General features: G+C 37.1%; 4 protein-coding genes across 4 annotated transcripts; 2 read left to right on the top strand and 2 right to left on the bottom strand.

Moving 5' to 3' along the window:
- The first annotated feature begins 19017 nt into the window (after window positions 1-19017).
- Window positions 19018-27276, top strand: lfng (LFNG O-fucosylpeptide 3-beta-N-acetylglucosaminyltransferase). The gene is made up of 8 exons (XM_026257750.1): window positions 19018-19570; window positions 24112-24160; window positions 24401-24503; window positions 24736-24886; window positions 24991-25076; window positions 25171-25336; window positions 25432-25517; window positions 25619-27276. Exons 1-8 carry the CDS (start codon window positions 19151-19153, stop codon window positions 25683-25685), a joined length of 1128 nt encoding a protein of 375 aa, XP_026113535.1. The 5' UTR covers window positions 19018-19150; the 3' UTR covers window positions 25686-27276.
- Window positions 27277-35226: 7950 nt separating this feature from the next.
- Window positions 35227-87467, bottom strand: ttyh3a (tweety family member 3a). Its single transcript, XM_026257726.1, has 14 exons — window positions 86456-87467; window positions 72878-73047; window positions 64470-64581; window positions 64090-64310; window positions 62435-62530; window positions 59319-59391; window positions 58210-58285; window positions 53259-53314; window positions 50022-50114; window positions 48787-48879; window positions 47792-47928; window positions 42395-42568; window positions 42003-42078; window positions 35227-38221 (listed from the first exon to the last, which is right to left on the bottom strand). Exons 1-14 carry the CDS (start codon window positions 86579-86581, stop codon window positions 38147-38149), a joined length of 1578 nt encoding a protein of 525 aa, XP_026113511.1. The 5' UTR covers window positions 86582-87467; the 3' UTR covers window positions 35227-38146.
- Window positions 87468-89547: 2080 nt separating this feature from the next.
- LOC113092117 (sorting nexin-8-like) lies at window positions 89548-102271 on the top strand. The gene is made up of 13 exons (XM_026257716.1): window positions 89548-89674; window positions 90572-90699; window positions 90891-91020; window positions 92677-92867; window positions 95060-95180; window positions 95505-95641; window positions 95758-95838; window positions 95968-96128; window positions 96748-96877; window positions 96945-97013; window positions 99091-99240; window positions 100934-101083; window positions 101217-102271. The coding sequence occupies exons 1-13, from the start codon at window positions 89653-89655 to the stop codon at window positions 101304-101306; spliced, it is 1560 nt and encodes a 519-aa protein (XP_026113501.1). The 5' UTR covers window positions 89548-89652; the 3' UTR covers window positions 101307-102271.
- A 269-nt stretch (window positions 102272-102540) lies between these two features.
- On the bottom strand, window positions 102541-105636 carry nudt1 (nudix (nucleoside diphosphate linked moiety X)-type motif 1). Its single transcript, XM_026257717.1, has 4 exons — window positions 105359-105636; window positions 104943-105097; window positions 103771-103916; window positions 102541-103669 (listed from the first exon to the last, which is right to left on the bottom strand). The coding sequence occupies exons 2-4, from the start codon at window positions 105092-105094 to the stop codon at window positions 103497-103499; spliced, it is 471 nt and encodes a 156-aa protein (XP_026113502.1). The 5' UTR covers window positions 105095-105097; window positions 105359-105636; the 3' UTR covers window positions 102541-103496.
- Window positions 105637-144179: the final 38543 nt, after the last annotated feature.

Genomic DNA, 144179 nt, shown 5'->3' on the forward strand with positions numbered 1-144179 from the left:
AACGTCTGTGAAATGAACGATGACTGTAAGAGGATTACATGTTAAGCTGCTTTGATCTACAACATTGGTGGGCTATTTCAAACTAACCTACGAACCACTCCTGACGTTTCTAATTCAGATCACAAAATGGGCTACACTCTTTAGTGCAAGGGTTCTCAAAGCGGGGTTTCACAGTGATGTCATGGAAGAACAATTTTTGGTTCCATTTTGGCTAAAACATTCTTTTTCTTAGTGTGTAGAATATTTCTGCAATCTGAAGAACATTTCACTATCCATCCCCTTTTATGGAATGGAAAACTTCCAAGGATGTTACAGGTTTTTCATGGAACCAAAGAGGCCAACATGGAATGTTTATTTCCATTTTTGGTTCTTCGAAGACCCACTTTAGTATAAAGAACATTTTTAAAATCTAAAGAAACTTTTTCCAATGTAAACATCTTTTTTTCAAATGCAAAGGTACTTCATGCCACCAAACAGCATTTATTTTTAGGATTTCCTAGGCTTTGGAGGTCATCAAAGCATACATGTGCTTGGTACATGTTGCTGAAAACGCAGGCTGTATCTGCGGTGTGGAAAGAGTCCGACCCCTGTTGCTCATGCTGACGTCCCTGTAGGAATGACCCATGCAAACCCTCTTCAATCTGCCTGAACATTCCTCTAGCATGGACAATAGCAGCTCTCACTGACTCTGGCAGATGGCTCGCCTCGGGCTCTCCAAGCCAAGCCTCTTTTATTTACCCCTGGGATTGATGCACACACTATCAGTCATCCTTTTCACTCTTTTTCTGTCACTCCGAGCACCATACAGAGAGATGAGCAACAGATCTTATCCTGGGAGACATCGACATAGAAAAAGCAGAGGCTCTTCTGAATATGTAGGTGCTGTCTACAGTGGAGGGCAAATGAAGACTGATTGGTAGAGAGCAGAGATGGCAGAGAGCCACTGGTGCCTTCCATTCATGCACTGAGAAAAAAAATGGTTGTCCATGGCTGGCTAGATGCATGCCCTCAGGGATGAGTAATACTCAAGTCCTTTTACGGACACTTAACTGTGGAATGGTGATATTAAAGGGAGATCTTCCCATTGTGAACTCATACAATGGCAATGTACAGTCACTTATTGACTTTGCCATGCTTAGCCATGTTTTGTTGAAGGGGCATCAGGAATTACTTGGTGCTTCTTGCAAAATAAAACATCAAAACAAGTAAAAAAAAAAACTAAACAAGTACAGTGGTACTGTCACTTATGACAGTGACCAAAAAAAAAAAAAAAAAAAAAAATATATATATATATATATATATATATATATATATATATATTTATATATATATATATATATATATATATATAGAGAGAGAGAGAGAGAGAGAGAGAGAGAGAGAGAGAGAGAGAGAGATAATTTCCAGCTCTAACATCTGATTTCTGAGGCAAAAGGATCGCAGCATTAGTTCTTATTCCAAATAATTATAGTCAAATGACAAACATTTTATGTTTTTTGGTTTCAGTTGTTTTACCTGCTGTTTCAAATCCTCTAAATTCTGAGGAAGCGTATGCCTCCATCAGTTTTAATGAACATGATGGATCTGCTTACGTTATATTGCACTACTTCGGCTGAGGGTATGGTAAAACCACATGAGTGAAGAGGCAGCATCGAGGAGCTGTGGGGAAGTGAGGCGTCTATTCCCCTTCAGACTTTACTGGCACATCGTGCTCTTGGTGCCAGTTTGCAATAAAAGCAAGAAGGGAAAAGTTAGTCACCGTGGTTAAATTGTGTCATGACTGCACTCACCACAGGCCCGAAGGCCAAGAGAATCCAAGTTCTCTAACCGTCTGCTTGAAAATTAGCATAAAGCTGTTCTGAAGAAAACCAAGAGAGCTTATTCAGAGTTCGTAGCGACAGGCTGTGCTTTCTTTAACACATCTGCTGTGTGCATGTCCGTACAGCTCGCACACAGGTCTGTTGACAGCATCTCCTTTCTTCAGATCTGAAAGAGCCTTCCCACCCTCTGATAGATAGCCTTCATTTAAATCAAAATAGCCTCCTCGTCGAAAGAAAGAAAGGAGAAGCACCACTCCAGCGCACCCCTGCATAAAGCCCCTAAAAGCCGCATTCTCTCCAAGAAGAAAGAGTTCTCTTAAACAGCCTGATGCTGAGCCTAATCACATACAGAGAGAAAGAAAAGCGCTTGTGTCCCGGCCTGAGGCTTTGTACGCCTTCTTAAAGCACAGATCCTCTGCTTTAACATGTCTGCCATGACACACTGTAAACAGCCAGAATAAAAACTGTGAAACCCCGGCCATGTTATGAACACCTTTACTTTGTCCACATGCAATGGAGTCTGAAATGTATTTAGGCAGTTTTGGTTCAGATAGAGAGTTTGTTCAAACATAATACAAGATAACAAGGCCTGGCAGGACAGTCCGAGTTTTCTAAGACTCAATGCATAAATAAGGACGATGATGTAAGACAGCTGGGAATCAGAGGCTGTGTTTTTGAAAGTGCCAGCTTGAATCATGGATACAAGATCAAGACCATACCTAATGTCATGAAGTTATTCCAACGGGAGAAAGACCAAGGAAAACAAAAAAACTGTAATAGATTGTGATTATGAAAGTCTTGAAATAGTCCTTATCATGCATCTGATTTATATCAGACACATGCTGTGCATGTTTTCAAGGTCTAACATACTGTTTATTTCCAAGTCAAAATGTAACTATATTTTTCTTCAGTCTTGTTTGTAGTTGCATCTTCATAACTTGTTTATGTGACGAGGCTGCACAAAGAAAGAATCTTATTTGTGGTTGTGGGTGGGTCAAGATGTTTTGGTAACTTTATTTTAAGGACCAATTCTCACTATTAACTGCTTATTAGCATGCATGTTACTACCATTTTGGCTGTTTATTAGTCATTATAAACCACACATTAATGCCTTATTCTGCATGACAATATTTCAGATCCCTTATCCTAAATGTAACAACTACCTTACTAACTATTAATAAGCAGCACATTAGGAGTTCGTTCAGGGAAAACTCTGTTTCAAGATAATTTTTCAAGTGTCTACATCCATACATTTCTAATGTGTTAACGCTCAACAGTAGGCTACATGATGCCTGTTTTGCTTCCTGATTCAGCAATTAAGATGAATAGAAATGTGAGGTCAGTGAGCGGTTAGCATTTATCAGACCCCAGATCCGAACAAATACAACTGGGCTCTGACTGTCAAAATAACATGATTATACTAACCGCTTTTTGACAGCATGAGGGAAACAGAGTAGGATTACAAATGGTGATAAGTGATTCACGTTTTTCTCTAAGTCAATAAAATCAGCTAATGCCATACTGGAGTCATGCTCATTTCAAAAACAATCAGTCGTAGCATAAAGAAAAACACTCTACATGGAAAGTTTTTGCTGTGAGAGATGTGTTTTTCATTGGTGAAGCGAGTTCCAGCGCAGGGCAACATGCCTCATTTGTCATAACTCATATCCAGAATATGACCTGAGCCAGTGTGTAAACTATACATGGCTTTCAGGGAGGTCTGCTCCTTTATGTACAGTATGTATATATATATATACATATATAAAAAGTCATTTTTATAGTAAATTTTCTATGCAAAAACTGTTGATGTTCATCTCACGCTATCCAAATTTTCCTTTCGGCACCCCTAGTAGTTAACTAAATGTCTATTTATCTTAAACAGAACAGTTGAGTAGTTTGTTATGTTTTTGGTATATGTAAACACAGCATTTATGTTTTCTAAATGGCTCATCAGATAATAAAAACACACTCTTGTAATTAACTTTTGTGATTACTGAAACATTTGAAAACACTGTTGATATACAGATTTATAGCCCCCTTGTCTCAACCTTTATTTTGACTTCCTTTTGGGTTCGTGCCTTGATTAAGGGAATCAGGCCTCCTCGGACGACCCCATCATTTGAAACCTGGAATTTATATTTTCATATATTTAGCACAAGAGAAAGGAACATGTGGAGAACATACAGTACAAAAGAACAAAGGCCCGGTGGAACTTAGTAGCAGTCCTTAATAGCACTGCATAACAAACACTGCACGTCAGAAGTGATCAAAAAGGCTCATTCAAAATAGACACATTTTATTGGGTCACACTGGCCACACTTGTCAACACATTTGGCAGCAGATTAAATAAACAGTTATAAAGTAATTATATAGTAATAAAATAAAGCAGTTTGAACAGTAAACCATTGCGCCAGCAACTCCAAGGTTATGGGTTCAATTCCCTGTCATACCTGTAAAGCACCCATATAATAGAATTATATTAGTGTTTACATGTCAGGGAATATACACTACTGTTAAAAAGTTTGGGGTTGGTAAGACTTTTTTTGTTATTGAAGTCTCTTATGATCACCAAGCCTGCATTTATTTGATAAAATATGCAGTAAAATAAAATTATAATATTGTTACTGTTAACTACTCTTAATGTTTTCAGCACCATTACTCCAGTCTTTGGTGTCATATAATCCCTAATATGCTGATTTGCTGCTCAATATACATCTCTTATTATTATCGACAGTTGTGCTGCTCACAAACACATCCTCATTAGGACATGTTGTCCCTTCAGAGCCCATGCCATCTCCCCTGTTTTGTCTCTGTTGGAGCTCCATCCTAAATCAGAACAGACAGATCTGGAGCAGCACAAGGGGCCTCATTGTTGGGCCCTGAAAGGCGAGCATGTGCTTCGCTAATGCTGCAATCGCCACAGCCAACCTCCAGGACAACTTCTACATTCAGCCTTTGATTAAGGAGGCACATTAAGGCATGGATGACTTCCTCAGAGGTGCCTGGGGGTTGTGGGAAAGAGACGTGGAGCAAGTGTGGCCTTGTCTATGGCTGCTGCCGACCCGACTGGACACAATCAGAGGTTATTAATAGTGGGCCTAATATGCTAGTCGGCTCCATGATGATCAGGACATGAGGTTACCCCAGTTAACTTGGACGAGACAAGAGGTGTTTAAGGGATTTCCTCAGAGTTGAGAGATCTTACATAAGTCTCATACCTCAGATTAAGTGGTTTCAAGAGCCCAATTTGACATGTGTGGAATGAGGGTGTGTGTCGAGGATAACAGGTGGTATTTGTACAAGCTACAAACTTGTTCTTGTGGCTAAAAGGACATGTGTTTGGCCTCATTCCATGACTTCTGTCAGCCTAACCACACTCTTTAGGAGTCTCGTGTATTTTTTCTCAGCATGCAGACCAGAGGCAGTTTTTTGGGGGGGTGTTGGGGGTGCATTCCTTGTTCATTGGTGCCATTGACAAGATTGAAGAAAAGAATAAGGAAAAGAAAAAGGTTAACTTCTTTGTTTGTATTCATTTATTTATTACAGTTGAGAAATTTTAGTGTGCTATTTTTGTAACACTTTTTTTATATTTGACATTTTTTGTACTATTATATATAGTACATTTTTGTATATGTACTATTTAAAAAGAATGTTAAAAATCTACTAGAATTGCAGAAATGATCAATAGCCTATAGCTTAAAAAGGCAGTAAAAGTATCATTCATTGTTATTATCGTCATGATAGAATAGTACAGAATCTCACTGTAAAGTGAATATTATTAAATTTTTTAAAACAATTCTTGTTTACCTTAACTAATCATCTAACTTCATTTTCAAATATACAAATAGCCACAAATGCTACTAATACTATACTGTAGAGTAAATCGTTTTTTTAATAAATAATTGTTACCTAAAAATAAACAAGCAGCTTAATTTTCAAAGAAGAAAATGCTATTGTCATTATTATTATATTATTATTATTATTGTTGTTGTTGTTGATGCTGCTGCATTTAAGAAGCTGTTTAGGCATTTTAAATGTAGACAAACGCGGTTTACTCAGGGACAAGAACATCTTTCTGGAAGCCTCATGTGACTGAGGAATGTTTACTCTGCCACAAGCGTTCGGAAAAATCAAAGTGACCACAGAATGAAACATGGAGAGATCAGATGACACAGTTATCAGCTATGGATGTTCATTCTGTGTCCAATCTCTCTATTCATAGATGCAAATTAGACTAACTGGAGCCTTAACAGGTTTGCATTTATCCTTACCATAGAGTTTATATTGAGCTCGAATTTCTGCTCGGTGTGTTTACCCTAATGAAAACACCAGTGTTATGAAAATCACCTGGGTTTTGCTGATCTGGTGATGGTGGAACAGAAGCAGATTTGTGAAGAAGCTGGAAGGGATGACTAACCTGTTTGGATATCTAAAACTGGAGACTGGCATCTAAAACTGAACATATGCTGGTGCCCAACTATGCTGATCTTTACAGGACAGCCAAGACCCCCTGATGTTTCCTCCCTCCAATCAGATGCTCGAGATGTGGCCAGAATTACACTCCTGATGTTTTACCACAAAAAATATTTGTGGGAAAATACGTTTTTATGGCTGAACTAAACATTAAAAGCACACCAGCTGAACTACAGATGCATATTTAGCAAGCTGAAACAGAGGGAAAACAAGAAAATGAGTGAAACATTATGAGAAGTACACATCTGTCGTGGGGGGAAATATAAATTAAAGGATCAATTTTGCCTTAATGAGCTAAGACTTAATGGTCAGACTCAGAGGAGTTTGTCTATGTCACATCACAACACTTTTTACAGCTCATTTGAGCCGCTCGGTTCCTTCATTTAATAGCCCCATGTGTTTAAAGCAGTCCCTTAAATGAGTCCAAATGTGGCGAGTTAACCTGCTCCTCTGTGATTTCTCTCGTGGGAAATCAGGATCCCTGTAACCTGTGGAAATGCAGTCTGTTCCCACGCTCACTGTATGAGTTTAGAAAGCTCACATACACTCACAAGAGCTGACCAGCCTCCTCTGGCTCTGAAAGACTTTCACCTAAATCTAATCATAGCACGAGACTGTGCCCATTATAAACTACTATTCAGGGGCCAGGTTATTTATTTATTTATTTTTATATTTAGCAAGGATGCTTTAAATTGGTCAAAACTGGCAGTAAATACATTTATGAAAAATATTCCTATTTCAAATAAATGCTGTTCTTTTGAACTTTCTATTCATCAAAGAATCCTGAGAAAACATATCACAGATTGCACACAAATACGAACTCTTTTTATATTGATAATGTTAGAAAATAAACAGCAAATCACATATCAGAATGATTTTTGAAGGATCATATGACACTAAAAATTGGAGAAATGATGCTGAAAATTCAGCTTTGCCATCACAGAAATAAATTTCATTTTAATAATATATTGCAATAGATCACAGCTATTTTAATGTGGCAATTATTGCTGTTTTAACTGTATTTTGGTTCAGATCAAGGCAGCCTTGGTGACTTATTTTTTAAAACTTTTTAAATGGTATTACACATATATTAATATTCAAGCATTATGTTGATTACTACAAAAAATGTGGTTAGAGAGCATCACGAACAATGAAAGTAAATGTGGCTTATTTGTGGAGGATTGAAAAGCAGAGATGTGACTTTTATTTTATATGGTCTTTTTTAAGGTTTTAGGCCTTATATTATTTTGCCAACAAATCTGTAAAACTGGATGTGCCTTTACACAGAAAAGCCATTTTTACACTAAAATTGTTCATGCTCTTCATGTTTTGTGGAAGTACTATTTTATTTTATTCTTAAGGATTGACCTTAGAAAGTGCCTAACTAACTCAGATATTTTATAGAAATGAAAGACAAATGGAAATACATTTTAATTACCATCATGCCAAAAAATGCTGTCGATTGAGTTTAACTTGAACTGAACCCCTGAAATCTTCCTGCAATATTTCTAAGAAAAGAGTGACTCTGGGTAGTTTTTCATCTGATACTGTCCTGGAGAGACGGGGTGCGATAATGTAAAGTGGACAAAACCTAAACAAGAGGGGTCTTGTTTAACTAAAAGGTCGGACCATGCCTGCTCTGCCTCTAAAAAGCTTTTAAATGGCCTTATTGAAGGCTGTCAGGTCTTATTGAACAGACCGAAAGCTGGGACGGTTGCCGGTGTCCACCCACTAGAAGAGAGCAGGTCGTGACCCCAGAAGGTGGATACATGGGCTGGCATGTATACTACTGACCATGGGAATGAGCCAGTCTTAAAGAGAGACAAGTAAAGCAGAAGATTCAGTCAGCTGACCAGGGCAGCACGTCTAGAGAGAGCGGGGCCTGTGGTCTGTGCATGTGTGTTTGTGTATGTAATGAGACGGGGGCAGCTGACGGCAGACAGACTAAATCTGTGTTTAACAGGTGGTGGTCTGGGTATCGTGTGGCGGTTTTGACCCAACACATGCACACAGAGCTACTGCTGCCGGTATAAGTAATTCAGGAAAGATACTATCCATCTCTTTAGTATCTCTATAGCACAAGATTATATAGAAACTAACGAAACGACCCCCATAATGAAAACACTATAGTTATTAAACATTGTAGTCTTCAAAAGTCCAAAATTTTAATATAAACCCAGACCAAATTATCTGAGGTATAATGTTTTCATTTTATAGCTCCTATATTATATAGCTATTGAATATAAAAACATAGGCTACACTAGCATTCAAAAGCTTGAGGACAGTAAGATTATTTCTTCTGAAAGAAAATAATGCATTTATCCAACCAGAATTAATAAAATTTGAATAAAAGAGACATTAAAGACTTTTTAAAGTAAATATCTAATTTTGTTTTTGGAACAATGTCAACTAAATGCAGTTCTGTTATTCATTAAAGAATTAAAAGAAAAAAAAGGAAGAAACAATTATAATAATGAAAATAAAAAATACATTTTAAGCAGTACAACTGATTTTGACATTGATAATAGTAATAAATGTTTCTTGAGCGGCAAATCAGTATATCAGAATGATTTCTTAAGGATCATGTGACACTGAGTAATGATGCTAAAAATTCAGCTTTGTATTACAGGAATACAATACATTTTTAAATATATTTAAATAGAAAACAGTTTAAACAATTGTAACAATTTTATATTCTAATAAAATTTCACAATATTGATGCTTTTAATGGATTTCAAATAAATGCAGCTTTGCAGATCATTAGAGAATCCTTTCAAATGTAAAACAAATTTGTAAGAAATCTTTATGACCCCAGACTTAACCTTAACCGTAGTGCCTGGATAATGTGGTATTTATTTATTTATAATTAATTTATTTCCCTTTCAAATGAAATGAGAACAGTCCATTAAATATATTTACACACACACACACACACACACACACACACGCACACACACACGCACACACGCACACGCACACGCACACACACACACACACACACACACGCGCACACACACACGCACACGCACACACACACACACACACACAAATATTATATAATCAATTGGATTCAAGAAAGAAAAACTGTGCAGCATTGAATGAATCTGGATGAAGATGAACGAAATGAAATAAGCCTGAACTGAATTATAATCAGATTTATGGCCCATGACTGAAAGAGTGCTGACGGTATAAATTTACAGCCTCCCAAAGCAAATTACCCAAAAAAGCCTCAAAATATGAGTCATCGTATTACGTTGCCGTTATGTAAGAATTAAGGCAGACGAGTGAAGGAATAGAAACCCATGTTAGGAAGTTTGTCTTGTGATTATTGTGGCCTGCTTCCCTTTGTGTTGTGGACCCAGTATATGTCTCACATGGCTGTAAAGTTGCTGTACACAACTTCACAGTCACATCTGCTTCACATCGAATGGATGCAATTCCTCTGGCCCCCCTTGGACCACCACATGAAAGCCATCCTACTCTATTGCAACTGTACATGGGCCATACGAAGACCTTTCCTTGCGCTGACAATCTTAAAACTGCTTCACAAGAAACAGACTAAAGATTATCTGCTGGAACCATGTGTCTTGTTTCATTAATGTGTTTTTCTTTATTCTTTTCTTCAGTGAGTTGAACCCATAACAGTCAAACTTCAGTAAATCAAACATCAAAATGGAGACAAAGACACCACCAGGGACTGAAACCTGAGCCGCAATAAAAGCGGCCAAAACTGTGAAATCCAAAATGGATTATAAGAGAAGTGTATTATTACAGATTGGCTTGATTACTGACATTGAATGGCTGTCCCATCTGTCATGGTTTCTCTTCCAGCGCACACAGTGATGGAACAGCAGCAGGGTTGAGGGTCCAGGCGTTATACTCAAATGTTTGGGCCTCTCTTGATGGGAAAAAATTAGTCAAACAGGGCTTCAAAAGCTCTAGCGGTTACTGTAGCAGAGACAGATTGACTCCATGGGGCCACTGGTCCGTCCCGAGCCCTTGAGGGAAGGGAAGTCAGGGGGTTCCCTGGGAAGCAGATCAGGTATCGGGCTGGTGCGAGGCCCAGGACCTTTATGAGCACTTTGGGACTCGGACAGCTCATCATAATGACATTGAGGCGCCTAAGACTAACTCTACCTGCAGAGAGCACCAAAACAGGACTGAGACACGCAAACACGCAAAGCACGGGAAGAGACGGAGCTCATAATAAATGTGATGTATCACATAGTGAGAGCTTGGATAAAAACAAAACATGACCATGAAAAAGGATCCTGCCCCATTTAATGTGTGTAATATTTCATATGAGTTGAATTTGTAATAATATTAAAAACACCAATATAAAGAATGGCCCCATTTTTCTCATATACTTTGGGTCTTGTGTATTTTCTATAATAACAAAGAATATCTTATTATTACATATAGCATTTTTTTATATATAAAAGCAATAACAGATAATAACATATTATATACATATATAATAACAATAACATATTCAGATGTTCTACAGTAGCTTGAAACCAACAATACAAACATTGGAGAAGTTAGGACTCACATGAGTCTCTTTTCTAAAAACATTTTGTCAAAGAGGTCCACCAAACATTTGACATCAACTCACCATCTTTATCTGAAAGTAAAAAGGCAGTCGTCTGAGAAGGCCACTGACCTTGAGGTAACTGTTCCCACAACTTGCATGTTATTTTGATGAAAAACATGCAATTTCCAGTCTTACTGTGTGAGAAAAGAGCAACAAATACATTTCTGAGGTATTTTAATGATCCCACTCTTACAATGGATTTAAGAAAAAAAGAAGAAGAAAAGAACAGATAAAAACTTGGTAATGTGGCATGTCACACGCAAACCAAAATACAAATTTCAAACACAATTAGTTTAGCAATGAGCTCCTGTTATTTGGTCTTCTACAGCTAAAGAAAGAACAATTAACGTTTTATTTTTATCTAACAACAGCATTTATTAAATACACACTTCCATTCAAAAACGTGGAGTCAGTAAGTTTTTTATGTTTTTGAAAGAAGCCTCTTATGCTCACCAGGGCTGCATTTGCTTGATGAAAAATACAGTCAAATGATAACATTGTGAAATATGAACAAAATTAAAAATAACCGTTTTCAGTAAGCTTTACTGTTCTACAGTTTCTACTGTAGAAAAGCTCTACAGTAAGCTACTGTAAAAGCTCTACAGTTTACTTTACATTACTCCAGTCTTCAGTGACACACGATCCTCCAGAATTCAGTCTAAAATGCTAATTTGGTGAATGTTGAAAACATTTATGCTGCTTAATATTTTTGTGGATTTTTTTTTTCAGGAATCTTTGACAATAGAAAGTTATAAATATAAAGTTCAAAACACCATCATTTTTTTTTTATAGAAATATCTGTAACATTTTAAATTGTATTCCCTGTGCCGATAATTTTAATAATAATTAAAAAACATATAATAAACAATAATAATAATAACAATAATAATAAATACTGACCCATAACTGTTGAATTATAAATATGTAATGTGTGTGTATGTATATGTATGTGTGTGTATATAAATATATTTCTTCCAGCATGGAAAAGTTAAAGATTAATAAATTAAATTAAATGGTGTATGGTTATCATATAACTTTAACATGTAACAGATTCTTCACTCTTTATGCAATTTTTAAAAAATATTATTTAACATAATGAATGACCCCAAAGACTGATGAGTCATTGACTATTTCCTCTGATGTCTGTGATATTATTTTGACAAAGCTCCGGTGAATCAGGGATTACTGCGGAAGCTGGCAAACCACACATTATCTAACATCGAAAACATCCACTGCTTTGCTAAGTCTGATGAGACTGAAAAAATTAGGACAAGTGAGCTCATCAGCCAGTCCTATCAGCCAGTGCTATTTTTCCCACGTCTCACGCCTCTCCCTCGGTGGGTAAACTGCGATTAGCATCACACACACATACAAAGAGAGTCTCAGCGTTTTCCCAGCACACTCACTCTCTCCTGCTCAGCACTTTATGAGACGTCCCCGTGAGATTCTCACAGAGCAGCACTCTCTGTCATCCTACCCCTCCACAGCCTCTCTCTCTTTCTCTCTCTCTCATGTTTGCCTACAGTATCGTTTTCCGGTGGCTTCATTCTCCCCCTTGTGCCACACTGCTGGATGGTGTCCCCTGTGACCACACAGATACTTCAAATCACAAACCCCGTCCGAAACTCAAAGTAGCTGACATGAGAGAAAAACGAGAAGAAATGAGCCGAAAAGAACATAACAAACAAACAAAATCAAGCAGTCTCGACTCTGTTAATTGGTACTGTCCCGGGACACTGTTCTCACTGCTGTTGCAGATCCACCCCCGTGTCCTCTCAGAAACTACAGCCCCAATTAATATACAGACAGATCTTCTCTGTCTCACAAGGCTGGCTATAAAGGCAGTCACTCATTAGCAGGTACTCAGGATAATAGGCCTGGGTCAAAGGGGGAGTTATGGGAAGAGAGTGGAAGTGGAGGAGGGGTGGAAGTAGGACAGATTTGGGGGGGGGGGGGGTTCAACAATTATGCAAATGAGCCAGTCCAGATAACAGGACAGTACAGACACCAATTAGCACAATAGTCCAGTCTCGGTTATTCTGGGATTTTAGATGTCATACTGTTTTATGAACTAAGCAATAAAACAGACGTTCAAAAGCACAGACTGTTTCCCTCTTGGGGTCTGCAGTTTTGGAAACTATAGCATGACTGGGCAACATGTGGTTCTTGTTAGGGGGACAAATAGACATGAAAACAAACAGATCAAGAATTCATTTTGGAGCTTGTTACAGTTAATGAGCATCTACAGGGATTTCGTGTTTGAAGTTGTCGCTCACTTACCAGCACTTAGGCTTTTGACGCTTTGGACAATTACTTTCACACTTGTAGGTATGACTCGTGTGGCCTTCATCATCATCCTGAAATGGTGTTTAACTTCCACACATCCGTGCCACACACCACCAGTTAAGTGCAACGCCTTCCCAAACCTTGTTCTGAACTTTTACACCAAACTGTAGGATTGACACCACATTCAACACTCATAATCGAGCTACAGCAGGCTTTAAGTCAAGCTGCAATCTTCCTGTGTCTGTTCAAGTATGACACAGTTTGTAACCAAATACAATAGGGATTAAATACTCGTCACACACCATTTCTGTCTTTTAGAGCTAGAATACAATGCCAAGGTCAACGTATACATAAAAAAAGTGTATACATGCCGAACAAAGTCAAGATACAATCACAAGATCTTTGTCTGTTATTCTGATTGGTAAAAAATACTGCAGTTGACTGATATGACTAAAGGCTGGAATCAACTTCACTACTTTTGCCCAGATTTTTCTCTGCATTTACTGTTTGGAGGAGTCGACACTAAAGTTGCCAAAACTTAAAACCAGTCGACATATTATAGGCAGTCAGACTTGATTTTTTAGCTTCAGATTAGAAATCCTTTCAGTCAGAGGAGATAAAACTTATTTGATATTTTGAGACATTTTAGGCTCTGAACAATCATTGTTTGCGTTTGTCATTATCTTCTAGCAAAGAAGGCGCATGATTCTGCATGAGTTTGTTGTGTTTGGAACGACTCAGTCATTTAGTAAATGAAGCCCAGGTTTTCTTTGTGACCATTTACAAAGTCGGCAAGTGTATGATGACTAGTGTTTTAAAAAGTCATGTAGCGTTTTCAAGTATTTCCAAGTGTTTATGTTACATTAAGTGAAGAAAGAATTACTGTTTCAGTAAGACTGAAATCTGACATTTCAAAGTGCATGTAAGCTCAATTAATGAGGCTGTGTTAAACAACACAAATACACCACAGTTCCCCTGAGCGCTATTCATCCAGGTCAAAATTTAAATATCAACAGTAGCTTATCTCTCCATTAATTACAATTGAAAGCACCAGGAGATCCACATAATGAGATCTCTTGATATTCTCCCAGAGGAGCCATCTCAGCATTCCCAAATGGCATTTAGCATTCAAATACCCAAAATGGGCTGGAGAAAAGGTAATTTACTCAACAGTGGTCACCCCACCCGAAACCCACTGCTGCAATATCCCATTGTTTTCATTGAAAACCCGATGCAGGCTGTTTTAAGCTACTTCCTACAATGCAAATATATAGAATTCCAAGCATTTAAGGATTAATCATATATGTATGTATATATAGTAATGGCAATGTGGTCACAACAGCATCATTGCATAGACCAGATCGGAAGAGTCATGGGATAGGAATGAGATCAGTGGACCCAATCCCAATAGGACATGTGATTACATCATAACAACTGGCAGCGTTCTCAAAACCCAAAGGTGGGGAAACCCGACAGCTTTAAACCCATTCATATTTGTGGCTGGAATGCGATGGGAGCTTCTAGCAACAGGCCTATTGGCATGCAGCAAGCCATTGGAATGAGAATAGAGGCCTGATGAGAGAGACCTACAGTAGTGCTTTAGAGCTTAATAGGCTCCGGGCAGCACAAAAAACATGCCTCAGTTTTCAGTGGTTGGCTCATTGTCCCGCTCAGCAAGGTAGTGGCAGGCCACAAAGGGGAAGGGTATAGGTTGAAGAGAACTCTTTCAAAGAGGCTGATCTAAAGTCTGATTCACCCACAAACAGCAGCGTCCTTGTCCCAGCTCCACTGTTCCAGCACTATACAAAGAGAGCCAAGCGGCTCCTTTCCCATCGTTCCACCTCCCACTTCTTCCTCAAACTGTAATCAGCTACAAAATGTTTCTGCTGACAGGTTGGGGAGATGATTTGCTTCTGCTCTTGTATGCAAATCTCTCATATGGTTTCAATGCTGCTCAAAACTGTACCCTTCTAAGAAGTTATGCAGTAAATTATGTAGATGAATGAGCAGTTAATTAAACTTTTCCTTGTGATTGCATGGTGTTTTGTGTCAGGGGCATATTTAACATCACTTATCACTACATTACATACATTGAGCATTTGTGGTTGAGGACAAGCCCGGACTAGCCAGGGGTGCAATCTGACCCCCCACTGCTACAGAAAGGCAATCTAATCCATTGCTAAATTTCTCATAATCCATTTGACATGGTGGAAACAAAGCACAAGTTACAGCAACAACAGCTGGCATTGTGACACAGACCCTGGCTTCCAACATCTGCAATTCTCAGAATAACAAAATTAAGTCTCTTCTGAAGGATTGTAGGATCTGGAGAGAATGGCAAGCGAATCAGAGGCTTGGATGAACCCTGAGAAAACAGACAATGTTTATTTGTTAAAGTAAAAAAAAAAAAAAAAAAGATGCGCAAACCCAAGTCATCCAAGTGCATTTTCTTGTTCACGAACATTTATTCCAAAGCTGAAATGCGTTGTGTGAGAGAAGGACATAGTGTATAAAAAGGGCAGTGGCAGAAGCCAATAGCTCTGTTTATTCTCTCAGCATGGCTGTGCTAGCATTGATAGGATTACAGGTCACACCAGAAGTGAGAGCCAGGGGACTCCGCGGCCCTTCAGAATCTGCATTATGTTTCCCTGCCCGGGACACAACCGTGGAGGATAGGCACTGCAGGATTTATAGCCCAAAAAAGACAAATAAATAAAGAATGTTTTCCCTTCATCTGGCTAGAGCACATAGACACTTTTTCCATCAACTGAAATAGATTTTACCCAGATGGGACGAATATAGTTTCATTATCACTGTGCACTCACACCATAGGAACATCATCCAGGGCCATCACTGTCTGGAATCCCATTTCATCCAAGAGCTTTGGAGAAAGATCAAACAGAGACCTGGAAAACAAGAAAGAATGAAACAAGACAATAAGACATTAAAGCTCCAAGGACAGATTGGAACTTGGCAGGACTTGGTGCTTGCATAATTCAATCGAACATTTCACAGATCCCATGACGGCATCTCAAAGAGCCATTTTTTCCCTTTTAGTTGAGGAAAGAGATGACTATATGTCATGTATTGTATTCAATATTTGAAAGTACTGTTTCATAGCTGGCCAAAAGGAAGAAATCATCCCCCAAAAATCAAATAGACCACCAAAAGATGTACTACAGGACACATACTGTATCTCCAGATGATTGTAATACAGTTAAATGCTCCATTATGTGGATCAGAATAATAAACAGGAGACTGTAGGCTGACAGACAACCACTAACCATCACACTGTATCCTTGCCCATTGTACAAGGACACAGTAAGACGCCACATAGCCGTCATCCTCCCACACAGCTGTTGTGAATTTAACCTCCATCTTCAAAGAATCTGTCCAGTGGTTGGAGGGTAAGGAAAAAGACAGAAATGAATGAAAATAAATATGGAACGGATGAAGGAAGGATGTGCCTTTATCAACATGATGGCGTTCTACCACTCCGAACAGACCGCTCTCATTACCCAGAGTATCTGTGTTTGTAGTTGTGGGTATTAAGATCAAAGCGAGTCAGTTTGCATCAAGGGAACTGTTTAAACTGAACGGTCAGATAAGACAACTCTGTCCTCCAATATAGCTAACAAGCTGAAATGGCTTTGTTTACCCTATGCAAACATTCAAATCCCAAAACAAACAGTTGCGCCAAGCCTTGAGCTTGAGTTTTGGCAGGCGGGAAAAGGGGATGTTCAGACAGGGCACGTCCAGTCTCATTTAGCAAGGATGCCAGGCACACTCACTGAAATATTGTACCTCGCCTTTGTGCTACACACATTAAAGTCACTCTATAAATAGCATAATCATATCCATTCCTCTGAGATTCTCCATCATCCTGATCCAGATGCCACAGCGGGACAGCGGGAATGGGGTTGCTTTTATTAGCAGGTTCACTGGGCATTCTTGTGGGGAAGTGGGTTGTGCTTGGATGGGAGATTTCATTTAATTGGAATCCAGCGGTAACGTCTTCAGATGGGGAAGGATCCAGGATGTGGTATGGAGGGCAGACGGGGGAGCCTTTTTTTTTTGAGAATGAAAGAGAGGTTGGAAGAAAAGAAACTTTTTTCTCCCCTTTTTGTTATCCGTCAGAGGTGGAGGAGGGGGAATGGGGTGACTGGCATGAATCTGGGATACAAGCGGAACTTTCGCATTGTGTGTGGTTTAGTCCTGCTTTTTATTGCACAGATTGTCTGAGGAGTCTGACAAGGGGCCTGCCAGAGTGTTCCTCCATTCCCGAGTAAAAAAAGGGGAGGTTGACCCCTCTGCCTGGTTTCTTATACACGTTTTAACACATTTTTTGTTGGTTGCTTCAAAAGATTAACAAAAGAAGCTGTGTGTCTGTTAACAGCAATGAAATGTTTGAAGCTTTGCGCTTTGTCTTGGACCTGTAGAATTTCTGAAGGAGCACAACTTTTTGTTCGATTCTTAACGATATGTTCCAAATGACCATTGCTTGAGTGTTAATTATCTCTGTTATCAAAAAACCAAGAACATCTCAGCTGTTCAGCCTGACTTAGAAATAAGGACTTAAATGTAGTGTCTGACTGCTGCTTGTTTTGAAAGCGAGCTGTTGAGAGGCCTAGAAGTAGGATGTGAAGCCTTTAAGTCTGTCACCAGCAGTTGGCGAGCTGTCAGCTGGAAGCCATGGCCAGGGTCGTGCTCCCAGATCTACTGGCTCTTCACCGCAGAAGAGGCGCCATTTTAAAGCAAGCATAAGGAACATGCAGTTGTTTGAAGGCCTCACAAGGTCAGCTGCCGTAGATTGACTGGAGCGCACCACCATTGTGAGCTTGAGTTTGATGTTGACATTGAGATATGGCTGGTGCTTGATGTGATCCAGGTTGTCTATAGAGAATGTCCTATGCCAGTAGTCTTATTTTCAGAGGTAAATCTAAGGCAATTATAATAATAATAATAATAAAATACCTTAAACTGATTTCTGTTTGTGAAACAATTTTTGCATTGTGACAGTCAGGTTCATGCAAAAAGTGTTTAAAAATACATTTAATCTATTTAACTATAATCATTGTCATGTTTACTTTTGAATGACATTTTTGTCATAAATAATAAAATTTAAAGTTGTTCAAAAAGTGCAATAAACTCATCTTAAGCTGTAATTAACTATAATACACCAATAAACTTACTTTTCAGTTCTTAGCCTTTTAATTTACATCTTTATTTTCTTCATGCAGAAAAGACCAGAGAAATGTTAAAATCTGTACTTTCTCTCTCTCTCTCTCTCTCTCTCTCTCTCTCTCTCACACACACACACACACGTACACACACACACACACTTTTAGTGGGAAATATTAGCCCATTAATGTATTCTGTGAATAAAATGAATAAAATATGTGCTACACTTTAAAATAAAATAATAATAATAATAATAAAATAAAAAATAAACAAAAACAATTACATGTTAAACATAAGACTTGACATATATATGTGTGTGTGTGTTGTCTATCAGTTTTAAAACCTAAAACTGATACTCAACTTTAGGCCTAAACAAATTTGTATAAATATTTTCAGACCTACTCCTGATAATGCAAAACATGCAATTAAGAATATTATAGCGCATTCATACATAGTTTGTTTAATAAAAGCATGCACTTTGAAAATGTTTAGGCCTGTTTGTGCACTTCACACTCCCCCCTCTTTGTCCCTCGCCTGCTGTCCTTTAACGCGTCCTCCTATTGACAGTCTCTTTGCGGTTCCCACAGCACAATAGCCATCAATGCCCCGCCCCCTGGGCGTGACCAACGCTGTGGGCAGTCTATAAAACCCCCTCCGAGTTAGACTGAGGAGACTCTCTCAGTGCTACTATGATACAGACGGATGACACGCTTGTTTTTTTAGAGTAGACTATTGGAGGGAAGTTTAGGTTAATGCTGTGTATATCACAAAGAGAGCGTTCTTCCCTTAGAATTGAATGAACATGTCTAAAGCGTACAGCAGAAAAGCAGTGTTCTCCCTCGCGGGGGCGACCGTCACCTGTCTAGGTCTGCTGTTATTTCTGTCGCAGCATCAGCGAACACAGATGGACGGGATGCAGAACGAGAGCGAGGTCGGCTTGCGCTCGCTCCAGAGTCTGGGGGAATCAGAGGCTGATGATGGAGCTCAGCCTGAACAGAGTGGAAAGAAAGGATTCTCTGCCTATTTTTCCAAGCTGACCCGCAGCAGGAGGGAAGCGGATAAACCGACCGAGGCGTCCGGAGCGACGAAAGACGCGCCGCCTGCTGAGGACATCAGCGCGAGTGACATCTTCATCGCAGTAAAGACCACTAAGAAGTTTCACCGATCCAGACTTGATCTACTGCTGGACACCTGGATATCCAGAAACATGCAGCAGGTATGTGTGTTTGCACTGTTACAAACTGATTTCAACAACTTTGCATAACTTGGTTGCAATCTTTTGTTACATATTTAACCAGCCGGAAACAAAGGGGATGTTTTTTCGTGGTTTTAATGGTAATAGGTGGGCACTGTCTTTCCGCTTCAAACCACCTTGCCCTACTTTATGACAATTTTGGCTATGAATTTAGTTCATATTCATAATCTTCCGAGTTTTAAAAAAATCCAGTTACAGTCTTTCATTTTATAAATATTTTGTATTTTATATTTTGCATTAGGCTACTGTCTATTAAATAAAAGTTAACTTCAATAGTTTAAACTGGAGATGGATCAGTATTGCTTTTAATGACCAATACAGATTATGTTTGTTTAATTGGCCGATAACAAATGGATACATTTAAATGTAGCTTAAATATTTTATTATCCATGAATGCAATTTCACATATGCATTTGTTTGAGTCTGAATGGATGCAAGTTTATTGTCCTCTTACATTAAGTCACTTGTGTACCTGTGAACATTGTTGTTTCCTGTTGAACACAGTGGTAAAATGGTATTCCTCTTTAGAGATCCTCTGAATGATTGCATTTATTACTACACATGTTATTAAAGAACTGATTAAGTAAACGAATGTGTGAACAACAACAATAAAAAAAAAGTTAAACCTATCATCAGTCAATCTATAGAATCAATATCTACAACAGGACCACAAAACTAATTCAAATGTGTACTTAAGGGACCAAAATGTTATATTTATATCTGCCTGGCATATTAAAAAGCACATTTTTAAACTCCGAGTGCTTTCTGTAGCAAACGCTGTGTTACTCAAAGAGAGATGGGTGGCTGTAAGTTCCCCCCTTTCTCCCCTCCTGCTCCATTGTTTGGGGTGTCCCCGTGAATACGCCGGGGCTAAGGATGCATCACAGCAGCGGCTTCAGAGCTGTCCCCTTCTCAGCACTAACAAAGCGTCTTTCTGAAGGGGGAAAGAAAAGCTTTGCCAGCCCCTTGTCTCGCACTCTCCATGGGAACTGGGGATCTGGAGCAGAGGCTGGGTCAAGCAACCCAAGCGGTGGGAAAACAGAGTCTTCGTTATGGAGATGCTGGGGGTACAAAGGGACAGCATCTATAGGCAAGGGAAGGCTTTTCAGCAGCATGCCGAGTGGCTCACAGTATGAAAATACAGCTCTGAGAAAACAGGCCTCTTTTGCAGCCGGCACAAAAGCACTCTCGGCACATCGACAGCAGCGAGCACAGAGCAGTCAAAGTGATTTTATCCACCACCTAGAGTAGTTGCTCATACATCTTGCAAAAGTCAGTTTAATTTGCCTCGGGGCTCTGTCACAATCTGTTTCCCTCACACCTTAGACAAGAGGGGTTTTATTCTTGTCATTTGAATATGACACCGCCATAGCAACACTTTTAGATGCCCGCAGCGTCTCAGTACAAAGGGCATTATGTTTGTGATGTTTCTGTGAATATCAAAGCATGTGGAATGTGAAAAATTTAAATCAGATCACTTTAGCCTCCGTACTCATTCAGTCAGCTCGGATTTGTCTTTTGCTGTCCAGCTAAACTGATATGACCACTACAGGCTAGGCGAGACTGAAAACTAAGACTAGGTTTGTTTAGTACAGGAGTTGATGGAAGTTAACCCACAGAAGAGAGAGTTAACAGCAGGGATTATTAGCAGCAGCTGGTGGGGAGCAGCGCAGACATAAAAGACCAGCGTAGACCAGAATACAAGGGGGAGTTCCTGGAGAATGAGTGCCAGGTGGCTGGGTCTCAAAGAACAAAAGATAGCTCTAATGCCAGCTATATGAGTCCTCACATTCTCAACATGTGCACACGGAGAGCCGCTCTCAAAATGATTTCTACATTCATCCATGCAACACCTGAGTACGTTAAACCCCAGTTATTGTCATCTGAACGCCCGGGGATTATCCCAAGGACTCCGGTGTAACGTTTGGCCGCTTGCCACGATGGCTGGCACCAGACAAGTGTTGCAGCGAGCCAGGCGTTGTTAGACCCACAGCATGGGAACTTTGTCACATATGTCAAGTGAGATGATGCATGACCGACACTGTGAACGTGTTCATAGGGGATAGAAACTTGTGTAGGAAGGATCTTTCCATCTTGTTTACCTTCTTCAGGTGCTGCCTTGACGGGTGATGAACAGCTCGCTGTCTTGGGCTGTTTACATGTAAACACTGAGAGCAGATCCAATCTGTGTCTGCTGTTGACACTCATGGCAGCCTGTGGCTGTTCTTGGTGGGAAACTGTCTTGTCTTTGTTTAGAGTCAGTCACGGTCAGCAAGAAACTCCCCTAGCTTAGTTAATACACTGGAATTATCAGTATTTTTCTAAGTGAAACCCTATAGAGCTCTGGTACTTTCTGATTATTAAAAGCATGCTTTGTAATTGTCTTGACTTGATGATTCAGGACTCTTGAATAGTGTTATTCTTTTCAGTCAGATCTGCTCTATTTAGAATTGTTTATGGTGCAGCTTCTGGCTTCCGCTGTTTCTCTAAATTTCCCCCCTGGAACAATGCAGCTTCCCCAGTGAGAGAAATTCACAACAATGAGAGAATAGCCTGTGCCGCGGCTGCGGTATCCGGTGTCCAGTTACACAGAATGCCATTCAGATCAAATGCACACTTGCTCGACGCAAATTAAGTGCCATGACCAACCTAATTATCTCTTTCTGAACTTCTTAACTGCAGAACTACTCTCTGATTGTGGCAGTAACTTCTCTGGGTTGAAAACAAGACGGTGAAAGCAGTGCAGATCTGTTGTGGCACGAGTCTGTTCAAGTTTCTGGTCTCTGATTGGCACAGGTAGAGGGAGCAGGACTGTTTGGTGTTTAATAGAGGGAGTAACTTCTCTCTACTTCCTTCCCGGGAAGAAGGAGACAGACAGCCAGGCTCCACGCTCAGCCTGCCCTATGCCAGACCTTCCTTTGGCGGGGTGGGAGCCCTACCAATCTTTGCCTGCTCAAACAACCAAACCCTCATCCTTTCTTGTGTGCCGAGAATGCTGGGAAAAGTGCATTTTGAAGAAAAGACTTGACATCTATGAAAGAAACCACAAAAGGGTCATTTTGGCACACATTATCTTCAATAAAAGGGAAACTGAGAAACAAAGCCATGTGCCACGAGAGGCCTCTCTTAGTTAACCACTGCAGCTGTATGCAAATCCAGGCAAACATATTTGGGATTTACCCAGTGACAGCTTTACCCACTCCTCATTGTCTCTGTGCACAGGGACAGTGGGAGCAGGGATCGGGGGGAGTGGCCACACACACACATTGTAATGCACTAATCAGATCTGAGGTTTCTCTCTCTGTCAGTGCCCAGTCTGCCTTGGCAGCTGCCTGTGTGATTAGTCTGTCCTTTCAGCGTAACTCTGCTCAAACAGTGCCAGCCTCTGATCCTTTACCCGGTCCAACCGCCAGCCCTCCCTGAACAAACATCGGCCTTGGGCCTCGGCCCCAGAGTGCTGCGCTAAACATCTGCTCAGAGTTTGTTCTGCAAACCAATCAAACATTATTTGCCAATGTTTGAACGTTCAAAAAAATGCGACTGTGAAAAGGGGGGAATGAGTCCACGTGTGTGTGTGTGCTGGCATTTGAAAGGAAACAAAAAAACGAATTCACTGTTGAGATAAAGTTCACAAAATAGCTGAAGCTCATAAGAGAAGAGTTTTGTAGCGTAGGTGTACATGTTCAATGCCAGTTGGGCGTGGGCAAATTGACCTGTTCAGACACGTGGCTGTGATAAGGCGGCGGGTGGCAGGTGCTGTCTCACCTGAGGTGGAAAGCAAACAGGTTAACGGCAGTGCATGGCCAGGGGCGCGCCGCCTTTTCATCAGTCTGACTGAGGCGTGTGGCGGCGTCTTCTCAAGGGCTCCTTTGAGCCGAGGCTGCCGCCTCGCACCTGCTCTGTCTTATCTTCCACAATGAGCTCCTAATCCCACCCCTTCTATTTTAACGTTAACAAAACCCTGAGGGGTCAGACGTCAGTGAATGCACACTGGTGTGAATGCATATTCATCCATTGGAGAATGGGACCTGGTGCTTCTTTCTTTTCTTTCAGATGACTTGGCCATTCCTTCTTGGGACATGTCTTAAGTGGATAGAGGGATGAGGAATGGAAAAACTTGGGAGGTGGTCAGGGGCAATGGAATGGGGGTGGAGAGTTGTGGGCGGTGGGGGTAAGTGTGGTGGTCTGCTCCACACTTTGTTCTGGGCCTGGGATGCTTTGGGGTGTGGAGTAGTTGCTATGGAGAGATTGACAACAAGAACAAGAGGCCTTTATTTTGGGGGGTAGATTTTGGCTTGTTTAACTTGCTGAGTTTTCCATGGCGTAAAACCCAGACAATGGTTCCTAATCAGTCCGCTTGGAATAAATAGCTCTTCAAGACACATGATTCCAGTTTGCAACGCGCCAATTCCCATTTCGTCTTTGCTCTAGTGCAGTGATTCATTGATGGACTTGTGTGACTTCATTGATAGAGCTAACAGGGCTTTGTCGTGTTTTTGCAGACATACATCTTCACGGATGGCGAAGATGAAGAACTGAAGAAGAAAATCGGTAAGTACAGCTTCCTCAAGCGGCAGTCACAAGACATTCCCACTTTGATATGCACATAGTTTGGACTCAGCCTTCTAATCCTCTTAAAAACATGTGGTTAGCTAAAGGGAGCTGGGAAGATGGTATTAGTGCGCCGGCAGAGTCACCTGACCTCTTAGATAATGGGGATTTCTCAAGTGATAGACATAAGTGGAGTATTACATGAGCATTGACAAAGTATCTTTCCTCTTGTCCACACAGGAAGCCATGCTATCAACACCAACTGCTCTGCTGCCCACAGCCGCCAGGCTCTGTCCTGCAAGATGGCTGTTGAGTACGACAAGTACATAGAGTCTGGAAAAAAGTAAGCATTGCATGATTACAGTCACGTTGTAAATACAGGTGCTGGTCATATAATTAGAATATCATCAAAAGTTCATTTAATTAACTAATTCCATTCAAAAAGTGAAACTTGTAGATTAAATTCATTCATTACACACAGACTGACATATTTCCACTGTTTATTTCTTTAAATTTTGTTTTAGTGTCAAAATAAACCATATTGGATGTTCTAATGATATCTGTGTCTGGTGTAGGTGGTTCTGTCATGTGGATGATGACAACTATGTCAACGTGAAGACATTGGTGAAGTTGCTGTCCAACTACCCTCACACTCAGGACATGTACATTGGGAAACCCAGTTTGGACAGGCCTATTGAGGCCACGGAAAGACTTGGGGACAAGATGGTAGGTGGTCCAAAATATCCTCATTTTATATATATACACTGGTTGTAAAGATTAAAAAAGGAGCATTAAGAATAGAAACTGATGTTTTGGTGTTTCCATTGCAGAGACCTGTCAATTTCTGGTTTGCTACTGGAGGTGCAGGCTTCTGTATCAGCCGTGGGCTAGCTTTGAAGATGAGCCCCTGGGCAAGGTGCAAACTCTCAACTATCCTAATGCAGTGTCTAAGAGCATATTCAGTGTTTTAAGATGTTTAATGTTGACTTATTTTACTATTTTAATGGCAGTGGTGGCCATTTCATGAACACTGCAGAGAAGATCCGTCTTCCTGATGACTGCACCATCGGCTACATCATCGACTCAGTTCTTGGGGCCCCTTTGACTCGAAGCAGCTTGTTCCACTCACACTTGGAGAACCTGCAACAGGTGTCCAAATCAGAAGTACACAAACAGGTAAGGAACTTGATACAGACACTTCTGTAAAATACTTTATTCTGTAAAATGCAGCGTAGTTGTACTAATGCAGTCTTTCATATAATTCCATTTAGATTACACTGAGTTATGGAATGTTTGAAAACAAGAGGAATATCATCAGCATGAAAGGGGCTTTCTCTGTTGAGGAGGACCCATCCAGGTAAAACAAGTTCTCAACACGCTAGATCACATTTGGATTTTGCTTTTATCTACATTTTCGTGCATGTACAAATCTAACATCTATTTTTTATTCTCTCTCAGGTTTAAGTCAGTGCACTGTCTGCTGTACCCAGACACTCCATGGTGCCCTCCTCAGGTTGCCTATTAAGGGCGACCGGCTCCTCTGTTGTATCCTCGTCCCTCACTGCCTCGGTATCTGAAAGGCATGAGGGACCAGTGTGGTATTAGGCCGTGTGGCCGCTGCGTTTACTCTGCAGTGGCGCATGGCCTTCCGTGGTTATACTGGGCTGCTGTGCGGCCCGCCTTTAAACAGTTCCTTCCTGACTGGTGCCCGAGCTTCCTGTCCAACTCCGACATCATGAAGGGCCTGGCTTTCAGAAGGATGCTTTTAGCGCCAAGCTTTGCAGGCAATCAACTGTGCTTTATGTGATTACTGTTGCTTGTATCCCATTTGCAATTCTCATAGAATGTAACTTTCTAGTATACCCAAGCCTTTTGCCAGCTTTATATGCTTAGTTTTAAATTCTAATTAGCAAATTAGCGCATACTTTATATTTTATTCTCTGCAAACGCCGTTCAGGATGTTCTTTCCCTCAGGTTTGATTGAATGATTGAGTTCTTTAAAATCTTCAGATGAAATCAGTTACATGGGTGCTTTATTATCTAGTTCTAAAGGACTCCGGACAAACCTAATGAGATGAAGGTCCACTTTTTTGCAAATTGATTTCTTCGATGTCAGTGTTATTATAATTATTATTGTAAGAGTTTTTAATGACCTTTAGTGCTGGCAATAGGCAATTTTTCCAAAATATGCCGTCAGGTTATTTTAATCTGTGGTGTATGAGGACTGAGCACTTTTCTCCCTAAATCCTCTGGGCATTTTATGGCGATTGAACTTTTATATCTTAAAGCTGTGTGAAAATGTATCAAGTGCCCAAAATGTTTAGATCTTTATATTATTTAAAGCCAATGCATTCAAACAATCTTGGCAGATAGATATGAGATTTTAGGCATGATTTATTGTTATAATTTTGTTTTAGCTTTGCTCAAAGATGTACTGAAGTGGGAGTTGCACAGCTTGGTTTAAAATGCCTGTTTGTTGCTCAAGTAAAGCATCTCCTAGCAATCTCTTAACGCCGGTTACTCTTGGCACCAGGGCCACTGTCAACACAATGTACGGTACATTGTTAAAACAGATGCCGGCTAAAGTTTAAGACGTGTTTATAGCATCGATCAGAGTTCTCTGATCCCTTTTGCACAGACTGATCTGGCTTAGAGCCACAGTTTTCCCCATTCTTTCGCGGCCGACAGTTGGACATCACTATGCCAACTATACAAAACATGTTAAGTGAGAGCTTTACATGAGCATCAACAAGTGATCCTAACAGAGTTGCAGTTTCTCTATGAGAATGACCCATATTGGGTGAGCCTGTATATTTTACTTTAAAGCAGTATTTCTGTACTGTGCCATTTCAAAACAATTGTATTTGTACATAATTGTTTAGATATTATATGAATTTGGTCACCTGTGGATCAGACCTTGTTCTGATGATTCCTCTAAAAAGATTTTTTAATGCTCGGACTTTTGCTAATGGCTGTAATTTATATTCCAGTATCTGGATTCTTTGTTCAAATGTTGTCCTCTCAGGGATCACAATCCTGATATTGTTACCATGCGCCACCTTGGTAATTTACCATTCAGCTTTTAAATAAAGCAGCATATTCGCTAAGAAACTTTCCTGCACTGTTGTTTGCTTTCTTTCAGCTGACACACTACATACATATTTCAACAACTAAAACCTACATTTTAGCTGTTTCCAACACAAATTTATCATATGATTAATCTAGACCACAAGCCACAATGCATGCATGTTGATCGGGAACTGATGCACTCTTTGAAAACATTGCCTTCCATTGAGTGATCAGTTACATAATTTTCATTTTTTGTTGAACTATCAAGGACACACTCACTACTATAGTGCAACACAGGCGACTTGCATCAATCATTTAGAGTAAAATCATCGCCAGACCGCAGAGGTTCAGAGGCCAGTGTCTCTTACTCTGTCAAAACTGTTACTGAAGCATGCAAGCAAAACAAACTCGGCCTCTCGTGGGTTTCGAGGGCTGGCACTGACCCGTACTGTGTTGCTTGTTGTATTAATGAAACACACTTGAAAGTTTAGTCTCACACACATGCAATTTATTATTCTACAAGAATTGCCATGGGAAAGGACATTTCCTCACTACCGGGCCTTTCAACACACTATATACTCATGTCATTTAAGGCCTGGAAAATATATGGGAGAGCAAGGTAAATTGTCAATTGTTGATCATAATTGCATTAGACTTTTTATACAACACATTTTGAGATATAGAGTGGCAAGTGCTATTTATATGGAAATAGTCTGCCATACTTTTTTTTTTGGTCTGGTCTCGTTGAAAAAGTTAATGGAGAAAGTGTATAATGTGCACGCTCTTGATAGTCGGAATCAGTAATACATGCAGCAAAAATGTGAAAAGCCTTGAAGTGAAGCTTGATTTCTTGGATGACTAAATACATTATGAAGACTTGTATTGCTTCAGATCACATAAACGGGAGGTCAACAACAGAAATGTTGTAAATGTTATTGCAAGATGATACAAATCCTTTTATTCCTTCGACATTAATAACAGGCTCCACCACAAACACTAATTCCACACCCCACTGACACCATTCGGTATGTTTTTAAAACCACTTTTTTTTTTTTTTACGTTCCAGTCAGATCACAAAGATCTTATAACACACATAATCATGTTTTGATTAAGTCACATCTGGGCCTGTTTTAATGGTGTGAGAGTTTATATTCTTAAGCCACGGCTGCCTGTTTTGCCATGAGTCTGAGGGCAGAGAGGGGATTTCTGCATTCTTCAGGGTAAGTCTGAGACACGGAGCAACCCCCAAATCAACCACCACAGCAAAAAGACTTCCTTCAGTGATCCTGAATCATATGCCTTCCCCCCTAAAACCCTCTTCAAAGACTTCACACAGTTCATATGTCATATGTGGCCGCAGATGTCAGAAACCATGTCTGCAAGAGCCAGAGCATCAGACACTCATATGGGTGTGTGTTCGCTCCCACTGTACTGTAATAAACCAAAGCTATGGTTATGGGTGTTCATCTTGAAGTCTGGGTTCCAGGAAGCACAACATCTTTTTGTTTTGGTGAAATACTACATTTACATTCAAGGCAGAGACGAGATTGAGTTATGCAAAGCGCTCATGCAGAGCAGTCAGCCAGAGAAGGTAACCTGCCTGGAGGAAAGATAACGGTCTAAATATAGAAAGATAGTTATCAGTTCAAATAAAACGGGTGCCTTGAACCCATCCGTACACAAAACATTACGTCTTCAGTGTGGCATATAAACAAAGCTGTCTGTACCATAACCTAAACGACTTGCTTATGCCCATTTGTGTAAGCGACACCAGAACATCTATGACATTCATCAACTTGAAGGGTTTATTAATGACTACTTCCAACCACTTAGCTGGCTGGTATGACAAACATCGCAGAACCAACTTTTAGAAACAGAATCCGTTTCCGTTCTCATCCTCGAGCCAAATTCTCATTGGTAATTAAAGCCTTGAGGTCTGTTTTGACTGCTTCTGCACTGATGCGTGAAATACAGTCGGACCACACAATGTCTGGGTCCGTAAGAGACTGGGAAATGATGCTCGAGTCTAAAACAAAAACCACTCAGAAGATCTATAATATGAACTCTTGGATCAAAACACTCACTTCCTTTGACACTAGTCCTTGATGTGTCTTGAGATGCCAGTTTCACCTCAGGGAGCCCAACAAAACACTGAATGTGAAAACATCAGGCCACAACCACATCGCGGTCTGCCAGAAAAATGAATAGCTGTTTGAGCAAAGCAACCGTTGCACGGTTTCTTGGAAGGAAGATGGCAGCATTTTTGTTATGAGTCAGAGGGCCCTGTGGTCCACATATCTTTATCCTTCAGACTTTTTGAACTCTCGAAACTCATCACAGCAATGCATTTTATGCCCCGTACTGTTCAAACCACATTTATATTGAACTTTTTTTTTGGATGCATGTTCTATGTTTGAAAAAAAAAAGAAGAAGAAGAAGAAAAAAAAAAACCTGAAGCTTAAGTGCTTGCAAATTCATACTGAAAACTTCTGTTAGATATTGATCAGACAGCCGTTCTGCTTATTCTACAAAGCAAATTCCTCTCATAAAGATGTTACTTTTTTTCAATCTGATTTTGATATTTCCTAATTTACCTGTAGAAATGCACGGCCACAATGCAAAGTCATTGTTATTAAGTTATTAAGGTGTTCTGAGCAGTTCTAGCATGTTGTTTTGTTGCTATTTGCGTTCTAAACATCAATTAGAAGCATTTTTATGCAGCTTTTTCTAGTTAATCTGATTAAAGATTCAATGAATCGGAACCAAAAGGAAAGGTGCTTTTGTTAAATTTGAAAGTAAACATCATAGCTTAGCATGACAGCAGTGGCTAACACTCTTGAGAGGCTGAAATCATAGCAGTCAGCAAGCAAGTGCCAGCTCCACAAGTTCTCCAGCCACTGGCCAGAGCTGAAATCCCCATGAACATGTGCTCAAAGGAACTGAGCAACCATCTCCTAATCCAGCTATCAGATATCCTCTGCCAAAGAGGCTTTACCTCACAGAGCAAAAATGTCTGTTTCATGGATTCTCACGGAGGGTTATCGAGCATGCTGAGAGACGTCTCCTGGGTGTCCCATGTGCTCAACACTTATTCATTCAGCAGTTCGTTTCTCTGTAACTTGGACTTCCTTGGTAAAGCTGCCTTGGTGAACTCTCACCTGGATGACCAGAAACAGTCTGGTGATTTCTAACGTTTTGTTCCTCATTTCATAAACCAGCGCACATTTAGAATAAAACTCCAGGAAATGATGTTCTGCCAGTGGTGAGGGTTCAGTGTTATGTGTGATCTCATTCTCTACTTCTCCATCTGCATGTTGCTAGGTACAAGCAGATCTTTCTGACGGCTGGAAAATATGATCTTTATTTGGGCCTTTTTAGCCTCCTTTCATCAGTCTCTGGCATGAATGAACAACTGACTATTTCCAGTTGAAACAGAAAGTTTCATGTACGTCATGTACGAAGATAATTTCCGCCGATACTTAAGCTATTTTTTGACACATTTACTTAAAATTAGAAATAGCTCAGCAACGATCAAAGAGCATGAACATGTAAATAGCTATCAAACTTTAGCTAAAACGTTTTTAAAAGTTTCTCCTCAACACAGTTACAGAGTTGACAGGAAACCTAAACAGAAAGTGAACCTGAAAGAAAAAAAAAAATATATATATATATATATATATATATATTCATTAAAATAATGCTTAAATGACATTAACAATCATTGTTATTTTATAAAAAAAAACAATATAATTATATATAAATCACACTGTTGTGTGAATTAGAATCAGAAACTCTTTTAGGGGAAAGTGATCTGTTGGTGATTTATTTATGCAAAGCAGGATGCAAATAAGCCGAAAATCAGTTAAACTTACAGATTTCTCCCAGGCCAGGACAGGATGGTGCTTCAGTTTGTTTACCGTCCTGCAACAGTTCTTGACAGGACAGTCATCGATAACAACAACCAACTGTCATGAGTAAAAGCTCAACTGCTGCTCTCCTCAAGGTTTCAGTTTCTGCATTTCATAACGGACACAACAGACCAAACCTCTTTTAGAAAGAAATTACTCATGTTCGCTTTGACTACACAGCTCAAACTGTCCTGCCCTTTGGCACAATACTGTCTTCCAGCAGTTGCTCATTCTTGAGTTATTTTGGGTTATTCAGGATCAGCGTGCTGCACTAATGTGGGCTATACCTTGTCAACTTTCTCTTGTCCCTGTGCTGCGGTGCGAGAGCACTGAGGTAAAAAAGCACAACAGTAAGGGGGAATAAAGCTGACAAAATGGGTAACAATAGGACACATGATTGAGAAATAATGGTCTTAGATGTTTCTGAATGTTGTGGGTATTAGCGAGGAGCAGTGGGTGGAGTTTGAAGTTAAGTGACAATCAAAGCCAGCACTGGAGGAATGAAGAAAGGACAGGGAACAACAGGACTGAGCTCTTCAGAGCGGCCTGCTCCTTCCAGCTGGAGGAGGACGGTGTTAAAAAGAAGCAGTGGGGTGTGAGGAAAGGGTTTGCAGACCTCCTGAATACAGCCGATCCCTCTATACGGCTCTAAGGAACCTGTCCTGTTATCGTGACTCAAAATCTTGTCCTTCAGGATGGAGTGTAAGGGGAATTTACACACTAGAGACCGCTCTGACAGCATTTGATGGACAGGAAGTGTTTTGATGGGGTGGAAAGAACCTAACTGACCTTCCGTACTCATTGGTTGCTAGCTCAAGCTTCACAGAAAAGCCCATAGAAATGACCTGAGATTTCTGACAACAGCGTCATTTTCAGTCAAAGTGATAAAATTGAGTGGAGTTGTAACACTTCATTTCAAGGTGTCCTTGTAACAGTGTAATCATCCATTTAAGTAGTGAGCAATATTAATTAAAAACATAGGGTTTGAGTTAGTTAGGGTTAGTCGCATGTCGTTATGCATAATTTACTGTTATTACTAGTGTAAGAACATGTAAAGTGTAAGATGGACAATAAAATAAAGTGTCATACATTTCTATCTGATGTTTTTCTTTAAACTGTTAAATCATGTAGTAACGTTTTTAAAACTGTGGAGACTGAATTTTGTTTTTACTTGGTACCACCTTGTAAAAGATCCAGCGAACATTACCCTTATCGCATTTGTGCACAATTTAGTGTTCAAAACTTTTCAAATGCACAGACCGTCCATAAACTGACATTAAAAAGAAGGGGGAGGGGGGGCAGTGGATGCCAGTAGTAATTAGTAAGGTAGGATCAAAATCAGAGCAGTAAATTTATTAATGTTTTATAATCTGTATTTTTTTTTTTCTTTTTGCAAAGGGACAAATTTATTTACAACAACTTATGAATTTTAATCGCTGGTTAATTGGAATTTACATCAGTGTGACTTAATCTTCGTACTTTCAGTTTTAATTTTCATTTAAGTTTTAGTCATTTAAAATATTCATTTTGCTTTATTTTTATTTAACATTTAAATGATAATAACATTAGTCTTTCACCTTAAACTTATTTATTTGCCAAGGCTACTTTTTTTTTTCATCTAGTATATATATATTGTTTTATTTTGGATTAATTTCAATAAATGAGTTTTTATAGTTTTAGTTAACTATAACACTGAGTTGCGCCAGAAGGTAAATTTTAGTTTAGAAATAGTTTTTTAAAAAAATAGTAAATTTCACAAATAATTACAGAAAACTACAAGTGGCCAGCTGAATTAAACAAAATGAAGTAGAGAGTTGAAGTAGAAAAAGTGAAATGGAAGTATTTTCTTGTTTTACTTAATTAAAAGAATCATTTTTGTATGTGTGTGTCATTTGATACTTTTGAGTAAGCGTGGAATCTGCCTGTTGAGTTTCAACAGCACAACAGAGTTAACATCTGCAAAGAAAGCCCCCCAAAGTTTCCCAAATAACAGAAATCATTTTCAAGCAGATAAAAAACCTTCTCAGGAAATCTCACCTATGATCAGAAACACTGAGATGTCCACTTCAACAGAAAAGGCACCACTGAAAAGAAAGAGGAAGCTACTCTTAAACTGATGACATGGAGCCCTGACTAATAAAAGCAAACCTGCTGGGGGCTTTCACAGGAGCCTGGCATCACCCCCATTTCCATTCACTTAACCACTCCACTGCATTCACAGAGCATTCCTGCGGCCCAACAATAGGAGCCCAACTCAATTTCCAACGTAATTAGACTGTGCGGAATTCCATTTGTGATCCCTGTTACGGAATAAACCTGTGCCATGTTCTATTAGAGGGAAACGATTCCCGTAACATTTGTGGATCGCCAAGCTAATTAGCTTCTTTGATGCCTGTTCACATTTAGAGTCTGTGACATTGTTTGGCTCTCAAAAATAAACGCTTTATATTTCGACTGACAATGAAAGGAGACAAGCAGGGTGTGCACAGTGTAAAGATCCCTCTATTCTGCACTTTGTTTTCCCAGAGGTCCACCCTCTTCCCCTCCACACGCACACAGGCCTGTTGAAGCGGCAGCTGCCTGGCGGCTGACAGGAAAGCCACTATTGGGTGTCTGTCATGTTTGCGACACTGACCCCCATGACTGATGACATGGCAGTGAGGGCATAAACACAACACTTTGATTTCTATTTTCCTGGCAGGCCCCAGACAGCATTCAATGCCTCTGCATTTACTATCTTTTGGTTTTAAAACATAAAACAATCCTCAAACCTCAACCACAATCAGGGAAGTAAACATCAGTGACTTTCTAGGAATTTTGGGTTAAATGTCAAACCATCCCATTAGCAAATCAAAACAACAAAGGCACGTCAAACTGCGTTTAATTCACAATCATGTGGCTAGCAGCCTAGATTATATAATGCCAATGCCAGTGTACGATCACCATAGTGCTTGTAGTTAGTGACACAATCTATTGGAATACATATAGCATCTGATGGCTTTTAGATCATTTTTGACCTAACCTGTAATAAAAATATCCCACTCTTTGTTGTCAACATCATGAATTGCAGTAAATATCGCATTATGCCATGGTTTCCTGAACTGGGGTTCTGAAATAACTGCATGTTTGTGAGGCTATGAAAAGTGAATAATTAATTAAATCATAAAAATGGCAAATTAAAATAATGGTGTGGTTCCTCCATTTTCTGTATAGTCACCCGACTAGTGGCTGGTCTGTGCGGTTCCATAAAACTGGAAGGCTTTCTTAGTGTATATTAGCAGTATAAAAAATTATTAGGGTGAATCAACACATAATTAATAATTTACTGCCATTAATTATATATTAGACTAAACAACATGTAATAATTTTACATATGTAGTTATCATTTTTATTTTAGACAACTTAAATGCATGAACATATATAGTAATTATTAAATGAATTTTTATTAATTTAATAAAATTCAGAACAGAATACATCAAACTATGATGTCCTTAATGGGACATTTTCTTGCAAACATTTGTTCAATATACTGTATATACATTATTCCTGCAGCATCAAAGTATTTTTTAAAAAAATCGAATAGAGCTAAATCTTATGTAGAGAACTGCATCACACAATGTAATGCAATTAACTTTTTTTCATAATTTCCCAAAATTATTTTTTTACACAATTTGATTTAAATGTATAAAATAAATCCCCACTGTTTTACTCACTAATACGAAGTAATAGCCCGTTTTGTTTTGAGTAGCAAGGAATATCTTCTCTATTAAATGACACAATTCTGCCCTCTTGCGTTTATATGCTAAAACTGAATCGGTATTATGATTAATCCATTCAAAACTTATATAAAATGCCAGATTTTTATAAACATAAAAATCCATGAAAAAAGCGCTATAACCATAAATAATAGAACAGTATTAAAAAAAAAAAAATCAAGAATAAAGTGATCTTAGTTGCACCTAATTCAACCTAATAAACCTTCTTAGGATCTTGGATTAATCAGAAAGGTCACCATTATAATATTGTAATCGAAATATACTCACTGTTGTAGACATAAAAACATGCAGTTGAACATAAAAGACACATTCATCAGTTAAGGTTAGGTTTAATCTGAAAACACAGAGTTTAAGCTCAATAAAACCACAGGTTTTACATTTACAATATTTTAGTAACTGAAAAAAAAAGTTCATCCTACAGTGAAGTCATATAAAAACATCTCGATAAAAGACCAAAATCATTGAATCGCATTCAAGAGAAAATATTTTGTGCTTCCTAATATGTCTAAAAATATGCCATGAGGACTATGAAAAAAAAGGAAAAGAAAAGAAAATCATGTTTGTACTAGAATCACAATTTCATGTCCTTAATGGGGCATTTCCTTGCAAACATTTGCTCAATATACTGTATATACATTATTCTTGCAGTATGACATTACCAAAGTAAATAGCAACATAAAAAGAGAGACTGGATCATCACTAACATGGTTATTACAGAGAAAAATCAAAATCCGTCAGGCTCATGTTCACAGGTGTCTCATCTGGTTGCACAGACCACACAGAGCTCACGAGAGTCCACTGCAAAGATGCGAAACAATTAGAAATACAGGAAAGATGTCAGTTATTGGCACAGTTGAGGACGTATGGACCTCACCATTGATCACAAAAGCATCAATCGAGAAACCAGTGCAAGCGTCAGTAGCACACAACATGGTTCTCCTCCATGTTTCTAGGACGATCATGCCTTTGAGAAGCACAAGAACTCACAAGGTCCAATAATAGCTGAAGAACACAAGCTGAGGCTCTGCTTGCTTATAGCTGTAATGCACACCTTCCCCATGAAGTCCTTGCTTGTTTTCACAGAAGTCTGGGACATCAGGAGCAACGCTGTCACATTAGCATTTGTTATCAGTCTGTATTTAAAAAGCGTGAAGCACGCAGAGCCCTCGCAGATGGGAATCAGGGCTCAACTATACGAATGAACCACCAAACCAATGCTTCATCTATTCTTCATGAATAATGAACCTTTATCGTTATGAATCTAGAGCATGTGGATACTAAAAAAGCAGCATTTTTGAATGCTTGTTGTTGAGCCCTGAAATGGTAAGGATATGACCTGGACTTGGTGTCGGTGAATTGTGATGTTGGCAGTATGAGGGCAGTCAGTCTTGAGGTGTGTGTGTGTGAAGGTGGGACCATAGATGCCCATGATATGAGAACATTGGCACCACTTTATAAGGTTGAGAGGGGAGACTGGGTCTATAACATCAGAGAGAGGTCTTTTGAGGGAAAAGGGAGTTCACCCTGATCAGATGCCAGCCTCCTGTGTGTCTGTGCTCTCATCAAGGGGAAAATATTCTGGATGACAGCACATCACTTTTATGTCCTCTTCAGGGACGGCAAGTTTCCCCTTAACTCTGGGAATGAAAGCAATTTGTGGTACAGAAGCAACTAGCCCAGGAAATTGCGGGCTTTGAAAGTCACACTGAATTACAGCAGAATTTACAGAGGCTTGTGGCATTCTTCCATTTCTTTGAATAAAAAAAAAAAAAAAAAAAACAGGACATTGATGACTTTACTTCCTGCCATATTGGGGTCCCCCGTCCTTAGGACTAAACTGATCAGCAAAATCAAGGTTTACACGGTGTACACTACAGTTAACTTCTCCCAGCTTCTTTCCTAGAACAGATAAGAGATGACAAACTGTCCAATCTGGTCCCAGTGTCTCCATGTTTGTACAGTATTAGGACAAATGTAATGTTCAGATGTGATCCCAGCATTAGCAGTTTTAGAGTTCTGTTGAATTCAGACTGAAAGTACTTGGATATAAAAGCAGTTTGAGGTTGTCCAGATCATCAGCGTTTGCTCAATAATCTGACGAGGTTTCCTCAAAATCCTCTTTTTTAGGCTGGTTTGTCCAGATCTGCTTGTCCAGGTTTTCCAGTCATGGCAGTGGATGAAGCCCAGTTAAATGAGTAGTTGGTTTAATTCAGTCCATGTGTATTGATAAGAACCCAACAAGAAAACACTAACTGAAAACTCAAGTCTGCAAATGAGATGAAAAATGCAGAAATATCTCCTCACAACCAGCATATGCTACAGATTTAGTACTGAAACATACTATACACAAGTACAAAAATGCAAAAGCTAGCTGCGCTAACTCTGGCTTGATTTCATGCATTACACCGGAATCCGTAACGCAACAGGTTTGCTAAAGCAAGCATGTCCATAAACTTCAAATGGTCCATTGGAGTCACGAAAAAGCAACTTTTTGAAGAGAAACTTGGGCTGTGTCTGAAATATAGTGCACTTTTTGGTGTCTGAAACTATAGTGAATGTAATCAAGTACACTCACTTCCATAAATCACCACAACTGATACTCAATTGCTGACCTCAACAAGTGGAACCCAATTACTGAATTCTGGGAAAACTTTCATTGCTCTCATGCTATTCAGATTAGATAGGTTCAGTAATATTACAGTAGATGCCACTGATGTAAACGGTAGAGTCGGGATGTGGCAGTAGGTCCTGCAAATGGAGAAGGTCACATTACTTCAGATGACCAGAGGACAGAGGCTATGCACGAATGTAGGGTTATGGGTGTTAAACCCAGTCCAGTTCTTCAGTTTTGGACCTTTTCTAAACCTCTGGAAAGAGCACCACAACTGAGCAAGGGCAGCATGGATCAACACACACATACACACGTCACTCAATGCATCTTTATGTAATGAAGTTCATACTCGTTGCAGACGCTCACACACAAGCACTCAGGGCTGAGAGTAACCCTACTAGCTGCCTGAACTGAACTGGCCATCTGGAAACAGCCCAAGAGGCCTCTGGAACATTGCTCTGACAGCAGGATTTACATGATGCAAGGACGTCCTGTATCAGCTGGGTTGGAGAGCACGCATCAGATATCAACATGGCTGGATGGGTGAAACCGGTCTGGGCTGTGGGCACAACATGGGGGTGAGGGCGAGCTTTAGACGGAAAGGAAAGATGACGGTGTTCCTCTAGTTTGCTGAGGTGCTGCTGTCGGGGTCGGGCCGGGCGTTGGCCAGGTACTTGGCCCTCATGCTGGATGTGTACTGGAGAGAGACAAACATTGAGAAATTTAAATAATAATAATTTAGATTTTAGACTAAGCATGTTCTTCTGTGTGAAAACTATAGATGTGTGTGCACATGCCTATCACAGTGGCACTGTTAATACCTGCTATTAAAAACAGATGTTCCTCGATTTCATGAATGTATATTGCATTGTGCATGCACTGTAAATTACTTATTTTATAATTAAAATATTATAAATGATAAAAATATACTTAAGTATAATATACTTGATTTAAAGATTAGATAGTATTCTATGTTAAAAAAGACATTAGCGTGCACAACTAAATAACCAATCACGATGCCAAAAATGATAAAAAATATAGGCTAAAAAGAAAAATGCTATGGATATTGTATATTGTGTGTGCCTAATGCATAATGCATGCTTTACAAATGTTCTGATTGGATTGTAATTTTCTTTCAAAGCTGTACCTTGAAAGATTTGATACACTTGTTTTGGCATTGTGAGTGTGTTACAGTTAAAATATCAAAATAATAATAATAATTAAAAAAAACGAAATTGTGATAAAATGTAATAAAATTATGTAGAGATATTTGGACATGAATTAAAATGAAAAAAAAGAGAAACAGACAAGCTTATATATACATTATGTATACAACAAACAAAAATAACAAAAATTATCATAAAATGAATGTATCGTATAACACATTGAACAAAGTAATAATAATAATAATAATAATAATGATAATAATAAAGTCTGTCACAGCACACCTAGAATCATTTAGACAGCCTTGTAGACTCAATATTAATATGCTTGCAGAGACTGTACTAGTACAATTAATATCATTTGTTTCTTGGCGATTAAATGGCAAAACAAAAATGCTATTTTTCTTACATGTAACCTAACCCCTAACATGATTTGATACCCAAAAATGAGGAGACATATCTTTATACTTCCAGACCTAAAATGACCCTAATATTAACATAAATGAATATAACTTGCTGATTGCTCTGTCTGCAGATATTTATTTAGTTCAGACTTACATACTAAGATAATGAGTAATTCCCTTAAACGGGTTCAGTCACATGTTTCTCAATGAAAGACAAGTCTAATCTGTACAATCAAATCCAGTGTACACTAATCATCATCAGTTTACAGATGCATATGTAGTGATTAGAGCTGACAAATCTTAGTCAAACTCAAATTTCAACACATCAAGCTGATATTATATCAGTCATAATGCATCCCTAACAGGACTACCTAATAATATTTACTTTATAAAAGTACTAATCCCTTGTGAAAGGTGTAACTAATATGACACAAAACACATTACAGTACTTTTGTTAACACGGACAGAGATTGCTTATTAATATTAATCAGTGCTTAACTGCATTGTAACAAGGAAACGTTCAAATAAAACCTGACAGAGAATTGCTGATTTTCACCGAAATGAGTGACAGTGGGCATTCTTTACTCAAATGAGAAGTGATGTGATGTGTCAACTGCCAATGGGAGCGCAGACAGATTCAACGGTCAACATAGAAACCTAACAGTACAGCGGCTCGGTGACCTCCATCAATTTAAGGACTGTCAGTGTGAATGCACCTTAAGGATGCGAATCATTAGCCAAACTGAATTAAACAGCAGTTCTCTTCCTTAACGTCTGCCTTAATGCATTTATTCCTCCCTGTGTTCTTGGAAATTGGATTCTCTGTCAGATACGTGAAGGGTTGATTAACATGCCAGACCAGGGAGCCACACAACAGAAACACCAGGGGCCAGGGCAGCTTGCTTGGGTCAGAGTGAGGGTTTTTTGTTTTTACAGGGAGGAAGGTGGGCCAGTAAGTGGGAGTGGGGCATTTGAGTACCTGTTGGAATAGCGAGGCTGTTACCAAAACGAGCGGGAACTCTCCGATGGCTTTAACTGCCAGCTGTGACGGCTGTTACTGTCCGTGGATGTCAAATACAACTGTGTGGGTTTGCAGAAAAGAAAACGACAAGAAACTGTAGAGCAGATAGACACCACTGACTACATCTCCAGCTCACAAGAAACACACACACATGCACTCCCAAACACACACAGGCAGCGTCTAGAGGACACAAGACCAGACACGAAGGTGTGAGGGGACACAAGTACACGCTGTGAGTGGGGTTAACTTACATCAGCAAGTCCTGACAATCTGTATCTCACCTCGACTACACGACCAACACATCTTAACACAGATTTTTAGCTTCATTTAAAGTCTGTCCAGTGATAATGTTTCTTAAATTATGTTGGCATGCAATGGATTTGTCAAAAATGAAAATGCAAGCGTCTGCGCCAATAGCTTTGTGAGCAGTGCCACTGTCTCGAGTTTGAGTCCCGGCTCGTTGACCTTTCCTGATCTCGTCTCTCCCAATTCACTTCCTGTCTAGCTGCTATCCTATCATTATAAAGGCAAAAAAACTAAACCCCAAAAATCTTAAAAATAAATAAACAAATAAAATGCAAGTTTAAAAAGATGCGTATATGTATAACAATAATTAGAAATATAAACAATGTAATGCATTATTCAAAAATTAATGTAAAATAATGCATTGAACGCAATTGCAGAAGTCAACAATAATAAGACACTAGCGCTCACCAGAAGCTATATAAAAATGTCTTTTAATAATATACATTAATCTCACCAGCAATCTTCATCAATCCAGTTACTTATAAGATGCTAAAATTGGATTGGATCTGGTGGGATGCATGACTCTAGGAAATTTCACACACAAAAAAAAAAGGTTCCATTGTCTAACATCAACATCAATAGCTATAAATACTGAAGCACAGCTCAGACAGAAGTCACTTTCAAACAAAGCAGCTTTCTGTTGAACTTGAACTCGTGAAATCTGCAAAAACCATTCGCCTTCATGTGAAATGACTGGATTTCACCCAGGAAAATGTGCCTAACATCAGTAAATGCCAAGAAAACCTTGAAAGCCTAAACAATGTGTCTGAAAGCACTCGTCATTGTTTCCTCAACACCATGTATCCACAGCGCCACCTAATGTTTGCAGTTGTAATGCCATCATTTAAATGAAACAAGAATGAAACTGATGCACCACACTGTCTGAACTCTTAGCCACATCATTCTTTTGAATGATCTATTTTTTTTTATCACAGAAAATGCAAAAGTTCAATGCAAAGAGTAGCCTACAGCAAGACTTCATATCGATTGGCTGCCAGAAAGAGGTGTTGAGGTACATTTAAAGTCTATGTGAAATGTCTCAGGAACTCAGCTAATCAATCAGCTTTCTTCCATGTCAGAGCACTGAGTTTAACAACCTGATTTCAGCAATTACAGGTGACCGTGTGGATATCTCGCTTCAGTTATCGAGGTGTTTCCAGTCAGTAAGTGGGCAGCTGGCTCGCAATCTCTGTTCTCCTTTACCTCACACACAAACAAATCAATGCAACATCGATCTATGGCTATAAATCACCAGTCCGCCTAAACTCTTCTGTAAGATTGGGCAAGCAAGAAGTTCCCAACAGGCAAAAGTTATCCAACAGCAGTTGGCTTGAAAGGTCCACTTCCTCAACTTTATTGATCTAATTAGACATTTAACTTGAACGGGGTTCAGGGCTCTTTGTAATGACTTGCTGTGTACAGTGAGACTACAGTGGGGGAGATCATTGTTTTACACAAGCAAACTACAAGAAGGAGCTATTTGAGGAGGATATTGAAGCATTCAGGCTGTCAAAATGACTCTGGTTTGTGCGTTAGTGTGTTTGTGTGTGTCGTCATTCACTGAGGACGAGTGCAGGTACTTACAGACGGAGGAGGAGATTCTCTCCCGATCAGAGGAGTGTTCTCACAGCGAGGGTTCTGGAAGTTTGCATTCTGGGTCCTGGACACGAGACACACACTCTTTACAAAGATCCAAAATCCTCCTGCATTAATGTTACTAATCGATTTCAAATGTAATGTACTTGTTTATTTACACTGCCACTTAAAAGTTTGGGGCATGGGAAGATTTAAAAAAAAAATTTCTCCAGTCTTCAGTGTCATATGATCTTTCAGAAATTTTAATATGCTGATTTACTGCTAAAGAAACATAGGTAGTATCGGTCAAACTGAACATCAGGCTATTTCTACAAAAAACTCCATGGATCCCTGACAGAAGGGAAAAGGTGATCGGTATGTGTTGTGTGTGTTTAACTCACATGTACTCGGTAACAGGAGCATTGCTGACAGTGTGTGCTCCTGCAGGGATGCTGGTCTCGCTGCCGTAGCTGCTGCCGCAGCTGTAGAGACTGGGCATGTGCACCCGGTACAGGTTATCATGATTCTGTCTGCCTCCTTGAGCCATGGACTCCTCCTCACTGTCCTCATCAGGCCTGTATGCACAAACACACAACATGCACAGTACTGTCAGCAGACACGTCAGTGAAAGCACAAGCCATGATCACTGTGGGAGTGTGAATGAGACACTGCAGATAGCTGACAAGCAGTGTCAAACTCAGACGGGACCTCTCAAGAGATCAGAGAGTTGTCATCTGTACCCTACTCTTGGCAGAAGCTAAATACCCGCTGTTGATTAGCACCACCGCCAGAACAAAAGGGAAGTACTGTCAGGTAAAAATCATGTCATTTTATTAAGTTTTTTGATGCTAAACAAGCAATGAATGAATGAATGAATATGGGACAGAATATTAATAAAGGAACAAATTCATTTCTATTCAAATGTTTGGGGTTGGTAAGGGACACATTAAATTGTGAATATTAAAATGCATCACAGTTTCTTCAAAATTATTGAGCAGCACAACTATTTTCAACATTGAGCAGCAAATCAGTATATTAAAATGATTTCTGTAGGATCATGTGACAGTGAACACTGGAGTAATGATGTTGATAATTCAGCTTTACCATCACAGGGATAAATTATACATTACTGTATACTTAATCAAATTATTACAGCCTGGATGCAGATAAAAGACTTAAAAAACATAAAAAAAAAAAAGTCTGTACATTGTATGGGTCAAAATGATAAATTATTATTTAATGCCAAAAACCATTAGGATATTAAGTAAAGACCACGTTCCATGAAGATATTTTGTAAATTTCCTACCATAAATATATCAAAACTTAATATTTGATTAGTATTACACCAATGAAAAGCTTATTTTTACAACTTTCAGACAATGTGTAATACTCAAATAAAATAAAAAAAACCTCTCCATTATGTCACACATATCATCAGTGTAATCCAATAAATAAATCAATTAACCTTCATTCAAAGTGGAAAGCCAAGACTTCAGAGAAATGGATGAAACCACCCAAAATTTGAATCATTCCACTGTGGTATGTCAACTGTACATGAATAAATTCCCTCCGATCTTCACTATCAATGTGTCACACTGTGGTATGAACAGCAGAGGGCGCTCTCTGCTGTGTTACTAATGATAAACAGGAAGAGCACATCCAGTCCACACAGAGGCATGTGCTTTGCTTGCTTTCAGACAGCTACAGGGAACAAAGAAAGCAGCATGCATTTGGCCAAGTGGGACGACATCGTTTGAGGGAAAGCCTGGAACCACACAAAAACCTGCATCAGTGATCGTGTGACTCTTGACAGACTACTAACAGTCTGTTCTCCTGTCACTGATTTGATTACATGCAACCAGGAACAGAACGAGCTGTATCTGCTCTGTGTTAGCTTAATGAACAGGATAGAAAAAGCTGACAATGACCAGAGGGAGAAAAATGAACACTATCAGGAGGGCTGTGATCAGATCTGGGCCGCTCCCTGCCGGACGTGGTAGCTTGAAAGTTATCATTGGCATAAAGTGAGGTTGCATTATTGTCCACAAAAGTAAACTCGGAGGTGATCCAGTAAAAAACTTGTTCACACCAAGTCAGAATTTTCAGTACTAGGTTTCATGACAAAAATAATGACACTTTTGTGCCATTTAGTTGCAGTGCATTTCGATTTTTGAGTTATTGGGAACACTGGTTAACCTATGAGGATTTTCTTGAAATTGTAACTCTTTGATTTAGGGTCATGAACAAGGTTTCAACACTAATATGTTGCGGAAATGCGTGTACAAAATTTATATTAGGCTTATGATGTTTGCAGGTCACTTTGACTAAAAACAAAATACATAATGTCAGTTTCTTAACTACTTTCGGAGGGTATTTCCACACCTCTGTTTAAGATGTTAAAAAATAGTTACAATACTGTTTAGATTATTTGCATTAAGAAAAATCTAATTTTTTTTAAAACAATGCTCTTTTTTGTTATTGTTTTCAATGCATGAGAAGTATACATGTAAAAAATGCTTTATAGTGAAAATTATTTTTTTAAATATTTTTATTATTATTATTTTTATAAGGGGCACTTGGTGCTTTGTTTATTTATTTTTAAATGTTGTGCTGGTCAATGGCGCCACTGGTCTAGGGCTGGTCACTTAACATGACATTAAGCTTAATTATTATATATATAAAAAAAGTTATATTACACTTTGAAAGATTATTTAAAAAAAACTGTGTGCACCTTTAACACCAACAATTTTTTTTTTTTTTGGCATTTAATAATGCATGAACTAACTTCAAATAGCTCAAAATATTTCCCTACTTCACACATAATCAGTGTCTACCTCCACACTTGCTCGGCCTGCCACTGCCTGCCTAAACTCATATTCAGAAACCGCTAATTATCTATAATGAAGAGGTAGTGTGAATAGCTGCGTACCATGAGACACACACTTACGAGTGTGATAATAACATAATATGCTTAAGCTGGCGTCTTTGTCCTTTCTATCTCTCCCAGTGTAATCCTGTTTGCTTGATGCAGGCCTGTCCTGGGAGAGCTGCCGCATGGGCCTGGACCGGGAAATGATGGCAGTTTATGTAATTATGGGAGGAAGATGTGAGCGATTCCCACACAGATCCCTTGGAAGGAAGGAACAAGGGGGAAGAGATGGAGCGAGGCAGCTGTTTCCGTTTAGATTCTGACCGAAGAGCGTGATGGGAGCAAGAGGTGTCCAAACATAGTCGTCGTAACAATGCCCATGAACACCACTAACAGTTGTTTGAGCTCTGGTTTAATCCTCCTGAGTGCATTTGACTAAAAAAATGAGGATGTTCCACTGAAAGACTGCGTCATACTGCTAACACTAACTTGCGTGGGAAAAGAACAATGTGTTAAATGACCATAACAAAATTGCTCCTTTCTCTTTAATGCACAAGAAGCCAGATAATACATATTTCATGCTGTGAAGTAGTGATATAGTGTTAGGAATATATAGGTCACTATCAGATGCATACTGTTAGTAATAGTATACTTGTCATATACATATGTATATATATCATATATATATATATATATATATATATATATATATATATATATATATATATATATATATATATATATATATAAATATTTCAATACACACACACACACACACACACATATATATATATATATATATATATATATAAGTATATATGTGTGTGTGTGTATATATTTACATACATGTTTGTGTGTGTGGATATATATACACGTGTGTGTGTGTGTGTGTGTGTTTGTTTGTGTATGATGAGGTGCAAAACGTGAAATACACTTACATAAAAATGTGAATATACATGTAGGTTACCACAATCTACAAAATACAACCTTATTTTAGTATATCATTAAGCTATAATAATTTTATTTATATGTATACAGTATTGTTCAAAATAATAGCAGTACAATGTGACTAACCAGAATAATCAAGGTTTTTCGTATATTTTTTATTGCTACGTGGCAAACAAGTTACCAGTAGGTTCAGTAGATTCTCAGAAAACAAATGAGACCCAGCATTCATGATATGCACGCTCTTAAGGCTGTGCAATTGGGCAATTAGTTGAAAGGGGTGTGTTCAAAAAAATAGCAGTGTCTACCTTTGACTGTACAAACTCAAAACTATTTTGTACAAACATTTTTTTTTTTTCTGGGATTTAGCAATCCTGTGAATCACTAAACTAATATTTAGTTGTATGACCACAGTTTTTTAAAACTGCTTGACATCTGTGTGGCATGGAGTCAACCAACTTGTGGCACCTCTCAGCTGTTATTCCACTCCATGATTCTTTAACAACATTCCACAATTCATTCACATTTCTTGGTTTTGCTTCAGAAACAGCATTTTTGATATCACCCCACAAGTTCTCAATTGGATTAAGGTCTGGAGATTGGGCTGGCCACTCCATAACATTAATTTTGTTGGTTTGGAACCAAGACTTTGCCCGTTTACTAGTGTGTTTTGGGTCATTGTCTTGTTGAAACAACCATTTCAAGGGCATGTCCTCTTCAGCATAGGGCAACATGACCTCTTCAAGTATTTTAACATATGCAAACTGATCCATGATCCCGGGTATGCGATAAATAGGCCCAACACCATAGTAGGAGAAACATGCCCATATCATGATGCTTGCACCTCCATGCTTCACTGTCTTCACTGTGTACTGTGGCTTGAATTCAGAGTTTGGGGGTCGTCTCACAAACTGCCTGTGGCCCTTGGACCCAAAAAGAACAATTTTACTCTCATCAGTCCACAAAATGTTCCTCCATTTCTCTTTAGGCCAGTTGATGTGTTCTTTGGCAAATTGTAACCTCTTCTGCACATGCCTTTTTTTTAACAGAGGGACTTTGCGGGGGATTCTTGAAAATAGATTAGCTTCACACAGACGTCTTCTAACTGTCACAGTACTTACAGGTAACTCCAGACTGTCTTTGATCATCCTGGAGGTGATCATTGGCTGAGCCTTTGCCATTCTGGTTATTCTTCTATCCATTTTGATGGTTGTCTTCCGTTTTCTTCCACGTCTCTCTGGTTTTGCTCTCCATTTTAAGGCATTGGAGATCATTTTAGCTGAACAGCCTATCATTTTTTGCACCTCTTTATAGGTTTTCCCCTCTCTAATCAACTTTTTAATCAAAGTACGCTGTTCTTCTGAACAATGTCTTGAACGACCCATTTTCCTCAGCTTTCAAATGCATGTTCAACAAGTGTTGGCTTCATCCTTAAATAGGGGCCACCTGATTCACACCTGTTTCTTCACAAAATTGATGACCTCAGTGATTGAATGCCACACTGCTATTTTTTTGAACACACCCCTTTCAACTAATTCAACTAATTGCCCAATTGCACAGCCTTAAGAGCGTGCATATCATGAATGCTGGGTCTCATTTGTTTTCTGAGAATCTACTGAACCTACTGGTAACTTGTTTGCCACGTAGCAATAAAAAAATATACGAAAAACCTTGATTATTCTGGTTAGTCACATTGTACTGCTATTATTTTGAACAATACTGTATATGTATATATATATATATATGTATATATATCTATATCTATCTATCTATCTATCTATCTATCTATCTATCTATATATATATATATAGAGAGAGAGAGAGATTTTTTTTTTGTATTATCAAGTTAAACTAAATTAAAAAGAGGAATATTGCACTTTTCTTTTTTACTTAACTATAATAACCCCTCTATGTTTACTAACAATAATTGTAACTATAACCATAAAAAAATATTTGGAAAATTTTTTTCTCTCTTCAGAGCTCACCTTTTGCCATGCCATGTGTGTGGCACACTGCAGACGACAGAGGTGAACATGAGAGCTGTGATGAATGAGAACAGCACCAGGTAGATCACACCCTCCAGTCCATCATAACACACGCCAGTCAATGCCTGCACATAATCCTGCACACAAATTCACTGCCATCACTGACTCGCTTTCAACAGCAGAGGCACACAGTTAGGATAACATCACAAGGATGAGAAAATAATGACAGAATAAAAGTACATTTTTGGGTCAACTGTCACTTTAAATGCCTTGCATGCAACAACACGGAAACCAGTCTCTTTTGGGTATGTGGATAATAGATAGAAAAGACATGAAAACAGTATGATAATATCCAGAGCTAGACTTTCTGACTGAGAACTTCCTGCAGGAGACGGCACCATATGCTGCAGAGAGAAACAGGGCTTTTAATATTACATGCTGAGCGGACCGTGAGCAGCCCTACACATGCTGCTATCAGAGAAACATGGAAGAGTCTTCCCTCCTCCAAATTACTGTCATCATTAACTGCTAAATCGCTCTATTTGTAATTACTGCCTGCGCTGCTCTGCATCTCCAGCACAAACTCTCCCACATACAGCCCAGATGCAGATGGTTTGGGCCGGAAAGTATGTTATTGCTTTTGCAGAATGAAAACACCATCAATAATGTATAATACATTTCCAAAAGTCCACATTTTATCTGTTACTTTCTGTTTCTCATGGGAAGGAGATGCATTTTTTAGGACCACCCCAACAGCAGGCCTCTGTCTCTCAGCCCTGAGGAGGAACTCTTAGAAAAGAGGACTGGCTCCAGTGTGTGTGTGTGTGTGTGTGTGTGTGTGTGTGTTTGTAAGCGCACTGCAGGTGGGCTGTAAAACCCTGGTTTCTCATGTCACAGAAGCCCACAGGTTGAGGTTACAGTGAAGATGGCGGCGAGATGTGCTGAGAGTCAGAGAGGAACCTAAAGTGGTCACATACTCTGAAACACTTTCTTACCATGTGCAAACTGCGGCAGTCCACAAGAGCAGTGAGCTGGTGCAGTCCGACTTCAGTGGTGTTCAAACCCCCCTGAATTTGCTCAAGGTTTCCCTAAAAAACACCAAGACATAGTTTGAAATAAAGTGGTTACTATAAATGCAATGTCTAAATAGATATTCTCTTAAAATGTAGCTTATTCCTGTGATGGTAAAGTCTTCAGTGTCACACAATCCTTCACAATTCATTCTAGCATGCTGGTTTGCTGCTCAATAAACATTTCTTGTTATTATTTTCAATGCTAAAAATGCTTTGTGGTACTTAATATTTATGTGGAAACCATTATACAGTTTGTTTAAAGATTATTTGATGAAAAGAAAGTAAAAAAGTACAGAATCTCTTTGCTCTACTATCTTTATTTATAAAAAAAAAAAAAAACCATGCTCCAACACTACTCTTTCTATTCAGTCTACTGGTTTTCTTTTTATTCATTACAAATAAAGATCCTCCAACATTAGCATTCTCTATTCTTTTTCTTTTCTGTATATCTAAAAAATGACCCTCTAATACTAGCATTCTCTATTCTTCCATTCAATCTAATTGTTTTCTTTTTATTCATTATAAAAAATAAATAAACTTTCAGACTAACCGAGCCTTGTCACCACACTTGCATATTATTGCTCTTTTGTGGGGTTTGATTGCTTCTATTGTCCTCATTTGTAAGTCACTTTAGAAATTTAAATGTAAATGCAATGCATACATTAGGAAGTATAATCAATATCCTCATTTCTATTCAGTTCTCATGAGTCCAGCACACAATGGCACACAAGACAAACAAAACATTCACACAGGAGGATGTCAAATAAGAGATGCTTGTTTTCTTTCTTTTAAAGGCTCTAAGTTGTATGAAGTTGCAGTGGTAATCAGATTTTGGCTGGTTATAAGGGTGAATTATTTCCATTGATTCAGCGGTTTCTCTCAGCGCTTGTGTTTGAGCAAGAGGACGGCTTTCTTTCCACATGTGCAGAATGTCAGCCATCACTTTGTCCCAGAACACACACAGATGCTGCACAATGACAGAGGCCCAGGGATAGTGAACACACACACACACACACACACAAACATTTCCACACAGACACTACAAAAGAACCTGCTTTTTTTCATCAGGGACTGAGAGAAATGGGCCATACATACTACACGCATGCTCTCAAAACACACACACACACACATGCAGATATCTACATACACACGCTCACCTTTGTTGTGGGGTATTCTCGGACTGCAGAGCGCAGTAGTTCTGACACATCGTCCTGCATTTCCACCAGTGCTTTGTGACTGCCTGACAGCTTCTACAATAAGACAGAAACAAAACCTGTTACATGCAGTGTGCAAAATTCATCTCATTTACAAGCTTATTCTTAGAAAAGCACATAGAAATAAATTATATATCTTTTTTTTTTCAACAATTACAGGTTTTTCAGGTTACTCCATGTTTTTTTTTGAGACATACAGTAATCTGGTTAGTACAATACACTAAATTTAGCACAAAAACCTACAGATCTAAACACATTTGTGTAAAACTTAAAGTGACTCTGAAAATGAAAAATAAGATGAAACTAAAAGATAGCAGTTGAAAAGTGAATTATAAAAAAATAAGAAAGAAGTCACCAACGCTACATGTATTAGAACAAAAATACAGTAAAACTATAGTGACAATTACTATAATAATAAAAATAATAATAATAATAATAATATTATATTTAAATACCGGTTTTCTAATATATGTCATTTATTCTGCTGTTTTAGTGCTCAAAGAACATTTCTTATTATTATCAATGTTGAAAATACTATAGTTGTGCTGCTTATTTTTGTAATAGACATTGTGATACATTTTCAGGATTCTTCAATGAATAGAAATTTTAAGAGCCCTATTTTTTAAATATAAATCTTTTATTATTTTTTTTACTTTACTTTAAATCTTTTACTTTTTATTTTTATGATTAATACCTTTATTGTCGATCTACTGCATCTTCGCTAAACAAACTATGGATTTCTTCGTATAATTCATAAAACTATATTGCTATAAATAAGGTGTGTAATTATTTGATTCTGGTTATTTTCTGGAAGGCACACACATGCAATATAAAGAGCTCGACAGGTAACACAAACTGGGTTGCACAACAGCCACTTCCTGGCCAGTGCAGCAGTATTTCCTCAGTGTTGATTCCCCACTGCACACACCCACGCTCACTCCACTGTTAGTTCTGCAGCAGGAGAGAGCTGCTTGCATAATGCAACCCTGCATTTACACCCAGCAGCAAAAGTCAGTACAGGCTCTCGCATCCGGCCTTTTAGGTGTGTCACAGAGCATTTCAAGAGCACAGGTCTTGAAAACATGAATATTTGAGATGCTAAATGGCCACCGTGTTCTCGGTGTCTGCCAACAGCTCCACAATGATAGGCTGGGAAGTTCGCTGACATTCAGTGAGAAAGAGGCAATGAAGAGTACAACAACAACATGTCCTTCTTTACAGAGCTCACAGAAGACTTCTGCTTACGGTGTTAATGGCAGGAAACAGTACTGGAAACTAACTAAAGACAACATGCAGCATCAGCAAGGTTCAGTGCTGCTAACAAGAATTGTGAAAAACACAAACAAACGCAACTCCAAGTTTGTTCCAAAATTATGCTCCTTAGAAGATACATTCTTTTGGTTAAATTCTAATGCAGTGTTATATACACTATCATTCAAAAGTGTGAGGTTAAAAATATTTTTCTTCTTAATACAAATTACTACTTTTATTGAGCAAGGACACATTAAATCGATCACATTTTCAGTCAAGACGTAATGCTAGAAAAGATTTAGATTTCAAATAAATGCTGCTCTTTTTTTAACTTTCTAATTCAAAGAATCCTGAATAATGTATCAGGCTTCCACAAAAAAAACTGCACTTTTTCAGTGTTGATAGAAAAAACTTTTCTTAAGCATCAAATTAGATTGATTTCTGCATATCGGCATATTAGATTGATTTCTGGCGGATCACGTGACACTGAAGACTGGAGTAATGATGCTGAAAATTCAGTTTTGCATCACAGGAATACATTACATTTTACAATATATTCAAACTGAAAAGTTATTTTAAAATGTAATATTTCACAAAATTACCATTTTTATTTAATCTAAAACACAGCAAAACCAGCCTTGATGAGCACTGGAGACTTCTTTAAAAAACATTACAAAAAATCCAACCAATCCCAAACTTCTGGCATCCTTCACAGATGAAATACCTCTGGCTGTTTTGAATGCAAGAACATGTCTTGTGAAGTTAACTGCTTGTGTGCATTGTAGACAGCTGCTTTAAAGCATTAAACTTCAACATTTCTCTTTAAATGTTCTTAAAATATTCCTTGGTGACATTTTAAATCTGAAATCAATATCCATTTCAAAAGATTGCTGTCTCAGATGTGGATCAGGCTCACTTCATCAGTATGCTGCATGAGAACTGGAGGAACTCCATTCAGAGACATCAGCTGACAAAGTAGAGCATTCAATCTCCATATGGGCATTGCCCTTCATTTAAATGAAATGACATCAAGACAATGGAGCGGTCATGGACATAACCCATCAATCATGATCAGTTAAGAGCTGTGATTTGTCTGAATCATGCACATACATTACTCAAATAAAGATGCTGAGTCGGACTCCATTAACTAAGGAGAAAGGCAGGAAGCCAAAGGAACACACATTTCCACTGAGCAGCTCGCAATGAGACTGCTAATGTACAGTGGCAAACTAAACAGGGGGCGGCACTTCCCCTCTAATGGAGTGTGAGGAGGAAGGAGACTGGCTGTTTTCCAAACTCGAGCGAGATACCTTGCTGTCTATTAACGATCTACAGAAGGGACGACATTAATGGTCCCTCACAGTGCACAGGACTAAAATAACTCTCCCAGAGTCTGATGTTAGAAACAGTAACTTAAACTACTAAGCATATTTTTGTTGACTGAAAGCTAAAATAAAAGATTTTATACAATTTATACAAATTTCAAAAAGTCTATAAATAAATGTAAAAAAAAAAGTCAAAAGAATGCCAAAATTCAAACTAGAATTTAAACTAGAACAAAATAATAAATACTATAAAATAATGTAAACAATGCAATATAATACAGGTTTAACTTTTTTTTTAAGTGACCTAATAGCAATGAATTCTGGGATTATCATTTCCATGATGCACACATGTAATGCTGTATTAATTTTTTTTTTGCAAAATTAGGTATGTATAATGGTGCATAAATTTGCTATTTGCAAAAGCCTTTCTGTTGGGAATGTCTCTATGATGCCGGACTTCTCCAGCTGGGAAGCTCACTATTGTTTGGAACAGAGACAATGCATTTTTTCCTGAGGACGTCTCTCAGAGATTTGAAAGTGAGGGATTTAGTTAAAAGAGAAAATCTGAATCAGTGCTATCAAGAGAGGTAGACGCTATGATTACCTGTTGGAAGGGGTTGACATGACCCACGTTACATGTGAGGTAATACTGCAGGATATCTGTAAAGAGAAAGAGAGGCAGTAGGTCAAGAGCCATGACATGAAAGAAATCAGCATTTATTATCTAGACGAAAACCCACTCAGGTATGACAGTTTTTCATTTCTGTTCATCTATAAGCGTATAATACAATTTAGGCAATGTAAGTCATTATAAACCTGCAACATTCTACAAATCGTTTCTCTTTTCCCAAAGCAGATGAACCCACACACTGACACATTGTCATTTACTGAACTCAGAGAACCTACAGCGGCCATGTCAGGTATCTGAACAGCTAGATTTCCATCCACCAGCAACACTAGATTCCATCCACAGTTGCCTCGCTCACCCAAGCTAAGCAGAGCATCTTTCTCTCATGCAGAAAATAATTTCCCAGTCACTGCACATGAGTCAACTAATCCCAGAACAAATCTTCAGATTTTGAAGGAAAATCTGTAGGATGAATTCAAACATGCTAAAATGTGTCCATTTTAAAGGGATTATTAAGATATTTTCGATGAAATCCAAGGGCTTTGGGACCTTCATTTTATGAAGCTACGAGAATACGTTTTGTGCACAAAGAAATGCATTGTGGTACTCGCATTGAAAACTGACACAAAAGACGAGAAATTGTAGAACAAAGTCATTATTTTTCTTAGTGCACAAAACTATTCTTGTAGCCACATCCACTGATGACACATGGACTATTTTAAAGTTTATTTTAATGCCTTTACTAACTTTCTGGGACTTAAACGTGTCCGTTAAATTGTTGTATGTGGAGGGTCAGAAAGCTCTTGGATTTCATCAAAAATATCTTCATTTGTGCTCTGAAAATGAATGAAGATCTTATGGGTTTGGAACGACATTACGAGTGCATCATAAATTACCCAAAATATTTAATAAATGAATAAGACTCTAGGAAGTCATAGGGGTGTTCAGGAATAACTCTTGCCTGGTTCAGGAAGTTGTTAGTTTCAGTTGCTTATTAATAAATGCTCATCAGCAATAGGTGGCATATTCAGTTGAATTTCATTGCGATTTCTACTATTTTTTAGTAAACGCGAACGGAAAACACAATCGCACATTTGAAGAGTGCTGTCAGGTCACTGAAGCCAAGAACTGAAGACTTCGTAAATAGCAGGTTAGTATCTCAAACAGTGCAGCTTGACGTTATTAACACCAAGGTCATGGGTTTAAATCCCATTAAATAACAAGTTTAAAATCTACAATCCACACACAGTAAAGTTTGGGGTCCAACACTGTGAAGTAAAATGACCATGCAATAAATCAAATCTGTGAATGTAAAGATGAGTTGAAATCTAGATTGCAGTGTTAAAAATACTTTCTATTTCTGCACAGGAAATGGTACTAATTCACACAGTCCTCTCACAAACCTCCACACGCCAACGCAGATGGAGTCTTGGGTCATCTTCATGCGCAGCTTGCAGCGGGTTGCGTGGACGCGTATCAAAAACAGACACATGCGTCAGAGCGGTGGGTTTGTTGAGGAGGAGTTGAGTGTGATTCTTTCATCACTATCATCACACACGGCAGCGATTAGGGGGGAAAAGTAAAACCTGCTTATAAACAAGCCAATTCCCCCATCCCTTACAACCAGCCTCCTTGATTGCACTATAAATGGCATAATTATAGCAAATGATGAGGGGAATAAACTGGCCTCTCAATTACATCCATGGATGGCTTTATACAAAAGGCTAGACTGAGCAGCGTTCATTTCTAGCGTAGTAGTGGAGTTCAGTGCCAGATTTATAGGTTGTAATAGTATTCAGTGAGAGGGCCAGAGCCCCACAGGCTCATATGTCATGTGTAAATGACCTCCAGTAATTGGATGTAATATTGGGTGACTGGTGATGCCCATATGAAACCGAACAAAGACAATGGAGTGGCTTCCAAAAACGATCTGAGAGGAGGCAGAGCTTTAAATCCTACTCACGCCACGATGACTGCAGGCTGTAAAAGATCTGGATTCACACGAGACAGGGAACACGCCGGCGCACTGACAGATCTTATTTATGAAGTGTTTCACAGATTTTCTTCAATGATGATTGTAAAACTTAACATCCTTCTGCAACGTTATCAGATGAGTAAACTGCATTCATAATGGAGGACAATTATAGCATGCATTGTTGTTAATTTTTTTTAAGAGGAAAGCATTTAATTTAGATACTTGTTTGGACTATTGTCATCTTCTGGGTTTGAAATTAATATCGAGTGAACATCAAGGCAAGGCAAGTTTATTTATATAGCACATTTCATACACAATGGTGATTCAAAGTGCTTTACATAAAAACAAAAAAACAAAATCAAGTAGACTTCATATGGATGGAAACTTTGTGATGTGAATTAAAAAAAATACCATAAACTAGTAGGTTAGTCCACCATAACAGAGCTTTAAGTATTCATAGGATTCGGCCTAATCCTAAAAACAGATTTTTTGGTATAAAATGAGTAAAATAAATAAATACACTTTTTTTTTAAGCCAGGCTAATATAAAACAAAAGTGTACTGTTAGAAATTAAATGAAAGAAATAAAAAGTTCCCTAGATTTATGATTTTAATAATTCCAGAACTGTATCACAGCCTGTATAATGGATCCACATGGTCTCTTTAAACAAACAGATTCAGTATTAACCGGCACAGAAGATATGCTGGGATACATACTGAGGCTTTCCTCACAGAAGAGACACGATGGATGGCACAGGCATGTGTGCTGTCTGGAAGCGCACAAATGTCTTAGTTATATTTTAGGGAATCGCAGTAGGATGAGTCAGTCTAGGACAGTGATAGCCAGAAGGAACACACTCAGAGCTTTCTTTATCTTCAGTCATTAATGCTTCCGACTGAATTACTGCACCAAATATAATTCTGGACTAAAGAGATGTAATTAGTGGAAAGGTGTATGCTAAAATCTGATGGGCATATTTTGATGATGTTCCAAAGACTAATTTTATTCTAGAATCATGGTGAGACCAATTCTAAAAAACCCAGTAGCAAAATATTTTTTTCCTTATGAAGCAATCATACTTCAATATTTTATCCAAACTATTCATTTTTCTTGTCTTTTCCACATTTTGGGTGAACTATCTCTTTAAGGACTTATTTAGAGCAAATGAGAGGAACGCTGCAGATAGAAAGAACAAAGATAAGAATAGAGCCCAGAAGACACAATTACATGGGTGCGTGAAGCTGATAGTCACATGGTTTATCATCCCCATCCTTCAGCAGTTTTCTCTTCCTTTCCTCTTATCTCTCTCCTCTGTTCTCCAGAAGTTCTTGCCGTAGCTCTTCTCTTCTCGGCCGACCAACAAAGTGATTAATCAGAACAGACGTCAAAGTTGACATATAAAACCTGCTTGTCCTACATGACAGCATATAGAGATCCAGATGCATACAAACACATTTCTGCTTCCTGCATAGCACCAATTCTAGCCGACATTCATTAAGTACCAATATAACCACTGCATCTCAGTGTCTAACCTCAGGTCCGACATAATGAAACTATTTAAACGCATTTAACAGGATACACACAGGTTCAGGCCAGTGCAAATGCTTCCTTTCCAAGGATCAACTCATAGGAAGACCAATTTCCAATGGACCGTATCCCCAGAGTCCACCTAGATTAGGCTTAACCAGAACACATGAGCATAACTTTCCATCATCAACATCTTGCCCTGGCCACCCAAAAAGGAACACTCGGACACGCAAAACAAACAAAGTCTGAGAAAAAAACACCCACACGGTTGTCTCCTTCCCTGATTTACTGAGAGCATCCAGCCTCCTGTGGATAATAAGGTCACTTTGAAGAGGAACTGCTGTGTTGTGTAATGCTGATAAAGTGAGGAACAGAAAGTCAGATGTAACGCTTCCTCTCTGATCCAACAGGAAATTAAAGCCTGAGTGCCTGTTTATCAATCAGAGAACACGCTCCTCCGTCAGGAGAGGTAGGACAGACTAAAATCAGACAGACTTGCAAGAAGGGCTGCACAATTAACTGAATGCGATTGTCATGAGAAAATTGTCAGTAAAGCTGGTTCTTTGATTAGTAGTAAATCTCCATCATGTGCTTTCAGATGGAGCAGCATTTAATACACAAGACATAGTTCACTGACAAGCTTTGCAAAATCGTGTTCAATCGAATACGCTTTAATTGCGCTTTTATAAAATCAAAGAAATCGTTCTGTGATTACGAAAGCTGTTTGTGTAGCTTTTCAGTGAAATATAGCTCTGTGTAGTAAATGCTGCTCCATCTGAAAGCACATGAAAATACTACATTTAATAACATGTTTTTACTCCAAACTCACTTCATATTGTCAGATGAGTGTTTGAAATAAATCCTTCTGTGAGATGATGCGGCTTCTTACACAGAATAAGGCACGCAACATTTAATTGTATTCTAAGCAATGTGGCTATGTCAATTAGCATTACATTATTATATACTTTATTATGCTAAAAATTATAAGACGAACTCGGATAAACCATATATTGCCGTAATCGTCTATTTATTAGTCACATTGAATTAATGAAAGCAGTCAAATTTTCTGTTTATTCAGCAACCACTTTAGGCATTTCCTGGGTTTCTTCTGCGAGACCTATTTGGATTTTCAGTGCGAGGGTGCCCTGTGGCGTTTGGACGGAGATTTACTGCTGATCACAGAACCGTGCTTCAGTTAAAGATACACATGAAAATCACAGCTTCTGCCCGATCGCGATTTAAAGTCTTTCCAATTTAATTTTGATTAATCGTGCAGCCCTACTTGTGCGAGATTCAAAATAACACCTGCTGGATTAAGCATCTTACAAATCATAAGGAGGTGGAAGAAAGAAAGAAAGAAAAAAAGATATGTAATATCTGTGAGATTTGAAAGAAAACTCTGGATTGGAGTGAAATGAAACAAACCTTTCTTCATAAGCATATACTGCTCTGACACCTCTGTCATGTACATGTCAGGCGCTGCACAGAAGTCACTGAAGCCCTAAAACGAGAAAGAAAGCAAACAATGAATATTAAAAGGGGTATATTCTAAACTTTATATAACTTTATAAATAAATACCATTTCAAATAATGGTTCTGCATGATAAACTTCCTATTTATTTCATTGTTCCCTTCTATTAAACTTTTTATAAGAATTCTGAAAAAAAAAAAAAAAAACAGAAGATTTCGTGCTTTCACAAAAATATTAGGCAACCAAACAGTTTTCAACATGGATAATATAAAAATCTGCACTTTAGAATGATTTCTGAAGGATCATGAGAAACTGAAGATTGGCCTAATGATTCTAAAAATTCTAATTAAACATCACAGAATAAATTATATTTTTAAATACATCAAAAACATCTTACCAACTTATAAGGGATAGTGTTTATATTTTAAGCTGTGTTTTTTAGCAACAGTGTTTAATTAGCATCCTGGAAGCTTGCTGTGCTTTAACTGGTTGACAAGTGTTGTGTTTTTAAGATGGCATGTCAAGCTAAAAATAGTTTAACTTTACAAAAATGCACCTAGAAATCCCTCAATTCTGTTTAACTGCATTTTGCAATCGAAAGAAAACATCTAATCTAAATTTCCCCAAAGGAATGCGTGCAATCAAGTCCTGGTGAATCTGAAAGTAACCTAGTCATACAGGGACTTTCATACAACTGATTTGCCAACTAGTAGTTGGCAACCCACTGATTCATCTATTTTGACTAGCTTTGACTTTAAACTGTAGGTTTGTACATTTCTTATATAAAAATGACCTTTATTATGTTTGACTAATTGCTGTTAGTGTTTTGATTCTGCGTGTTTGAGTATGTTAACAAAAACATAGCATGACATCCCTTTAAAGCAGTTGTATAATATAACTATGACTAAGAGGCTGCTAATCACAGAGATGAACTATTACTGGCTGCTTTATGTAATTCCACAGTTATAATCTGGGCATATTCAGTGAGATCTCAAGACGAAGAAGCATCACTACAATACTGTCATGTGTCTGTGTGGAGAAGCGTTGCCATGGAGACACTCACCGAGGAGACCGCCAGTTCCAGACCCAGTGTGCCCCAGCTGATCACCAGCGCCAACACACCCAGAAAACACACCCTGAGAGAACACAGTTAATCAGCGTTTCTGCTATCAGTTTATACAGTCTACACAAATAATCTTCTTCTAAAAGGTTGAAATCCCCTCAATGGGCATTGCTGCTTAGAAAAACCCTTGATCCCACTACAGCTTTCAGCTATAATATGAATGTACTGGTGGTAAAAGTATAGAAGCAACAGTGGGATTCAAAACCATTAAGTAATAAGCATGGATTGCTATCATCCATACAGCACATGGTTATATTTCGAGCCTCACATCTGTGTAAAATAAACTTGAATTAAAATATCTGCTCACTTTCACATTTAACATCTGATGCCCACGTTTGAGCATAACATATTTAACATATTGCAGATTAGCAGACTGTAAACTTATATGAAATTAAGCATATATGTATATATGAAAAAATACTTTTTATAATTACTTATTTTTATTTAGCATATATGCGTAATTAAAAATACATTTATTTATTTAGAGTTTGCTAATCTGCAGTTAAATTTAATTAAATTAGTTCTTTCTTTGTTTTAAATATAATTTATCTCTTTCTATGTGTGAATATATAAAATCAAATTCAATATTTATTATTTTAATTAGCATATATACAGTACACAAATTAAAAATAATTTTAATTTTGTCTGCTAATCTTTAATGTTAAATTTAAACTAGTAATTTATTTTATATTTATATACTTTATATACATTTATTCAAGGATGCTCATTTTATTTTACTTATATATATATATATATCTGAATTCCCCCCCCAAAAAAAACCTGTTAGCAGCATAAGAACTCTAAAATCAACATGTTTCAGATAAAACAGTCAGACACTAAAGGGAATTTTTTTTTTTTGGGTGATGTGTACATTAATAAAAAGTATGCCTCCATCTGTTCCTTTAAATAAATGCCAAGTCAAGTAGTATCATGAAATGCTTTGAGTTGGGATTGAACTATGGTAACCTAAAGATTTCAAGCTTTAGGCGAGTAGCAAATTTTATTGCAGGGCAAGCAAATCAATATCCTGACATTTACCTTCTGACATGGCCTTAAGTCAAACCAACTTTTTCGCTGTATAATGTGAATGTGAAATGTTAAATGTCTTAATGTATAGTGAATAAGACAAGCTACAGGAAATCAGTAAGCCAGCTTCAGGACAGACAGGGCAGGCTTTAATGTGAGCTCTAGCCTGGGGGGAAACGATGCACTGCTTCCTCCTATAAGACACAGCAGGTTAAACTACCAGGTTAAAAACGGCCTTAGAAACACAATGGCTCTATCCATAACACTGTGTTTTTGGCAGGTCTGATGGAAGGAGTTGTGAACTATCTACTAAATGACTGAACATGATTGGCCCCACACCACGTCCCTGAGGTACTCCAGCACAAATAGGAAACCAACATACAACTGAAGAAACCTTCCAGAGAATAGCTTGCTTACTTACAATAGCACTGTTCCAAAGTCTAGTATGCCTCCTACCTACCCAGACAGCATTTTAAGCTATACACTTCCAAAACAAAGGCTGTTTCAAAGGATAGGCATGCCAGCTAAGGCAACACAGCATGTATGCTTCAATGAGAATGCAACCTAGAACGAATTTGGAAGAAGTTGTTGGACATCTGCCCAGTGAACCTCACTACAAATACATATATTTATTTTAAAACCTATATACAGTATATATCTCAAAAACATTTTACCCAATGTTTTGTGTGTTTTTTAAACATTTTATTCTTGGAGTACAGAATGCAACAGCGGGGTTCCAGAAGTAAAAATCTATTTATTGTCTCCATAGGGGAATTGATTTTTTAACAATAACTTAAACACCTATACAGACAGACCTACTGTGAGCTATGAAGTTGTTAATCAGTGGGGTAAATGCTTTTGTTGAAGCCATCAGCATCATTTTACTTAGTTTATAAATATATTTTTAAAATAATCATATTCAAGAGTGGAATTCCTGGTGAAACACTGAATCTCCACCAATCAGAGAACTAACAAGCAAATCGCACCAGAATACTGTACACAGTTTTGTACTTTGATTTGAAGCAGAAAAGTTTTTGAAAATCAGATAAAACGACAGTGGCAGTGGCAGGATTTTAAGGCCATGTCAGCATCTGAGGCTAAATAGCTAAAATTGCAAAAACTGAGTTACAAAAAAATTAAACGTTCACATAAATAAAATAAAAATATAGTAGTACAGCAAAATTACTAAGACCTGGGAATTCTAATAAAATGTGTTTAATGGAAAGGAGGTGTCGGAAAACATACAGAGTTGGGAAGACAAAAAGGCACAATTTGTAATGTTGTGATTTACCTCTTAGATGGTTGGCTTGGTTAATGGTTTATAATGCTTTAAGAAAGACTCTATAAAAATACTTATGGGGGAAAATGAATAGTAAAAATACTACTGGAACCAAGGCTGCTGAAAAGATAGGTGGACACGGTTGCATTGTTAGCTTTGTGACATCTCTAGTTGCACACAAAACTAAATAGTTTCCAGTTCGCCCTATACTGTCTCGTGTAGGGATTTTTTAAGGTTATTTTTTGTCATCCAGCATAATGTGCATTTTTTCTTTTTGGAATTTTCAGTGTCAACACACCACAAAAGAGAACAGAAGAGTGCATAAGTAAACCCATTGGTATACTCTTATTGTTGAGTCTTTTAGCACTTTAAATGAGGAAGTGTGGCAGGAAGTTACTTTCTATATAGAGCGGTTTTGGAACCGTGCTAATGTGTCTGTTTTTCGAGCTATGTTGTTCAGGTACTGTGGTGAGCTGAGGGGGGAATAAGAGAGAATGAGCCTTTATAATTTTATAACAGAAGAGTATAACTAACACTTCATAAATCAATCTGGTGTAACTGCTTTGACAGAGTCAGAAATCATTCATCACAGCCTCATGGAGTGGATGGCTCCCTGACAACGAAGGACCTTTGTGGGTCAGTGCAAGAGCGGATCAAATATTGCTGGTCATTTGCTAGTTACCGTAAGCTTTATTTTCCCCGGTGTACCACACATGACCCAAAAGACACAAAGCCATATGTGGAGCCTTACCCAATCAGAGTTCCTTTGGAGTTGCGGATAAGGCCGAAGAGCACCAGCAAGCAAATGAGCACATCAAACAGCAGCAGACCCAGGTAGCCCAGCCACCTAAAGACAACACCACATTAACATTACAAACACAGCAAAACCCACAGTCAATATAATGAACACTCTATGACAATGTATAGCAAACTCAAAAATGGAAACATTAAGAAACATTAACAATTCTTTAACAAATAGTATAAAATGCTTCACAGATCAGTTGTCTCTTGTATATTTAAATAATGATGCACAAGGATTTTACTTACCAAGGATGCACAAATTTGATAATTCATAAGGTATCAAAAAAATAAATAAATGATATTGTAAAAAAAATTTAAACGTCAAGGTACCAAGTTTTCTTAAGTACCGGTGGTAACGAGGACCACCTTTTTTTTTACTTTTATATATATAGTTTTTTAGGTTTGTAATTTATTTTCATATATTACTTGTGGAAAAACTTGAAACACAATTTTAAACAAGTATAAAGAATGGCATTGTTTAACTTTATTAATAAAAATGGTGTGTTGTTCAGCTAGCATGTTTTTGTGTTTTGTTTTGGTACAGAGAACCATGAATTTTTACTGGTAAATTTAGTCTAAATTTAACTTTGGTTTGGTACAGAAATTGGTACAGAGAACCGGGGATTTTCACTGGTATCAGTACCGAATACTGAAATTTTGGTACCGTGACAACACTAACAGGTAGGTAAGGTTGGATCTGGTCAGCTCTTAAAGTGACAGCAGTCTAATATTCCTGTGTTCTGTCATTCATGTTAGTCAAACAACAAAAATAACAGAAAAAACTCTGACTTCGACTAAATCACTTCTGTAACTTTAATAAGGAGAAAAATTATTTAATTTAGTGAAGAAAATTTTGTTTTTTTTAATACATGTGCTAACTTTATGCAATGTAGCATTTTCTAACTGTTCTACTGTAGGCTTTTTTTTGTCCTTTTGCTTGTAATTAGTTTCTTATTGTTATTTAATAGCTGACTATTTCCTTGTTTTCAGTAAGCATCAGTGATCCATTTACATTTTCAGAAAAGTTTTTATTTTATTTTATTTTTAAATCAAAGCCAAAATTATTTGGTTTTCTGGCTTTATCCTGTTTTGGAAGTCTAAAATTTAACTTATTTGGCTTTTAAGGCAAGCAAACAGACCCCAAAGCAATTACTTTCAGAGAGAAATGTAAATGGCTGTCGAGAGGTGGAAAGAGGCAGTGAGTGAACAGAATACTAATTTCTATTCTCTCTGAGAGAGCACTGTTCACAACTTATCCGATACAGAGAAATCCTTTGAGCACTGTTTCTTTTTCGCCTGAGACTTTGTTTTTTTTTGGATGTCAGAAAGGTTTTACAACCCTTACAAACAAACTGAAGTACATTTCTAAATGTCTGTCAGAAATTTGTTTGTGTTGTCACAGTATTAAAATTTCAGTTACCAGTATAAAATATTCTTTCTTTTTTTTTTGCCACATTTCCTTTACCAAATAAGTTTACTCACTGAAGCAACCCTCATATTTTAAGTTAATATTTTAATAACACTCTCACATGTTCACAGCTCTCTGATGTCACTTAATGGTAACATGTAATTTTTTTGCAAATGTTTTATAATCAAAGTTCATACCTGTACCAGTCATATAGTTCAATCTGGGTTGCCAGATCCTCCAGGGAGATGCTGAGATCGCTCCCAAAGGGAATGCCAGTCATCTGACGAACCAGCTCCCTCCGCTGATCCTGGAGTTTGTGTACAATGGACAGGTAGTCAGTGTGCTTTGCATACTGGTCCTTTAGTAGCTGAAGGTTCTCGTCCACAGTCTGGCTCTGAGCTGATGTACTTTCTGACACCTACAGACACACACATTTGCTTTTTAAGTTGTTTTTCTCTTGAGTTACAGATCATACAGTATAACATCAGAGTATGTCTGTGAGATTGTCAAGTTCTGGTGTGTTTTTGGGGAGAAGGAGCACTTAGTGAACATAACCCAGTGTGCATCAGTGCCTCACCAGTCTGTCCACTCCTGACACGGTGCGATTAGCATGGCGGAGGGAGTAGGTAAACCGATTCACACCATCACAGGTCTCACCATTCCCGTAGAAACCAACAGCAATGCCAGCGCTGCAAGGAGACAAAGAGAGAGGCATTCAGACTCTACTGTCTTCATAACTCATCTGAACACACACGAATGACTTATTTAATAAGAGTGAATTCTCACAGATCATTCAGGGCACTGATTTACAGCAGTCATTTCTAAACAGGAATGTTTCAGGGGTACATGTAAAGATTTGAAACTAATTATAATAAAATCCTAAAAATAAACAATCTTGTGTTTATTTTTGTAATAGTCATAAATACACTATGTGCAATATGCACAACTGTTAAAATTATTTTGGATAAGATTTGTTTGAAATATTTTTTGTAAAACTTTTACTCAGTAAAGAAACATAAAATTGATCAAATTACTGACAATTATACAATAGATGCAGTTCTTTTGAACTTTCTATTAATAAAAGAATCCTGGAAAAAAGCACCCTGCTTTTAATGTTGATAAAAATGCTTCTTAAGCATCATATCAGCATATTAAAATATGCTGATATTTTCTGAAGGATCGCATGTCACTATAAAATGGAGTTGACTAATGAACTCATAAAAGTTAAGTTGTAATAGTATTTCACAAAATTACAGATTTTTACTGTATTTTTGATCAAATAAATGTAGCCTTTCAAAAACAGAGACTTTCAAAACTTTAGCTTTCTATGGACATTTGATGGGTTGTAAATAGGAAAGAGTTTAGTATTGTCTGAGAGAAATTAATTCTGAACATTATTGCATTACATATGGCTCATAACCAGAAGAATGCTGGTTCAAGCCATATAAATGCAATAAAACATATAGCCCTTTGCCCCAAAGGAATGCAATAAGATCCCTAAATGTTAACGTAATGACTACTCACTTTATATATTTGTACAATTTGCAACTAACAAAATGCTTTTAGTCCATTTAGGTCCAAGCGTCTGTGCACATGTGAGAACCACAAGAGGAACTAGTGGTCAAATGATCGATAGCACTCTGTGAAACTCAACACAACATCGACACAAACTGTTGGGTACAACAACAGCGCTGGGAGAAGATGGATGAAAACGAATCGATTGCGGTAACAGCTTTGACCAACCAGAGAATCAGGTCACAAATAAATGGCTGCCCACAAACCCACTGAGGCCGTTCAACGCAATGTAGAGACCACCTGCACCAGAGATATGACCACCAACACATCCGACTTAAACTTGTTGCCTCACCACCAGGTGGCAGAAAAGTACAAACTGCAGCCGGGGCTTTCAATCCCACTCATTCCCATTCCCCACCCTCTCTCGCTCAAGTATGTCACCCAACTCCATTGTAAAGCCTTCAATGGCAGCTACAATCAGCAGCCACCCCACTTAAAGGGGTTCTGCGGCTAAACAAAGAGCTATTCACCACAGGACAAGCCCCACAGCTCTCAGCCAGAGTATATTTAAGACACATTCAGTGTGTTTGCCAGTATTATCATTTGCTTCGCAAATGGGCCAAAGTCTAAGCATTAAGATTTCACAATAAGGTCTGAGTGTGAAGGACCCATTGTGGCTGAAGCACTACGCAGGAAATAGCTTGAGTGAGAATCTCTCAAACTAGCTCTATATTTTGTAAACATGCAGTTAGTTGTGCTAAGCCGATGTGGTTGTTGGTGTTATTCTCCATGCGCTGTGCTGTTCAGACGGGGCGTGTTGCGGCACGAATGTGCAGATCTGGAAGCAGATGTCACCTCGCCGTCCCCCCGAAGCCACGGTCATGTGACCCATTAGAAAGGTCTCAGTGGAGTTCCCAGCCTTCCTGCTACACTGTAAATCTGGTGGATAATCTGCATGAGCAAAGTTAACTAAATACACAGAAACACAGTCTAATCTCTCATAGCACAACATGAATGCTTTGAGAGTGATACGATGGACATTTCTCATGTTGTTTGTATTAAAACTAATTATAATGCTACTTGTGTTTGCACTACTCCAGAACTATGCAATGACTTCACTAAGAAATTATCTGTTTGTTAGAAGCAGAGGTTCATACTGTATTTTTCAAGCAGGAAGAAATTAATTAATGCTACTGGACTATTTGTTCAAAGTAGCGTTCTGGCAGATTTTCAGATTTTCTTTTTTTAATAGAATTTTAAAAACAAACAAATAATAGATTCTGTATGTTGATTTTAAAAAAAAAAGCACTTTTGTTAAATATTTTTACTTAATGTGACTTACTTCTAAGAATACTATGGTATGACCATTGTAATCATATCAAAAAAGGAATGGGTAGGCAAAATAAGGCTGTCAGCTATAAAACTGTCAGCTTAAAAAAAAAAAAAAAAAAGGAAAAAAAGGGCAGGTTTATAGAGTCAAATACATCAAACCATATAAGAGACATCCCAGATATTAGTTCTGCAGAGAGAAGGGAAAGTGAATGTGGGCTCTAAGGCAAGATATGACCCGAGGACAGATCAATCAATGTTCCCGCAGCTGTGGCATTTGGTGGTCCCATATCACTGCTGTCCTGTATTAAAGAAAACTCAGTCTGTCAGACAGTCTCTATTCTGGGCCACAGCTCTCATGGGTCCATACAGACATACTGCAAACAAATAAATAACAAAAATAAGCCACATGACTCATCAACATCTATCCCAGTGCTTGAGTTGTATAATATATAATAAGTAATGACCCGTGATTGTTGATCAATGTGAATGGGGTTAAATGCTCCTTAGAGAATAACACTCCTCTGACTGGACAGATCACGCTGAGCAATCTCATTACTAATGCCCATCCTGGTGCGCCCTTCCCCCTAAAGCACAGCATCGCCAAGCAGTGGGGATTTGGTTAAGTGGAGTGTCTCACAGCTAAGACAAGTCTCTCTCTCTCTCTCTGAAAAAATGGAAATCTTATATTTATCTTATAGTTTTATGTATAAAATATATGTATACAAAAATGTTGGATGGACAAGCTTATATATTCCCATCTCAATTCCTAAATGAACTGCACACTGGCTGCTGTGATGCTATCAGAGCCGTTGAAGGGGCTTTAATGACAAGTCATGAGCTGATTAGCATAAACGCTGTAAAGGTTTCAGAGTCTTGCTCTGGATTTGCATAATATTTAGTTATGCAGCGCTATGGCTAAAATATGCCTGAAGCTGCAGACATCAGAAGTCCAAGCGTGAAACTTAGGTGGCTTGTGCATTGGATCGAGTCCTCCAGGCTGTTTCACACCAACTACAATCAAACTATCTGACAGAGGTGAGGATCAAACTTTAATCACTGAAAACAGAGCAAATTCATGCGTCTTGACTTCCATGCCACCAATTCTGACTGAACAGTGTGTATTTGAAGGGATTTCATCTGGACTAAATAATGAATGTGGTGCAACAGAACTCAACAGAGACATAAAAGACACACTCCTATGTAGGAGCAAATAACAACATGAAAGCTAAATGTTACTCAAAATAAACCGGAAACACTTAGAGTAGGTGTTAACCTACATGACTGATTGGACAGTGAAGGAATCTACAGTAACATGACTAATTCTACCGTTTACGATCACTCCTCTGTGACCTCATGAATCACTGACTCAGGACAGGGGATTGCATGTCTCAACCACATTTTGTAAAACATTCTTGTACTCTCTGGTTTCTATTTGATCACTCATGTGTTCCTTCAAATGCGTCCACCGAGATTTCTTGTTAAGCTCTCAAAATATGTGCCTTCATAAGCAATTCTCAGGAAGTTTCACCATACAATTTGCTTCCAAGAAAGACCAAAAACTGCACAACTCCAGATATCTATTTCAATAGAAACAATTATCTGACATATTTAATACCAAATCTGGTGGAATAAGATAACCTTCAGATGGCACACATTACAAGGGCTTCTTACTAAACAGTGTCTAGATCCACAGAGTCTACAGGAAGACTGCACACTGTATGGACGGCATGAGCTTGTTTCCTCCTCATGCATAAGTGATGAGAAGTCCATGCAGTATCTGCACTTTTGCACATTTCCCATGCTGATTGGGGTAGAATATCTTCAGAGTTTTGCAGAATAAACTTAAATATGCTCATAATATGCTTAAATAAGCTCAAATAAAAGAGATGGGTGAGGAGATTTGTACGAATGACGTACAAAAGAATTACGTGGAAATACGCAGAACTTTCAGTGGAATTCTGCTTGGTGCAGTTACAGTTAAGGCGTGCTGATGTGAAATAAGATAATGTTTGATGTTCGCCGCTTTTAAGTGGTATATTTTTTATTTTCAGTGGACACAGAAGCTGAACAATGGGCAAATCTGCTAAATGATCAATAATGCGTCAACTTGTCCTTATTGTATTACTCAGGACCACGATTACTCTTACTGTAGCAACTCTGACTCTGTTCATAATTATTAGGGATGTGTAAAACTACATATGTAATAATATTTGTAATAGTATTATAATATTATTTAAAAATCAACTAGATGGTGGCTGAAGGTTTCAGGTTCACCTGAAGCAAATTAGACCCATTTCTAAGAGTATGTTTAGACATTACAGGATGTTTATCAATCTATAAATGAGTGGAATGGAACGGAGTCGAGAAACATTTAAAAAAAATATTTGTAACCATTTTGTTGTTGGCATGTCTTCTTTAAAAAGCAAACACTGTGGTGGAAAACACCAAAAATAAATTGCCTGAAGCATAACATAATGGCTAAAGGCATCTGTCTGAATGTGTATGGCTTTAGAAATTATAAATTTAATGAAGCTTCTGAGATATTTTACTATGCAAACGACCTAACAGCTAAATCACAATCATGCTGTGAGCATGCAAATCAAAACACCATCTCTAAAAAATTCAAAACTTAAAAGAAAAAATGCATATTAACTCCTCATCAGCTGAACAACAAGATGACCATCGCAATCATTTGTAATAATGGTCACTTTAAAAAGTAACATTTCATCCTATACTTAAAGTCTACCAATTGAAAGTGAGGATAAAGTCTGCCTAAAGCATTACTGGCTGCAGGCATGCATTATGAGAATATTAATATCACATTATGAGAAATCCTGAGTCATGTCCCTCGCAGGTGTGATGATTATTAATGGTGTTTGTGTTGAAAATGGGCTCATCTTCCTCCCCACAGGGAGGAATCAGCAGGGAGCCTGAGAACATGTCAAAGAGAGTGTTCTCCATATTTCCACTTCCACACAGGACCAGATGTGCACTGATAAACTTTCACAGAAGGGAAGACGCTTGCTCAACGTGCAAACTCACAGCAGAAAGCATGAGACCGAGAAAAACGGAGAGAAGAGTTTTAGTCACTGATTTAGCAAAAGAGTGAACCGAGTGCGAGACTGACAGAGAGTACGGATTTGTGAGACTATCTCTTCATGGATTAATAAACAAGTAGGTCCACATGGAATCGCTTTCCTCACAAGATCATAAGACTAAAATCAAACAAAAACTAAAGAAACTAAAACAAATAACAAAAACAAAAAGCAAAGAAAACAAACTAAAACAAAAACAAACTAAAAAAAAAAAAAAAAAAAAGCAAACTATTACCAAATCATAACAAATCAAACTAAAAAGAAGTAAACCAAAACAGACCAAAGAGAAATAAATAATCATCAACCATGTTGGTCTACAGCAGATGTAATTTACTTTCTGTTATTGATTCACATTTTCTTTATATTATATATTTTTGTAAACTTGCACTGATGTATAATCTAAATAAGACCAGCATATTTATGAAGTATTTATTAGGGTCAAGTCTGCTTCCATGGTGCCTTATAGGAGAAGGCTTTTTTCGCCTCGTCTTTGAGCTCTTTACAACTTCCGAGCTGGGGAAAAAACTGAACTGTACTGAAGACAGGATTTACTGCTTGGTGTGTAACTCATAGTGACCATAAAGTTCACACCTGTCATCAACATACACTGAAGAACAGAAACTCACAAAAACCACACAGCAGGCCCTCTCTCATGCGGACACGATCACGGACGGACTCCCTGAAGAGCGAGCGCACGTTAACATGGAAAAAACAGGAGGATCGGTCATGAGATGTGGGGGGTGGTAGTGGAAAAAGGTGGTGGTCTTTTTGTGAGTCCTTGACGATGGCTGTAATGGCAAAAACCATAATTGCCGGGAAAGACGCTGCCATAGCAACAGTGTTTATTTGAGGCAGGATGTCAGACCGGACAATAGCGGAGCCTCAACTTTCCCACCGAATTCTTTTCATTCACATTGTGCGTCAAACATCATCATAACAAAAGCCAGCTTTACTTATTCAATCTGTTTATTTATGAATCCTTCCACTGGTTTCCATTCACTCACAGAGACATCTTGACATCTTGAATGTTAATGGACTATAATGCACTTAAAAAATAAAAAATAACTCTACGGTTGGTTCTGAAGACAATGAAGGAAACCTAGAGTGAAGGACAGCAGAAACACTCTTTGTGATTGCATGCATTAGAGCAACATCACCGGACAGAAGGTTGTGTCTGAAGTAATGACTTTCTCAAGCACAAGCCCACTTTATTCTGCAGCTCAGCACTTTGTCATCATCGACATTATAACACACCAGGAATTAAACGGTCAATGTTTCACCTCAGCAAATTTCACAAACCAATCAATAGCCATCCAGTGATTAATTCAAGCAATCCAAGACTTGTGTGTAGAAGGACCAAGAGTTGATTCTCAAGTAGTCAAATGTGCTTTATCAATTTGCATTGAATGTTCAATTCTTTTCAAACTGCAATGCATTTCACTACGAGATCCAAATGACATGATCATGAAGAGTGGAAATAATCAAAATCAAGATTTTGGCGTTGCACCAAAGAATGCCAAGTAGTCATAATTGGACAAAAGCTTTATTTAAAAAAAAGAAAACCCTTTACAGGGATAGTTTGCCCCCAAAATAAAAATAATCTTAAAAATAATAATACAATTTGGTCACCATTTAAGCCATACTTGGTGTATATGACTTTCTTCTTTTAGGCGAATACAATCGTAGTTATATAAAAAAAAATTGCCCTGGCTCTTACAAGCATTATAATGGCAGTAAATGGTGGTCAAGATTTTGAAGTCCAATAAAATGCATTTATCCATAGTAAAAAGTGCTCCACATGGCTCCGTGGAGTTAATAAATGCCTTCTGAAGCCAAGTGAAGTGTTTGTGAAAAAAAAAAAATTCATGTTTAAAACTTTAGAAACCACAATATCTAGCTTCTGCTAACTGTCGCACCTCCGTATCGAAATCCTGTCATTTTTCCTTACAAAACCTTGTTTTGTACTTCTAATTCATGACTGGTGTTTTGTTTTTCCACATTCATCACTTCCCAACGCAGACTTGCTGCGAAAGTTAGTATACAGTACACTGTGTTACCGGTGTTAAGCTGCAACACTGGTTACGTCAACTGCCCAAAACTCAAACAAACTCACGGTTTTATCTGTGGTTCCGTCATGGCAGAGCAACAGTCTGAAGAGAATCCCGCTAAGCAATCTGGTTCAAGTTCAGCTGCCCGAATAAGAAACTAAATGTCTCATGGATGTCTAGTTCACTTTCTACTCAAACTCTGATGCCATTAAGAATCTGGCAAACTCTGGCAATTCCAGTGATCAATTCTTCATCAAAAGCACTCATCTTATAAACCTTCTTACCATTGACTTACTTCTTTACCAGATAGACTGATCAACAAAACCTGGGCACTGCTAATACCTTAAAAGGGTAGTTAATGTAAAAATGAAAAATTCAGTAATTTATTGATAATCATGCCCTTCCAACCCTTTATAAATTCCTTACTTGTGTGAAACAAAGGAAGATATTTTGAGAAATTTCTCATTGTCTATTGTAAACAAAACTGTTTGGCTGGCAAAACGGTTTATATTTCTCAAAATATCTTCTCTTGAAGCCAATGAGTGCGACAGGTTGAAACAACCACCAAAGTAACACACTAAAAACAGTAAGTATTGGCTAAGCATTTCAGTACTGCCCTACTGCCAATTTGTTTCTGTCCTGGTGAACTTTCATTTTCATACAATGAACATTTCCATTTTGGATAATCCTTACATTAGTTGCCACTGAGGAGTTTTGGGGCAACAGGTAAAAATAACCCCATGCCTGCAGCCATATCAAACCCCAGAGAGAGCTCCAAATGAACTACAGAGATTAGTACAGAAATGAGTTCCCTTCCAGAAATTAAACCCTGCAGCCCTTCAGATAATACACCTCCCTTTTCACTCTAACAGACAGAATGAAGTTTTTCCAGCTGGGATCGTTTGATAAAAGCATCTCTCTGGAGACTCTGACAACAGTTGTCATCTTCTGCTTGAACGAGCCGCTGATATGAGGAAGAATGCATTCAGACTCACCTGCAGACGAGGGTGGCAATGATGACGCACCAGGCGGTGCAGCAGCAGTCTGCGTTTGGCTGCTCGTCGCTCTTCTTACGGCGGCAGCACAGCCAGCAGGAGTAGATGACGAGGAAGAGGAGGTCCAAGGCCAAGCATGCCAGAGCTACACTGCCCAGCAGCAGGATAGACTGCACAAGAGATACAAGAGAAGAAAACATGAGCCATCCAAATAATCAGCTATTTAAGACATTATCATTATGGCTTTCTCTGGTTCTGAATATTAAGAGATGCCCACAATTTTTTGGTTATAACATCTGGAGAGAAATAGCCTACACATTGGACAAAGATGAAACTTTCTAGTGATCATTTCGAGAACCAAATAGAGTATACATTGAAAGACTTTATATTAGTCTCTACAACAAATCACTGGCTCCCCGAGCTCAGTCTCTCAAACTGTTTGTGAGCCACAAATACCAAAATGAGTGGCTAACTTTACGAGTAAACATTCATTTGTATTTAATTTTGTACAAAGACTACTAAAATTAAATTTGACAAAAATTTACAATTATTACATTATTATTTCTGTAGTATTTCTTACATGAATATAAACTTACTTAACCTGAAAACTTAGTTTTAAAACTCTCTTTTCTTCTTCTGCATTAGTGCTATTTTTTTTTGTTCTTATTTTATTACTGACTCTTTACTTGTGTTTTCACAACTTCAACCTTGTGTTGAATAAAAATAGATTTAGGTTTGTATATGCTGTCAATTAAAGCGCTTATAAAATAAAAAAATGTAATCTGCAAAAATCTGTAAAAAAAAAAAAAAAAAAAAAAAGGAAAATCTGAATCAGCCGAAAAAATTGCAATCGGTGCATCTCTAATTCTTTTAGTTAGCACAGAGTTTGTATTTCTTTTTGATCAGAACTTATTTATTAAATGAATATTGCAAAAATAATCTACAAATAATGTTTTTTGGTTGTTGTTGTTGTTGTTGCTATTGTTGATTAATTGATTGTTAATTTGTTTTTTTACCCAAATCCTGAAGTGCATAAGTTCAGATCAATGAGGCCTACTATCAATTAGTCCCCACAAAAATACAAAACCTGTGCTTCTACTTCTTCTTTAATTTAATTTAAATGTTCTACCTTGATATTAGCGGTCATAAATGAAAAACAACAACAACAACAACAACAACAATAACATGTGGCAACATATAAATGACCTAATTTACTGTTCATTTCCTGACAATGACTCTTTTTAATTCAAAATATGACTAAGAAAAATCAAAGGCATCTCATAACACTTCCCCTTTTATTAAAATTGAAAACTATGCATAGGTCAATCTAAACTGAGTTTCCCACTACAACTCACTTGACAAGTAACCTGCAGGGGAAGTTTTATGCATAATGAGGTCAGAGCTATTCTCGGTTAAGACACACTTCACTCTGGCAATCTTGTTGTGACAACCACACAGGGATTACGCACTTTAAGATCGTCTGCACTCACATTCCTCAAAAACAGACCCAATTCTTGTCCCGGCCGAATAGCAGGGAATCGTTCAAACGGAGACACCCATGATGGGTTTGGCCTGGTATTCAATCAGTTAATCTGCATGGACTCACTAAACCCCTCTTCGCATGTAAGCATTTCAAATCTCCCAAATCACAGTTTCCATACGGCTTTCAACCCGTGCCAAGCTGTCCGTCAAGCTCCCAGTGTGTGATCACAGGAGAGCCAGGAAAACTATTGTGCTGGTTCAAAAGGGCCCAGCGAGTCAGACTGGAAAAGAGAACAGGTCTTAAAAGCACAGACTGTAATGCTAAAAGGGCATCATTGCTCAACGCATTTACTTTAAAACATAAAGCCTGATTGTTTGACCCAAGATAATTCTTTGGGCTTATTAGGCTTACACTAATAACACCACTTGTGATCTACTGACACGGTCTAAAGAATGGACTGACAATTGTGACAGTGAGTTAAGTTTGTTCGATGCAATTGTTAACAAATAAACAAGATATCAATCAATACAGCTGTATATTAACATTTGTTTCATGTTTGTGAAGTAGTGGATTGCTGAAGGATCATCGGCCGATTTTTTCAGCTTGGCCGATGTATTTGAGTCGGGACTTCTATTATGACGGCGCTGACACAGTGTTCACATTCTCCCTCTTGTTCGTCGTCGTCATTAACAGTTCTGTCTTATACGGATAGAAGTCCATCTAATAATCAGATAGAACGGTTAAACAAAGGAATTAATGTATACAAAAGGTATTATAACGCTTATTTTTTATTAGTAATAGGCAAGCATTATAATACTTCCTCATTTGTCATCAGCATTAAGCAAATATGCATTTATATAATTTAAACAAATCTTTGAATGACTAATGAACATTTAATATCACAAATCTTGCAAACTTAGAATCCAGCTGTGAGATCTTCTGAAGTGTGTATGTGTATCCAGCAAAATTATTGAAGAACATCAGAATATCAGATTTCTCAGACATGGTACCCACACTCATAATATTATCCCTTTATGTCTGAAATTTTGAAGAAAAAATATTTTGATTTTCTACATTTATTATACAAAGTAAGATAAAATGCACAGGATGCTTGAGCGGATTGTATTAGCAGCCTGTTCTATGTAGCATTTGTCTTGGAGTCAAAGCGCACATAGTGAATGATAAACTGCACAGCTGAAGATGGGGGAGAGAGAGAGAGAGAGAGAGAGAGAGAGAAGACACCTGGTGTGCATTGAATGGCACTTGTTCACAGGATTGGAATTAAGTAAATATGTCACCTCGTTTGGCCACTAGTTAGAGGTTAAGCTCACTCCTGATGTCCCAGTTGGGGTTTCCTTGATGAGCTTATCTGTGAACTTTGTCCTACTTTTAATTTCCGCTTTTGATGGTCTGTTTCCATTAAAAGGAGAACAAAGGCAGCTTTGCCTTTAGCTCAAATTCATTATTTATTGATGCAGCTGCCCAAATATTCAGTTGTTGGGCTGCTTGTAGCATTGAGAGAGATGACAGGTTATTAATGTTGCTCAGCAGACTGAAGCCCCTTTCACACTGCCATTCCGGCAAATACACAGGTAAAGTGTTCCTGCAATTGTTCCCTGGTCGCTAGATTTGGCACTTTCACACTGCCAGTGATGACCCGGTATATGTGCGTGCTTTCACACACAGCCCTTGAAGATCCCGTAACGACACGTGACATCAGCGCGTGACGTGTAATGTACGAGTCGAAAACGCTAGGCACGTTATACTTTCACTGAAGCAAGCAAATGATCTCTGCGTCAGCGCAGAAAGTGAGGAACTAACTTATCTCTGCTTCATTACAGTTTGCACATATTTTTTCGTCGCGAACGTTGATCCGTTTCCCAGCTAATGCACGTACTTGTGTTTGGGTAATGAGTTTACCTTTAGCACAGGACTTACTGCCCTTAAAGTAGTGTGTGTGTCTGTGAAATGTCTTTTTTTTTTTTTTATAATATTTTAACCAGACATATTTGTTTATCCTACAGATCAGGAATGATACCATTCAGAAGTTTATGGTCTGTAAGATTATTATTATTATTATTATTACAAATGTGAAAGTAGTCTCTTAAGGTCACCAATGCAGCTTCTGTTTGTATAAAACTATCTACAGCAAAAACATTAATATAACAAAATATTACAATTAAAATAAGTGTTTCATATATTTTAATGTAATTTAAAATATAATTAATGTGATCGTAAAGGAAATTTTTGCATCATTACTCCAGTCAGTCACATTATCCTTGCGAAATCATTCTAATATGTTGATTTGCTCGGTTTTACATTTATTATTATCAATGTTGAAAACAATTGTGCTGCTCAATATATTATTATTTATTTATTTTTCAGGATTCCTTCTTTTTCTAACATTTATTGTCTTACTGACCCTACATTTTGAATGGTAGTGTACACCAAATAATATTAATAGATTAAATTAAGATTAAAACTAATAAACAAAAGCATCACAACATTCCAATGTGTACGGCACGAAAAATTGATATTAATTCTGAGATTTGCTAAATATTGCATTTGAAAGTGTTATCAAAGTATAAGTATTAATTAAGCTAAATTAATAGCATTAATTAAATGAATAGGCATTATAGGCACAATTAAACATCCAGCATATCGACTTATAATGATATACTTTAAATATCTTTCATATTTGCTGATAACTCTGAAATGTGTAGGACCAGCATTCCATCTGTGAACTCAAGTGGACTGAACCAATCTCTGATATTGAACTTCACCCTTTCCCATCCCTAAACACTTCTCATTGGCTATCAATGAGTATTGCATTGAGAAAAGCATGTCCCGTGTTTACAAAGGCCAGGACTGTGGGAATTTGGGCAGTGCTTCTGACAAATCTCTGTGGATAAAAGCCAAGCTGTGAAGGGGAGGACCAGTCAACGGGATGATGGATGAGACTGGATCTCTGAGTTTGTTTGGGTGAGGACAGACCTGCCAGCGGATGAGGAAGGCACACAAGGCTAACTTGAGTGTGTCACCACTGGGTTGTCTACCATGAGTTAATTAACCTGAATTATGTTATTTGGGATATCTTTTTTCGGCATTAGGAATGGATATGACATTCGCAAACCTTACTTGGAGTAATCTGATATTGACTTAAAAGGAGATTGTATTTTCATATTTAGTCTTTATCAAACCATGCTAAACCATGTGTTTCCTTTAGCTTTCTAAGCGGATTTAGCTGAAGTTATTTTCATGGGGTCTTTATCAAAAACATCACTGTAGTGTTGTTCATTTGCCTTACTAGTTCCGGTCTTCTTGTTTGTGGGAATGTGGGTTTAAGCACGGCTTGAAGTGCAATTTGAAAAACAAAACCCTAGTTGCTTTCCCACTCCCACACCCACTCCCCAGGCTGGTTGTGGGGGAGGTTGGAGAAATTTGTGACTGGCCTCTTCACGTCATGGGGAGAGCGCCAGAACATTTCAATTTTTGCTAATTGTAGTGCTGGTGTTTGTGGAGTCATTTTAGCGTGTCGTTCTCAGGGATGTCGTTGGGCGCACAGGAAGTGGGAGCGGGGATGCTGATAATCTGTTTTGTCAGCATGTTTGTATGGTGAGATACAGACGGACGAGGCCGTCCTGTCATCAGGCCTGGCAGGAAACACAAGCTGTCTCTCATAGTGGCACATTGCCAATACATTCAGCACGTGGTCAGCTGGTTATGAAGGATTTGTGAAGGAGCCGTTCAGAGAGCGGTGTAAACACAACCCTGTTTGCAATATGAATGTCTCGGCTTTCACTTGACTCCAAATCTGATCTGCGTGGCTGATTCTTTTACAGTTTACATCTACTGTAGGTGTTAACTACTGACTTCCTGTGCATGTGTGTGGGAAGGTCTATTGCCACCCATTCTGCCTTCAAAGGCTGAAATGCTTTTGACATCCTCTCTGAAAGTGTTGCAAACTCCTCCCCAGATTACTGTTGCTTTGCCAAAGAAATCTCTGACCCAGATTTGGCCCCTTGCTGCTCCAACTGCAAATGAAAAGAACCTCAGCTTTTTTCCATGATAAAGTGGAGGCTCCCTGAGGAAAATTAAATGCTTTGGTATATCAACATGTACATTTTAAGCTATAAGCTATATATCTCGGTCTTTGAGATGCTTGCTTGTTTTTTTATTATATATATATATATATATATATATATATATTTCCTATTAAAGGCAGTTATATAAGATTTATTTATTTTAATAAAAAGGGAGACTGGTTTTTATACTGTCACTGCACTAGGTCAAAACTGATTTAAATATCTCAAGCATGTTTACTTTTGTTTATAATGTCAATAGATCACAAGTCGTGTCGTTATTTTTTACATTCTCTTGCAAAACAATCTGAGAGTGATTGTCATGTTCACATATGGCTGCATGAACTGAATCAGGAATAAACACCTGCACCTTTTCATGGTTTCTGTTACCCACCACCATACCACCCCACACACATGATGCTTTTTTTGGAAACTAATTGGTCTAGATTTTAAACCTGTAGTTTGAATTTCTATTTTGGATGCAAAAAAAAGTGTGTTATTTCCTGTGGCAGGTGTGACATTTTCTCGTGTCGTTTCCTGAAGCAGCAACATTCGCTCAAAAGCTTCAGGCTGATCTATTCTAGACTCTTTTCCTGGGTTGTTTAGATGGTCTTGTGCTTCAGTCTCTGCCAGACTGAATGAAACGGCTTGTGTGTTTGATTGCTGTGCCACATTCATTCAAAGAACCACAGTCTCCTATCAGAGAATCAAGCCCTTTCATAGATGCATGGCTCTAAAATGAGAATTAAGCCGACAAACAATTCAGTCACTTGATAAAGCTGAATAACAACTCAACGGTTGATTGTTTTGGTGCAGATTTTTCAAACTTGAAAATACCATTTCTTTAAAACAACTTTCATTCTGAAAAATAGATTCTACTCCATTTTTTCCTAGTGTAATTTCATGCAGATTTTTATATTTTAATTTAAATTGTTTTAAATAAACTAAACAGTAAATGGCATAGCTTGTTTGTCATTGCTAAGTGGAGCACAGTGAGATTCCATGTTTGGCTAAAACTTCCTTTCTCTGAAACATGACAGGATAAAGGGTGGTGCATTTTTAGCAAATACCATTCGGATGGCCTACAGCCAGCAGCACTTCAGCGCAGTGATCTTGTTTGAAATGCTGCTGTTGTTCTTGGGCAGTGCTATCGCTCAAAGGGGTCTCTCGCTACGCCGCGTCCTGAATCAGCGTATGGAAAGAGCCGATCCATTGAGATAATCTGCTGTAGATCACCGTCTGTTTAGAAAAGCTGAGTCTGGGTCTTTTCCTGTTAGCAGCAATAGGAGAAACATGGCAGGATTGAAATCTCGGTAATTGCGGTGACCTCCTTGGCACAAGTTCTCACAGGAAAACACAAGCACTCCGAGTTGGCAAATGCCAGCTGTATTTCATATCTTTAACTGGTGGGAAGTCTGTTGAAAACGTGTAGATTGTGTTAGATTTAAGTAGACTTTAATGCATTATCAGGTGCTTTTATCCAAAGCGACTTGAAGTGTATTTAAAGTACACGTTTTTTCAATTAATGGATTCCCTGAGAGTCAAAACTATGACCTTGGCATTGCAAGCACTCTGAGCTACAGGAAGTAGATACAACGTTTAATGCTGTTTTTGGCAGTAACGCCCCACACTGGCTAATGTGATGTTTCTTCTTGTTTGCAACTCGTTTTTCTTGTTTGAAACCAAGAAAGTAGATGGATTTAGTAGACATGCAAACCTCTCGTTTCTTCTGCCATTTTCTACTAGGGCTGATTATTCAGTTGCGTTGTGTATTTATATAAAGCCACAGCTTTCTGCCAGTACACTGAGATGATCTCATGGACGCAAAGGCTGTTAATCACGTTCTCCAAACACATTATCAGAGGTTGTCAGCTATGCAGTTCTGGCAAGATCTGCCATTCTTGGTAAATGAGGCTATTTAAGCACTGATTAATCATTTCAAGAGTGCTTACTGGCCATTCTCCCAGATGGTGCTGGCACCAAGTAACACATTTCCTCATCCTGAGATGTCATATCAGCCATCGTCATCATCATCATTCACACTTCATATGTCTCAGATGAGATCCTGCCTCACGTTTCCCATTGTTGCAGTGAATGGTTTTGGGGTTGAGTTGGACTTCGGCTAGTTATGACTGATTCATTTAAGCTATTTCAGTGGCCCTTTCAAGTTGTATACATAATTTTTACACACATGGAGCACAAAACTAGTTCTAAAGTCACTGGGGTATATTTGTAGCAATATCTAACAATACATTCTATGGGTCAAAATTATAGATTTTTCTTTTATGCCACAAATCATTAATATATTAGATAAAAATCATGTTCCACGAAGATATTTTGTAAAGTTCCTACCGTAGATATATAAAAACTTATTTTTTATTAGTAATATGCATTGCTAAGGACTTCATTTGGACAACCTACAAAAAAAAAAATCCCGATTTAAAAAAACCCATATGACTGGTTTTGTTGTCCAGGGTCACATATTAGCAATGGGTCGTGATGGCTGTCTAATCATCCAACAACGGTTTAGTCTATTGGTGACATTGACTAGAAAAGAGGTTCATGGTTCATCATCTGCTACTTAATGTGAATAGTCATCAGTGAAGAAAGTCTTGGTTTATTCGTTTATCATCAGTATGTGTCTGTTCATAAATGTCCACAGGTCTGTTACAAGTCGGCACAACCCTCAATGTCTATTTCTGAACTGTCTCAGTGAAAGATTCAGAAGACCTCACAAAAGATTCATTTTTCTTGACGCGCCACTGTGAATAGTGGACATTGTAGATTGTGGATAAGTGGTTTTCACAGGCTATACAGCATGAGGCTTAATCATGCTTCTAATATTAGATCGCTTTAGCATTTCCCCGCAGGGACTGGGTTGTCTTGATTTTTGGAAATAATTTCTCCATCACACAGAAATGTAAAGCAGCAGTGACGTAATGGACATGTTCTCCAGATTCAACGCAGAGGTCTTGAATTCAACCATTTTGAAACGATTTCTAGTAGAGACATGCAAAACACAGGGGTCTTGATATTTTCATCTTTCTATGCATCAGCTGGTCGACTGTCATGAACAATCCCTGGTTTTGAGGACAGACTGACTGCTCAGAAGCGTGTGTTAGCTAAGGTGATCTAATTACCAAGGCTTATGTCTAGTAAACAAGAGCGGTGAAGTATACTTGTTGTTCTATTGCATGATTACCCTGTTATTACCCTGTAGCCTGATACCCTAACCTAGATTTTACCTGGTGAATTATTATAATTGATGTAATGATAAAATTGGAATAATTTAGCAAATGATAAAGCAAACTTTTGTTACCATATCCTGACTGTGTCCATTTAAATTGGAAATGGCAGTATGACTGACATAAATGACCAGTCAGGCAGAATGTATTTGATCAAAATACAGCAAAAACAGTACTATTGTGAAATAAAATTTAAAATACGTTTTCTGTTTGAATATGTTTAATATATATTTTTTCCTGTAAAAGCAAAGCTGATATTTTAGCAGCCATTACTTCAATCTTCAGAGTAGTGTGCAACCAATATTGTTTTTTTTGACACTCAATGTCGAGGTTGGAAAGCATTTTTTGTACAAATTGTAATATTTAAGAAATGTTAAATCATTTGACAATGGATTATAATAATAAATGTGTAAAATAAACATACATTGTATTTTTCAAAAATAAATAAATATTTAATAAAAATATAATTAAAATGGAAGTAAACACTGTAACCTATAGGGCACACCATATTCTGGGAAGTTTGTGTACATTGGGAATCCAATTATTATTATATTTTTTTAAATAAAGCCAGAGTAAAACACATTTTACATACAGCACACAGAGAAAATTACATGAATAAGGTAGTGGGCAAATGCATAAAACACAGCATAATTTGAACACGCAATCTGCTGGACACACAAACACTTCACAAGATCTCACAGCTGGATTCAACTTAGTTTGCAAGATTTCTGATATTAAATGTTCATTAGTCATTCAAAGATGTGTTTAAATGATATAAATGCGTATTTGCTTAATACTGATGACAAACGAGAAAGTATTATAATGCTTGCCTATTACTAATAACCAAAACAATCATTATAATACCTTTTGTATACATTAATTCCTTTGTTTAACTGTTCTATCGGATTATTAGATGGACTTCTGTCCGTATAAGACAGAACTGTTAACGACGACGAACAAGAGGGAGAATGTGTCAGCGCCGTCAAAATAGAAGTCCCGACTCAAGTTTTTTTCTTCTTGGCTGATGTGTTTATCGGCTGATGCCGATATATATATATAAAAAAAGCCAAATAAAAATGCTGTGGTGATATATCGGTCGATTACTAGTAAAAACTTGTTTTGGACTCAGGCCTTCCCCTCCAACCATGCAGAGGAGCATCTAGACATTTCAAGTACAGTTGTCTGTAATTCTATATGCACCTGATGTCAATGGCATCTGACAAGAGGAAGTTAGAACCCTTAACACAACTGTAAAAACAGAGAATTGCTTCCTCGTGTGCTTTAGCTTGTTTCTGCCATGCTGTTTTAAGACATTCTTCCAGTGCTGATGCTTCGGAAAATCCCCAGAAAAACGTTTTCAAACAGCTGACAATCTATCCTGGGCTTTATGACCCAGAAGCACTGAATTCTCTGCCTTCACCTCTGCTCTCCATCTCAGCTGCTTTCTCCAGCAACTTTTACATCTCTGTGCCTGCATGATTTCCAGCAACTATATGCTAGAAGACCAGCAGGCAATGAGCATTAAAGCTTGCGACTGCTGTTTCTAAATTAATCCACTCACTTTTGCCTTGATAGTTCCTCTAAACTTCTAGCAGAAAAATAAGTGATTCTCCTCATCATTTGAACTTATACAGCATTACATTTTGTTGAAATTCATTAAATAGTGTTGGGGTGATATTTAGTCGATAAACAAAAGGTAAAACTGTCTAAGGAAGCACCTTGATCCAATACACGGACAATATACAAGACAATCAAATCATTATATGTGCACAGACAACCTCGAATAACCCCATTACAGGTGCAAAAAAATATTATAATTATGTTCCTACAGTTCTGGAACTATATTGTGCTACACGAATTCTCAATTTTATTCAAATAACCAAATCTGTCATTTAAAACTTGCCATTTGCTTGGGTTTATGGTGATGGTCAAGCACAATTACGACTTCTTTACATGTGTGTTCCTAATTACCAGCTGGTTTGACCCAACACTCCATAAAGCGAACAACAGTGAAGGCAGAACTTGATTTAAGGAGCTTTGATTAGAGGTATTGTCACCAGGCTTATGGCACTGCTGGCTTGTCTTTAGGCCATCTGTTGTCTCTATGATGAAAGACTACAGCCAAGTAGTTGAAAGGGTGCTCAGAAGCCTACTTTCTACCTTCACTAGCCACGCATGGGTGTGTTCAGCATTGGAGAGATCCAAGGCTTAATAACAATAATGAATTCATAATAATGATGGAATTATAGTTACTGCCATTTTATGGCACAAAGAAATGTGCACATAAAACAAATATAATCACTGCATAATCACTTTAAGAGATAAGCTCCTACTAACTATTGAACTAAAATGAACGGTTTGTTCTTGTGCTTTAACTCCTTAGACAAAGAGGTATATGGGTTTCAGTCCTCCAGGGCAGCTGGCATTTACAAAAGTATGTTTGCACGTTCTACAGAGCATTTTTTATTGCGAATGTGTGCTGATTTTGTTCTTTTAATATCAATTGCTAAGAACATTAAGCCCATTAAGCCATGTTAAGCATTTTCATTATAATGGTTTTCTAAGTGGAAAACATTTATGTAAAAATCTCGTTTTGCTACTTGGATTAGAGTGCCATTGTCTTTAGTAGTGGATAGGACTGGGCGATGTGGCCAGAAATATTATCACAATATATATCAGCTATACTCTAGAGGGACTTGGCTGTTGTTATTGATTCTATTTGGAAGTCTACCGGAAGTTAAATCAGGGCCACAAAAGCGCACATGCTCAGTAACGTTTGTTTATGTTGTTGACGTTGAAACCGTCTATAAAGAACTATCACAATAAATGTCAAATCTTTCTTTCAAGTTGAAAGCCAGATTTTTGTTCCAAGTTAAATTTGTAGAAATCAGACCATCAACAAATACCTATAAATAAAAAAATAATAATTGCCTAGTTTCTGCATGTTCTAATGAGTGATATTGTTTCAAATCAAGAAACGGGTTTCGGTTGCCTGATTAATAATAATAATAATAATAATAATAATCACCTTTTGTCTCTTAGAAATGCATATTTGATAGAAGAATGAGTTAGGATGCAGAAGTTAATTTTTGTACATTATCAAAATCAGTAACATCTGTAAAAATTATATGGTTAAATTGATTCTGATCAAGTTTTTATTTATACATTTTTTAATTAAGCATTGGTCTCCCATAGTAGCATACATTTAAATCATGATAAACACAGTTAAAAACACGCATGTAGCTCAATACCATGGTAAAAATATAACTGTTTTCAGGTAGCCTATTTGTATGAAAAACAGTAGTCTAAAAACATTCAGTATAAATGCACATGCTATAGCTTCATAACAAACACATACTACAATTATATACCATTTCTCCTGTAATAAAATACAGTGTGAATATCCCAAATTTCTGCCACAATACCATGGTGAAGCTAGTGTTACTACAGTAAATCCATGGTTAATGATGGCGATGTGTAGATTGAAAAGCCTTCTGACTGTCTCGTTGCACACAGTGTTTCTTCATTTTGGCTTTAAACTAGTTTAAATCACAGATTCATTTGTGTTTATCGCTGAATTCAAGTACTTCACACTGGATCTCACAGAGCTGTTTAAAGCTTGTGCGACCGAGAAAAACCAATCTGCTCTAATAAGCTTGTCCCACACGGCAGTTTGAACTTCGATCCGAGTGGATAAACCGTCCGTGTGGCATGATTCAAATGAGTGATTATTATCGTTATCAAATTATTGCCCCGCCCTAGTGGATAATGTTTATGGCAAGAACCAAGTCTTCTGCTGGTCGTTGTTTTAGAACATAAAAATGTTTAAAAAAAGCTTTCTGACCCTGCAAAGACAGCAACGCAACTGAAACAAGTTCAAGGCACAGATACGTAGTACAGACATCATTAAAATAGTCCATGTGACATCAGTTATTCATCAGATATTTTATGAAGCTACAGGAATAGTTTTTGCACATTGTGGAACTTTAATGAACGCGCATCGAATACTGACATGGAAGACAAGAAAGGAAGAGAAGAAATTGTTGTATAAAGTCATTATTATTGTTTTCTTTGCACACAAAAAGTATTATCATAGCTTGATGTCCTTACTAATTTTCTGGGCCTTGACTGTGGTAGTTCTGATGCTGTCTATGCAAGGTCAGAAAGCACCCGGATTTCATCAAAAATGTCTTAATTTGTGTTCTGAAGATGAATGAAGGTCTTGCGTGTTTGGAACGACATAGGGGTGATGCAATTCATGACAGAATTAAAATTTTTGGGTGAACTATCCCTTTAAGCCACATTAAGCATATGGAATGTCCCCAAAATTAAAACTTTTTCAACATGACTTGAACGCAATGTTCACTACTGTTCCGGAAATAAAATGGAAAATCTGGAATGATTGTAGAACTCCTTGACCAAAAGGAGGAAAATTGTTTTGTTCCAGTCATATAGGATACTCCAGTCCAGCTTTGCAAGGCAACAACTGACAAGCAACTCTTGATGCTTTGGCTACTTTTGTAACTAATTTAGTTGGTTGAGAAGAAATACATGAACTTACTGGGTCAATATATGTCTCAAATTAAATAACTTAATTCAAGCAAACCGCTGACATGTTATATACTGAATATCAGCATGGCTGCTACTACTTGTCTACAGCTGTGCCTATATGCAGAATAACAGCACTGTGTGTGTGTGAGATATTAAACAGCACTTCATCTACACATGTTGCTAACAGTAGCATTATTACTGTAATACATGGCCTTACCTGTTGGTATGAGGAGTCCTCGGGTCGAAAATCACTGCTGGTTTGTTCAAATTGCAGATTAAAGTGAGGCAGTCTGTGAAGAAGGTTAACCCACCAGGGAGGAGAGTAATTCACAACGGCTGCCATAATCTTTATGACAATAACACTCCGAGCCGAGAGAAACTAAAGCAGGAGGTTTAAAACTTCTGTCAGTGCTTAAACAATATCATTAGAGACTATAAAGTCACACATAAAGCTGCTCTTTCCTGGAAAAAGCACATCTATCGTCCTTCATCCGGGGTGATATGGAGCTAAAATAGACTAACAAGCGCATACAAGTCCCTTGGAGAGAAACCGAAAGCTAATTGTTAAGTAAAACGAGGGGTTTAATTATTCAACGTGGATCGGTAAAGAGCTAATTATTTAAACCGCTTCAGAAGTGTCCAGTAGTATAAAACAGGACTTCGGTTTTCCTATGCCCACCGTCTGGCTGGCAAACACGAGAAAAGCGTGTATTACAAGCTCCTACTTCCCCTCTTCAGACTGTCTATTGTTTGGATAGCTACATTAAAACTACACGCATGCACACAATAAAACCTGAGATATGCGAGCATTCAGAGCTGAATCCTTTCGAGAGCCAAGCCTCAGTCCCCAGGCTGCTCTCAGCGCCAGCCAGTTATAAGATGTATCTCCCTTGCTTTATGTGTCAGTCATTGGCCGAGATTAGTGCCAAGCGTTTGTCTGTGTCTCCGTCATTCCCACGGTGGAACTCTTCCGTCCTTTTGTCCTTATTAGTCCTAAATGACCGGGGAAGGTATTTGTGAAGTCGAGATGTCCGTGTGTGGGTTAGTGGACGCCACGCGACTCCTCCCCGTCGACAAAACTCGATGAGCTGAACTCTAATGCAGTGTGTGTGAGTTAGTGAGTGAAGCAATATTCAAGCGACAAGCCCGGTGCCACCGAAACAAACTCACGCTGAGATAGTGGAGTCTTATCAGGCCACGACACAACTGTTGAGAATGCTGACATCTAGTGCTCAGACACACTACTACACATACGACACAACTATTGCGTATGTATTCATTAATATAAATGGTCTTTTTGAAAATGGAGGCAGGTTAAACTATTATATCGCTTACCAGCTAGTTGATTATTATTTATTTTTTTTACACATATTCCTTTAATTTTTATTAAAGGTAGCATGATTTAAAATATGATTTATGACAACTGGAAAATGTATCACTTAATAACATATAAATGTAATGTATGAGAATTACATTATTTATAAAATTAAATAAAAATGAAATCAAATGAGTTGTATTTATTTTATAGGTAAAAATGTGATGATTTTTCATATTAGGCACAATGTTTTGGGGTAACATAAAATTCTATGGCTTAAAATGATTGATATTGTTACATAGTTGTTCATAAAAATATAACGTTAATTTATTAAATTTATTAAAAAATCAAATCAAATCAAATGTACTGTTTTTTTTAGGTTGAAATGTAAACATACTCCATTGAAGTATGAAGTTTTTTACACCTTTTAAACACTTTTAAATTAATTTTCAGATTGAATTGAGACTTTCAAAACACAATTTACTAGGCTAAAACAAATTAAGATGGAAAAAATTACACTGATACAACATTATGTTGAAAGCATTTTTGGGGAATTAAAAATGAATGCCCACTTTTCAGCCAAGTCGAAATTTTTCACAAAACTTCAACTAGATTTTGGCTTTAAGGAAAGACCTGTTATAGTGTATTTTTTATCAAATTGAACCTGAGCCCCTTAATGCATGTGGTCAGGTAGAAACTACAGCAAACATTCACTTTGACCAAGAGCTTAAGGAATTCAAACCTAAGCAAGTTTGGGTTTGCTGGTTTGTTACCCATTCAAGGTACTATAAATGATTATCTAAATTCTGTCTGTATGTCTGCAAGATAGTCAACACACTTTCTCAAAACAAGTCTTAATAAAACTCAAAACTGTGTGGTGCTTTCTGCTATTACGCTGAATAGAACATGCAATTCACCAAATAATGAATATACATAAAGATATATGCCAGGATGGAGAAACATATAAATCAACTGAGAACATATAAACTATTTTATATACATCTCTTAAATTTGGCAGGATAAATACTGTCTCACAAAACTGCTTAACTTACTTTGTGAAAGAACTTACACATTGGCATAATTTTAGAGCCATAACCAAAAACTGGTTCCTGTCTAGACTAGCAGATTTCGTAATGAACAACATGCCTTTTCAGTTTCATTCCACCGGCATTGGCATTAATACATTTGCATGAGCTAACATGTGTAAGTCATTTTGATGTTTGGCATTTAAGCTTCACAGAGCTAATATGGTAATCAGTCAGCAATATGCTGAGCAGTTCACACCTTACTGGAAATGTTAATGCAACATGAATAGGAATAAAAAGTATTTAGGTCTCAAGGAATGATATTTTAATGAATCAGTGAATACATGAGAATATATATATATATATATATATATATATATATATATATATATATATATATATATATATATATATATATATATATATATATATATATATATATATATATATAATCATGTATTCACTGATGAATTCATATATCATAAACTTTTCTTGATCAGATAATTTTTTTTTATTATTTCTTTTTACATAGAATTTGATCTCGATAATTTATAGCTAATAAACACTTCATGACTATTATTTTCAGTTCCCCAAACTAAAAATTGGACAAGTCCAGGATGTGTTGTTTTGACTTCAACAGAAAATTATTTTGGCTAAAAGAGGAACAGTGGAAAGTGATCAGGGGGTTTCATAGACAAAACATTTTTCTTCCCCTCATGCATGGTCATTATTCTCTAGGCAAAACATATCATAAACAATATAACATGTGAGTTTAGTATGTTTTTGTTGATGTTGTTGTTGTTGTTGTTGTAATGTCTTGTTAGTTATATTAACCAACAGATCACATCTCTGAGTGAATTACCTTCTAGAAAACATTCTAACCATATAAAATCAGTCTTTAATGTAATATAAAGACGCGTTTGTCCTCAAAGAGCCTGTTGAACCTGAGGCTCCACCCCCTGTCACACGTGTCTCCACATCACTACAACTTTCAGGAGAGGGACATTCCTGCTGCTCTTTTCTGCAGGAAATCACATGGAAGTGCCATGATCGCACTCACATGACATCTCAACTATGGCAGCGGATATCAATGAAGGTAATGAATAGAAATTAAAGGTATTTAAGCTAAATATTTTACGGTTTCAGATTATGTTTTTCCGTGGGATTCATTTATGTAACTTTTGTGCTGGCGTTGGTCTGCGAATTCCTTTTCTAGACTTCTGAAAGTTCTAAACCTTCTCGGATGGTGTTTTAAAATATCTCGAGTGACCACTAGACTCACTTTAATAACTTGACGCACTTTACGTTCTCGTGTAGTGTTTATTATTAGTTGCTGCTTCACTGGTTTCACCTGTTTAGTGACTACAGGCTAACGTTACCTGTTAATTCAGGTTTTCCAGACTGACACCTCACATATGGTTAATGTTTTAAATAGGATATGTCCATAAAATATATATGCTACACAAATTCTAAATATTTAAAATCTTTGATACCATTTTAACGATTTGTGAAGGGGTTGCGTACAGTCGAATGTTAAATTATATTGATTATGCATGCAGTCAGTTGCATCCATGCTTATAGGTTGAATGTTGTCATTTTTCATAGTCTGATTTAAACCAATCAAATAATTTCCCCTGCGAATATTTACATTTTGTCCGAAGCCATTGGATGCGAATTAAGTTACAAAAGCCAATCCATTTCCAAACAGTATTTAATTTACTATATGCTTGCGATGGCATTTGTGTTTAATGTTATTTTTATTAAGTTATGTTGTGTTTGCATTGTTTTTGTCTAACAAGAACTTACTGAACTCTTCAATGTAAAATACAAAGGTATTATGCAACTACAATATTCTGACAGTGGTGAAGCAATCGGCTTATATAAAAAAAGATTATTTCAGTGTGTTCACTTGTAACACAGTTGAAATGCTCCCAGTCACCCATTCCAAGTCAATCATTTTGTTATGTCAGCATAAGCTCTTATTGTCTTTTAGGATCTGTCCCTTTGTACTATCGTGAAGTACATCAAGCCATCTGCTCCAGAACTGATGAACGAGTGCCCATCAGTGTATTCCAGAGAGTTCTCAGCAGAACATCTCTCTCCGTCACCGTTCAAAACCAGGTGAGACTTGCACTAAGATTACGTGTCATTATTGGCTAGAAAGACTGTAGCTGATAGTTAGCTGAATTACGTCTCACAAGCTTTGTTTAATGGCATTATGTGTGGCTAGACGTGGAAATGTTATGGTTTTGTTGGGTTTTCTTGTGGAACTTTTTCTACAAAGGCTGAAAGGAATCTCATCTGCATTTTAGATAGCCGAACATGTAAACAGTGGTGATGGATTCATAAGTAAAGTCTCGCTGTATAAAGGCTTGGCTCTAATTGCTCTTGCTCAACAAGGAAAACCACCTAGTCCCAAACTGCTGGAGAATTTCATACAAGGTAAGCATAAGCATATCTGTTCCTCAGCTGACTGTGATAAATGTGTAGCACCATCAAATGTCATTTTAAGTCAGTAACCCCAGTTAAGTCTTTTGTTTACGTCCTGTGATGTTAAATTGCCTCTTACATCCTGTCCCAAATGAATTGCATTCCAGCGGCATTTCAGTGTCACCATCTGTTTGCAGTGATTTGAAGAGCGGAGCTTAATACGTGAAGATATTTTATGAATTTTTTTTTTTTTTTTTTTACATCTTTAAGAGAAAAATGTGCATTTTAGAATCCTAAAGTGTTCTCACCCTGTTTTATACAGTATGCATGTATTATTTACATTCCTCAGGTCTATGATTTTGTTGGACAGGTTGTGCGATGGTGTATTTGAGTGTTTTTCTTCACATATGATTCATATAAAAGATTCATATCAAAGCTCTGAAGAGTTAGTTTTTCTTCAATACAGGCCTCTTGTGTTATTTCAGGTGTTGCCAGTAGGACAGTTGACCGTGCACTTTAAAAGTGACGTTTCCTGTTTTTTCCTCTAAGCAAGACCAAGTATCCCACAAACTGCATGCCAAGTGCATATCTCTCTTAGGAATGACCAAATTTTTAGCATTCCACCAAACAAAAGCAAAGGTCCTGTGTTCAATCTGCTGAGGCAAAGTTTTGCTGGGTCAAGTAGTTTTTTCCCATTTTCAGTTTTAAATTGTAAACACAGACCACAGAAATTCAGAGAAAAACACAGCTCAACATTTTATTGTTTTTATCTTGTTCTTTGTCATTCCTTGTGACTTCTCTGTAATTATGTTATTTATTTGCTGTCATGAAACTCTCATTGAACAGAGATGGAAAGAAAAAAGCAATCTTCTTCATCTAATTTAAAATAATTAAGGTGAGACACTGCAGGCAAAAACACTGTTTTTTCAAGCTCCTGTCAATTTTGAGATTTTTGGGCTTTTTTGTTATTCATAAAGTGCTTTTTCAAACAAGTGGAAGGAAAACATCCGAAAGACACTGTTAATTGTTTCTTTTATAGCACTTTATCTATTTGTGTCAATAGATTTACATTACAATACATATTTTTAAAGGCTGTTTTCTCAAAATGAGTTTTTTCCTTCAACACTGAGCCATAAATCTCCACTTCAGTAGCACTTACACACACCAGACTTTACATTTTTATTCCTGTCTATATTCTGAAGGTTTTTACAGAGGGATTTTTTCATATATACTTCCTTGATTATATACAACATTGAATTTCCCCCAAAATTTTGAAAATATATTGTTTTCTGGCTGTTCAAGTATTTTCTGAATTATGGAGTGTCTGTAAAAACATATGACTCCAAAATAAATCTCCAAAAAAAATCTAGTGTTCAGATTTTTGTACTAGACATTTATGCAAATTAGCACATATTTCATTAAATAATGTCTCATTTGCATATTTAAAATACAAAAAATGTTTGCAATAATCAATGTAATCAATCAACTGGGTAAGTAAGGTGATAACAATTATTTCAATTTTTTTATTTTTTTTTTACCCTATTCACCTGCAGTGTCTCGCCTTAAGTATGATACTGTGATCACCCACACATAATGTTTGGTCAGTCACATCTGAGTGTCACACCTCTTGAAATACATTAAAGTCACCATTATATGTCACGTTTAAAGAGTTCCCGAAGCCTCAGCTGGGAGAGCCGAAGGAGCTTCAGAGTCTTAAGATGCAGACGGTTCAGGAGAGTCCTTTGATCTTGTCTTTGACTCTGGGAGAGCTGTTGAAGAAGGACACCATCAAAGTTCAGCTCATTCCCGAGAAGAAGGGGCTATTTCTTAAACACGTGGAGTATCAGGTCACCAGTGAGGTGAGTGACTTTAGAGGCGGCATTAAACTTCATCCCAAAAGTACAAATTTGCTAATAATTCACCCACACTCAAGTTATTCAAGATGTAGAGGAGTTTGTTTCTTCACAGAACCAATTTGGAGTAATTTAGCAAACTTAAACTTGCTCACTAATGGATTCTCTGCAGTGAATTGGTGCCATCTAAATGAGAGTCAAAACAGCTGAAAAAGACATGAATAAAAAGAAACATAAATATTCAACATGTTTAATATTTATGATCAAAAATCCTGATGTGTGCGGGGAACCCCGAGGACAAACGCGTGCACGCTCAATATCAAATCAGAAAGCGAGATGATGGAAGACGGAAACAGTCATGGTGCAGCACAAAGTGAAATTGATGTGGACCACAGAGATGGAGGATCAGCTTGTTGATATGTGGCATAGTGAATTTTCTGATGATTGAAAATCATTACAAACACTATCATTGCAATTTCTTTCTGCATATCGTCCGCCATGCTTATTCTGAAGTCTCGCGAGATTTCCTGTGTTCACAGTCGAGACTTGAAAATCTGCTCATGTGTGGTGTGCTGTCTTTGTCACATCATGGCACACCACACACTATAGGAGCAAAATGGTTAAATCTAGGATTTTTTATCCTCCTGTTTGTGGTCTATCACATTTTGAAAATCTTATAATATGTATAAATCTTTTTGTGTGTACCCACCCAGCATTAGTTGAGTCATTGTTGCTGTGTCATGGTGCACAAACAAAAAGTACTTCTCTCCATACGTAGCTGTTAAATGGCTCACTTTAGCTTTAGTGTCTGTCTCAAATGATTAACTCACATGTAGACAGCTCAAGATAAATGTCACAACCCTCTACATTACGAGTAAATAACTCGCATATGCTGTCTATCGTTAGCCACTGGCTAATCAATTCTTATTTTTTACTCACAAGTGTGTCTTAGAGGCTATTATAAGTTAAGCACAGGCATATTTTCACTCGCTGAACACTCTTACTGAGCACTTCAGAGATTCACTCTACGTCAAGCGATCTGTACTTTTTCAGTTCATCTCAATGGATGTGCAGCGTACCTGTAATTGATGCATTGTAAACCTTAGTGTGATGGTGCATGTCTCGCCGTCACTGTTTCTCACACATGTAAAGAGAGAGTTTTACATACCACGCTGAATTGTGGCACTACATGTAGACTATATTCTTTGTTGCATTTTCCTGTCAAAATAACGGCGTTCATTTAGAATTATTCAGCTTTTAAGAACAAGCAGAAGATATTCCGGTGTTCTGTCGATTTTGTCCTACCCTGTCAGACTTTGCTACCTCCAGTTAAAACAGATGGTGCTACAATTCGACAATGAAAAATGCTGTAAAGTTATGGTTTATTAACGCCTACGCCTACCCCAACCCTAAAACTACCTTTACAGTAATCCAAATACAGTAATTATGTGTAATACTCGTGGTTTTAGCTAGAAGGGATACAGCTACAGGTAATCAACAATAAATAATTCAATTTTGTTGTATTAAAGTCTACACCTACACCAACCCTAAACCTACCCTTACAGGAAAAAAGATGCATTAAATATTGTTGTTCGGCATGAAAAAAAGGATTCAGTATTGATGTGCGCAGGCGCAATAAACCCTGGTAGAAAAATCTGATGGATAGGAAAAAATGTCAGGACCATTGACTGTTTGACATCTCATTGACTGGTGCTCATCTATTACTGTCCCTGTTTTGAATTCAGAAGATCAGTTTGAGCGAGCGCAGACAATGTGATTAATATTCATGAACCCAGCAGCTCGTCAAACCGTAGTGCACCGTATATTGTTAGTATAGTAGTAGAAATAGTAGTAGTATTATCTTTTGATAATAATAATTACTATTATCTATTACTATTATTATTATTATTTATTTAATTTTTTTTAAGTACCAGTGAGTTTGGTTCATATTTTGAGGAATTGTTTTCCTTTATCAGTTGTGATAAAATAGCTTGACTTTGCAAAGTATGAGAGGGTTAAAACTGTATTTGGCACAAAAATATTAATTTAAAAGCAATAGTACAAAAAAAAAAAAAAAACTCTTCAGTGCAAAATTGGACCAAAAAGACACTCGAGTTGCTGCTGAGTCATGTATCAGTCACTGTTGTAATATTTAAACATATCACTGATAGTTTATCTACTATGTGCCCTTTTTGCAGCGGTTTACAGTATCCGTCTATCGGAGATACAGTGATTTTGACGTCTTCCATGAGCTCCTGCTTCAGAGGTACGCTTACAGAGTCGTGCCGGAGCTTCCTCCCAAAAGGGCGTTGAAAGGAGGTAAGAAGTTGAATTATTTATTCACTGTAAAATCTCAGCATGTGAAAGAATTGTAATCAAACCTGTAGATTATAGTCTTGTGCATTTCCCATTTAGACTGTGGTGTGACATTCAGTGCTTTTTGGGAATGCACCAGACAAGCAATCATAACCCTGCCAAGGCTAAAAAAAGTAAACTTCTGTTTTTCTGCAGACTTCAGCAACTCGTACTTCCATAGTAACTGAGTACCAGAAAGTTCCTTGCTGTGTTTTATTAATGTAAGGACTATGTTTTGTTGTTTCTGGGAAAGTTTAATCTTTTCTCTGTTCTTTGGCCCCGCTGCAGTCCTGACCTCCATGTCAGAGCGAGAGTTCATTGAAGGGCGGAGAAGAGCTCTGGACAGGTTTCTGAATCTTGTGGCACGCCACCCTGTTTTTTCCGAGGATGAGCTTGTGAAAACATTCCTCACCTTCAGTGGCTCGGTGTGGATTTTTTGCTAACCCTGAATTTGATTTGAATTTTCTAGATAAATGGGATTGCATTTTTATTATATTTGTTCTTAATGGACATTCCAGATTTCAATATTTATACCCCACAGGATGTCCAAACTAAGCTTAGAGATGCGTGCAAAAAATTGGGTGATGAGTTCATGACATGCAAATATGCAACGCAGGCCAAGGTTTGATTCAGTTTTATTTGACTTCACATGTTAAATATATGTTTATGTTTGAATGTCATAATATTCTCTTTTAATGCAGTAATTGGTAATTAATACTGCTTGTCTGTATTGTGATTTTTTTTCATGCAGGATTACCTCCCAGCAGATATCCAGAGTCAGTTTTCATCCAGCAGAGAGCTCATCAAAAATATCCATAGCAGTCTTCAAAAGTTACGGGACCGGGCAGAGAGGATGGCCGAGCGCTCGAGGGAGAACGCCACAGATCTGCTGATGTTTGGGAAGGAGCTCAGGTACCTCATCCTGAGGGCTGTTTCTCAATCTTTGTGGTATCTCATAAACCAGTGGCTCTTAACAACCTGGGATCTGAGGTCATCTAAGTATGAATAGAACGTAGAAAAAGTTTTGAATGTTTAAAATATAAAGGCAGCTGTAGATTTTTATCTATAAAATATTACGCTTGTGCTAACAAGTTTTTTTCTATCCCCAGTACTGTTAGATATATAAATAAATTATGTGATTAAAATCATGTTTTAAATAATTTATATTAATTTTAGTTATATATAAAAGTATTTTTTTTTCTTTACTTTAACACATCATTTTATCTACCCACAAGCACTGGGACTTAAATAATGCTATTATTCACATTTATTTATACATATTTCAGTTTCAATACTCTGATTTTCCCCCTTAACTACCCACATCACTCCTTGCAGCAAAATAAATAAATCTTAAATGAAAGTCTATAAATCAACCTTTATTTTTTGATGGTGATTATTTGTCTGTACATGATCTCTTATGTACAATGGTACAGTAACATTGACTGTTTGAGTAGGTGGAAAATACCAGACTTTTTCAGTGGTTTATGACTACCTGCCATAGATTTCAGCTTTCGGTCTCTCTCCGCTCCAGTTCTTTGGGGTCAGACGAGTCACCTGTGCCTATCCTGGCATCCTGCAAGAGTCCTTGGGCTACTCTGAGACGCTCGGTCAAAGGGCTTTCTGTTGAGTTCTCACTTCTGTCTGAGAAAGCTGCCCAGCAGGTACTGTGCCGCCCACACATACCACGTGAACTGCTACAGAGGAATTTCATTTATTTATTTAATACAGGGCAGAAGAGAGGAGGATTATGTGGTGGAAAAACTTAATCTGTTCCTGGACTTGCTGCAGTCGTACAGGGTGAGTATTAATGTGCTTTAAAAGGGTCATATCATGCAATTTAACATTTTTCCTTTCCTTGTAACGGGTTTTGTCTTGTCGTGCCGGGACACACGACATCACAGTATGGTAAGGGGCATAACATTTCCGTCACACACTTGAGGTATTCGGCCAATCACAACACACTGGATTGCTGGCCAATCACAGCACGCCTCGCTTTTCAGAACAATGAGCTTTGTAAAAGACTATGCGTTTTAGAAAGGCAGGGCTTGGAAGAGAAACGATAATGTACATTATGTGGAAAGTAATGTTTTTTGAATCTTAAACCACATAAACAAATTGCATTACACTAAATACACTAAATAATGTTCTTTGTAGCCACAGCTGAAACTTTTTCTTTGTATTTTTGCTAGTGGTGGGTCGTTATCGGCGTTAACGTGCTGAGTTAATGCGAGACTCTTATCGGGTGATAAGGGTGCCATTAATCTATTCTCAAAGTTGGGTTGGGAGCTGGGTCTAAACTAAGCAAGCTATGATGACTTTCACCTTGATATTTTATATAACACACTGGCTGAGGCCAGCCTAAAAAGATGCTCAGGACAGTTGACGGGCCACTGCTGCGCATCGTCACGAAAGCTTATCTTTTTCACATGTTTTTAAGTCTTACCGCTTGTGGATTTAAACATTAAAGCATCCAAACACAAGACGCGGAAAAGCTGAACAGAGTAGCTGGTTACTCACGTGCTGTGTTCGGTGCGGAGAGAGAGAGAGAGAGAGAGAGAGACGTGTATCACAGACAGCGACACTGAACCGAGCTCTCTTCTGCGAAGTTCTCCTCGAAGTCCCTCCTGCACCTGAACGAACAAATACAAAATCGCAGTTTGAACAAACAAAAATGTGTATTATATTGGATGCGTTCATGGTCTCTTAAAGGGACCGCGCCTAATTTAGCTACTGGCTGCTGTAATGTTAATCCAAGAAAATTAAAATGAAAATCACTGGCTGCTCTTGACTGAATTACTTTGTAGTTTTAACAGTCAAACCAAAAATTATTCCGACACCAGATATATTTTTTGATATATTTAACAAAACTGTAATAATGTGACAAATGTTGAAGGTTTCTGAATAAATGTAGGTTTGATTGTATATTTCATTTTTACATTGAAGACTATCCAGTGCTTTTTTACATTTAATTATTTAGTTTCTGTACCTTGACACCTACAAACTTGAAAAAAAGTTAAACATTGTGTAAATAGCACAAATAAAAAAAAACGAACATACAAATTAAACAATTTCAAACAGGGCCCACTGGTACAACCTTCACCGGGTCCCCACACAGGCGCGTTCGCTCCTGGAACGCAACTGGAATCCATTCACACGGGTGCATGGCTGCACTGCAGACGGAGTATGTGTGAAACAGGCGTACGGTTGTTCGCACCTTGTGCAATGTGGAATTAGTTTACAGCTTTTTCAAGCAGTTTGTGATGCATTTTGGAAACAGGAGATGAACATTTCTAATGCACCATCTAGCTTGATAAAACCCTTCTCAAAGACTTACTGTTTGTCAATTTTATTTGGGTAACACACATATTCTGAATGCCGTCGGCAGAATTCAAATGAGCCATTTTAATCTAGATTAATCTAGATTAATTTCAGATCACAGTGAGATTAATCTAGATTAAAAAAATGTATCTATGCCCACCTCAAATTTTTGCCCATTTAGAGGAAATAAATTGAAATATGACTTTTTAGGGCTGTTAAGATAATGCAGTAATATTCCACAGAATTAATGTTATTATTGTACTTTTGGTCAAATAAATACAGCATTAATAAGAGACTTCATCACCTTGAGATACTTTTTTTTTGTTTTTTTGACATAGTTTCAGAAGTCTTGGAATATAGCAAACAAGTTGTAATTTAGCTGTTTTCATCCACTGTTTATCTAGAGAGGACTAGGGAGACTTGTGTTGCAAGCTTAATTAAAACCATGTGTTACCACATGAGCACCAAAGCTCAAAGTGCATGTAAATTACCACTCAGCCATGGCACAACATTTTTTGAGTGTGTATGTTTTGTGTGTATGTTTTGTGTCATACAGGACTTGTGTGAACGACATGAGAAAGGGGTCTTGCACGAACACCACCGCGCACTGCAGAAGTACGGTGTCATGAAAAGACAAATGCTGAGTGCCACGGTGCAGCCAAAAGAACAGGTTTCTGTCGAACAGCTGGAGTCCCGCATCGTCCAGGTCAGACCACACACACACAGACACACACACACACACACGCACACACAGAGCTACAGCAGAATCACCAGAGGGGAAATGTGGGGACCAGTAGCTTGAGGGGCGCTGATAAATCCTTTTAATTTAGTTGGTGAAATTGAACTGAAGGGCTTGAAACCAAAGCCCTTGAGCAACACTTGTATCCTCTAAATCCCTCTGGGGATTCCACAGGCATCTGAACTAATATAAGATCTCTGCCTCTTTGGAGAGGTAGTAGTAGCTCTCTTTTTTTTTTTTTATCTTATCTTGTTTATGCCTGGGTTTTCAAACTGGGGTCTAGAGAGGCTGTTAAAGGCTGATATTTAACTTATATTTTTCAGAATTGGATTATATTGGTAATACACTACTATGTGGTCTGAGTAAGATTTGTATTTCTTATTTTAATTAAGAAATGAACACTTATAGGGCCAGATTTATTTTCAGCTTGTGTCAGCGCAAACCCTCATATGGCGTTAAAAAAAACTACTGTCAGTTATTAGCACTGAAAAGGAGTGGACCGTTTATTATTTTTGCGACTATTGAATATGCATTTGCAGGAGTTTCCTTTTCGAACAGTACATTTCTGGGAGGAAAGTATTTAAATGAATCACACAGCGTGATTTACTAAGGTTCACACTCGTCAGTTTACTGATATTTGCTGCATTATTTAACGCAAAGAAAAGCATATCTTAAAGCAGACAGTGTTCTGCGCTTCTCTTGGTAGATTGTGCTGGTCATTAAGGAAATGAAATGTTGCAGCTGTGATTTTTAATGTGGCCATTTTCAGTAAATCACCCTCAGAATTTTCCCTCATCATCGGCGCTTGTATGAAATCGCGCTCTCACGCTAATTTGCCCTGTTAAGTAAATCTCCCTTATTCAGCAAGGATGCAGTACATTGATCAAAAGTGACAGTAAAGACATTTATATTGTTAAAAAGCTTCCGATTTCAAATTAAGGCTGTTCTTTTAAACTTTTTGTTCATCAAAATGCATTACTGTTTCTCACAAAAATATTAAGGAAGGATCATGTGACACTGATGACTGGAGTACCAATCACAGGAAGGAAATGAGATTAAACATAGTTATTTAAAAAAAAATATTTAATAATATTCCACAATATTACTTTTTTTTACTACATTTCTGATTCAACCTAGGTGAGAAAAAGAGATGTCTTTCAAAAAATATTTTTTATTTATTATTAATTAATGCCACTAATGTACATTCATTGCATCACACGCACTGAGGATATTTTATAAGCCACCAAAAAAATTCCTAGCAACCCATTTCATTTGGTTAAGTCTATAAACGTTATACACTGACCAGACTTTCATTAATGCATTTAATTGATCATTTGAGCAGCCAGTTTGCATGTTCATTTTACCTTCTCATTTAACAATTTGATTGATCAATTTCATTTAGTCATAAATCAACATAAAGGCCCTGGCCATCTGGAGGACAAGAGAAACCCTCCCTCATTCTTAAGTGATATTGATGCAATGCCAAATCATGTGAGGCACATACAATCTCTGTCTAACCTTCAACAAGCATATCACGATCCAGTGGTTTTTAACTGCTGGGTGGCTCATTGTGATAATGATGATGATAATGATGATGAAGGTTAGGGTGGGAAGATGTGACCGCGCCGTAACCTCACTATGATCTCTGACTCAACGGCAGCAAGAAAACGCCATCCAGGCCATGGAGCTGCGCAACTACTTCTCCCTGTTCTGCCTGCACCAGGAGAGCCAGCTCATATTCACATACCTGCCCATCACGTCTCACATCCTGGGGGCATTTGTGAACTCACAGGTGCTGGGACATAAAGAGGCAAGCTTATCTTTTAATCCATCTCTGTGTCAAAGCTATTCATTTTGATTCGTGCCAAAGTTAGTTCGTATTATTTTGATTCAAACAAAGCCTTGTAATATTTGCTGTTGTGCCTTGTTTTGCTCTGCTCTAGATGGGCGAGGTGTGGCAGGATCTTCATTCCAAGCTTAAAAGTCTTTTTGGGGACGGGAACGGACAGTCTCCACCCCTCAGCCCCAAATAGCCTCCCCTCTGTGTTCTCAGAATCGAACGAACCCTGGCCTGTTTTGAATAGCAGGATCTATTCAGGAGTTATGGGGAACTGCTTGTGTGTGAATGTGTTGTGTGGCAGTTCCTAAAATCTGTCTGGTGAAAAGGGCCCTTAATTTCCTACAGTTTGAACAAACTGACGCCTAAAATAAACACCTTATGATGTAGAGAATAAGTTGAGGAAATGCAGCAAGATGCTACAACACTGTATTAATGTTTAATCTACACGTGTGCAAAGCTGATGTTGTTGTTTTAAAATGTTGCATTGTTGCAAAACCGTGTAACTCATGAAAGATAACCTTTCTACTGTTTTAGTGCAATATAGAGAACTGAACTGAGAAGCTAATAGCCAGCAGCAAGCCAGAGCGGTGGTCAGTTGAATATTCTTAGCAAACACAGGAAATGTGCAGAAATGATGTTATTAGTTGCGGAGGCAACATATTCTTCCTTGTTTGTGGTTTCAACTGACAGATTTTTCTGTCCGATTGTCTATTTCTGATTCTTTAGACTCGTACTCTTTGTGCTTGCAGCTTTTTCACATTTTATCTTTATTTGTAGGAACCATTCAAAAGTGTGGAGTTAGAAACAATGAATACTTTTATTCAGCAAGAGCACAGTGAATTCAGCTGAAGTAACATTTAAAGTGTTACAAAAAAATACTATTTCAAATGAAAGCTGTTCTTTTGGTACTCACTTTTCATCAAAATATCCTGGAAAATATTAATCCGCACAATTGTGTCCAACAATGACAAGGAATGTTTCTTGAGCAGGAAAACTTTCAGTCTTGCAGAGAATTACTGTGAGGTATTCAAACTCTTGAACAGTAGTGTATACAAGCGAACACGTTCAAACTACACTAGTCACCATTTAAAGTGGATCAAAACCCTTCATCAAAGTTGTCCTAAAGCCCCTGTTGAAAAAAAAAAAAAAAAAAAAAAAGCCTATGCCGGTTAGGTATATATTGAAGCTGGGTTTGAGCTGGTTTAAGATGGTCCTTAGCTGGACATGTGGACCAGCTCAAACCAGCATTCCAGCTTCAAAACATACCTAACCAGCATATGCTGGGTTTTATCAACAGGGACCGAAAGCCAAAATGCATTCTTTTCTTCGGACAACGTTGATTTAACTTCAAATGTTTTTTTTATCCACTTCAAATGTTGACCACTAGGTGTCTGACAGTTCTGAAAGATCGTGAAAGGGTTTTTTAGTTTGTTTTGTTAGTTGTTAAGCCTGAGCCTGGCTTCTGAGTCTTAAGTAGTAACTTCAATGAGGCATAAACTAGTTATTATTAGCTGATCTATCTGCTACAGACCTGTTTTCATGCAATAAGTCTTGAAGGTCTAAAATTCTCACATTGCTAGTAAGCTATCATGTAAACTATACTTCAAAATATGTGTCTGAAGAAAATACGATGTACTTTCAATTCACCATAAAGCTGTATAGATGCTATTGATCGATAGTGCATGCATCATGCATATTATTGTCTTAATTGTTAAACATTCTAGAAACCCCTTTAGGAAAAAGCGCTTTACAGATGAACTTGTATTTAACTGAATTTAGCAGAGCTTATTATTATCAATTGTACATGTTTGAACAAGGTAAAGCATTAAAGAAATGGAAAAAAGTTGTTGTTCTCCAATATGTATTCAATCCTGCCACCTACAGGCACAGAGGGCAAATGGTTTGAGAATTAGGTTTCACCTGCCTTACATTCATTCTGTACTACTTGCAGTTGTTTATTTCCACTATAACAGACAGACATTAGATAGATGGATACTTTGTTTTATACTGCACTTTCCATTATTTTATTTAGTAGATGAATATTAAAGATCTTGGTAAGAACAAAGGTATGATTTTTGTTGTACTCTACTGAACAACCATTGTAGGAATGATGAACAAAGAAAGTGGAAAAAACAAAACATCAGAAAACAGGAGACGTGTGAATTTAACCTAAATATAAATGGAACACCAAAACTAAAAGATAACGCTATTTTCCCAGGCAAAAAAAGAAGGGTGCTTGTACAAAATGCGGTACATTTAATACATTAAACTACAGCATTTTTACAGTACATCTTAGGATTTCACATAGTATCCAGGAAGGCATGTAGTTGGATAATTTCCACTGATACAGTGGCAAAGTTCATCAGTGGTATCCAAACCCCAATCACACATCCTCCACTTCCTCCAGTTTCTGCTCCACTATCACATCGTGACCGTGGAATTTAAAATATCCCAAGAACTTCTTTTTCTGAAGCATCAGTGGGAACCACAGGACATCATCTGCCCACATCTGGCCGAAAGGTATTTTATCGGTGTCAAACCACTGCGGCCTCATCTCTGAAAGAGAAAACAAACCGCTTCAGTGGCACGTTATTGGACCTTGCGTCTCAGTATGTGTCTCTCAAACTGGATCATTAAGTGATGTGGCGCTGTATTACCGTCTGATTCGGTTGGCTCTCCTTTATAGGCGTCAGCTCTAAAAACGTGGACATCCAGCAGTTCTGTTTCCCCAATAAACTCAAATTTGATATTGCCAATCTTGTGGAGGGTGTCGACGATGAGGCCACTTTCCTCTAGCAGCTCCCTGTCACATAAAATGGCATTTCTTTTAGCTGGGAAACCAATCAAACGGGGAAGATTGAACAAGGCCAAACGCTGACACCATTGTTAAGTTCTACAGACAAGTAAATAATATAAAACATTCTCAGCATTACAAGGTTCAAACCGTTTAACTTTGATCTGTAGCTTCAATAAAGTGAAAAAAGACACTGTAAGAAAATACTTTTTTAAAGGGAAACAGTACTGTCTATTTGTGTAAGAAATTTTTATATATATATATATATATATATATATATATATATATATATATATATAGCTGAAAAAAATGCTATGATTCTGGTTTTGCATTGTAAGACAATTATATTAACTAAAATGTTTCCAAATGTTCTTGTTCCTGGGAATGTTTTACAGCACACTCAAAAACCCTGTAAAAACTGCAAAAAAACATAGCCTCCAAGAGCAAAAACATAAAATTACTAAATATTTGTTAAACACAGTTTTATTTAATCACGTTCTCATTTATTTTACTGTTGTTAACGTTGTAGAAAAAACAGTTACAGTCAGTTTGACCTGCAAAATTCCTAATAGTTATTAATTATAATATGAATATAGGCTCACAAAAAATAAAAATTGAGATTTAAATTATGTTCTGACCACTAAATTAGAAACGTCCCCTTTTCCCATTTCAGAAATGGTCTCCATATATGAACAAGCTATTGTTGTTAACTAAAAAAAAAAAAAAAAAAGGTTTTTTAAATATTACAAAATTAAAGCTAGTTTAACGGGTATTGTTATTGTTTATTTTAAACTAAAGTACAAAGATGACTAAATAAATGAAAACTAATACATATTTTAATAAACCGAAAAACTGACAAAATACTTAAAATGACTAACTAAAATGAAATTAAAATCTAATTCAAAATATTAACCAAAACTATAATTGAAACTAAAATAACACTTTCTCCTTCTTCTTTTTTTTTGGCAACAGTAAGTCCCATGTGTGGTCTTGTTATAATAACATCACATTTGCGGATGGCTGTTTGGGGCTCACCGTCTGGCCGCCTGCTCTATGGTCTCTCCTGGCTGGACTTTCCCTCCAAACCCATTCCACTTGCCCGCTCCAAAGCCTCTTTTCTTCATTCCCAACAACACCCGTCCGGGCTGCACCACCAGCACCAGGGTCAACAGTTTATTAGTCAACATCACCTTAAACATAAAATAAAGCGTTTTTAATGGTTAGTAGACTATTAGACTTCCTTTAAAATGCTCACCTAAATCATACGGAGAGTATGATATTTTGACTTTTATTTACACGGTTTACACTTTTATTTATCAGCATTCAATATATGAATATTATTATTATTTTACAGCTATGCACATCAAGCAACAACTATTAACAGATCGGATAATTTAATTATGACTGAACTGTTCACTTCACAGACACTTCAATCCAAACGATTTACTTACTTCGTCCAAAGTAATAAGCAGAGACAAAAATATATATAACTTATATATATAATCACATAAACAGTATAAAAATCCGATGTGTCGATAATATGCAGATATTTGCGTCTCAGCTGAATGACTCGGTCTTGTTCCCGCGTGTTGCTCGCGGTCAGATGATCACATGGAGGCTTCAGATTGACAACAGTGAATTCACTCATAATAGTGATTGACATCTTATTCAGATTGTGATTTATCCAAATGCAACACATGATCTACAGATCTGCGAAAACATATTACAGGTTGACTCCACCTACCTACGTTTGTGCAACAGTGAAATATTGTCGATGGGAAAAGCGACTCATTTCAGTGAATCGGTTCTTTTGAACAGAACAAAACGAATTTAACCTCCATTCAGTTACAGAAACAGACCAAAAAAAATTTTGTTTTGGCCAAACTGTAAATATATTTCAAGTGCATTGTAACATTTCTGCTATACGACTACTAAAGGCTATTATTCCTCATTTCGCCACATGTAAATCATTGAAAAGATCCGACTCAAAAGAACGAGTCCTCCTGATGAGTGTGCAACAGTCAAATATTCTCGACTGATACTGAAAGCATTGCAATCATTAGATACAGTGCATAACAGTGAGATGATCACCAACTGATAAATGCATTTCATCTAAATAAGTAACAACATCCAAAAGACATATAAAGCACGATAATGCATAACCCATTGATTTAAAATGCGCGCATCTACTGTTTGAAAGTATAAGGACACCATAGACGCACATGTGTCTCCTTGTTTTCCTGTACTTACGTTCTAAAAGTATCTTTCCAGATCACTTGTTTGTAAACGATGTGGAAAGGATGAACAGGTCGTTCTTTCACGTGGTGCATGCAGTCAGGTTGCAGTCCAGAGAGTCAACTCAACAGGAGAAAGTAAATGAGCTGCTGCTGAATTATGAATCACCAAATTTAACATCATATAATATCTATGCATCTTAGGGTACATGCACTACATCTAAAACGTTTTGTTTCGTTTTTTTTTTTCGAAAGAAAATAATCGATTTTATTTAGCAGAGATATATTCAATTGATCAACGGAGAGTAAAATAACTTATATTTGTACAAATAAATGCTATTCTCTTGGACTTTATATTCTTCAAAGAATCCTGAAAACCAGGTATCATGGTTTGCACAACAATATGAAGCAGCGCAATGGTTTTCGAAATTAAAAATATGAAGGAATGTTTCTCTAGCAGCAAATACTCATATCAGAATGATTTCTGAAGAATCATGTGGCACTGAAGACTGAGTGATGATGCTGAAAATGCACAGGGATCAAATACATTTTAAAAAGTTAATCTAATTGAAAACTTGCATGCATCATGCATTGTAATAATATTTAACAATATTATTGTTTTTACTCTATTTTTGATCAAATACATACAGCCTTTTTCATCTTTATTTATTTGTATTTGTTTATTTTTTTTAAATATAATTTTATAAAGCTCTTATTAAAAAAGCAAACCCCAAACTTTTGAATGGTATAGATTAAACACGTTACCAGTCAAAACTTCTAGATACACCTACTTTTTCATTACATTCTGTCTGTATTATTTAAAAACTTAAATTTAGAATAATAGTACATTCATTCATTACCTTGAATTGCATTATGAAATAAACAAATGAATAATAAAAAAAAATTAAATATATATTTTTTTAAATTACTTGCATTCTGACCACTTATTATTATAAGTTATTCATATATAAGTGCAATTTATATACAGTATGTCTACAGAACCAATTTTAAGCAAACAATATACTGCCAGAAGTATTGGGAAACCCCCTTCCGATGAACAGGTTTGACTACTTTAGTAATTTCCTTAAAAATTTCTTAATATTTAAGCATAAAATTATTTTCTAGGGAATTGTTTGCTTCTAATTTTTATAGCAACAGTTTGGACTTGACCCTTTTCTATTCTAACATGACAGTGCCTCTGTGCTGCCTCTGTGTTTAAGGCAATGTTCAAAAAAGAAAGGATTGATTGAGTCAGTGTGGAAGAACTTGACTGGTCTGCAGAAAGCCACGTCCTAATCCGAGCTGAACCCCTCTGGTTCAGTTTTAAATGCTCTCTTTGGTGTCATTTATTTTAGCTGATGAGGATATAAACACTATACCTTTGTTGATTCCAGGTGTGGATCTTTCTAAAGGAAGCGTAATAGGAGTAGATATATTACACATTTCCCCCTTGGATGGAGCTCAGCTGCTGTCCAGTCATGACATCACTGAGCCCTCGACTCACATGGCGCTGGAGAGGCTCCTCCCTGAAGCTTGAGCAGATGTCATCCTCAGTGACATGCCCCCCAATGCCAGCGGGCTCAGGGAACTGGATCATCAAAGACTGGTCACCATGTGTCTATCAGTGCTGGGCTTAGCTGACAAGGTTTCGCACCCTGGAGGCTCTTTGATTTGTAAATACTGGGATGGAGCTTTGGCCCGTAAGCTCCAGCAAAGGCTTTCCTCTATGTTTCAAGATGTAAAAGCAGTAAAACCAAGAGCAAGCAGCCCTGGAGCTTTTCTTTCTGGCGAGGATGTTCAGAATCACAAAGGATGAAGTCTTTTTCATGCAAAAGTATTTTTAATATATATAATTTTAATAAATGTATTGTAAAAAAATAATAGTTTTGTTCCTTTTACTTATATATTTATATATATAAACACTTGCCTGCAACCAGATTCAGTGCATTAAAAACCAGAAATTCAATACAGACCCTGGATATAAATGCTGCAGCAGAATAATTCGATTTAGGTGTTGAATATAACATTATGTTAAATCAGATTTGCATTTTGAGTTTATTAGGGAGGCCTAGCAGTGTTAAAGTTACAAATAATTTTATAAAGAAATGATTGGCATGCATCTAAATTGCTTTTTAGTGAGTGATTCCCTATTTATAGTGTGTTTTTCCCCCTCTTCTGTTAGTAATAAAACAAAAGCACAGAGAGAATATTAAAAAGGAGAAATATTTGCTCATATTTTATTTTCTGGATTAAATCAGTGTTTCTCAAACAGTGGTTTGTGAACGATTGCAGTTGAGTTTTTTTTTTTTGACTGATAAAAAGATAAATAGATAATAAAATAATTATAATTGACAAAACAACAACAACAACAATTTATGACAATAAATTAGCAATATGACAATAATTTATTGTCATAAATTGGTGTTGTTGTTTCATCCTAAAAAATGTGTTCATGCTGCCTTAGAGGGAAGTCGTGGCCTAATGGTTAGAGAGTTGGACTCCCAATCGAAAGGTTGTGAGTTCGAGTCTCGGCTGGCAGGAATTGTGGGTGGGGGAAGTGCATGTACAGTTCTCTCTCCACCCTCAATACCACGACTTAGGTGCCCTTGAGCAAGGCACTGAACCCCTAGCTGCTCCCTGGGCGCCGCAGCATAAATGGCTGCCCACTGCTCTGGGTGTGTGTGTGCACTTCGGATAGGTTAAATGCAGAGTAGAATTCTAAGTATGGGTCACCATACTTGGCTTAATGTCATGTCACTTTCACTTTACATTTAGGCTTTACTAGTTAATGCTCATTAACTAAAAGTAGCAATGTATTTAATTCCAATGAAATGAACATGAAAGAACATGTTTATGCATCAGCAAAAAGTAATTTCATGATTTATCTTTAGGCAGCAGGCTTAAACAGCATAAAAGCAATTGTTTTGAGGAAGCCAATTTTCTTAAAGACTTTGCAAAGTGTTTCTGTGGTTATAATTAGTCCCATTTATTTGAATAATGTATGTACATTTATAATATATGCGAGTGTTCGGTCCGACTTCCTATTAAGAGAAAAGTCTAATTATTTATGTTCATTAGTAACTGTCTAGTTACAGTTGATAATAACAGCAAAATGACAATCTGCCAAAATTATAGAATTAATATAAAGAAAGTGTCCATTCAGTAGATTCAAATTAAAATCAAATAAACTTTTTGGGGAATTAAATTAAAGGGATAGTTCTGCCATCGTTTACTCTTCCTCATGTCGCTCCATCCAAACTTGTATGATTTTCTTTCTTCTGTGGAACATTTAGAAGAATGTTGGTACTTCAGCAGTTTTTGGTTCCTGTTGACTGAAAAATAAATAAATTAATACAATGGAAGTCGGTGGAAACCGAAACCGTTTGGTTAACAACATTCTTCAAAATATCTTCTCTTGTGTTCAGCAGAAAATAAAAATGCATACAGGTTTGGAAACGACATGAGGGTAAGTAAATGGTTTTCATTCTTGAGTGTACTATCCCTTTAAGAAATAAGCTCATTTATTTTAAAGCTTGGTTTGTCTTATTTGCAATTATATTTAGTCAGTAAGGCTGCTTAATGGGCCTCAGCCTTCTGGTTCACTATCCAAATGAGATTGGGATGTAAGGTAGCCTGTAATTTTGCTTTTGCTCTTTTGTTCCATCACCTAAAAAAAGTGCAAGAAACACTGGACCGGAAGACATTCAGCTTGTCAGAAGATGGTGCTCTTGAGTTGCAACGTGAAAGCAGCAGACTAATATTTGTACCCAGACTCTCACACCCCGGCGTGGATCGGCTGTTACTGGGAACAGTGTTTCCCAACCGTTTGAGAGTCGAGTGCTCAAGAGTTAAAAATCCAGCATTGTCATTTGCATTTTAGCAAACTCCTGAAGTGTGGCTTATTTGACAACACTTTAATTTTGTGTTCCCCTAACCGGAAAGCTAAATTGTTTGCGCAATACCGAAAATCAGTTTTTCCAGCCGTGTAGAAAATGCAATCATTCTCTCATTATAAGCCGAGGAGCTGCAGAGAGGATGGATAAGTGTCTTATAGACACTATGACTAATGAGAATCCTTTGTCCCTGTAGCAATGCAGTCTCGCAGATATTAGCCTGACACATTATATTATCTCAGACACTCGCTTTCTATAGTCCAGCTGTGAATGACATCCAGCTTGTGCTGCATGGAGAGTTTAGACCTAACCTTTAGTAGTATGCAGAACAGAAACATCAGAGATGATAAAATGGGGTTTAATGATTCATAGAGGTTAGATCATCACTAAAGCCTCATGGAGTTTTATAGTTATAGGTACAGGGAGATCTCCTCAAATTTTAATAACTCACACTGTATGCTGTAGGTTGGATCTGAAAGCATCAGAAAAAGAATGTCAGGTTCGACCCTGGATTGCTCTAATCTCAAGCTCAGAGAATCTTCAACTGAGAGACTCAAACATCCCTAAATTAATTCTGCCGGCAGCTCTGGCGCTTTCATATTCGAATGGAAATTCTTGCAACCTCACTCTTTAATCTGAGCGCCTGTGTCAGCAACATGTTTAATGTGTGTGCCGCTTCGGTCAATTTGAATGCTGTGGTTTTTGATCATCGCTCTTACGTATCCAACACGTACACTTGAGGGACAATCCACTCCTGCGTCAGTGACATGCCAAAAGAACCTGGAGAATTCATTACGGAAGATTAAGGAATTTATTTGAGAGCTTAGTTTTATACGCCTGTTAACGGTGGTAAAAGTGGAAACTAGTGTCTGCAGGGGTTCAGCCACACTGAATGGTATGAAAATAGTACAAGTGGTTGAAGTAATTTATAACAGCTTCTTTTTTTTTGGCCCCTGAAGAGATCATCTTGGTTTTAGAAGTTTTTCTCTGCTCTTTTATTCTTTCTAGCTGTATAAGGCTCATTGCAGGTAACTCGCTTCCTTCTGGTTTCCTGAAAGTCTCAAATTCTCTTAAAGGTCAGAGTTCAGGCACTCCAGCACACTGTAATAATGTGCTGCCTAACATTTTGACAGACCTGAATTTAGAGTTGGATATAGCAAAAACTTTTGGCAAAACTTTTTACTTGCGTTTCTGAGGTTGTGCACCATTAAAGGGATAGTTCACCCCAAAAAATAAAAAATGTGATGTTTATCTTACCCCCAGGGCATCCAAGAAGTAGGTGACTTTGTTTCTAGAACACAAACCAAGATTTTTTACTAAAACCGTTGCAGTCTGTCACTCTTATAATGCAAGTGGATGGGAGTCACAGCTAAAACATACAGAGAATAACATAAAAAAAATACACAAAACCAAATTAAACCCTGCGGCTCGTGACGATACATTGATGTGTAAAAACACAAAACGATCGGTCTGTGCAAGAAACTGAACAGTATTTATATTGTTTTTTTTTTACCTCTGGTTTACGTTTCTTGTTTTATGGTGGATTGCAGACTTATAAGTGCATTACCGCCACCTATCTCTCAAATGGACCATTGACACGCTATCTACAATCTCAATTAGGAGTGTCAATTAATTAATGTGTTTCACAGACTTTTTTTTTTTCTCGTCTTAAGAAATATCAGCATCCACATGAAACCACAAAACTGACACAAAACGACATAGTATACATTCCAGACCAGTATGTGGCGATGTAATTCTGCCACAGAGATACACTGAAAAAGAAGAAGACTTGGACTATGTGCATAAACCTTGCGGGGTATACAGAAAAACATGGAGCAATACATTTATTAATCTGTGTTAATAAAAAAATAATCATCCAGTTTGTTCATGTTTTTGTTTCTGTTACATGTGTAACGGTGTCTGAATAAGGGTACATAAGATGACGTAATCACTTCAGTAAATATACAGATTTGCTGTCCACATGAAAACACAAGGGCAGCATTTTCAGATTTATCCACTCTGGGACATGGTTTAAAAAAAGATTTTTTTTTCTCTCCCAAAACTCCAGATCCATGTGGTTGAAACGTCTATACGATACAAAATGTATGTGTATACAGTGAAACGCATGTCCTTGTGGACGGTGCCTCAATGTCAAGAAAGACCAAACATCACTATCTGTGATGTGCAAACCTACTGTCAAAGTAATTCTTCTTGAAGAAGAGGCCTGCAGAGATACTGTAGTCAATGTGGGTGTCAAGATTCAACATTCACACCGTTTTATGCTTATGCATCTGAAAAACGTGTTATGTAGGTATTTCATAAATATGTAAAATCAGTTACAGAAACATGTTTGTGGACCTTTAGGGTTAGTTCACCCCAAAATAAAAATTCTACTCATCCTCATGTCATTACAAACCTATAAGACCTCTTCGGAACTTTCATCTTTTATCTTGTTTAACGTTCAGTGTGCAGACGTTTTCTCCTGAATGTAAACAACGTTGATTATGTTCTGGTGAAAGTGTGCACATGCATCGTGGCACTCTTCAAAATGTCAGAAGACAGTAACTCTGGGAGAAGTTTTGGTAACACTTTAGTATAGGGTCCAATTCACACTGATAACTAGTTGCTTATTAGCATGCCTATTATTAACATATTGGCTGTTTATTAGTGCTTATAAAGTACATATAATACATGACATCCATAATCCTACCCAATTCCCTAAACTTAACAACTACCTTATAAACTATAAGTAAGCATCAAATAAAGAGTTAATTGAGGCAAGAGTAATAGTTAATGGTTAGTTAATAGTGTGAATTGGACCCTAAAATAAAGTGTGACCGAAGTTTTTTATATTTGTGCACATACAGTATTCTCATAGTTTCTTGAAATTGAAGTTGAGCCACTGATGTCACATGGACTGTGACATCCTTCTTGCTTCGTTTCTGGGCCTGGGAACATTGCAGATGTGTTGCTGTCCATGGAAGGGTCAGAAAGCTCTCGGATTTCATAAAAAAAATATCTGTAAATCTGTTAAAGAACATGAAGGTGAGTAATTAATGACAGAATTTAACTTTTTAAGTGAATTAACCCTTTGATATTTATTTTTGCAGTATGCAATACATAGACTTCCATGACATCCTTTAAGGCCTGCAACACCAAGAACAATTACTATAAAGATACCTATTTTAGCGTCCACATTAGCTGACAATATCATATTTTGGTAAAATGGTTTTAAAATAACTTGGTGAATATTTTGGTGGTGCTGTAGGGAAAAAAAATATATATATATATATATATATATATATATATTTTTTTTTGACAGTATTGAATATGATTTAGTGAAATTTTCAGGAAAATGTATTCTCTGAATAAGATGATAAACATGCATAATTGTTTAAATTGATTACTTCATGAATGGTGTTCCTCTGTTGTGTGATATAGTGAAGTGCTGTTGTGTAAATTCCTTATCCTGCCATCAATATCCACAATTCAGATTCACACTCAGAAATTAGGAAGTGAGGATTATTAAAGAGAGAGTCCACCAAAAAAAAGAAAGGAAATTCTGTCATTATTTACTAACCTTTATGTTGTTCCAAACCTGTATGACTTTCTGTCATCTGCTGAACAGACAAGAAGATAATTCGAATAATTTTGATAACAGTTTAAGTACCCACTTACTTACATTGTATTTTGTTGTACAATGGAAGCCAATGCAACCAAAACTCATTGATTACCATTATTCGTCAAGGTACTTTCTTCACTGTGAAACTGTACGTAGCTCATCCTTAATGGTAATCAAAAATTCCTAATGCTTCTATTTTTATTCAATTAACGCATTGCCTTGGGTAAAATATTTTGTATGAATTAATGGCTTTTGAATGAACATAGTAAATAGCCTTGTTGCAATCAGATTAGACCTAAAAATGGGGCTTAAATTATTAATCTGTGCAATGTAATTTGTAAACCTTATAGCAGTATTATTTGCATGCATTTATGAACTTAGAGAAACAGACTTTTGTCGTTCCAGCAAATTTGAGAGTGACCCAATAAAACAAAGCTTGTCTCTCATGTTGGGATGATTGCAATATCCGTAAGCAGAGTTAGAGGCTGTTTTCCCTCCACTAATTCCCTTCTTTAGTGTTTTGATCACATTTGATACTACTCCCATGGCTATAGAAGCTAAAATATATTTGTATTTAATCAAGCAATTCCCCGGCAGTTGCTGTGCTGTTTCACACAGGTGAGAATTTGCACACTTGGATATTAAATGAATCTGTTCCAAGAGCGTTCCAGGGGGATGGTGCACTGTCAGGTTAATTTACTTTTGTTAGGACAGCTGGTGGCTTGTATGTAAATATCAGTCAATTAAGGAAGATAAATTATATGCAGAGACTATGTACACTTCCTACAATTTAATTATGAGAATACGAGATCAGCTTTTTAATCTTCTGGCTTCTGGCAAAGAAACCCAGCAGAAATAAAGTTACTTGCTGAAAACTTGATTTGTTCGGTGATATACAAATAAAGATATGCTTAAAAACATTTGATGGAGTGCCGGCTTAGATATTTTCAGCAGCTGTGCAATGCTCTGTATGGAGTTTAAAGCTGCAGAGGCTGACAACGAACCCCTCTGATATAAACAGATACTTGCACCTTCCAGTGCTGAATGAACACAAATCGGTTTTCTGTGGGTCTGGAGGAAAGAGATTAGAATGTTTTCTCAGAGAGTTTTCTTGTCACAGGTCTGTCACAAAGGCCTATTGAATGAGAAAACTCAAATGGCTGAGGGAGCTTTCGGGACACATTTAAGCAGTATCTCATGGGCAAGAGCACTGTTATGATGAATATTGGCATGGGTTAACTGCAGGTAGTTACAGCTGTGTTGATATTAAGTACAACAGCATGATATTGCTTTTATTCAAGGAGGTCAGTATGATTTTTTTAAGTACTTTTATTGCATTAAATTAATCAAAAGTGCCAATAAAGACAGAACATTTCAATAACACATAAATTATGTTTCATAATGTTTCAGAACATTTCTTAGGATGGTTTCCACAAAATTATTAAGCAGCACAAATGTTGCATATTAGAATTATTTCTGAAGGATCATGTGACCATTTTTTTAGAGATAGACAACTGTTTAATTCTAATAATATTTTACAATAATAAACCTTTTTTTTACTGTATTTTTTATTAAATAAATGCAGTCTTGGTGAGCATAAGAGACTTCTTTCAAAGCCATTAAAATATTTTGGATTTTGGAGCAATTAGGCTGCAGTATGTACAATATGGATATATTTTTTTCCATTTATATTTATCTATTTTGGAGCTATATTCTCTTTAATTGCATTAGAAATTATACTTATAGTGCTTAACTGCTAATGACGTTTAAGCCAGGTTAAAATCCTCTATCTGCAGTAGATGTTGGGTTAAGCATATTTTGACACATTGCATGTAACTGTGCGCTTGCTGTTTACTCAGAAGTGTTTGCTTTAATGCTTGAAGCCTGAAGGAAATTAACTAAGGTGTTTCAATGCATTTGGATATCCCAACAGGCATTCATAGGACTATGGACAGTCATATTAGACTTCAGATTCACCAGCTGTGATTTCAAGAGGTTGCCACTGTGTGCACCACTTTTGTCTTGATGTTCAAAGATGGTGGCATGCATGGCGAGATCTTTCTATTTGATCCTTTTTTGTTGTGAACTAGAGCTAAGTGCTTTCTTCGGAGGGGTTCCACTCTGCCACTCGGTCACTCTACGCTTTGCTTTGATGCATCCCCCTCTCTCTGTAGATAAGTTTTCAAATTTAAATGGATGTTTTGGATGTATGATAGAGTTCACTGTGACTCAGTCACTTCGGCAAAAATAATAGACAAAGACTATTATTCTTCAATCAACAGGTGGTTCGGCTGACCTTCTTATCAGCAGTGTTTACTAAAATCAGACAAGGTTTCTGTGTATTAGTCACTGGCCCTAAGTCTGGCCACGCAACACTAGTTATGAGTGGTTTTGCATCAGAGCTATAAGGCCTTCTCCTGCCAGAAAGAATGGGAAGTGGAGCATGAGACTGAATATTCATTGCTTCACAGACATTAGGTTGCTAGAATTGCGTTCTGATAGGTTTCTGCCCGTGAAGAGCCTCTAAATTGCAAAGAGGTTTTTCTGATGAAGCTCCTGGCTACCAAGATTGCAAATGCGCAGCAGGCACTAATGCTTATTCTTACACATGTCCAAAATAATCAAATATGTGTCTGGATCTGATCTCCTTCAGAACATATGTGATACCAAAGACTCTATCACAATCTAGTGGCTTTATATGAACTTGTGCAAAAACCTAAAATTAATACTACAGTATGTGAAACAATCCTGTCAATCCTTTTTATGTGAGAAACAGCTACGGCTTCTAACATTTGGACAGATCAAAAGTACTCCAGAATGCATTTCGTTTCTTTGTTTGCTTTACTTATTATAACTTTATGACTACTGTTACTTTCTTTATTCCACAATGCTTTATTATTATTTTTGTTGTTGTTGTTGTTGTTATTGTACAATCCACTTCAGTTAACTTCATCACAGGGACCAAGGAGGAGAAAAAAAATGAAACATACTCAATGAAAAAAAACAACAACAACAGCTAATATTTATTAGAGAAGAAAAATGGAAAAGTGAGAATATAATACAAATAATTTCTATACTTTACCACAATCTGCCCTTAAAATCAGTTGGAAGGGATTGGTTTATGTCTAAATATAAACCTGCTGTATAATCTGATCGGTTCACAGGAGTGTTGTTCTAAGGCCAACAAACATGTTGTAGCTCAAGGTATTGTAGACCTTCTTTGAATTAAGCACCATTAAATATAAAGCTCAATTATAATTCATTTTCAAGATCATTGCACTTATCATGACATATCAACACAAGATATGTTTCTCATTCTAGGCCATGTTGAAGCATCAGACATAATTATATTGGATTTTAGACAAGCTTCAGTTTCAGATGCTCAGTAAATGCTCTCTTTTAATATGTTGGTTGTTTGACAGTTCACAGAACTTGGGATCATCCACAGTGGAACAATTACTCCCATCCTTTAATTAACCTGTGTGGGGACAGGTGTGGATTGGTGCATGGGATCAGCAAATAGGGTCTCTCGGTGGACAACAGCTAAATTAGAAGTTAGAAACGAGGGCACAATAGCAGGAGACTGACAGATGGTACACAAAGTAGTTCTGGGATGTCTTTATTCAACCTATAACCTGTCAAACGAGACTCTTGGAAAAGACAAGAACAAGATGTTTTAGTAATCAAACAATCAAAAAGTTGCCTACATGGTTTATCTGTTGTTTTCACAGATTACACCACAGTGCGAACATTATTTTTAAGGGAGATCAGATTTAGTTTAACTGTTTATGTTTCAATATCTGCAACTGTTTTTTTTTTTTTTTTTGTATGTGCTCTGCTTCTTAAACTTTAAAATAATATTATCATATCTACTGTAGATTTTACAAATATACAACTCAAAGGATGATTTAATTTTTGCGCTTTTTTTTCCCCTAATCATGTTTGCAATATTATTGTAATGTCAATGAAAAATTATAGTTCTGTTTCTGTACATGTATGTATATGTATGTTTTATGATGCATGTATACATTCAAACGTTTAGGTTATTAAGTTTTTCATTATGGCTTAAAATATCATCATGCAATGCCAGAAATGCCACCTCAAATAATAAAAATCTCCCCAAAATTCAATAAACGGATTACCGTTTTATAAGTTCTTGTTTTTTTGTGTTAAGATAATATAGATAAGAAAGAGTGCCATTTTTCTGAATATTAGCCCGACTGCAAATGTGGTATTCATTTTATACAACAGTCCAAAACATAAGTTAGTTAGTTATTAAGTGACCGTTTCAGACACAACATTGTCGGTTTGGACTGTTTTTGCTCTAATGAAAATAGCTCCAGTCGAAGCAGAATAGCTGTATCTCTCAGCAGCACAGAGTTATGTGTGTCATTCTTGGATGATTCAACATTTGTTACAGAATCTGGTGAGTCAATTATTTAATCAGCCATTCATAAAGACAACAGCCACCTTCTTTGTAAGAACTGGTTAAAGAGTGAGATATTTCTGAGAATTTTTTCTTCTCAGAATTCTCAGAATGTTTTTTTTTTCCTTCTTTTTTTCACCACAGAATTAAAAATGAAAAGGTCATTGTGAGTTTTTAACTCACAGTTCTTCTTTAGATTATTCTCAACTCTCAATTCTGTGGAAAAAAAGGCAACATTTTGAGTTTTCATTTATTATTATTAATCCCGTGGTGGAAACAAGCTTTCGCTGTTGCCATTTAAGCACCTGCCACCCAAAAATGTCTGCCCATGGTCTGTTGCAAACAGATTGCATGTAAAGACCTATCAGCCCACGCCATCTATAGAGTTTCATGACTAAACTTGACACATATGCATACAGTATGTGTGTGTGTGAAGCAAGCATATGTGGTGAACATAGTCTGTTGATCCCTGTGGCATAGGTTCAGGTGAACAAGTATGATTACATTTTAAGGCTTTTCTTTAACAGCAGCTCAGAGTTCAAGACCTTCACGCTGGCTTTTGATTTCAATAAATGATGACTGAATTCAAACCCCACAGAGTCTAGCACATCCACTTAGCATTTCTAGTTCTGGCTGAATATCCCTCCGGGTTGCTTAAGGAGCCCAGATGGAGGCTGGGGAGTCTTTTTAGAGCACATGGTCATTAATCTTTCTAAAGATGCTGAAGGCATGGTTTGACACAACGCTGTAGTCAGATCCACGGGGGTCCTAGAGAGGGGAGAGCGGGGTTTGTCACACATTGAAGCCATGATACCCCCTGCTTGCCGTTCACAGGGCCTGGCAGGCCTTCCAACATCTCTGGGAAAGTAATCTCTCGGCTGCTGCCATTCTCATGACAAGTGCAGTCTCACCTAAGGAGTGTGTTCGGCTGCCAGCAGGAGGCCAAAGACAAGACTTTTGGCAAAGTGTCTAACGCATCCTTCATGATGGATAACAGTGGGAAAGACACACAAAAGGAGCATGACTGATCTAGCTACTGAAACATAGCTTTCAGTTAAAGGTTTAGATTTAAATTCATGAAACGTTTCACTTTTATATGCATCAGTTATCTTTCGTGGCTTTTGAAGCATAATCGAGGAATCCCGGGATCCGCTGATCCTGATCGCCAAGACATCTTAACAGGAGTGACTTGGTATGATTCTTGTTATATGTATCATGTTGCTGTTTCACAGTGTATATTTTGACTTGAACAAACAGCTAACTGATAATGACTTTCGCCGTGGGAGTATCTGAAAACCAAATAAATTATTCCATGAGTTTATATACGGTTTTACTCAATTTCACAGGTGCCTGATTACCACATGCATACAGTATTGCCATATATGCAATATTTAATAGACATTTTGCTACTTCATCTACACTACCATTCGAAAGTTTGGGGTGAGTAAGTTTTTGCTGATAATAATTAATACTTATTTTTAGCAAAGATACATTACATTTATCAAAGGTGATAATAAAGACATTTGCAATATTACTAAATATTTATATATAAGATAAATTATGTTCTTTTGAATGTTCTATTCATCAAAAATCATTAAAAAAATGTTTTCACAAAAACATTTAGTAGCATAACTGTTTTTACAATTGATAAAAAATAAATAAAAAAAAAATCATTAGCATGATCATGTGACCCTGAAGACTGGAGGAATGGTGCTGAAAATTCAGCTTAACCATCCCAGGAATTATTTTTTGTTTTTACAAAAAAATTAATATAGCTACATCAACTTGTATTTACAAAATAGGAACATTACCTTTTTTTCAAAGGTGAAATATTTTTGTATTTTGAAACAGGAACTGCCGTTAAATTAATATAGAAAAACAACACCCCAACTCTAGAATCATGGTTCATTTATTCAGTGGAAGTAAGATACCTGTGAGCTTAAAGTAGTCGTTTTATTTCAAAAGCCGATGGGAGTCTTACCCAGTGGTTATCTGCTGTTATCAAACATTTCGTATAATAGACAAGGCATTCTATTACTTTGGTTCTGGGTAGCTGCCAAAAAAGAAAGAAAAAATCTAATGAATGAAAGATTATTGTTATGCTCTCAGATGGGCTAACATGAGAAGACTGCTGACATGCTTTTCATCAGATTGCCTGACATTTATCAAGTTGAGATATGTTGTCTATAATGGTTCATTTTTCAATTAGGATTAGGCTGAACTATTGAACATGTCAGTACTGAGAATGTCTGTCTTTAGGAGAACAGACACAGATTATCTCCGACAGCAAGCATGAGGCTCAGAAATAAACTGACACAGTATGTATAAATTCATAGGCAGTACACAGTGTGTTATGGTTGTATATTTGCACAAAGCAAATAGTTTCCAGTATTTGAGGAACAATACCTAACTACAATACTTGAGTATTTTTGAGTTCTGTTCTGTTTTGATTTTATGATCACTTAAAAGTACAAACATGCCATATGTCATCATCATTCCTTGATGATTTGAAAATATTAATCAAACTTTTCTTTACTCTAATGTGACTAGCAAACCAATCAATCATGCTCGCATAAAAAAAGCATCATAACAGTAGTCCATACAAGTCATGAAATGTATTCTATAGCTTCCAAGGCCAAATGAGGCTTTATATATTGAAGAGTGAAATCGATCTTCTATTCCTATTCGCTTGCCTGCATTTGCATAACAACCATCACAGTAGATGAATGAACCTGAGTTCATGATCACTCCTGATTATTAGTCTAAAAATCACTGTATTATGAAAATCACTATAATGTCAAAACCCTCTATAATCTGCTGCTAATTTTAGCTGAAAGTAATTAGGCAACAATTTCAGGACATTGCTTTCAATCTGACTTTTGCATGCTACAAACAGAAAAATGTGAAAAATAGTCATTTAAAAATACACAATTCTTTAGAATGTTTGTTGGCATCAAAAATACTCAAATTAGAAAATCTCTAAAATCTCTCTTCTCTTCAAAAATCAACTGAAAAATACTACTTTCTACAATTAAATACTTTGACTTAAGTACTTTTATGGATAGACACTTATATCAAGTAAACCTTTTTACACAGTACACGCTACAATTTCTCAATACATTTTTGCACCTTTACTCATTTCCATACTTTCTTTCACACATTCTTTCTGAATAATATTTCACATGCAGTCATCTATCATACTAAGACCCTAGGAACTAGAACTGAAACTTATTTTGTTGTGTGTGGGCAACGGATTTGGATGAAATCATCACCCTAAATGTTTCCGAAATCCCCCATGAGCCGGGCTTCATATTCAGCAGTCAAAAAGTATTATCTTGGTTGAATAGAAATGAACGGGTGCTTGGATGGAGTCGCTACACTTTAGGATGTGGGGCCTACAGTGTTTTCCCGCAGGCAACCCACTAAAGCAGCTGTTAACTCTGATATTGAAAGCCTGTCAATCAATGTGCTGCAACAGAGTACAGGGAATTTTGTGTTGAGACGCTTTTCTGTAGTTATTGACAAATCGTACCCATGTGGCCGCTTACTGGCATTTCAGCCAGTTAAGATGGAAAGGTCAAATGTCATGTGTTGTCAATATGTCAATACAAATGACCTGGAACCTTATAGGAGGACTAAGATTTGTGCTTAAAAACAAATAGTCTCATTTACAAGATCTAATATGTCCAATGACATAAAGCACTCATTTTCTATCCTCAAGCCAGGCTCCTGTCTTTCTGTGGGAGTGATACTGAGTTTGAAGCCTTTCATAATTCAGTGCAGTATGCTATATATAGATTCAGGGTTTCTTAAAGCCCAGGGGGCACAATTACTATCTATATTCTCTTGCCAAGCAGCTTTAGCTTTGTTTTCTACACTGCTAGGGATGTAGTGTACGAGATCCTCTGAGTAAGTGAGGGTCTAGCTTGACTGACACTGTTTAGAGACCGTGTTTGGCTCAATTTATCCGGATGAGTGATCAAGGCAGGTTTGGGTTTAGTACACCAATTAGACATTTGAGAAACTGTAGCACAAAGACAGCTGCTTTCTGAACCAACACTTTCTTTTTTAGTTTGTTGCAGCTGAACAAGGAATTTAAGGTGTACAGTGACAGTTCAACTAAAAAAGAAAACTATATATATATATATATATATATATATATATATATATATATATATATATATATATATATATATATATATATATATATATTTATATATAATACAGTATTTTCTATATCATGAATATTTGACAAAAAATATATATATGTTTTAAACATTTGTAATTCATTTCTTAAAAACACCCTATTTTCACCCCATATTTGTAATAACAATTTTTTTTTTTTACCCTTACAACCAAAACCACGGATAGAACAACACATTCTAATGTCTGGTAATGTCTCTGCAGAGCCAAGTTAAGGCTGCTCTGTGCCTACACACAATTCTGTGTAAAGATGCAATTGCACATAAAAGCCAGACTACATTATACCTGTTCTGTCCCTTTAGACAATAGTATCAGAGTATTATGTAAAGATGCAATTGCACATAAAGACCAGACTAAATTATGCCTGCTCTATCCCTTTAGACACTAGTATGAGTATTGTGTAAAGATGCAATTGCTGTGTAAATGCATTCGTACCAACTCTAAGCAGTATCAAACCATCTGTATAAAGATAGCTACATGTCTTCTTCTGTGCCACATTTGCAGTGTAAATTTGGTATAAAATAATTTCCTGCAGTGATTTCCTAAAAGAAAAAACTATCAGATTATTTGAAAGTTCTATCTGCCATCTGCTGCATATGTTTTGCCAAGCAAGGTAAAGCTAAAGCATCCCGTGGATATCCGAGAAGGAAGATCATAACAAACATTTAAACAAAAATGTAAAATGACCACGTGAAAAAAAAAAAAAAAAAAAAAAACTTGTTATTACTATGAAAAGGAAAAAGATATTAGTGTTGACGTCTGATCTAAATGTGTCTGTGTTTGGTGATTCGAAAAATGAGATTTGTGCCTTGCAATAAGAGAATGAAAGAAAGGTGTATGGCTTAATGTAGATAAGTAAATGCAATTTCCCTTTTCCAAAATGTGAGGGATGATGTCCCAAAATTGATAGACATCCTCAGAAATACTCTTCTGTCGTGTTTGTTACAAAACATTATAAATCTACCGGTGATTACCTTGAGCGAAACCACAAAAGACAGACAGTCCGGTACTAATCATACATCTTGTTTTGTACATCCAGTAGGCTATGTTAATCAGTTTCAAATAATCTAAATAATTAAATCCAATTACCATAGATTTTATGTGGTCTAGGCAAGCTATTATCTAAGTCAAGTCACCAGTGGTATCATGGCCTTATTTACTCAACAATGCATTGATCCGGGAAAATGAGTTCTTCCCGATACTACATACAGATCTGTGATGATCTCCAGATTGCTGTCCCTTGGTGATTCTGTGTAGGTCTTCATGAATATGCAGTTTGATAATTAGCCTTAATTGAGTGCTGAAATAAGAAGGAAATACATCTGAAATGCATTATTCCTCATAGGACTGAGCCTTTGGTACAGATGTTCCATCAAATCTCAGCATGAGTTATCTTTATTTGGCCTGATTGATTTGAAAGTTTTAGCAACATTCTCTTTGGTTTCGTTTCTGGATTTCCAGACTTGGAAATATATAATAGAAAACCAACACTTTGCACAAACAAGGCAGAGGCAGAGCCTGGGAAGATACAAACCCTTTGACTACTATATTTAATTATAACTGGTACATGGATCTCTTTGTCAAAACAACTTCATTTTCATGTGCCAATATTTGCATTTTCGAAGTAATTGTTATAGGTAAAGCACGGAATTGCCATCCATTATTGAAAATAGCACAAGACACTCTAATTTTAAACAAACAAATAAATTAACAAATCGATTAATTAAGCAATATCACAGCCACAAGGGTGCTGTTGTTTCTAAAACTGACATTCAAATCTTCAGCACGATTGAGAGTGTGATTGCTTTTATGCACAAGTTCAATAAACTAGTTATACTGAGTAACTTTTTCACACAATATTAACATCAATGTCATATATATATTTTTTTCTCCACAAAAATGTATTAAGTTATTTCCTGTTCTCAAAGAGCAGTCCTTGGGAGTGGCATTCCCAGTGCACGCTGGGATTGTTCTCAGAAAGATACAATCAAGGGTTTGGTTTGATGCCATACACAGTACTTATATCTTTCACAGGCTCAAAACCTTTATGCAAATGGGCAAAATGCTCAAGCTCTTTAAAGTCGGGTTGATTCTGATTGGCTGTCAATGTTTTTATCATTCATCATCATCTGGAAAACATTGCTCTACTGTGTCGCTATTGCTGTAGTTGTGGTGTGGACTTGGCTATTTTCATAGGATATAAGTAAATATAAAAACCTTTTTAGTTGTCATTATAGTTATCATCCTCGCTGTGAATGGGCCTTAAAACGAATAGTTCACCCAAAAATGAAAATACTGTCATCATTTACTCACCCTCATGTTGTTCCAAACCTCTATGAGTTTCTTTCTTATGTTGAACACAAAAGAAGATATTTTGAAGGATTTTTTATAGAACCAAACAGTTGACGCTCTCCATAGGGAAATAAATGATATGGAATTCAATGGGGACCATCAACTGTTAGATTACCAGCATTTTTCAAAATATCTTTTATTATGTTCAGCATAAGAAACACACTCATAAGAAAGACAGACATGAGGGTGAATAGATGATGAGAAAATGTTCATTTTCGTGTGAGCTATCCTTTTAATGCAGTGTCATGTTATTGATGCACAGAACTGAATAGAATCTCTGTTTTGTTATAGCATGAAGGGTTTCTTGAATATTCTTTTTATGCATTCAAGGACATAGTTTTCATTTTCTAATTAATCTGTATCTATTAAAGCAGGAAAGATTATTACTTCCCTTTTGATATAGAGGTTGATGACACTGACAGTGGCGGATAATCATCTGGGTTATGGATTTTCAACTGTGATGTATTTTAGATCAGTGTTCGAAGCCGCCACACAGTTCTGTCTGTAATTTTTTGCAGTTACTGGGGAACGGTTGATGATGGCTCAGAGACGTCGCAGGGAAATCTGTGCAAATGAATTATGTATGCTGTTGCCTCTTGATAGGCCAAACCAGACAAGAGTTGAGCAAGTAATTCAAAGGTTCTCTCCCTGTTGAAGCATGAAAGTAAAAGATAATTAGTGCCAGTGTCTGGAATAAACGTGATAAAGTTAAACAAGAAGTGGGCAAACACTCAGAGAGAAGTAAGAAAGTATTCTGCATGAAACAATATTGACACAGCTTTCTGCTTTTCCATGCTCAGACTGCAAAATGAACAGCTGTCTGAGGGAAATCAATAAAGTGGACGCTCATTTGTCTCAGGTAGGCCTGTTAACGATGAGAATGTTTTGAAGTAATTAGCCTGTCTTGCATTAAAAGACCTGACCTTTTATCAACAGGGGCAACACTCTTTGAATACAATGCATTGGTAACTCATTTTCGGGAAACACAGGATTTATTTGTAGAACATTAAAGCTTATTTCCTGCTTTGGTTTTTGTTGATAGGAAATGTGTTGGAATTACCCCCAACCCCCAAATTTATATATATATAAATTGTATAATATATTGGATATAATGAATGCTTTGCTCAAGACATCATTGCCATTACAAGGGCAGTGAAATGTTAATAATTAAATAATTATCTACTCTGTCAAGATTAACATTTCTACTTTTTTTTTTTTTTAGGGGAGTAAACCATTCATAATTTATGTACATGCTTCTTTGCAATCAGTTCTCAAACACCCTAAATATATATATATATATATATATATATATATATATATATATATATATATATATATATATATATATATGTTAATGCCAAAATACATGGATTTATATAAAGCAAAAAGAGAAGAAAATACACTACCATTCAAAAGCTTGGGTTCAGTAAGTTTGGTTGATTGTTCATTAATATTTAAAAAAAATGAATACTTTAATGCAAGGCTTTGGAACTTTTTATTCATCAAGGAATCCTGAAAGTGTATTACAGTCTCCACAAATATAATATAATATAATATAATATAATATAATATAATATAATATAATATAATATAATATAATATAATATAATATAATATAATATAATATAAGCAGTATATCTGAATGATTTCAGAAGGATCATGTGACATTGAAGACAAGAGTAAGCTTTCCATCACTTATTTTAATTTGGATGTAATATTTCACAATAGTATGATGGATTCCAAATATTTGAACTCTGTGTAAGTAGCAAAAAACAAACAGACAGAAAAAAACAAAAACAAAATCAGAATAATTTAAAGTCCTCTCAGCCATGGTCTCTCGGTTATATTTAGATTCATATTTTATGTCAACATGGAATAAAAGGGACCTATATAAAGAAAGATCAGTCGTATGTTTAAAGAGCCCTTCAAAACAGAATCTGGCACTGGTACAACCTTCACTATAATAGTATAAGCTACTACATTACTGATTTATGCTGATTTTGGAAATGTTTTTGACTTGCTGTCAATGTGTCCAGATGGTGTAGCTATGGCATCTACCACCGGAGACTAGCAGGGCCTTGCTAACCAGCCAAACTGTGACCTCTTGACTGTAACATCTGAGCCTGCGGCCCACCCACCGGCCCAGCACAAGGAGCTCTCAGTAGACTTAGTCACTGATGAGATTCACTCATCTGTTCATTGCATACACCTGCTTTCCATTTCCTGTTTTATTATATGCTGTGATTTATCATCACACACTTTTCAGCCCTGTCTGCAATTCTGAGCTTTCACATTAATATATTTGATGGATTTCTCATAGTCTATGCTGTTGTTTCACTCTTATTGGTTTATTTTATCTAACTGGATTGGACTGTGTCTCTACTCCTGCCTTCTCATATGCATATTCAGGATCATCTGTATTTTCAGCTTTGTTACAATCTGGTTCATACCAGGACATTTGTAAAACCATGATGCACCAGGACTGGAGTCCAGAAATAGACTGCATTTGGAGTTCAGTTTCTAATGAACGCTCTAGCTTCAGTGGGATGCCAGCTCTCTTCTCTCATTTTATTAGTTACCCACCAGGGTATAGCAGACTAGAGAAACACAAGATTAAACAATCAGCTCTAAACATTTTTTTAAACAATATGGGACTTAAAAAGGCCTAGCTTGAAGAAGAAAACTTATTTCTAATATTTCACAATTGTTGTTATTCTTCAAGGAGCAGTTCACCAATAAAAACATCACGCTAGAAAACATAGCCATAGAATCTTCAGATTGTAATGTCTGGTGACGCCTCAGTAAAGCCTCATTTTTATAACGATAAAGTCCACGCTGGAGAGTAAACCCATGAGAAATGGAGTGAAATGAAGTGAGTTTATCACAGGGCACAGACACATCGTCCATATTATTGATGTGCCATAAATCATAAGCAGAATATGTTTAGTTACAGTCAGTCTCTTCACCGTTGTGAATGCACTGGCCTTTGAACTTGAAAGAAATAATGAGCTCTACACAACACTATTTTAGAATTTTAGTTGGTTTATGAAGGCTTGAGTTTAACATGTCTTTCCATGCCTTGAATTTAAAGGAATAGTTCAGCCAAAAATATTGTTGGAAATTTACTCTTAGCCTGAGGGCATCGAAGATGTAGATGCGTTTGTTTCTTCATCAGAGCAGATTTGGAGAAATGCAGCATTATATCACTTGCTTAACAGTCGTTTCTCTGCAGTGAATGGGTGCCGTCAGAAAGAGAGTCCAAACAGCTAATAAAAACATCCCAATAATGCACAAGTAATCCACAATACTCCTGTCCATCAGTTAATGTCTTGTGAAGTGAAAAGCTGCATGTTTGTATGATGTATCCACTTCTGTCCAAAATACCATTATCCATAATAATGCTTCGTCCAGTGGAAAAGTCCACAGAAATATTGTGTCAGAATTTATATAGAACTTTTTATTTTCCATTTGTAAACAGTGCTTGATCTGTGCATATTTCTCTCCTGATTCAGAAAAGCAATATTATGGATAGAGGAATAGTATTTCATAGTTTGAAGTTAAAAATATCTTGACGAATGATTAATTTGTTTCTTACAAACAAAGTTTTGCTTCACAAGACTGATTGATTGATGGTGGATTATTATGATGTTTTTATCAGCTGTTATTCAGATGTCACTGCAGACGATCCATTGGTGAGAAAGTGACGTAATGCTAGATTTATCCAAATCATCTTTCAATGAAAAAACAAATACAATGGACTGAGGGCCTGAGGGTGACTAAATTTAAACTGGTTTTCATTTTTGAAAATGTATTTCATTAAACCTGTGTTTTAATTTTGCTTTTAAATTTTTTTTTTTTCAGATCTACAGTTTTTTCTTTCTTTGTTTTTTTTTTGCATTAAAATCTCTTTTATTTTTATTTGGTTTGGAGCTGATGAGATTTTCACTGTGTTTTTGTGAGAGTCTTAAACAACTGCTGTGGAAAGCTTTAGAGCAGGGCTTCTCCAACCTCTTCATGAAGTTCCCCCAGCACTGAACGTTTATGTCTCTCTATATCTAAATACACACCCACTTTAGGTATTGCAGTCTCCACTAATGAGTTGATGAATTGAAACAGGTGCGATAGATGAGGGAGACATACAAAATGTGCAGGGCAGGGGTTCCTCCGGGAAAGGATTGAGAACCACTCCTTTAGAGCTAAGATCTGTCTTAAGTGTTATCGCCTGTTTTAGAGAGTTTGTGATTTCCAGTCATTGATGGAGAACGAGAACCAGAGGAAGACAAGTTCATTTGCCAGGCCGGGAAAACTGGGTTCAGTCAAAACAGGCTAACAGCTTTCCTACAACGATAACTATTGAACGCTTTATCTCCTAGTGGGAAGTCACCGCAAATCCATGTCCATCTAGATTAGGCCTCACTGTGTACTTACAAATTCATTTTTCACCGCTTGTCAACAAATTAAAGACAAATAACACGACAATATGCTGAAGTTGTCGACTTGCTTACCATGCCTTATCAGAATTGTACACCTGTTATTGTGCTTTAGAAAACCATAGCTTGTAATTATTGGTTACGTGTTTAATACTGCGCAATGTTTGGAATAGGGTTAATTCAAATTTTGAGCAGTGTTCGTTAAATGCAAGCACAGAATCCATTAGTGTCAGTTCACAGAACATGCTCAGCGGTGCCCTCCTTCCATTCCATTACCGCTCCAGTCTGTGGTGAATGGATTACTGGGTCTAATTCACTCAAACTTGGAGTACTGAAAATCCACTCAAACTTTTGCATTTGCACATGCATTGATAAAATCTCTTTAAAAATCTCCTCCATCAAGCACATGCATATCAATATGAAATGCTTGTTGCTGTACAGATCATAGAAATCACCTTCTTCTGGTAGAGAAGCTGTTGAGTAAATATTATCCTATGAATTAGGTATTTAATGCGGTGGTCCTGCCAAAAATAGGTGCTCATTGTTTGTGTACTTTGCAAGGTTGCTTATTTCAGCTGCAACACTGCAAATTGATAGTCATCTAGAAAATGGAATGAAATGTCAACAGTGATCAGCATGTTCTTGGATTATGATAGAAATGGAGAACAACACATGCAGAAAGTGGTTTTGCAGCCCATTGGCCAGTGCAGACACAAGAGCTCCACCACTGTGCCAGTGGTCCCCCTCTTCAGATTGTAAAGTGTTTTTGTTTTTAAATGCCTTGTCAAGTACGATATCGTAGGGGGGAGTTTGATGGATGTTTTGTTTGGATTTTACAGCAGAAAATGAAGCAGCATTATCCGTGACAAAATTGAAATGAGCTTAGCCTACATCACAGCACAGAATGTGCAATGTCACTGCAAAATTGATAAAGAGCAAATCATTAGGATTCTGGTGGAAACTAGGCTGCACAAACATGTTCGCTGTGTTTTTGGAGGCTTATCTCAACTATGATGTGATTGAAAATGTAAAGATGGAGAAGTCATTTAGTCCTATCACACGAACTGCATGTCTCTCATTGTGTCTTAGAAAGCACCATCTGTGCTTGTTGTTAGCAGAGGACATAAAAACATTATGATGGTGTTTGTAGGCTGCTTGAAATCATCATGGGTTTGAGATTCATGTGGGGCGTTTTTGAAGGTTTTAAAAAATTAATGCACCATGTACTATTTGTAATGTCCAAATTATAAAACAATAAACAAATGTAACAGTCTCTGTGTTACATTCTTTTAGAAATAAATAACTGAACATTGCTGTCATTCTGGTTTTAAAAGGTAGATCTTTGTACCTTATTTACCCCTAAAAGGTGTATTTTAGTACACAACAAACTCCCCTTAAAGGGATAGTTCAACCAAAAATTCTGTAATTAATTATTGACCCTCATGTTGTTTCACATTCGTAAGAACTTTGTTCATCTTCAAAACACAAATTAAGATATTCTGATGAAATCCAAGAGCTTTCTGACCGTGCCTAGACAGCAATGCATCTGACACTTTCAAGGCCCAGAAAGGTAAAATAGTCCATGTGACATCAGTGGTTCAACCGTAATGTTATAAAGCTATGAGAATACTTTTTGTGCACAAAGAAAACAAAAAGGACGACTTCTTCGACAATTTCTTCTCTTCTATGTCAGTTTTGATGTGCACTTATAACAGTACCTTGGGTGAACTATATCCCTTTAAACGCTTTAAAATTATAAATTTAAATATAGGCAACATTCCACACCACATTAAGGCACACACTTGCAAACTTGCCTAATCACTTCCCCTCGGGGGAATCCCCACTGCCCTTTTGAAATGCGTTCCACTTCGTGGAGTGGATGAGGGTAGTTTATATGGACAGACCCTCAACCCCTCGATTTTGACAGAGGGAGCGAGCCTGCTTCATATGCACACTTCAGACCACTTCACAGACCACAATGCAACACGATTGTGATGTCATCGTGTTTATCCCCACCACAAACAACTCCGTAATATATATATATATATATATATATATATATATATATATATATATATATATATATAGAATGCTGCACCAAACAAATGAATAAGTAGAAAATTATAAACAATAAACCAACTCCATAGCAGATTCTAAGTGATCAAGCCCATTCCAAAGGTTCTGCCAGCAGTGGTCATTTATGCAACGTAATCAATGATGTACATCCGAGTAAACAAGACAGAGGGAAGTTTGCTAGTGAAGGGCATAAAAAAAAAAAAAAAGAACCGGAAAGCAGCCATAATAAGAATAGCCTACTAGGACAGCTATTAGACTGAGTATGTTTAAACAACATTATTTTGGACTTTTTTTTCTGAAGTATACTTTTCACATTGCCATGGCAATAAAGTATAATGTCTAAAAAGACGATGATACACCTACTGTTGCAGAACCTCACTGCCACACAAGCAAATCGCACTGCCAACTTATTTTTTTAGTGCTGCTTCTCAAATGACATTAGCAAGCTAGCTAGGAGGACATATTATACACCTACATACGATCTGACAAGAGAGGGGTCAACAGCTTGTTGTAAGTGGGAAGATAAAGTGGTGCCAGCTGCTTCAAAAACACTAACTTTAAGATGTTATAAATGTATAGGTGTCACATTTTTGTTCCTCATTAGCTGTAGCTACGTAGCTTAAACTGGCTATGGAACAACCTGTGACAGAACTGGATTAGTAAACTTAGCTGGTGCCAGTTACATCAGCTATGATGCATGAATTACACAGCTACATACATACAGTATTAAGCCGCAGTCACACTAGACCTTGAGAATGTGAAATTGTTTTGCATGCTGCAATGGTCGTGATATGACGTCACGCTGTGCAGGATCTTTTTAAAACATATAGGAGGTCATGCTGTGACGTATCGATATGCTGTTGTTCACACGGTATCACGTGATGCAAATTTGCAGGCCAGAGTTCACCAAGCTTGAAATGCAATTTTTTGTGTTTCCAGTCTGACACATTTGAATGGAAATCAATGGAATGAAAAGTCTAGTAGTGTGACCATGGCATAACAGTTTTGCTTTATTGAACTGCACATGTAGCTTTCTTTGTTTCAAGGTGTCAGCAAGAGAAGTGTTTATTATAGCACCTAAGTTATTGTTAGACGTCAGCAGACACAGTGGTGATCACTGTGGGCCAGGTACACACAGACATCATAAAAAATATGTACTGGGCTACACTAACTGCGTTATAGCTTAATACTATGCATTCTCAGCAGAGTGGAACTCATCAAGACAGTCCTCCTCATTAAGCAAATTACAAGAGAGAAGGATGAGATGCGAGGATAGAAAAATATACAGTAAGTTCTGAAAGCCCTGGATTGCCACTGTCACTGATACCAAAAACTGATACAATGGCAAAAAACCTAAAATGTTTTTGAACATACTTTTTAATTTATAACATTAATATACAGATTAAATTAAGACAAAAGTATGTAGAACAGTGCAATTTTTCTTAATAAAGTAAAAAAAAATATGTTCTTGCATTAATTCATAACCTGCCAGCAATACCAAAGTCTATCGAGACTTTGGTAATACTACTAAAGAAAGCAATACATTAAGAATAGTGACTGGTCTTTAGTTTTTTTTTTTTTTTTGGACAGCATTATTTAATTAGTGTTAATGACCAACAGCAAGGTTGATCACACTGCAATGCTGAATGCACAATTCCAATATTTTGACACATCATTGTTATTTTAGTATAATTGAGGTACTAGAGTTAGTGGTATGTTGTTGTTATCAATATGCAATATTTTAATTTTTCATTTAGATTTTAGTTTAAGGATTGTGTCGTTTTTTGGCAACCAACTTATTTAACAGTTGATTAATAAATATGTTAATTTTAAGATCTGTCTTGGATGTATATAATAAATATGCAAGTTAGCAGGGAAAATAAATAATTCCTTCACTACCATCTATGTACATATGGAGTTTCTTCCAGACTGTAATATTATCATCTCAGCTCCGCTACTCTGGCATTGTCAACACGAGATTCTTGCACGTAAGTAGGCTATAGTAATAAATGGTTTGTTCATTCCTCTTGAAGGCCACAGTTAATCGTTCACAGGCACAAGGGCTTGACTGTGAGCTTTTTCTTTTCTTTTTTTTATGTCTTTACTGTTTTGCCTCATATATATATATATATATATTTTTTTTTGCGTTTTGTTCACGAGTAACGTTAAAAAGAAGTACAAATGAAATGAGTCATGAGACCCTGCATTTTCCATTTCGCGGTCTCCTGTATTAAAAGTGTTCTTTTTAAAGTGCCTAGTAACATGATAAACACTGTGTCAATACGAAAATGACCTGATATAGTTTGAGATATATTATTTAGCTGAAGCTATTTTTTTTCCAGAAGGATGTTCACAAATATGTTTCAAAGCTTAGTCTGTTTACGGCCATAGACCTTACAGGGCAGCACAATATTACATTTTTGACATGAATCGGAGGCTGTGAGGCATAGAAGTACTGTGTGTTCAATGGATAGTACTGTTGCTTAACAGCATACGACTTTCCAAAAGTAGATAGAAACTTGGCTACTTAACAGTTTTAAAAAAAGGTGTTAGTTGTGAAAAGTATGCCATTTAGGACCTTTTGACAGTGCATGCCATTGTAAAGACAAATTAGTAGCTATGAATGCTACCTTCATATGATATCAGAAATGTCCTACTTCCCTCATTGGAAGTTGTAATTACGAGTTTGTCACATTCAAGTGCTTGGCTGTTGGAAAGAAAACAGGAATCATGGAGGAAGGCCCATTCATGACCTCATTCTTGTTTATTTCTTGCAGAAATCTTATTAAAGTCAAAAGGTTTAGAAGATATGGAGTCAACATCAAACATCATTCATACATCAGATGGTTACTTATATTTACGTCATTATACTGTAATGGCAAGAGAAAGCAATGTAAAACTTGTGGGAGAAACTTCACAATACTACACCCATGTTTCACCTCACCACCATGTTTCAAGTGTACGGCCTGCCCAACTCAGAAACTTGTTTATCAAAATTATAAAATTATCTGAGAGTTTCCTGTTGTAAATATTACTTTAGAGGCCATCCATCTGCAATTTCTGACAAGAATAAGGTCTTTTAAATTTCATAGCTATTAGTTTCTAGTCTAGTCTTACTTCTTCCAACTGATAGGGTAGTTTTTCCTCCACAGGGTTAATATCAGCTACCTAGCAGCTGTTTATGAGATATAACAACTTGAAAATATTTCCAACTGAGGCTTTATTGTTTGTCACATACTACCAACTTCCCTATTTATAGCCATGCCAAGAAGGATGTGTCTGAACATCGAAAAGCTTTATCTGTCTTCAGGTTTGATTTGATCAAATTGAGCATGAGCCGTGGTGTTTCATTTTCACTTTCTTAGCTCAATCAAGGTATGTTTGTTCCAAGTCGATATCTATTCAGTCGATTGTGCCCAACACTCATGCCACAAATAAAGTGCTTTTTGCCTGTGTTGTTTTTCCATCTTATCATGGACGCTTTCAGGAATACGGGTCACTGAAATGTTTTATTCTGAATCTCATTAGATTTAATCGGTTTGATTTCGTGACTTCAGCTGGCCAGTTTCTACAGCCTTTTGCCTTAATGTGATGAGGTTTTAAATTTGCAAGTAGCTTGTTTTGCTGGTGATTTTTTTTAAACAGCACATAATGCTGATGATATGAGTCTAGACTAATTTTGCTCACTAAAGATAGCCTGCTATATCTCATGTTTGGCTTGGGAATCAATTTATGAATTCTCTTAGCAAATTGCACATTGGCAGACCTCAGCAGCGGTCTTGATTGCAACGGCTATATTCTAATTATTGCTCACAGTTAAGTAACCCAATGTCAGCAAGGTGCCATGAGTTGTCAAAGGATATAATTAAGAGAAAGGCATTTAGGAATTGCCTCACCTCTGACTTAACCCTGTGATTATATAAACGCACAGCAAAACCACAGAACCTGGATGTGTAGATGCGGTCAACCCTAACTGTCTGATATCTTTTGGCTCTTAAATGAGGTGTTAATTAGGGAAAAGCTGTATCCCTGTTGCTTTGAAGTCAAGAGGCCAGTTTATGCATGTTCACTCGAAGAGCCAGAGGTTCAGAATTTTAAATGAGCTTTTAGAAATCAACAACAGCAAAGATTAAATTTAGGGTCACATTTAATTGTACAGTTGAGTGGGAGAAGAAGTAAAGACTTTAAGCCTAATCATGTGTCACAAAACTGATCAAGTTTTTAATTAGTATTTACGTCTTGCTTTCAAGTAAATCTATCTATATTTTTTTCTTATGTTTCTTGTTTAAATCATAAATCTATCTATCTATCTATCTATCTATCTATCTATCTATCTATCTATCTATCTATCTATCTATCTATCTATCTATCTATCTATCTATCTATCTATCTATCTATCTGTCTGTCTGTCTGTCTGTCTGTCTGTCTGTCTGTCTGTCTGTCTGTCTGTCTGTCTGTCTGTCTGTCTGTCTGTCTGTCTGTCTGTCTATCTATCTATCTATCTATCTATCTATCTAATGTTGTAAACAAAGTTGATATGTCATTAGATAGCAGCATTCAGAGAATGTTTCACATTTGCAGAGGCAATCTTTGTTCAATGAAAAGAAAGAAAACACACTCATAATACAATCTCGACAGAACTCCACGCATATGCCACTTAAAAAAATCTTTCTGTTTGAATTAATCTAGCACGATGGAAATATGCAGGTGTCTGTGAGTTATGAATGAAGCGGCATGTAGCAGACTCTGGGAACAGATTGCCAAGCGGTCTAAAGCGGATTAGAGTTAATTAAAGAGATGTTCCTACTTGTCATATCCATGGATCCACTTTCTATTTACATACTAATGCTGAGAGCAGGCAGAGGAGGAGAGCGCTCCAACATGACATTGCATGCTTTAACAGATGAGGATTAAGTGTTTCATTCTTCGAAAAAGTATTATTAGTGTAGACCCTTAACCTGTGTACAGCACCCCTGATTGCCGATAGACATCTTAACCACCACACAGTGACAAGAAATGCACACATATGTACCCTATACAGTATGTATAATTTATTGCACTATTAGTTGCCCTTGAGCATTTATTATTTTTTATGAAATTGTTTGTTCATTCTGCATACTACACGTATCTGCATCAAAAATTGCAGGTAACACATTAGAATAAAGGTCCATTAATGTTAGTTAATGTTTTAATTAACATGAACATTTATTACTGTATTTGTTAATGTTAGTTATTGAAAATACCGTTATTCATTGTTATTTCTCGCTGTTAACAAGCACAACTTTTGATTTGAATAATGCATTAGTAAATCTTGAAATTAACATTAACTAAGATGAATGCAATGAAATGCTGTAGAAGGATTATTCTTGCTTAGTTCATGTTAACTAAAGTAGTTAACTAACATTAACTAAGTGTTACCAAATTGCATCATCTTTGAGTAAGTTCTTATTTTGACTAAGAAGTTGCATTGTGACTGTTAAATAAATGTTCTATGTAGTATCAAAGTGTGTGGTATGAATGTAGTACGAACACAGAACATTTGTCCTATAGCCATGGTCGTGTGACTCTTTTGAAATACTGTTTTTCACCAGTTTTACAGTTTTAAGTATGCATTATCAAACACACAACTGTCATTATTAGTATTTTGTATTTGTATTAGAAGTACGGCGCTAGATGCTAAATATCCAGCTTTGTGGCCCCTTTCAAAAGGGAAAGGAGGTCCTGTTGAGGAGGTCCTGTCCCGGTAATGACATAGATGTCTAGTCTCCTTGATGCCTTGCATACTGTCTGCGAAGGTCACATGTGTCAGGTTTCGGACAGAGCCCTTGAGTCATGTTCGTTTTTTCCTTGTGCTCTTGTCTGAGATGCTGCTTCAGCCAATTAGAGCAGGCTGTCATTTTCATAACAAGGCTTTGTTTTCAGGGACGATTTTGAGATGTTTTGAATATATTTCCATCCTATGAATTGCCCTTTTCACATTAGAGGGCAAAAGAAACAAAAAATAGTGTTTTGTTTACTTTAGTAGTCAACCAATTTCACCGCTAAAACGTTATCATATTTCAGATGGCAGTCTCCCGACGGCAGCTGATTTAACATTCCTACCGTAAGAAACGTTATTAGGTTCCACTCGGATTGAGACGAAAGCCGAGGCTGAGTAGAAAAAGGGAAATAATGTGATGAGACAAACATTCAATGAACTTCTGTCAATATGTGCCCTATCTGAGTGAGGCCTGTCTGGGTGTTAATTGGATATTGGTGTTCATGTTGCTCGTAAAATACATTAAATGTTTTTGAGTGATTGTAGAAATAATACGTGCCATCCACTTTCAGTTTAATGTCTCCTAAGGGCATAGCAGATGACACGGTCATTGTTTTTGTCCACTTAGGCACACGATTGTTTTTGTGAAGGAAAATAATGAGGTTGACTTACCGCAGCAGCCTCATTTAAGTACCATATTACAATATGACAGGCTCAGAAGCAATGATGCAGGATAGTTATTTTCTAAAACATAAATGCATCCAGAGAGATTTGTTCCTATAACAATCAGCTAATTAATCTGTGGACAGAAAAACAATATCCCCGGCTTTGTTTTTGAATTGGACCCACACACTGTATCTTTGGCTGTTACTGAAATAAACACTTCTGTGAAATATGATTTTCCTCGCACAGGTCATTACGGTCATTTTTTTATCAGACTAAGCCTGTGTGCTTGTCTTTGGCATCTGCAAGTGGCAGGCAGCAAACGATAAACAATCATTACTGACATCTCTGTATTTCAGATGAAAATCAATTCCATCAGTGTCAGGTTTTTTTTGGTCGTGAGCTTATCTAATGTTTTTTTGTATGGTACATGTTATCTTCCTGTCAGCCAGACTCTTGTCAAGAGTAGTTTTGTTTGGTATCTAATCGATTCAAAGTGAAAAAGCCTCATATTTTCTCTAAGAACCGTTTCTATTCAAGAATTTCTGTATGCATTTGTAGCTGTAAAATATACACATATATCTAAGAATATCTTTTTCATCTTTGAAAAATATCAGAAAAAAATGCAAAGGGATTTATATATATATTTGCTGAATTTAAAATGCACAAGCTAGGTCTTAATGATCTCTTGTAGATTAGTTTTAATGAATACGATTAATTGTGTTTTCACGACTTTGAGTTAAGTAGCTATAATGGTGATTATGAAGGAAGGAGCTCATTTATTTGTCACAAATGTCTGTTTGATAGCATCAACCAAACCTTTTGAATTTTCAATCTAGTTCATCAATTAAAATGTCCTTTTGCTGACAGCAAATACTATGCCTATAGTTTAAACCTACGTATGCCACCTGCTATATAAGGGATAACCCTTCATAAAACTGTGTTTGTATGCAGGTCAGTAATAGCAGAGAGGCTTCATTAATGTCCTTCCTGAATAATGCATGTTGTGTTTCTGTGCTTTGTTGCTCTATATTAAATCAAGTGGAGTTTGTTATTGTACTGTATGCAAGATTCAGCAGGCTTGTAACAAGAGAGAGTTTTGGGTAGGAAGGGCACAGTGTCCTAGCACGGCTCTTTAATCTCTCACTTTTGAAACTCTGTTCCACCCAAGGGTGGCTAACTGAAAAGGGCTTCCTAGACCCCCAAGAACAATCACTCACTGCATGGAGGTGATGAAACAGTATTTTTTCAATCCAAGGAGAACTTCCTTTGTGCAGTGAGGTGTGATGGAATTAAACATGGGGGCTTTGTGCTTATCTGTACAGTATATTAGGTTTCTCACCTAGTATTATACTTCTGGAGTCTTTTGTTTGTGTGTGCGTGTGTGTGTGTGTGTGTGTGTGTGTGTGAGAATGTAATTTTTAAAAAAATGTATTATTATATTTATAAATAGGGCTCACCATAAGGCAAACCAGTGACATTGCTTTTTGGTATAATAATAAATACAAAATCCCTTGCTGATGCCATTCTAGTTACTGAAAAGTAATTGACTTCATATTTGTACAAAGGGGAGCCTTTTGTCTTCTTAATATAGGCATGCATTTGAAACACTTTACGAAGATAGTACACTTTGGAAGAAAGTACCCTGTTGTGAGAGCTATTAAGGACATTTGCAAATGTGTAAAGCACTTTGAGTTTCTAAATAAATGCTATATACTGTAAATGTAATGCTTACTTTTAGATATCTTATGTAAACAAAGAAAGAAAAAAAGCTAGTGTTGAACTCATCTGTAGTCTCTTTCCTGTTTTTTATTGGTGATTTGTTCCTGTAACACCCCAGGCACTTCTTTGACTTTATTTTACAATTAAAAGTTCACTGCTGTTACAATTATTTGACACAATCTGTTGAATTTATAATAAATTCATATTTTTAAATAATCAAATTTAAATACTAAAAACATAATGTTCTGTCCAAAAATTTTGTTTGGAAAATGTGCATAGCATGATTTTGTTTCACTGGATATTAGGTGTAAAACCAAACAAAGTGAGTCATCCGAAAAGAGTTGTTATTACTGGGGAAGTTTAAATTTATATTTTTGATTAACAGTTACGGAGGCACACAAATTATATAAATCAATTTAAAATAAATGCTGCAACATTCCATTAAAAACAAAAATTGTCCATTTTGATTTGATGGTGAGTTGCGGAGCCTTGTTTTGTACCGTATTTGTGGAAAATGCTCTCTGTGTGTAGTCACAATACCTCAATTCCATGCATAAACTTGGCATGAAGGTTATATACATAGCGGTATCTTCTTTGACTTCTTTCTGCTTTTTGTTTTATTTTTATCCCTATTCCACCTCTTCCTCTTCCTGCTTCTTCCCAGGCAGACCACAGAAAGACTCCTGCAGCTGGCCTTTGCAAATGGCCCTAAAGCTTTACAAAATCCAAGTAAAAGCTCAACCTGCTGTATTCAATGTGTGCTGAACAGAGACCAACCTATTATTTCATCCATTCCGTGCCTTTGAATCTGGTGACCTATTCCAGTGAAAAGCAATTTCAATAAAGGTCATACACATGACTAGGTAAGGGAAAAATGCCCATGAGGCAAGGTTTTCAAAGGATGTTTAAGTCCTTTATCTTTTTATTGTTGTGTGTGCAATTGTGAAGGTATCATTACAAGTGTAATTTGAATGCAAGCTGGAAACTAAAGCTGTACATTATGGAAACATTCAAATCAGTTGTTAATCAAAACAATAACTTGAATTTCTTAATAATATGCTTAACTAATGTCTAGTCTTGTTCACTATATGAGATTGTAATTGGGTTTGTGCCCCTCAGGCAACTTATGTCTAAATTTGTGAAGGTTGTGGATGCTTCGGCTGGTGAATGTGAGTCAGTTTAGTACTAACTCTCAGTCAGTTTTCTTTTCTTTTCAGTTTTTAATAATTTATGTGTCTCATTTGAGAGATTGGAATAGATGCAAATACAGCTATGCACATGCAATTACCTCATATCACATTACATATTTTTGAAATTTGGAGTCATTACTTCAAAGAGTTTGGACATCCCTTATTTGCATATATAAGTTCTACATGGCACATTTCTTGCATGTCTGTTTATAAGGCATTTAGGAAAATTTTAGCATGCTTTCAGTCTCTACTCTCAAGCTCTGTTTATTGTATCATGTTTAATTACATTCTTCAGTTTTCCTCATATAATCAGTTTCCCCATAAAAAAAAGAAGAAAAAAAAGATCATGGTTATGAAAAAATTTATTAAGAAAAAGCTGCAAAAATCTATATATCAATAAGACATTAAATAAAGTCTAAGATCCCACCCAATCCATTCCAACCAAGAAAGAACCATATATATAGAATTTAAATATATGCTGCATAAATGAATGAATAGTCACGTTGGTTGATACTTATTTTAATAGTCGTGAAGATTTGATTGTACCTATTACTAAGGGAGTATGTCTCATTTTTCAGAAAAATGAACTGCCCACACAGGGAATGGTACTAAGCACAGAAATATCCAGACCAATCATAGTCTATAATGAAAGTTATTAAACATAATCTCTGTTGTAAATATTTGAGTAGGTTGACATCTGGTTGAGAGTCCATTTGTGCTTTGGATAATGTGCCCCAAAGCACTCCACTTCTCTCTCCCTCATGTAAAATGCATTTGGCCGTCTGTTGCTCCCTTTGAGTTGAAGTCTGTAGTGTGGATTTTAGTACACCCACTACAAACTTCTTTGTATGTCAGCTTTCTTCCACTGGTTTGTTCCATCAGCACAGTTTTTATGTTTTCCTTTGCTGCCAGCACAGCACTTTCACCCCTAACTACTCTGGTTTGGGAGTGCAAAACCATTATCGGGCCTTGTTGCCATTGTTGCTGTACTCACAGTGCTGATGCAAATTTTCCTGTCCTCGCTCTGTTGCAATAACGATCAACTTTTTAGCAAGAAATAATATTTGTGAGGCTTTTTTCTGGAGTTGGGACTGTTAGATATTGTTGCTTGTTCTTGTGTATCAAAATACATTTAACTAAAATTAGGCATGCATGGCCATTTACTAAAGCTATTGATGTACATTACAAATATATTGCAATATATTATTGTAATATAAATCATTGATTAAATAATTGGCTCTAAATCATACTGCACTTCTTGCTACGTCTTGATCTCTTCAAGATGCTGATTGATGACATTATTAAATTCTTATAAAATCAGAATTAGTCCACTGGGATTAGATCAACCCTTGGAAGGTTTACAGATTTCAATTAACTGATGAACCTAAAGGCAAAAGATGCTTCTAAAGTATTTGTCCACAGCTAAAGCCTCATCAGCAAGTTGCAAGAAATGACTGTTTAAGCTGTTCTGCATACCAACAACATTTAAGACAGGTTAGTGGCATTCTTGTTTGCGAGTCCTGGAATACACCAAAAAGGAGTGCAGCAGGCTCGCAGAGAACAATGGAGGGGGCTGCATCCATGGCGCTTTGGTAGGGATCCCAGTTCATCTGTCTTTTATGAGACTGGGAGTGAATGACTGAAAATGGAATGTCTTGGTTATATATGTAACCCTCGTTCCCTGAAGGAGGTAACGGAGACGTCATGTCCCGTTCCCACATCTGCTGCACCGCCGTTGAGCGGCCAGGTCACCTTCTCGTTTCCTCAGTGAAAACCTAAGTATGGGTTGCACCTGCTTTAGTTTACACTTAAAGTGGATTGGTCTCTCTGAGCGAGATCGCAATTTGTCGATCACCGATTTGACATCTGTTCCCTCCTTCAGGGAATGAGGGTTACATAGGTAACTGACATGTTTTAAAAGGTGAAGCATATATTCTGAGCCATTATCATCACCAAACTGAATTGCAGAAAAAAATTAACAGGTAATAAATAATAAACATCTACCATTGGTCAACAAAACTTTTGCTAGAGCTGGTGGGGATGCTCAAATTAGTTATTTTAATAATACCATTAAGCTAAATGGTCTGTCGTTCTTTTTTCTTCTTTTTTTCATTTATTTCACTTGTAGGGAAATGTAAAAAAAAAAAAAAAAAAAAGGAATTAGTTTGGCAGTACTGCTCATTAACTTGCAAAATAGTCTTAAAGCACACCATAAAAAAAAAAAAAGTTGTGACAAGCTTTTGGATTATTACTCAGCATTAAAAAAGAAATAGTGATAAAAACATTGTTGCTTTATTGCCTACCCCTGGCCACAGTTGTACACTGTTTGGGGAGAACAAAGTATTTTAACATTAAAATTGAATCATTTTAGCTCTAAAGGAATACTGAGAGTTCAGTACAATTTAAACAAAATTGACAACACCTGTGGCACAATGTTGATTGTCACAAAACTTCATTCATCAACCCAGCTCTCCTTTTCTTTAAAAAAAAGGCAAACATCTAGATTACAGTGAGGCACATACAATGAAAGTTAATGCAAGTTAATACATAAACATTTAAATAAAAAGTACAGCCTCATGACATAAACAACATGCATAGTGATAGAATTTTAATGTGGAAAACAATCACTTATTAACCTTTTATGTGTAAAGTAAGTGGATTTTACAGCCGAATAACAGAACAACTTTACAGCTCAAGTTTTACAAACATTTTGAAAGAATGATTGTGTTTTAAGCATCCCATTGTAAGTACCTCACTCTAACCTTGTTTTTAACTTTTATTTATTTATTTAGAAAATTAGGGACATGATAAAATTAAATTTGCATTGTAGTAATAAATGCAAGTATAAACATTAAACCACAAATGCTGTTGTTTGAGCATAACTTGTACAGAAGAACAGAAGTTCCTGTCAGACTAGGACTCCATGTGCAATCTGATTGGTTTGCTCAGCATGCATTCAGCCGCATTCTCTCATGTGTGATGTTCTTTTATAAAATGGCTTCCTGTTTAACCACAGTCTACAAAGATGTGCAAGCCTCAAACCACAAACATCATTTTTTTCCCGTCCACAATATTCTGTACTTCCCTTCTGCTAAGATCCAACGAACCTGTCAAAACTCTTTCAAAGGCATCTTGTTCTTCGCTCGGTTGTTTACATTGCCACAAACTCTCTTTATTAGCAAATAAGAAACATCTGAAAGAGGAACATCTTAGATGATCTCACACTTAGAGAACGTTTACGATTTATTTTCGGAATATTGTCATATGGATGATTCTTAGCACGTACGTCGCGGCGTATGTTCCACTTTGTGCTAAAAGAGAAAAAGTGCGTTAAAGAACTATTCAAATCTTGCTATTCAAGAAGCATCCATCAGTCACTTACCCAGTGCTAAAAGACAGCTTGTCTGCACAGAATGCCTCGGCAATCGGCCTGGGATAGCTTTCGCACCTTACATGTTATTGTTGTTGGCAGGCTAATGCATTAACAAGTATTCAGTGCCAGGTTTGTTAGCATCGAGAAGGGGGTGTTTGAATGGGGGGGCTCTGAATGTAAATATCTACTTTTTAACTATTGATCCGGCACAACTGTTAAACTGTCTGCGTGAGGACAAACTGACGAGTCTCTTAGTCTGGTCCAGGGAATCCGTCGAAACCCTGAGAGCGTGACATTAAAGGGAAGTGTTTTGTCTGAGATGTCATTTAA

Source organism: Carassius auratus, unplaced genomic scaffold (genome assembly GCF_003368295.1).
Source record: "Carassius auratus strain Wakin unplaced genomic scaffold, ASM336829v1 scaf_tig00214480, whole genome shotgun sequence".
Classification (NCBI taxonomy): domain Eukaryota; kingdom Metazoa; phylum Chordata; class Actinopteri; order Cypriniformes; family Cyprinidae; genus Carassius; species Carassius auratus.

Coding starts and splice junctions, on each gene's coding strand:
- LOC113092117 (XM_026257716.1), top strand. CDS start 89,653: ATGGCAGCGGATATCAATGAAG. Junction 92,868..95,059: donor AGTATCAGGTCACCAGTGAG/GTGAGTGACTTT, acceptor CCCTTTTTGCAG/CGGTTTACAGTATCCGTCTA. Junction 96,129..96,747: donor ATGTTTGGGAAGGAGCTCAG/GTACCTCATCCT, acceptor TCTCCGCTCCAG/TTCTTTGGGGTCAGACGAGT.
- lfng (XM_026257750.1), top strand. CDS start 19,151: ATGAACATGTCTAAAGCGTACAGCAGAAAAGCAGTGTTCTCCCTCGCG. Junction 24,161..24,400: donor AGAACTGAAGAAGAAAATCG/GTAAGTACAGCT, acceptor TTGTCCACACAG/GAAGCCATGCTATCAACACC. Junction 25,337..25,431: donor AATCAGAAGTACACAAACAG/GTAAGGAACTTG, acceptor AATTCCATTTAG/ATTACACTGAGTTATGGAAT.
- nudt1 (XM_026257717.1), bottom strand. CDS start 105,094: ATGTTGACTAATAAACTGTTGACCCTGGTGCTGGTGGTGCAGCCCGGA. Junction 103,917..104,942: donor ATAGAGCAGGCGGCCAGACG/GTGAGCCCCAAA, acceptor TTTATGTGACAG/GGAGCTGCTAGAGGAAAGTG. Junction 103,670..103,770: donor AGAGCCAACCGAATCAGACG/GTAATACAGCGC, acceptor TTTCTCTTTCAG/AGATGAGGCCGCAGTGGTTT.
- ttyh3a (XM_026257726.1), bottom strand. CDS start 86,581: ATGGCAGCCGTTGTGAATTACTCTCCTCCCTGGTGGGTTAACCTTCTT. Junction 64,582..72,877: donor ATTGCCACCCTCGTCTGCAG/GTGAGTCTGAAT, acceptor GTCTCCTTGCAG/CGCTGGCATTGCTGTTGGTT. Junction 64,311..64,469: donor TGTCAGGAGTGGACAGACTG/GTGAGGCACTGA, acceptor GTGTGTCTGTAG/GTGTCAGAAAGTACATCAGC.